A 144,179-nucleotide genomic window follows, 5' to 3' on the forward strand; every position below is an offset into this window, starting at 1 on the left:
TGCTTGCAATTGGGTTGTTCATAATTTCTGTTTCTTCCTGGTTCAGTCTTGGAAGATTGAACTTTTCTAAGAATCTGTCCATTTCTTCCAGGTTATCCATTTGACTGCCATATGCTGTTGCTGCTACTAAATCGCTTCAGTGGTATCCGACTCTGTGCGACCCCATAGACGGCAGCCCACCAGGCTCCCCCATCCCTGGGATTCTCCAGGCAAGAACACTGGAGTGGGTTGCCATTTCCTTCTCCAGCACATGAAAGTGAAAGTGAAGACGCTTAGTCATGTCCTACTCTTAGCAACCCCATGGACCACAGCCTACCAGGCTCATCCATCCAAGAGGCTCACTCATCCAGGCTCACTCCAGCAAGAGAACTGGAGTGGGTTGCCATTACCTTCTTCATTTATTGCCATATAGTTGTTGATAATAGTCTCTTATAATCCTTTGTATTTCTGCATTGTCTGCTGTAACCTCTCCTTTTTCATTTCTAATTTTGTTGATTTGATTCTTCTCTCTTTTGTTCTTGATGAGTCCGGCTAAAGGTTTGTCAGTTTTGTTTATCTTCTCAAAGAATCAGCTTTTAGTTTTATTACTCTTTACTCTTGTTTCTTTCATTGTCTTTTATTTCTGCTGGCATCTTTATGATTTCCTCTACCAACTGGGGTTTTTTTTGTTCTGTTTTCAGTTGTTTTAGGTGTAAAGTTAGGTTATCTATTTTATTTTTTTCTTGTTTCTTGAGGTAGAATTGTATTGCTATAAACGTCCCTCTTAGAACTGCTTTTGCTGCATCCCCTAGGTTTTGAGTTGTTGTGTTTTCATTGTCATTTGTTTTCTAAAATTTCTTATGATTTCCCTTTTGATTTCTTCAGGAATCTGTAGATTATTTAGAAATGTCTTGTTTAAACTCCATGTGTTTGTGTTTCTTACAGTTTTTTTTTTTCTTGTAATTAATATCCTGGAGAATGTTCCATGTGCACTTGAGAAGAAGGTGTACTCTTCTGCTTTTGGATGGGATGTCCTGAAGATATCAATGAGATCCACCTCATCTAATGTATCATTTAAGACTTGTGTTTCCTTATTAATTTTGTTTTGATGATCTGTCCATTGGTGTGAGTGGGGTGTTAAATTCTCTTACTATTATTGGGTAACTGTCAGTTTCTCCTTTTATGTCTGTTAGTGTTTGTCTTATGTGTTGATGTGCTGCTATGTTGGGTGCATAGATTTTTAGAATTGTTAAGTCTTCCCCTTGGATTGATCCCTTGATCATTATGTAGTGTCCTTCCTTATCACTTTATTTTAAGGTTTATTTTGTCTGATATGAGGATTGCTACTCCAGCTTTCTTTTACTTCCCATTTGCATGGAATATATTTTTCCATTCTCTCACTTTTAGTCTATATGTGTCCTTAGGTCTGAAGTGGGTTTCTTGTAGACATACCTGGCATGGTATATGGGTCTTGTTTTTGTATCCATTCTGCCAGTCTGTGTCTTTTGGAGCATTTAATCCATTTACATTTAAAGTAATTATTGATATATATGTTCCTATTGCCATTTTCTTAATTGTTTGGGGTTGATCTTGTAGATCTTTTTTCTTCTCTTCTCTTGTGTTCCTTGACTATATAAATCCGTTTAACATTTGTTATAAAGCTGGTTTGTTGGTACTGAATTCTCTTAACTTTTGCTTGTCTGAAAAGCTTTTTATTTCTCCATCAATTTTGAATGAGATCCTTGCCAGGTACAGTAATCTTGGTTATAGATTTTCCCCTCTCATTTCTTTAAATATATCCTGCCATTCCCTTCTGGCCTGCAGAGTTTCTGCTGAAAGATCAGCTGTTAAACATATGGGGTTTCCCTTGTATGTTACTTGTTGCTTCTCCCTTGCTGCTTTTAATACTCTTTCTTTGTGTTTAGTCTTTGTCAGTTTGATTAGTATGTGTCTTGGCATGTTTCTCCTTGGGTTTACCCTGTATGGGATTCTTTATGCCTCTTGGACTTGATTGACTATTTCCTTTTCCATATTGGGGAAATTTTCAACTATAATTTCTTCAAAAATTTTCTCATATCCTTTCTTTTTCTCCTCTTCTGGGACCCCTATAATTCGAATGTTGGTACATTTGATGTGGTCCCAGAGGTCTCTGAGACTGTCCTCAGTTCTTTTCATTCTTTTTACTTTATTCTGCCCTTCAGAAGTAATTTCCACCATTTTATCTTCCAGTTCACTGATTCGTTCTTCTACTTCAGGTGCTATTGATTCCTTCTAGAGTGTTTTCAATTTCAGTAATTGTGCTGTCTGTGTATGTTTCTTCTTTAATTCTTCTAGGGCTTTGTTAATTGATTCTTGCATTTTCTCCATTTTGTTTTCAGGGTTTTTGATCATCTTTACTATCATTATTCTGAATTCTTTTCCAGGTAGTTTGCCTATTTCTTCTTCATTTATTTGGACTTCTGTGTTTCTAGTTTGTACTTCATTTGTGTAGTATTTCTCTGTCTTTTCACTATTATTTTTTTTAACTTATTGTGTTTGAGGTCTCCTTTTCCCAGGCTTCAAGGAAAGTTGAATTCTTTCCTTGAAGAAGGTTGAATTCCTTCTTCCTTTTCGTTTCTGCCCTCCTAAGGTTGGTCCAGTGGTTTGTGTGAACTTGTGGTGAGATTTGTGCAAAACTTTTTTGTTTGTTTGTTTGTTATTCCTCTGATGGATAAGGCTGAGTGAGGTGATAATCCTGTCTGCTGATGATTGGGTTTGTATTTTTGTTTTGTTTGTTGTTTAGATGAGGCGTCCTGCACAGGGTGCTATTGGTGATTGGGTGTTGCTGGGTCCTATATTCAAGTGGTTTCATTTGTGTGAGTTATCACTATTTGATACTCCCTAGTTCTCTGGTAGCCTAGGGTCTTGGAGTCAGTGCTCCCACTCTAAAGCTCAGGGCTTGATCTCTAGTCAGGAATGAAGATTGCACAAGTGGTTTGTTATGCCATTAAGTGAGACTAAAACAAATATCCAAAAATGAGAAACCAAAGATGAACCTCAGACAAATGGCAGTTACAAAATCAGGCAAATAATACTTAAAATAATGGAATATACACTTATACGTATACACCTGTGAGCAAAGTCAAAACAGTCCAACAAAAATAAAAGTACAATAGATTGACCTGGCAAAAAAAGGAAGCCAAAAATTATACCTACCAGTTAAGAACAAAACTAACCAAAGCACAAACTGGAAAACAAAACTAAAGCAAGGTGCCAATTGGGGAATAAAGCAGTGAAAATAAAAGTAATAATTATGTTGAGAGGAAAGGAAAGAAAGAATAGATATGCAAAATTAAATAGAAGTAAAGAAGATTTACATGCGTTAAAGATTAACTACAAGAGGGAAAGAACAGTAGGAAAAGCAACAAAGGAATAAATGTAGAAAAAATAATAATTGGTTTAAAAAATTAAAAAAAGAGAAAAGAAAAAAAAATGGAAAACTCCACAGAACTGCAAAAGCCCAACACAGAGGCAGAGGTTTGTAACAATTAAAAAAGTGATAACAAAAAGCTTAATTGGATTTCATAGTGCCAATAAAATCAACAACTACAACAGAGGGTGAAGAAAAAGGAAAAAAAAATCCAAAAGAATCTACAGAACAAGTCAAAAAATAATAATAAATGTTTTTTGAGTCACTGCTATCAGAGTCCTTTCCCTCGCTGAAAGTCACAGTCCACCTTACCTCCCTTGGATACCCTCCAACATTTTGCTGATCTCTGGACCTGCTTTGGAGGCAACTCAGATTCTAACCTGAGTCCTACTCCTGTGTGTTCTTGCCTTCAATGTCCACAGCTATCAGAGCGAGTAGATTTCCCTTTGTGGGAGCTCTCAATGACCTTTTATATATTCCATAGACAGGTTAAAAGCGTCTGCCTGCAATGTGGGAGACCCGGGTTCGATCCCTGGGTTGGGAAGATCCCCTGGAGAAGGAAATGGAAACCCACTCCAGTATTCTTGCCTGGAGAATCCCATGGATGCAGGAGCCTGGTGGGCTATAGTCCACGGGGTCGCAAAGAGTTGGACACGACTGAGTGAGGCACAGTACAGTAAGAGTCTGCCTAGTTGATCATGTGGATTTAATCTGCAGCTTGTACAGCTGTTTGGAAGGTTTTGGGTCTTCTTCCTTAGCCATACTGCCCTTGGGTTTCAATTATGGTTTTATTTCCATCTCTACATGTGCGTCGTCCACTGGGGTTTGCTCCTGAGGCTACCCTGGAGGACTTGGGTCTGCTCCTGTGAGGGCCAGGTGTGGAGGTGGAGCAGCTGGTTGGGTTTCAGGGGTTCTGGCAGCCCTGGGTACTCAGGAGTTGGTAGCTAGGGCAGCAGGAAATATAATGCTCTAGAAGGGTATGGCAACCAGTATTGGCCAATACGCTCTGGTATAACCTAGAGAACCCCCCTCCCTAACAGAGAAGCCTGGCAGGCCACTGTCTATAGAGTAACAAAAGTCAGACACTACTGAAGTGACCCTGTACGCACAGGTGCAAGACTTTTCTTTGCCTGTGGCAGCTCTGCCCCAGTGAGAGTTGAGAGCGTGAAGGTGGCCCAGCTGCTTGGCTTGTGGGTACCCTGGTGCCACCAAGTGTGCAGGAACACAGACTGCCTCTGCCACAGAAGTTATGACCCTCTCAGAGTCTTTCTGAGCCTCTTGTGTAGCTGGTGTTCAGGAGGCCTCTTTGGCCAGTCTTTCTCCATAGCTCTGCTGGTTTAGGCTCTTAGAATGCTCCCTTGCCTGGGGTCCTTCTCTGTTGTTTGGTGTGTCAGGCACTTAAAGGGGCACCCTGGATGGGGTCCTACTCTGTAACTCAGTGCATCAGGCACTTGATGGGCCAGCCTCTCTGTTGTTCAGCTGCGGATGCTGGCTGTGTGGAGAGAGAGAGGCTATGGTGATGGCTCCATCCCCTTCACATGACTCAGCAATATCGCCTTGCTTCCATGGCTGCCTGACTTTTCTCCAGTGGCATTTCCCACCACGATCTCCTTCTTCACATCCTCTCAATCCGTTTCTCCACAGTCAACAGCGACCCTTGCCCTGGGATTGCTCAATAATCCCTAAACTCCAGCTCCTAGCCGCTGTGCCTTCCAGGGGACCAGCATTCCTGTCTAGGATATGTATGGCTATGGCAAGGTCTGTCTGAGTCTCATTCCATTTAGGCTGCCACAGATCAGCTGTTTCACTCTAAGCCTTAAATGTTTCTCCTCTGACTCAGACAATTGCCCCACTGTGGGGATCAGACTCCTGCTTCAGTTCCCCCACCTGCTGAAGACAGGTCCAGTCCTACTAACACTCCTGTTTTCCCCCTAGTTCCTTCATCCTATCGAGTTTTGTCTAGTTCTATATATTCTTTTCCTCTAGTCAGGTACTCCTGTCCGCTCTCAGCTGGTGTTCTGCATGTCTGCATGTCTGAAGGTGTATTCCTGATGTATCCATGGAGAGAGATGTACTGCACATCCACCTACTCCTCCACCAACTTGTTCTTTCCCAGGAATTGACATCTTAATAAGATTAAATCTTCTACTCCACGAATATGGGTTGCTCAGTCATGTCCGACTCTTTGTGACCACATGGACTGCAGCTTACTAGGGTCTTCTGTCCATGGAGTTTTCCAGGCAAGAATACTGGAGTTGGGTTGCTGTTTCCTCCAGGAGATCGTCCTGACCCAGGGATTGAGCCATGTCTCTTGCATTGGCAGGTGGATTCTTTATCACTGAGCCACCTGGGAAGTTCATGAGTATGGTATAGCTCTTCATTTATTTAGGTCTTCTTTTATTTATTTCAGCAGTATTTTGTAACTTCCAGTGTAATATTTTGAATACTTGAATTTTACTAATGAATATTTTGGGTTCTACACTATTCTGAATGGTATTCTGTTATTTGATTCCTGCTAATATAATAAAAATATAATTTATTTTTTCATATTAATGATTATGTAACCTTATCATTTAAGTAAATGTTTTACAAAAAAAAAAAAAGGTTGTTTTGTAGGTTCCTTAGGATTTTCCATGTGAACAGTTATGTCATTTGCATATAGAGATAGTTCTGCTTTTTAAACTAAATTTATGCTTTTCTTCTTTTGTTTTATTACAATGATTAGGACCTTCAGTACAGTGTTGGATTGAAGTGACATAACTGTGCATCATTTCCTTTCTCCTGATCTTGTGGCAAAAGCATTTGATACTTATCATTGGTTGTGTTAGCTATAGGGTATATGTCACCTTTGGGGAGACAGTTCTCCATGAGTGTCCTGTGGCTACACGTCTTGCAGGCAGATGCACTAAGCACTCTTTTGTTCTGGACTACCTTTTTAAGGATATTTGTATGGCAAAAAAGGTTTGGATATATAGTGTCTCCCTCCAGATCTGATGTTTACTGTCCAGTATGATAATGTCTCCCTCTGGGGCAAATGCTGGGCACAGTTGCTTGCAACCCATTGCAAGAGATTTGGGTTCACTAAACAGTGCGAAGAGTTGACTCACTTGAAAAGACTGATGCTAGGAGATTGGGGGCAGAAGGAGAAGGGGATGAGATGAGATAGCTAACACAACCAATGATAAGTATCAGATGCTTTTGCCACAAGATCAGGAGAAAGGAAATGATGCACAGTTATGTCACTGCAATCCAACATTGTCCTGAAGGTCCTAATCATTGTAATAAAACAAAAGAAGAAAAGCATAAGAGGATGAGATGGCTGGATGGCATCACTGACTCGATGGACGTGAGTCTGAGTGATCTCCGGGAGTTGGTGATAGACAGGGAGGCCTGGTGTGCTGCGATTCATGAGGTTGCAAAGAGTCGGACACGACTGAGCGACTGAACTGAACTGAACTGAAACAGTGTTTCTCTTCTGCAATGCAAGCCACTGTGTGTGCAGGTGGTTTCTAGCCCTCTTGTGTCACCCTGTGAAACTGGGGTTTGAGAAAGTAGCACAAGAAAATGATAATATGGAAGGTACTACTGTTGTTAATGAGAAATAAACTATCCTTTAGAGTGGAGCTAGATTCGTGACTGCTGCTAGCATCCATGACAGGCTGACTTGGTTAACTTGTAAGTAGAGTGAAATCTTAACTGTTTATAATTCTTGGCAATGACCTTAATCAAATTGTGGAAAGTCCCTTCTATTCATAACTTTTATGAGGGTTTTTTTTTTTTTTTTCTGGTCTCAGGACTTCCCTGGTGATTCAGTGGTTAAGACTCTGCTTCCACTACAAGGGGCATGGGTTTGATCCCTGGTTGGGGAACTAAGATTCAACATGCCACCCTGTGGTGCAGCCAAAAAAAAAAAAAAAAAAAGTAAAAGATCTAATTATCAGGACTCTCAAGTTGCAAATCATTAAATATAATAAATTTAGAACTTTTGGCATGAGTGGCTGCCATGCCTGTTGTCATTCTGAATGATGATTATCAGTGTACCACCAGTACACTAACTTTAAAAAATTCAAATAACTTACTCTTTGTGACATTGAAGGAACTCTGAAAATAAAAAATTATATATATGTACTCCAAGTAATGCTTGCCTTCTCCTTAAAAAAACTCAGACTTTTAAAATAATGAATGAGTGTTGAATTTTATTAAATGCTTTATTTTTACCCATTGAAATTATCAAATACTTCCTCCTCCCCCCATTTTTGTGAATTACATTGATTTTTGAATGTTAAATTAACCTTAATACACACTATTTGGTTATAATGTATTATCCATTTTATATGTAGCTGAATGTGATTTGCTAATATTTTGTGGCTATTTTACACCTCTGTTCATGAGATATATTGGTCTGTAATTTTTCCCTTTCCCTTCTCTCCTTCCTTTCATTCAGTCTCTCTGTGTGTCTGTCTGTCTTCTTTCTCTATATTTTGTAATATTTTTGTGAGGTTTTGATATCTTGGACAGACTGACCTCATAAAACTAGTTGGGAAAACTTCACCCTCTATAAACTGACCAGATTTATGTAAGATTATGATAAAATTTATGTAAGAGTTTGGGATTCCCAGGTGGTAATAGTGGTGAAGAACCCACTTGCCAATGCAGGAGACTTAAGAGACATGGGTTCAATCCCTGGGTCAGGAAGATCCCCTGGAGGAGGGCATGGCAACCCACTCCAGCATTCTTGCCTGGGTTGCAAAGTGTTGGGAGTGGCTGCAGCCATTTAACAGCAGCAGGATCTAAGATTCTATATTCCTTAAATATATGATAGACTACACCAGTGCAGTCACGTGGATCTATGGTCTTTCTGAGAAAATTTTGACAATAGATATAATTTCTTTAATGGATGTAGGGAAGCCTATTAAAATGTCTGTCTTTTTGTGTTTGTTGGTGTTATTTTTCAAAGAATTTGTCCATTCATCTAAGGTGTCAAATTTGTATAAAGTTATCCATTATATTTTTATTGTCTTTTTAATGTATGTGAGGTCTGTGGCAATACTTTATTTCTTATACTGAAAATTCTTTCTAGCTAGAACTTTATCAATTTTGTTGATCTTTTCAAAGAACTTACTTTTGAGTTTGATAACTTTCCTTGTTGTTTGCTTGTTCTATTTCAAGGTATTTATATCTTCTCTTTATTATTTATTTTGCTTTTCTTTTGTTAGTTCTTTGAGCTCTAAACTTAACCCATTAATTTTGACCTTTCTTCTTTGCTGAAATCAGCATTTCGAACTATAAATTTTTGTCTAAGCACTGAGTTAGCATCATTTACATACGTTAATGTTATATATTCACTATCATTCTATTCAAAATAGTTTCTAGTTTTTCTTATTTGTTTCTTCTTTGACCCATAGGCTATTGAGAAGTCTGTTGTTTACTTTCTAAATTAGAGAATTTTTCTAAATATCTTACTATTGATTTATAATATAATTCAGTTGTCAAAGCAGACTCTATGATTTCAGTCATTTTAAATTGATTGAGACTTGTTTTTCTAGCATGGGTCTACTTTAAAGAACAAACCATGTGCACTTGACTTGAAAGAATACCTATTCTATGGTTGCAAGATATATTTTTGTATAAAAATCAATTAGATCAAAGTGATTGATAGTGTTATTCAGATCTGTCTTTACTAACAATTGCAAGTATATAGCAAATATGTTAGTCACTTCAGGCTATGTAGCATGTATGAATAAGAAGGAAGGAGGGAAAAAGCACCTTTTATCTATGAGTTTGATATTTTAGAACTTGAGTTTATTGTAATTTTATATTAAAGCTTTCTCTGTATAGTTACTAATTATAGGAGCTACTGGTTGGGATAATTATGGTTAATTACCCATACATGCTAATAGGAAAAACAAAGGGTCCATGTTAAGGACCAGTGGGAGGAAAAATAGTTAAAAATAGGGGGGATTAGATTTATAATAGTTTGAGACATGGTAGGGGCTCCCCTGACAGCTCAGTTGGTAAAGAATCTGCCTGCATTGCAGGCAGATTGAACCACAGTTCAATTCCTGGGTTGGGAAGATCCCCTGGAGAAAAGGATAGGCTACCTACTCCAGTATTCTTGTGCTTCCCTTGTGGCTCAGCTGGTAAAGAATCCTCCTGCAATGCTGAAGACCTGGGTTTGAATATTCATTGGAAGGACTGATGTTGAAGCTGAAACTCCAATACTTTGGCCACCTGATGTGAAGAACTGACTCATGGAAAAGACCCTGATGCTGGGAAAGATTGAAGGCAGGAGGAGAAGGGAACAACAGAGATGAGATGGTTGGATGGCATCACCGACTCAATGGACATGAGTTTGAGTAAACTCCAGGAGTTGGTGATGGACAGAGAGGCCTGGTATGCTGCAGTCCATGGGGTTGCAAAGAGTTGGACGTGGCTGAGCGACTGAACCGAACTGAACTGAACTGAGACATGATATGTTGTGTTGTGGCAAGTTTGCTATGCAGTCCCTTTCTATTGAAGAAAAGTAATCCACCATCACTGAGTTCAGTCTATGTGCAAAACATTGTGCAATAAACTTAACACATGTATGAGGTAGATATAATCATCACTATTTTCCAAGTAACATAACTAAGAAAGACTAATTGTCAGGTTTATGAGGTTAGCATAGCAGAAGACAATGCTTTGTGTTCATCAATATTTATAATGTTTTCCTGCCTAAACCTGAAAAGTTTGCTTCCCATCTCCCTTTTAATTAAGTGGAGTTGAGTAATAGTTATTATCAATGAGCTATAGCAGTAAAAAGTCCCTCAAAATTCTTCAGTGTTTCCCCTCCCCTGGTACTAAGAGATTAAACTATGAATGGAGAATGCCTGAACTGTTGAGTCACCACTGAAAATATGGTGCCCTGGCGTGCTGCCGTCCATGGGGTCACAAAGACTCGGACACAACTGAGTGACTGAACTGAACTGATAGACATCTTTCATTAGCCAGAGGGGTTGGGATGGATATGTATATTAAGAACCTGGTAAGCACTAGTTAACTATATTTTGGAAACAGAAGTTGGGCTTTGGGGGGCTTCCTGGGCTTCCCTGTTGGCTTAGACAGTAAGGAATCCACCTGCAATGTGAGAGACCTGGGTTTTATCCCTGGGTTGGGAAGATCCCCTGCAGAAGGGCATGGCAACCCACTCCCGTATTCTTGCCTGGGAAATCCCCATGGACAGAGGAGTCTGGCAGGCTACAGTCAAGAGGGTCACAAAGTGTCAGACACAACTGAGCAGCTAAGCACACATGGTTAAGAATCCAGTGGTTAAGAATCCACCTTGAAATGCAGGGCACACAGATTCAATGCCTGGTCAGGGAACTAAGATCCGACATGCCATAGAGCAACTAAGCCCAGTGCCACAACTTGAGAAACTGCACACTGCAACAACTAAGCCCATGTGCCACAACTGCTGCACTCATGCAGCATGGCTAGAGAGTCATGCATCACAGTGAAAGATCCTGTATGATACAATCGAGATCCCAGATGCTGCAACTAAGATGCAGCCAAATACATATTAAAAAAAAGAAGAAATTGGATTTCTTAGTCTGCTCTATATACTTCTAATTACTGACCACACATCAACTGTACACTGAAAAAAAAAATCATTCTTGCATAGGTTTTTGTTTTCAATACAAGTCATTAACTGTTGTTAATGGCTGTTATTGGATCCCTGAACAGTGGTTTGCAACATTTTGATTATAAATATATATGTGCACTTTTAAAAGTCTATACACTAAAGAGCTGTGGTATACAATATGGTAGCCACTAGCCACAGGGGACTATTTAATTTTAAGTGAATTAAAATTAAGCATATTAGATATTCAGTTCATTAGTTTGGACTAACCACATTTCAAAAGCTTGATAGTTCATTTCTGGCCAGGTAGCCACCATATTGGACAATGCCAATATGGGGCATTTTCATCATCCTAGAAAGTTCAGGAGGACAATGCTACTGTAGAACTTTTGTCGGTTATCAAAGGAGTCTGTGATTGCAAAAAGGGTAAAAATGATTGAGTTTGTACAGGCAGTTGCCTCATGTATAAAAATAGCTTTGTCCTTGAGAGATGGGCTATACCTGTGTTAATGATGATTCTAAGGTATGAAATATAAACTCCAGAAACATAATCCCCTGATCCCTTCAGGTTGTGGTAAAGGAAATTAGAAGTTTTCTATGTGAGGGGATCTCAGTCACCTTTTTCTCATGTGTGCATGGGAGAAATCACGTAAGGGTATTATATTAGTGTGCTTGGGCTGCCAAAACAAAATACCACAGACTGTGTGTCTTAACAGAAATTTAGTTTCTCACAGTCCATCTCACAGTCCACAACTGAGATGCTGGAAAATCTGTTTGTAGTGAGGACTCTCTTCTTGCTTGCAGGTGGCTGCCTTCTCCCTGTGTCCACACAAGGCCTGTCCTCTCTGGGGTGCAGAAACTGGTGAGGAGAGAAGGAAATCTTTTCCTCTTCTTATCAAGCCACCAGCCTTATCTCCTTATGGTTTCTCTGAAACTTTATTGCCTTCTCATAGGTTCTATCTCCAAACATAGTCACACTGGGATTAGGGCTTTCACCTGAATTTGGAAGGCAGGGGAATAGCAGGGGGAAGTGAAGGTAGACACAATTTAGCCCAAATAGGCATTTTCTATTGTGATATGAATCACAATGCCTGTAGTAAATGGCAAGAAACAGGTTTGGGTTTTTTTTTTTTTTTTTTAATTTATTTGGCTGCACCAGATCTTTGTTGTGGCATGTGGGATCTAGTTCTCCTTCCCTTGCATGGGGAGCCCAGAGCTTTGCCACTGGACTACCAGGGAAGTCCTAGAAACGGGTAATTTCTTCACAGAATAAGTGCTAGGGGGACAGTGAATAAAAAGTTTAGTAGTGTTAGCCTGAGGTATGGGGGGCTTTTGAAGGAAATGAGTCTTTCTCGTTCATATATTTATTTGGGAGTTATTGGACATCTCCACTATGCCTCATATTATGTTAGCATTTGATAAACATATGTGATGAGCATATATGAACACATATCATGACCATAGATGATGAACAGGAATATGGTAAATGCCATTGACCATCTCAAGTCAGCCGGCGGATGTGAGAATGCACACATTCAGATGTGTGCAGGATGCCAGTAGCCTGGAATCCTTAGCTAGTGAGTCATGGATCCTGTTGTGTAAGCTGGGACCTTTGTTTCAGGGTTAATATTTTTGTTTTAAATTTCCTGTGTTTTCTATGTGCCACAATTAGAGATAATTTGAGATTAGCTCAGACGAGTTTTGCAGAAAATGAGGCTCCCTGGAGACTTGCTTTTTTTCTGATTAGCCCTCCAGCCTCAACACACAGCAATACACCTCAAAATATTTGAGTCCGTGGTGAGGGGAGGCTCCCAGGAAAAGAACACCTTTCTCAGCTGGGCAAGGAAGAGAGTCTGGGCAAAAATGATAATTTAGTCAGGGCCTTTCGGTGTGAACTAATACTTAAACCACACATTCTAGACTTTAGGGCAAATTTAATTCCCTTGTTGGTGAGGGACAGGGAAGCCTGGTGTGCTGCAGTCCATGGGGTCATGACTTGGCAACCGAATAACAACTTTACAAACAAGGGAATGTAAGCCCAGTGAAATTAAAAAAGCTTGTCTACACAGAGTGCTATTGACACAGCCCGGAATAGATTCTGGCTCAGTTCCTCTTAGTGCTACTCAGGTGTTCTGGTGTTTATTTTATTTTCACAATGTGTAAGTACAGAAATTTTAAGTAAAGAAATTGAAAGCCCACAGAAAGTTCCACAGCAATTTGACATTGCCACAACATCCAAGCACTGGATCATTTTTCTATTAATTAACTTTTATTGATTTTACAAAAGATGGCAACACATTGGAAAGAAGAAAATTGGTCTTTCACCACAATTTGTGTGCCAACTCTCAGACAGTACCTGGTAGAGTGGTTAGGTTGATTTAATCCATGTCTGGGGGCAGCCTAAGCACTGGGAGACCCTGGCATATCCAAGAGAACAGCGCTGGGTCCCTGCTCTGCTCCATCCTGCTCTCCATCCATTTCCTCCTGCCACAACAGATGTCAGTCTCTCCCCAGGGCTCGTCGCTGATTCCCTTCTCTTCTTTCTCTACACTCCCTTGAGTCCTCATTTCCTCTCTCTGGGTTGTATTTATAGACCTGTCTCCTAAAACTCTATTTCCTGCCTCAGGCCCTCTCTGTGACTCCAGTCTCTCATTTTGTCCTGTTTCTCTTCATCAACTTACTTCAAGTTTATAAAGCACAAAATTCTCTTCTGCCTAGCTCAAACACTCAGTCTCAGACCCTCAGTTATCCTTACTCCCTTCCACTTTCTCAGCCCCCTATCTAATCATTCATCATTGTTCATCAAAAACATGTTTTAATTTTTCCTTCAAAATAATTTTGGCACCTCCCTCTTCTTTCACCCCTTCCGCCACCATGGTAGTTCAGTTCTTTGATGGCTGAGATCTCTTTGCTGGTCTCTCTGCTTCCACGTGCCCTTCTTTTGAACATATTCTTCAGGCACTCCTAAAATGCTCTTTTAGTTGGTAGAATTTTCCCATTTAAAAACCTTCAATGACCAACTGTAAGATAAATTCCAAACCTTTACTCAATGATAAAGGCCACGTCTAATTTCCTGGTCCCAATCCATGTTTCCAGTCTTGCTTCTCACTCCTCCATCACATACCATCTGCTGCCAGACAAGTGGAATTTCCTAAAGGGTTTTAAGACATTCACTTCATTATCTCTCTTGCATTTCTGTTCAAGTTATTTCTTCAGGTTACCATGTTCTCCCTCTCATTTCTGCCCACTAAATACGACTCATCCTTTAAAACCCAGCTCAGATCTTGCTCTTCTCAGCTCTGTCAGAACTGATATTTCTGCCTATTGAACTAAAGAATTTTGGTTGTGCCTCCATTGTGGCACTTATTTCATATTATTTTGCATTATAGTTATTTGTGCACATGTAAAATCTTTCCTAGATTATCTGCTCCATGGGAATGGAGTTCACATATTTTATGCACGTAGCTGGTATGTTCGGAGAAGGCAATGGCACCCCACTCCAGTACTCTTGCCTGGAAAATCCCATGGACAGAGGAGCCTGGTAGGCTGCAGTCCATGGGGTCGCTAAGAGTCAGACACGACTGAGCGAATTCACTTTCACTTTTCACTTTCATGCATTGGAGAAGGAAATGGCAACCCACTCCAGTGTTCTTGCCTAGAGAATCCCAGGGATGGGGGAGCCTGGTGGGCTGACGTCTGTGGCGTGGCACAGAGTCGGACATGACTGAAGCGACTTAGCAGCAGCAGCAGCTGGTATGTTGAATAACATTGACACATGGATTATAATCAAAATATAACTTTATTTTTATCTTTCACCATTCCTTCAAACTTTATTAAGTAGCAGCAATCTACTCCTTACTTTGAGTAGAGTTCCAGCTGACCCATAGCTGTTCTGATCTTTCTTGAATAATAGATTGTCCTAGAATCATTTTTGCAGTCAATCATAATTCAATAATCACTATGCTCAATCTAACATGGAAGGAAAAACCCTTAAAGTGACACTAAGCTTTCTCTCTTGGCTTTGCTAGGATAGACATGCTCTTTTTTCTCTTCCTGCCTACTTCATTGATCACATTTGATTGATTTTAACATATTGCAGCTACCCATTTCTTTGCTTATGTATCTTATCTTTGGCCAATAGGAGCCTCTTCAAGTTGGCTCTGAATCCAAGGCCTTGTCCTAGCTCTGAAGAGGGAGAAAGGAGACACCAGCCAGGGAATGTCAGTGGCCTCCAGAAGCTAAAAAGTCAAGGAAATGGATTCTCTTCAAGAGCTTTCAGCTGCAGCCTGCTGTCACCTTGATTTTAGCCCAATATGACACATTTTGGAATTTTGACCTCCAGAACTGTAAGCTACTGTGTTATTTTAAGCCACTGTGTTTGTGGGAGTTTGTTACAGGAGCGGTACGAAACTAACGTTTTATGCACCAACTTCCTCAGTCCGTATGTTTTGTGTTTGCTCTCAGAGTTTCTGGAGGTGGGGATTAAGTACCTTATCTACAGCGGTAATTGTCTTGAAAACAAACCATATATTTGCTTCCTTCCCATTCCTGTCTAATTTTTTCACTCTCATACTGTGTTGGAAACACTTCTGAAAAAACTGCTTACACTCAAGTCCTTGAACTGAGATTTGCTTCTGGGAAAACAATCTAAAACAGAAGTTGAGATGGTTTTGGTGAGAGACTGATACAGTACTTGTTTAAATTCTTCAGTTTGGACTGAAGAAGAGAGTTCTGTATTTACGAGAAATTTTTACGAAAAAAAAAAACCTCATGAGAAATTTATCATAAAATTTGCTTATGAGAAGTTTCCAAGGTGCAGGAATGGAGGAGCCTTGGAAAGTGAGTGGAAGCCTAAGACTCAGGTGACAAAACATAGTCACTGCCTTTCCCCCCTCTTCTTTCTGTCTTCATTGTGTGCTTCTGCAGTACTTGAAGTAAGACAGACACCAGGGACTCTAAATCTGAGTTGGAATTTTAAGGCAGATACAGTAGATTGGTTCACTGTACACCAGAGTTTCTCAACCGTGGTACCATTGATATATTGAGCTGGATAATTCTTGGTTTTTTTTTTGGCTGCGCTGGGTCTTTGCTGTTGTTCAGGCTTTTCTCTAGCTGTGGGGAGCGGGGGCTATTCCAGTCAAGGTGTGCAGTGGCTTCTCTTGTTGCAGAGCACAGGTTCTAGGCATGCGGGCTCAGTAGTTGTGGCACAAAGGCTTAGTCACCTCATGGCACATGGAATCTTCTGGGACCAGGGATCAAACCCATGTCCCCTGAATTGGTAGGTAGATTCTTAGCCCCTGGACCACCAGAGAAGTTCCTGGATAATTCTTTATTTGCAGTCTGTAAGGCTTGGAGAACCGCACTCTGAAAGGAACACTCAGGGACAGCCTCTAGGGGACTGACAAAGTTTATTATCCAGCTGAGCAGTTTTATGGTCTCAGGGAACAGAGCATAAAGCAGACTTGCACGTAGCCTTTCTCGAAAAACATCAAAGCATTCAAGCATAAAATACCGTTCCCACCGCCCAAGACATAACATAGCTTTGGCGAAACTCTAAAGGGAGTCTTATCATGAAACAACGGTCCTTGCTCCCAGAAACAGGTGGTCAGAAGGAAGCCTTCAAACGCCAGACCGGGTGTATAACCCTTCGTTATCCGTTCCCAGCCTCAGGCCCTCGGTGAACGCTCATAACCCTTTGTTATGCTCGTTCCAGCTTCCAACCTTCATCATGGGTGGAGCAAATACATTTTCAGTATTTGCTAAAAGCCTTCCAGCTCCTCCACACAGTCCTGCACATTGTAAGATATTGACCAGCATCCTTAGCCTTCACCCTCTAAATGTTATTTTCACTCCCACCTCAGTTGTGACAAACAAAAGTATCTCCAGACATTATCCACTATCCTGAAGGGATGAAATCACCCTGCAGTGAAAACCATTCCTTATGGAACTCCAACTCCTTTGCCTCTTGCCTTCTGGGGCCCCGGAGGCAGAAAGTATGATCACATTCCCTGGACTATCTTTAGACAGGATTCTGTGTGTGAGACTCGGAACATGGCCACGAACATACATCAAAGAGCAGCAGACAAGTGATTTTTCTGACCAGCACAGTCATTGAGGTGTTCGTTTTGTTTTGTTTCTAGAACAGTAGTGATGATGGCCTAGTCTCAGGCCTCACGTGTGTTGAGTTCAGTGGCAGCAGTGTGATTTTGTTACAACAATCCATACTTTGACCACCTGATGCGAAGAGATGACTCATTGGAAAGACCCTGATGCTGATAAAGATTGAAGGCAAAAGGAGAAAGGGGGCAACAGAGAATGAGATGGTTGGACGACATCACTATCTCAATGGATATGAGTCTGAGCAAACTCCAGGAGATGGTGAAGGACAGGTAAGCCTGGTGTGCTGCAGTTCATGGGGTCACAGAGAGTCAGACACTACTTTGTGACTGAACAACAACTGGATAACTGGATATTTCTCTTCACTCTGTTTCTCCTCATTATGTAACATCTACGTTGGTTTCTTGGCACTTGAAGAAATTTGAGATGAATTCTTTTCTGGTTAAACTGGCTACAGATGATTCTGTTATCTGAAATGCAGTCATTTTTACCAGGACTGTGTGCAGAAAGCATCACAATGTAAACTGGCTTTGGTTTCATGAGAAAGCTAGGGAAACAATACTAAGAATTTAGACTTTGAAGACTGGAAAGCTTGTGAACCTAGTTATATGACATTCAACAAGCCTTAGATGGCAGAACTCATGCTGACCAAGCTTGTTACATTAGCCAATATGTTAGGGAAAATTCAAAATGTTGATGTGTATGTGCTGGTTATTGCTGCTTTCATCAAAGTCTGGCAAGATACAGATCAACTTAAACTATAGGTGAAAGGAAATAGAACTTGGCTAAAAGAGGCCATAGGCTTGTTGCCTGCAATCTAAGTAGGTTAAGTCTTCAGTAATTTGTAATCTTGCAGAGTTAACAAAATTCAACTCTGGCGTTTAACCAAATGAGTTGAAAACTTATGTCCATACAAAAACCTCCACATAGATGTTTACAGCAGCTTTATTTGTAATTGCCAAAACTTGAAAGTAGCCAAGATATCCTTCAGTTGAATGGATAAATAAAATGGGGTATATCCAGACAATGGAATATTATTCAACATTAAATAGAAATGAGTTATCAAACCATGGAAAAAACATAAAGGAAACTTAAAAGTATACTTTTAAGTGAAAGAAGCCAACTTGAAAGGGCAGCATACTGTATGATTCCAATTCTATAATATTCTGGAAACAGTAAAACTGTAGCCACAGTGTTTGCCAGGGGTTAGACGGGAGGAAGAGAGAGAAATAAGCAGAGCACAGTGAGTTTAGGAGAGTGAAGCTACTCTGTATGATGCTATAATAGTGGTTAAATGTCATTATGCATTTGTCAAAACCCACAGAAAGTACAACACCAAGAGTGAACCATAATATAAGCTGTGGACTTTGTGTGATAATTATCTGTTGATTTTTGTTCATCTGTTGTAACAAACCTTCTACTCTGGGGCAGGATATTGATGGTGGGAGAGGTTGTGCTTGTGTAGGGGAAGCGAGTATATAGGAATCCTTTTTTCTGCCCAATTTTGCTGTGAGCCCTAAAACTGCTCTAAAAAAACAAAGTCTATTAAAAAAAAATCAACTGTTTTCTTACTCCAACAGTAAAGACTAATGTTTAACCTTAGAAAGAAATAAGTTTCAGATCTCAAGTTTTTTCAAGCAAGTCCCTTAAGAGTTGTTTGTCTGATAATGGGAGCTAGCTTATTAATAAAGATCAGACTAAGCATTATCTTCCCATTTAATCCTCTTTAAAACAGGTGCAAGATAGCTCTCATTAACAGAGCTGGAGGGTGGACAAAGGATGGTGGCCAGTAAGTCTTCTGGCTTAAAAATTCACAACAACACGTGCTCAGCTGTGGTCATAAAGAAAAAAGGACTGGTGCGTTAGAAGCCATGATGCACAGTCCAGACCCCCTTTAGGACTGAAGGACAACTCTTCAGCTGCTGGGAGTGTTCTCAGCTGTCAGTCTTATCTGGGAAATTACTGAAGAGAAGTATCAATACTTCACTAAAGGACACACCACCCTTCCTGAAGACAGCCTGCATCCAATGACTTGTCAACACAAGTACGTACAGTCCCAGTCCTCTCAACCAAACTTGAAACTTCTCTAAGGGACCAGTCCAGTTCCAGATGTTCCCCTTGTTGGCTGAAGCCTTTCCTGAGACTGTATCATAGCCTCATTATCCCTCTGCTTAATACTTCTGTGTTCTCTGTCCTTCCATTCAGTGATCCCTAGAGCACTCTTTGCTAAATTTCCTGCATGCTCATCTCAGCCTGAGACTGCTGTCCAAGAAACTTAATCTTCAAAACCTAGGAAGAGACTTCAGAGCCCAAAGGTTAGGGCAATTGGAAGCACAAATGTAGGAACTTGTCCAGTGTTGCAGCAGGACATCATTGCTCTTATCAGTAGCTACCTTTATTTCCTTTATACCCTTTTCTGTATAGAAATGTGTGTTATCTTTTTCCTACAAGCTGAAAAGAAATCATATCAACATTTTTACTTTTGGTTTGAAGTATCTTTCTATATAATATGGAACACTGAGGCACCGTAGTCTAGAAAAGATATGGAGAAATATGTTATTTCTATCACAATGGACAAAACATTAATTGATTAGAATTTATTATTGTCATATAATAATTTAAACTATGGGTACTATGTTTATTCTTCACTTGCAGACCCCAGTTGTTCTAAAAGCAGGCCTCCTTTATGTTGTTATATCATTGCAAATAACACTACTCAATAATCAAAAATATTTATGAATTTTAAAAAAAAACACTAGCATAGAAATATAGGGAGCATATGACTTAACTTAGTTCATAAGTCATAGAACCATGAGAAGCTACATGCAAATCTGATGCAGAGAATATGTGTCCTCCAAATAGCTCAACTTTGGACAAACTAGTAAGGTAAGATGTTGATGTTGTCTCTTTTGGAGAGGGATGTGTATTCACGGATGTGTAAGTGCTTGAAGCTTTGGGCCTTTTTAGTAATGGAATCTAGAAATTTAGTTGTGTATATTTTTCTTGCCTAAATGGAAGATTTTATTTCCAAGTCTTCCTTGCAGGAAAATGTGGTTATATGATTAAGTCATGTTCAGAGTGTTGTTAAGTGCAAGCTTGGTATTGGATTTCCAGAAAATCTCCCTAAAGCATCTCAGTCACCCCCAAGGTCTGCTCCCTTTGTCCTCTACCTCTTTCTTTGAACCTATAACTCAGACATGATGCCTGGAGCTGAGCCCGCTCATCTTAGATCTTGGCCCCAGAAGATGGATGTCACAGTTAAGATAGTGAAGCAAGAAAAATCAGGATACAGGGGTGCTGATTAATGAGGAGCCACAATATCAGCCCTGTCCCGCCTACCTCCATACTTCTTTTGCATGTAAAAGAAACAATGTTCTATTTTATTAAAACCATTACTACTTTGGACTTTTCCTCTATACATAGTGAAAGTCGCTCAGTCATGTCTGACTCTTTGCAACTCCATGGACTGTATAGTCCATGGGATTCTCCAGGCCAGAATACTGGAGTGAGTAGCCTCTCCCTTCTCCAGGGGATCTTCCCAACCCAGGAACTGAACCCAGGTCTCCCGCATTGCAGGTGGATTCTTTACCAGCTGAGCCACCAGGGAAGCACATAGCTGAATTCTATCTACACTGATATGGAACTCAAGTGATGTAATCCTAGAATAGCCCTTTGACCCATGCCATCACTTTTCCTAGAGAAGGTTAGGGAAGTGCTGCCTAGTGGTCTCCATAGTTACCAGGTGCACAAAGCTTCACAGGAGATGAACTAGGCTTGAGAATTTCTAGCTTCTTATGGTTCAGCCTCACCCACACTATTTCTAAAAGAAATTCCATGAAAGTTTTAAAATGTAGCAAGTTTCCTTTTCTATTAGGATAGAAGATTTACTGGACATTAACATTTTGACCTTTGCTGGGAATTTGCATGATGGAGAACAAACATTATTCTTTACTATTCTACTGCCACTGTAGTGGCACAAACTGGCTTAAAACAGCACGAATGTATTCTTTTACGGTTCTAGAGAATCAGATATCCAAAGTGAGTCTTACAACACTAAAATCAAGATGTCAACAGAGCTGGTTTCTTCTGGTGGCTCCAGAGAGAAGAATCCACTCCTGTCTCTTCCAGCTTCTAGAGGCTGCTGGCATTCCTAGGCTTGTGGCCGTATCACTTCAATCTCTGCTTCTGTTGTCACATTTCCTTCTCTTCCAACCCTGACTCCTTCTGTTTCTCTCTTATAAGGATAATTGTGATCACATCAGGCCTACCTGACCAATCCAGGATAATTTCTCTCAAGACCCTTAATTTAATCAAATCTGTGAATTAGCTTTTGCCATATAAGGTAGCAGGGGTCAAAGGGCTTAGGATGTGGACCCATTTGGGAGGCTGGCCACATTTATCTGGACATCTTGATTAGAAATCATCCAGGAAAGATTTTTTCTTAATTTAAAAGCAGTATAAATTGTTACATATGGTTACTGTTAGATAGGGTTGCCTTTAAAAAAAGGTGCCTTCAGTAAATTGAAAACTACTATTAAAATGATTAATGGCAAAAACAATTTGCTGAAAATATAATAGGCAAAGTGATAAGATTTGATATATGCAGCATATGCACTATAAAAAAATTTTAAATAGTAAGAAAACTACTGATTCCATTATTTTGATAAACAGTTAATTGTACAAGAATAACAATTCACAAATGATAAAAACATTAAGCATAAAAATCCAAAATAAATGGAAAGGTTTACTTTTTAAATTATGATGATAATAATAAGATATTACTATTGGTAAGGGTACAGTTAACCAAATCTGGATGCTTTCATATCTTGCCTCTAGAAATGTACATTGGCCTTTCTTTATGTAGCACAGGGTTTCAAGAATGCTAAAAATGCTCTATTCAGTAATACTACATTTGGGAAATCATCCAAAATGCAGCAGAGCAAAAATGTTTATCTTTATGTGAAAAATTAAGAAAACTTAAACATTCTGCAATAGGAAAATGACTAAATAAATACTGCTATAATTATAAGATGAAATATTACTTAGCTATTTAGATGTATGCTACTGGGGAGTATTTTTTCCTAAATCACTTGGAGAAATGCCTAAGGTAAGGGCATGGAAAGCAGTCCTACAAGGCAACTGAGCAGCAGCTAAAAGTCAGCTCAGAAGTCGGAGAACATGCTTTTCCTGGACCTGGTCTTTCTGAGTTTCCTTTCAAACCATCATGGGAGAAAATTTAAATATATAATTATTTAAATTTATTAGCACTGACTCCAATTAGCATGAAAAGGATAACCAGGCCCCAAATCTAGTCAGTTACCACTGATACCATTTATATGAGTCTACGAAATGCAGAATGAAATGCTATACTTCTGAACTGATTGGTGAATGGCAATTAGTTTCTGCCCTGACTTTGAGTCCTCCCTGCTTTTCTGGTCCCCTGGGAACCTTCCTTTAGACCTCTCATTTGCGGATCTCTTCATTACTAAGCAACTGAAATGTCTGGCACAATTGGACATCCAGGAAGCTGCTGGATATATAACTATATAATTTCAGATGTGCTGCAGTCCATGGGATTGCAAAGACTCAGACACAACTTAGCAACTGAACAACACGTAACTTCAAGACAAATTTCTCCCAAATTCTTTCTTTGACTTATTCCAAAATAAAGCTAACTCCATTTTGCTTTGCTATGGAATGCTATTTACTTCATTTGCATGTTCTTTTTCTCATAAAGCCATGTAAATAAGGAGAGGATTCTAGTGCTGCAACAAATGCGAGTGAAGCACAAGCTGCTGCTGCTGCTGCTGCTGAGTCGCTTCAGTCGCGTCCGACTCTGTGCGACCCCAGAGCCTGCAGCCCACCAGGCTCCCCCGTCCCTGGGATTCTCCAGGCAAGAACACTGGAGTGGGGTGCCATCGCCTTCTCCCGAAGCATGTGCAGTGCAGCTCTGAAAAAGACTTCCACTTTATTTGGTCTGATTCCCACTGTGCTCTTAGCTACTTTCACTTTTATACTTAAAGGGATGTGAATTTTTCAAGTTTCTGCCTGCTTTATATGCCTGTGTATTTTGGTGGTTTTTTTTGTTTGTTTGGTTTTTTTTTTTTTTACTATTATTCCCATTGGTTGGCTGATCTTCACAATTTCTCCCAAATTGACTAACTTAATACTGTGATTTCTACTAACTAGATTTCATGTCTTCCCACTTTCTACAAAATAGATTCCCCTTATGAAGAATATTACCCATTGAACAAGGCATGTAGAAAAGCAAAATAAAAAGTTGCATATTCAACACTGTCATAACTGTGCAAAATTGATGTGTTAGACTGGGTGATCCAAAAAGCAGGCTCCTTGAAATATGCAAGGATTAGATTAGGGGAAATCCCTATGAGAAAAAAAAAAAAAAAAAGCCAGGGAGAACTATTAGATTACAAAGTAAGTGTGATCCTGAGTGAAAGCAGGAAGCAGGTTGCATGGAACCATGCTTGAGTGCTGCCTACTGCTAGGGAGGTTTGGCGAGATTCTAGGGGAGTCTTTAAGCTAAAGTAGATCATTAAAATGATGCTGTGAAAGACTGAAGGCAGCAGGAGAATGGGATGACAGAGGACGAGATGGTTGGATGGCACCACTGACTTAATGGACATGAATGAGTTTGAGCAAGCTCTGGGAGATGGTAAAGGACAGGGAAGCCTGGTGTGCTGCAGTCCATGGGGTCGCAAAGAGATAGACATGACTAAGCGACTGAACAGCAAAATGGTACAGATGAAACTAGTTCCAGAGCAGGAAGAGAGACACAGATGTAGAGAACGGACATGTGGAAACAGGCGGAAAGGGAGTGTTGATGAATTGGAAGATTCGATTTGACATAAATATACTACCATGTGTAAAATAGATAGCTAGTGGGAACCTACTGTATAGCATAGGGAACTCAGCTCAGTGCTCTGTGATGACCTAGAGGGGTAGGATGGAGGCACGGTGGGAGGGAGGTCCAAGAAGAAGTGGATATATGTATACATATAGCTGACTGACTTTTTTGTACAGCAGAAACTAATACAACATGTAAAGCAATAATACTCCAATAATAATAATAATAATAATAAAGAACAGTCCTGTGTCTTTCAGAAACGCACCTGCCTTGGTGTTTCTGTTGTACTCAGTCACTGGCTAGGAAACAGAACCTCATGGCACAAACAGGGTGATCAATCTCAGTGTGAAGAACCTGGGGCTTTTGGTCAATTGCAACCCTTATATTTGTAAATCTACAAGGTATGCCACCTGTCTTTTCCATGTAACCCCCCTAGTCCCTCCTGGAAGAACAAGTTCATGGCTTCAGACCCTAACATTTTGCTGAGATCTGAAGCTGCAGGCACATCAGAACATGTGCACATCCACAAAAGCAGAAGATGAAACAATTTGCAGAGCAATGATGCATGTATAAACTGGTTCATGACAAAAGCAATGAGATAAACATACAAAATGGCATAAAAATAGAAGCACATACAAATATAGTACACACAGGTGCCTAAGGAGAAGTCTTCTCTCTCCTTGCCCATGCTTCAAGGATACAAGCAAACAAGACATAAGCAATCTATACAATTCATCTGACTGGGAGGAAAGACAGGAAAACACAATTACCAGGATCCTAGTTTTGTGCTCCTGTGGCTATGGTAAGTGGTTTCATGTTTGTGAAACTTAAGATATATGTTACTATTTTTGTCTCTTCTTGAATACTTCATGACAAGGTTCCAGGTAAGTCTAATGATTCCTGCTTTACAGAGGAAATAATGGGACTCAAAGAGATAATAGATTCAGAATTAAGTAAGTTGTCAAAGGACACACATCTAGTAAATAACAGAACCAGAATACATTTTAAGTCTACCAATACAGAAGTAAAGTGAACAGGGTATTTGGGCATATTGCATGTATATATACTTTTTGATTGCAAGAATTTTTTTTCCCCAAAGTGTCTTCAAACTTTTGCAGCCAAGGGTATTTTATACTGGTTTTTAATTTTTTTATTAACCCTAAGCACCTCACAGTATGAGACTGATTCCCTCACCAAATGGACACGTTAAAGAGCCAAGGGGAGGAGCTCGACATCAAGTCAGCATCCTTGCCCATCTCAGGAGTGGTGGCAATAACTGTGATCCTTTTCTGTATTCCACTGTCAGTAAGTGACCCCTGCCTTGTTTACCCATCCAGCCCTCCAGTCATGCTGTGAATACACAACTGCTATACTTTGACCTCTTTCAGGCTTTTGGAGGATTACAGCTCTTTCCCTGAGGGAGAGGCCCAGTGGCTAGACCCTTTTTATATCTCCTGTTCTCAAGCCTCTAGTTCTTTTTGCCCTTCATTCCTGTGTCCTTTTTATGAAGCTGATCCATCCTTGTAAATTTTCTGGAATTCAGACCTTCTTTAAACAGTTACATTTCTTCTGCTCTAATCAAAACTTTGATATGACTTTTCAGCCCCATCCTCTGTGCAATGATGACTGCTATTAGCAAATAAGCACTTTCAATTTGTTCCACCATTTTATTAATACAGGGCTTCCTGGTATTCATCTTATCCAAATGCACATCCATCTTTGGTTCAGAAACAATTATTGATACAAGTTACTGATCACTTTGCATACGTTACCACAGTTAGCCAACATAACAGATATTACCATTTGTGTTCTAAGAACAGAAAATGGAGATGTAGAACAGATTTAGTTCTCTGGAAGCAGACATCAAAATAGACTACAGATCAACATCTGTGAAAGCAAAGTGGTGGAAGGGAGACCGGGCAGAGAAAGACGTCAAACCGTAAGCCTGACATAACCTTAGCTGTGTCAGCTGGGAGCTCTGAGTCAAGTACTGGCCATCAGCATTCCACCTGGAGTCAGTATGGCTGGCCCTTTCTAGACTTTCCTTGTTCCATCACTGGATTCAGGCTGTTATGGGAAAGCATGGGCTTGGACAAGGGGAATCTCAGCTGAGCAGATCCTGGAGGAGTACATACCTGGATGCTCTCTGTTGACTGCATTCCCCACAGCTAAGAGCAAATCTGTCCTTGAAAAGAAATCTGAGTGGTGTGTCTGTGTCTACCACAGCCTCTCAGAATCTGGGAAATGTATTAGAGAGTCTGCAGCTAGTAAGTGGCAAAGATTTGACAGCAAGTCTTTTGTAACTCAAAAGTCCATGCTCCCTGATAACTTAGAATTGGTTTACAAATATTTATCCAAACTGGTTATGTCAGAATCACCTTTAAAATAGGGATTTCTTTAAAACATGAATATTTGGCTCTAAGGACTCCAGCTCTGGAGGTACAAAGGGCCAGTCATTCTGATAAAGTCACAAATAGATATCTTTTTAAAAATAATTAGGTGTTATATAATTTTTTCCCTAAATTTTATCTAATTAGCATAGACATTTTTATATGAAAAAATCTTCAGAATAGGGAATCATGAAGGTTTTAGCTGAGATAAACAACATTTTTAGAACTTCTTTCTGATTTGGGATAATATCCTGAGATCCTTGGCCTTGTGGCTTACATCTTTTGACTCCTAGGACAATTTTAAAGGCACAGTGAGCTTATCTCAGCTGCTATAGGTCATTTGTATTCCACCTTGAGCATGGGAAAGAAAGCTGTGTAAATATTACATAAATATTTTGCAGGATGTTTACTCCAGTAATGGAAGTACTAAGAAGCTACATGTAGTTGCTCTGGGTTACAGTGTGGTGGTTGAAATGCCTGAATATTTAAGTCTCAACAGTAAAGGCTGATATGAGGAAAGTACAGTGTTGGTTGACTTAGCTCTTTAAAATCAGAAAAAGTGATTTTTCATCTTTGTGCCTCCAACCATTCACAGTGTCTATTTGAATCAGTGAATACATGATAACTGTCTTTTAACCTCGTGTTGGTGATTTAGCCACTAAGTCATGTCAGACTCTTTGCAACCCCTGTTGTGCACCAGGTTCCTCTGTCCATGGGATTTCCCAGGAAAGAATCCTGGAGTGGGTTGCCATTTCCTTCTCCAGGGTATCTTCCCAACCCAGGAACTGAGCGCGTCTCTTGCATGGCAGGCAGATTCTTTACTGTCTGAGCCACCAGGGAAGCTCTTAAGTTAACCTTTAACCTTGAGTACTTAAAGTCATGAAATTTGGCCTTGGAAGAAAATCACCAGCCTCTCAGACAAAGACTTACAAAATCAACTTTTGTCAGTGACCACATATGTCACAAATCTAGATTTCTCACTTGGAATCTCAAATGAGTGAATTTAACTATCTTCTATTATTAGAAGTGGAGGTGACGAAAATGGTTCCACATTGATCCTGAGCTATCTGATCTTGAACCTTTCATTTCTTCCTTTATTGTTTCCATTCTATGTAATTCAGATAGTAACCATAAGAATGGTGAAGAATGTTGAAATTGGAAGTTTCCTTTAGTTGATATTCAAGATGTTATTTAGCTCAAAACTTGCATATTTAGAGAAAACATGTAGCCAGTACTAATGATGATCTTATCCCATTGATATTTATCTACAGACTGAAGACAGTTGCCTTTCCTTCCTTTGTTGAGGCAGGGTTTCTTATAACTCATTTTCTCCATAACCTCAGATGAATCTCCACTGGCCTAATGACAGGAAGCATTCTCATCTTTTTATGACATGATGTTTGGAAGATAAATCTAAAATCTCTAACATAAAAGAAGTTTCATAACCACAAACTGTGAAAAGGTGGGGAAATGTATACTTATCATAGGTAGTTTTTACCATGAATTTTCTGACCTTGGTTTGATTAAAATCTCAACCTAAATATTTCACCAATATAAATTTCTTTAGAATTTAATTGTTCATTCCACTGAACTTGGAATGAGAAAAACCCCAATGTGGGGCAAAAATGCTGACACAAAAGGAGTATTTAAGGACTGAGCTGCTTTACGGATCGAAGCATTTGAAACTGAACAGCCAGTTTGACAAGAAGCAAAAACCACAGAACAGAGTCCCACCTAGTCTTTGTTTTGTTTCACAAAATATTTGGGCTCTTCTTACTGTCCTCTCCCACCTCCTCTCTCTGTGTTTATTTTATAGATGTCATTGAAGTAGATAACCTGATCCAACTCTGAAAGATTCAGGGGAGGAAGGGAAGCTTTCTACCTGAACATCCCTGATATAAACAGGAAATGAAGACATCACTCACTGTGCTTGGAACTGGGAAATTGTTCTGGGGCTTCTTCCTAATTCCTCATGTAGGCATTTGGAGTATCAATGGTAAGACACCGACTTGTTATATATTTCCCGGGGGATGTTGGAAGCAGTGTTCTCCCTTGCTGATCTTAGTAGGATGTAGTGTTTGTGCCTAGTGGATAATGGTAGGTGAAACCAAGTAGTTGGATTTGCTCACTGAAAGAACATAGACCAAATTAGAAAACAGTAATTTTTTAGGCTGGTTTTCTTAAAAACATATTCTGATGGTAAGAACAGAGAATTGGGCAAATGCTATAAATAGTTCAATACAAATTTATCACTATACTAGCAAAAGTGTTCTGGATGCCATGCTGTTGGTGAATAAATAGCTTCTTCTTTTCAAACTGAGACTAGAGGAGTGTTGGTTAGGTTAGGAGTTGGATAACTGGGATTATGCATGACTCCATGGTTACTCTGAAATGGTGGTTTAGTCGCTAAGTCATGCCTGACTCTTGCAACCTCATGTATAGTAGCTTGCCAGGCTCCTCTGTCCATGGGGTTCTCCAGGCAAGAATACTGGAGTGGGTTGCCATTTCCTTTTCCAGAGGATCTTCCAAACCTAGGAATCGAACCTGGGTCTCCTGTGTTGCAGGCATGTGGCTAAATAAAATCTCCTTAATTGCTTCATGGGGCATGTGCCTTGAGAATACTGAATGAGACAATGCTGAGAAATATAGGCTCGGTGCATTCTGTCGCTGCTTTTATTATATTGAAGGTAAAAGATGTCATGTGATACAGAAAACAGCTTAAATTCTGCATTGATGTTTGGCCACTTTTGCAAAAATTTTATACAAGTGAAAAAGTGATGAGTTCACTTGCTCCTTTACTTTGTCAGAGATGCCCATATATTGTAAAGAGGGAGGGGCCATGAAAGGCAACAGAAGTTTCTAATTTTCTGGTTTTAAATAGCCTGCCTTATCCCCACAAGCACATACTGTTATAAGTTTCAAATCAGAAAATATGGTCACTGAAATCCTTTAGCATGTCATCTTCAGTTCTGAAATTGTGTTTTGAAATTTGTCTTCATGATACCAGGATGGCACACAAACAGTTGCAAAATTAAAAAACCCCCTTCTCTTAAGCGTTTTTATGTTTGTAAGTATTTGGTATTATGGGGCTTGCCAGCTGTGCAGTGGCAAAGAATCCACCTGCAATGCAGGAGACTCAGGTTCAATCCCTGGGTCAAGAAGCTTCCCTAGAGGAAGAAATGGCAACCCACTCCACTGTTCTTGCCTGGAGAATCCCATGGACGGAGGAGCCTGGTGGGCTACAGTCCATGTGGTTGCAAAAGAGTCAGACACAACCGAGCACAACAACAACAAAGCTGGTATTGTGCTGATGAAATGTGTAGAGGGCCAGCTGTATTTTTCACTTTAGTTACAACTGAGGTTAAATATTATTAAAGAGAAATCATACCAGTTTGAAGAATGTGCAGTGCTGTGTCACACAGGACACCTGTGGTGGATTCATGTCAATGTATGGCAAAACCAATACAGAATTGTAAAGTAAAATAAAAAATAAATAAAATAAATTAAATAAATTAAATTAAATTAAATTAAAAAAAAAAAAAAGGAGTACAGTTCAACTCTGCTCCTCCTTTCAATGTGTGTCGGAACTGGGTCCATTGACTGGCTCTGCCACTTTCTGCCTGACCCTGGTTTAGTTTCTTATCCTCTCTTATCCTTAGTTTCCTCACTTGTAAAATAGAGATAATAATAATTTACCTAAATTATGGGGCTATTGTGAAGACTACAGATACAATAGGTAAAGTGCACAGCATAGTAAACTCACATAATAAAAGTTTGATAAGAGTTGGACACAACTTAGTGACTAAACTACAAACATTAATGTTATTTTTTGCTAATATTCTTTATACCAAACAATCTACAGAATATTCAAATAAATGGGAAACAAATTTTAACATTATCATTTAAAATAGTTGAGGTTTTGAAGCTAAAAATAGAATTAATAAATGAAGTATATTGTACAATATATTTAGCCCAAAGTGGAAGGAAATGGCAACCCACTCCAATGTTCTTGCCTGGAGAATCCCAGGGACAACGGAGTCTGTGGGGTCGCACAGAGTCGGACACGACTGAAGCGACTTAGCAGCAGCATAGTGACTCGAGTTATTTGAACGATAAAACAGAAAGCCCTGGACAAAGAATTAGCCAGATAGCTTATATATGTTTTTGGATTGCAGCATTACTTGAATTAAATTAGGGGTATATGTTGTTGAGGGGTTTCCCAGGTGGCACTAGACTCAATGGACATGAGTTTGAGCAAACTCAGGGAGATAGTGAAGGAAAGGGAAGCCTGGCATGCTGCAGTCCATGGGGTCACAAAGAGTAGGACACTACTCAGTGACTGAACAACAACAATATAGGTTGGTGAGATTTGTACTCCTGACAGCTGATGACTCTATTCCTTTAAACCTCATTTATTTTAACCTTTATATCTTAGGGATTTCCTGTGATGTAGTTACTGAATTCTTTACACAGGCACAAAGTTTCAAAGTCTTTAAGAATAGTTTTAAAATAATGTTTCCTTTCCACTTCAAAGCAATGTGAGGTATGTGTATATCTTCTTAGGAATGTGGCTGTATCAATAATAAGGTTTTGAAAAAGGTAATGTTCTCTACAAACTTCCTGTTGAAGGTCCTCCTTCATAATGAAATAATTCTTGCTTGCATTTTGTGTTTCTCAAAAAAATTTAGGGAGAGCTTTGTCCCTTTGTATCTGGCATATGATTTCTGTCTGGATGGAAGTAATAGAAGTGTTAGCACATATACACGGACAGATGGGTTGATTATGCTGGCAAGAACAAAGCTCCGAATGGAGATGCTCTTGTCAGTAGCCTGCCCCATCCTCAGTGAATGACTCCAGCTGAGAGGCCCTGGACCACTTGATGCTCAATTTATTCAATCTGAACATCAACCAAGGATTCCAGCATCAAGCATCCAGGAGCACTGCAGTTAATGTCTGGCTACTGTGTAGACTATACACGTTCTGAATAAAGGCAGGAGGAAATCTTGAATTCGTACTCCACCTTCCTCCCACATTGTGTTTCTCCAGTATGAGTAGGCCATATCCTTGGGTCAGAGCAGAAACGCTGGAGCAAAATCTCTCATTCCTTCATATTCTGGTTTTGTAACACAATGTCTTTATCAGGATTATTTATCTGGATATGCTTATTTGTTCCTCTTGAAATACACATGTTTTATGCCAGAAATGGAGCTCAACCTTCTGCCAAATGCCTGTATATTGTTATCACAAAAGTGCCTGCTATAAGATTTGACTAATTTATATGTAAATGTCTAGGAATACATTCTGCAGTTACAGGATTTCCTGGATTAAGGTTTGAAAAGACTAATTCCTGTGTTGATCACAGCCTTGAATAGACTTTAATTAATTATTACTGAACTCTTTAATTATTACTTCCTCTGTCCCACTATCAAAATTTCCTCTATTGTAATATTGAAGTCAGTTTATCTTACTTCTCTGGGACTTTCCAACTTAATTTCCATCATTTGTGAGTTTCACCTTTACTTACATTTTAGAGTTGTTGAAAGAAAAATATTCACAGGCATTTGTAACCAGGTTCAAAGATAAAACCAATCTTTTGCTTTTTTTCTTGGAAAGGCAATGGTAGAGCAGGTAAGATCATTCCAGATTACTAGATTATTCTCCCATCTCTGCCCTTTACTGCTTCTCTGATTATAACCTCTCTGGTTCTCTTTCCTCATCTAAACGATGGAGACAACAATGATATTGAACTTATAGGGATGTTGTTAGTAGTAAGTGAATTAATTCTGTAAAACTCTTAAAATAGTACCTGAAGTTTATTAGCTAAAATTACACAGTAAGTGCTGTGTAAGTTTACTGATAATGGTTTAGTTTTCTTCCCCCCCCCCCCATTTAGTACAAAACTTTATTAGCTTGATAGTCTCCTTAAAGCAGTATTGGGAGATCATCGCTCATTTGAGGTTTACAAAAAGTTGTCTATAAACAACTCTTTTTTACCAAAAAATATTATTTATTTATTTGGCTGAGATTCTCAGGTGGTGCAGTGGTAAATAATCTGCCTGCCAGCGCAGGAGATGCAGGTTTGATCCCTGGGTCAGGAAGATCCCCTGGAGAAGGGAAATCCCATGGATAGGAGAGAGGAGCCAGTGGGCTACAGTCCATGGGGGTCTCAAAGAGTCAGATACCACTGAGCAACTGAGCACATACATGTGAGATCTAGTTCCCTGACTAGGAATTGAACTTAGGCCCCCTGCTTTGGGAGGATGGAGTTTTAGCTTCTGGACCATCAGAGAAGTTGCTATAAACAACTCTTGATATCATTATCTCCTTGGTTATAGACTCTGATTTCCATGCTTCTCAATGGAAGAAATTACTTGTTTGCCCATGTACACATGCAGGGGAATTGTGTTAGTATGCTCAGAATCTAAATATGTACAATATGAGGTTCACATTGAACACAGATAAGGAGAGCGATAGAGGGGCGGTCTAGACAGTCATGGGGAAACATTAGGTTTGTCTGGTAGGGCTCTCTAACTTCTTTTCTCATTCCTGATAACCACATTTATCTTAGAAGCATAACATGGAACTTGAATATATCACAAACAACCCATTGTCCAGAAGTGGGGCTGGGACAGTTAGATTCTAGCTGGGTGGTGATTATCCCATTTCTTTTTCTTCTGTGATATTAGGAGAATTAATATTGGAGGGCCATTGGCAGTTTCTGCCCACAATGATAATGCTAAGTATCTTCTAGGGCTTTGAAGATACCAGTGAATCTCAGTATAATCTCTGTAGTATAATATCTTAGGAAGGTGAGGAAGTATCTATAAAAGAAGTAGAGATGGACTTTCCTTGTGTCCTTCCAACAGCACAAAATGGAAGGACGGTTACTCTAAACATCATACATAGCCACTCAAACACCAAAGGCAATATTTAGAAATGTTGGTTTCTTATAAAATGCCAAAGGTTCTCTTGAATGCTACTGTTCACAGCTTCTAAGTTACACTCTAGGCTTTTCCTGTCCTGCTTTTTTTCCTAAGGTCACTGTGAGCAAGGTGGAAGGCCTAGCATCTCTGAAGGACTGGCCCAGCTTTGCCAGAGTCTTCCCTGCCCAGAACTATCCTCTAAATTGTCAATAAGAATCATTTTTCTGTAGGGTCTATTGAACTGGCTAGACACTTTTGCTATTCCAGAGAGGTGATTACACACTGGCTAACACTCTCCACCAGGTACTCATCCTCATCATATAGGACAGGCAGAACTCTGCAAGACTGGAGTGAATCCTCTGGCCTGGGGAGACAAAGACATGACCGGTAGGGAAGAGTCACAGGGGGGTCATTTGTCACTTGGTGGGAAAGTAATGAAGAAGTACCCAGAGAAAGCATGAGAAAGCACCCAGAACAAAGATTTTTTTACTTCCTAGTTTTGACCAAGACTGGCCTTCCTCATTAGTATAATTCATGTCTCATATAGACAATAAAGAATCTGCCTGCAATACAGGAGACCTGAGTTTGATCCCTGGTTTGGGAAGATCCCCTGAAGGAGGAAATGGCTACCCACTCCAGTATTCTTGCCTGGAGAATTCCATGGACAGGGGTAGCCTGGCGGGCTACAGTCTGTGGGGTCACAAAGAGTCGGACACAACTGAGTGACTAACATACACACAAAAGGGCATTTTTCTACAGAATAGAACCCTTCTTCTGTCTCTATAATGTTTGTCTGGCTGGTGAATATCCAGATCACTGCTGATCCCCAAAAGCAGCTGGAAGTGAGTGTTCAGAGCAGAGGCACTTGGGGCAGGCACTGGGGGTTTCCACCTGGACTCTGCTGCCACAGGCCTTGTGCCCTTGGACAATTACTCAACTGCCGTGTCACTTCCGTAAATTCATCCTATCCAAAATATAGTAATGCCTGGCATTTATTATTAGATTCTGTGAACCAGCCATAGTGCCAACAACCTTCCTGTGTGTTCCCATGTGCTTTCACAACTACTCTTCTAGATAAGAGTTTGTGCCTTGGAGTTAGCCAGGCCTGGGTTCAAGTCCCAGTCCTGGCTCTGACTCCCGCCAGCTGGGGATCTTAAGTAAGTGGCTTAACTTCTCTATACTTGATTTCTCCCACTTAAGATAAAGATAATAATAATAACTACCTTATAAAATTGCTCTGAGGATCAAAAGAAACTATGTAGGATACGTAATAAGAACTCAAAAATATTAGTCATATCCCTGTTTTCCTTCTGTTGGGAGCACCTAGGATGGGTTCATAGTACTTTGATAATGTGAAATATGATGCAATTGTGGGCAAGTGGCAGTGAAGACGAGGCAGTGATTCTGAAGGTTGATTTTCCAAAAGTGACAAACTATCTGACCTGATGATCACTGAAGTTCTCTGCTTGTCCTATTCTTTAATATCTCAGGGAAAGGAAATGGTGCAGGCACTTTGTATACTTTGCTGTTTGACAAAGCTGTGGCAAATATTAGAATGACTGTATCAAGTCAAAAAAAATTTCAGAATTATGGGAAACTAGATAAAACCAAGAGCTATATGGCTTAAAATCTTAGATTACTCAATACTACTGAATTAAAGAGATAGACTTCAAACTATTCTCCAAAGTAATCGCATCACATTATGAGAAATTCTAGCCCTAGAAGAAATTGTTTAAAAATGTGCTCTATAAATACCACATGAAAGCAACTTAAAGTTTTCACATACCATTTTAAGAAGATTTTAAGAAGAATAGAGTAATAGAAAATGAGTGTGAAAATTCTCTCTATTCATTTCATGGTCTTTGTGTTTTAAGTAAAGGGAATAAATATGAATTCATACCATATGTTCTTGGGGTGAAGTTCATTCTTTCCAGCTCCATTTTTGCTAAAGGAATTTTATATCTTATAAGTCTGTGTGTGGCTATGTGTGGTGTATTTGTGTTTAGACAAGGACGGATTGCCTGTCCCTAAGGCAACCAGTATCAGACAATATGCACAGAAAAGGGAAAAAACCTTGAACTATTTTTTCATACTATTTCTATTTCTATTTCTTGTTTGTCAGGTAAAAATGTGTGAATCCTTCATCTCACCATAGCGACTGAGATCAGCAAATCTTCATTGCATCCCTGAAATCAAGCCACAGGGTTTTCCGTTAACAAAGATCATCCTTTAAAACAGAGTTTCTGATTTTAACAATGGATGTGTACACCCTTATTCAAATTTCCCCATATATTCCCAGCACTTCTGGAAATATCTGACTTGTGGTATGGGTGTATTTACCACAGAGTTAAAATAATAAGTTTAATCAACACTACATAATACAACATTAAATTAGTTTCTGCATGCAATGGAATTCCCCTACCCTCATCTCAAGTCACCACATTTCTGATTTTGTGAGCCAGCTTGTGATGGGAAGTAGGTCATGTGGGCTTCCTGATGCTGTACATGAGATTCCTTGAGGCTGTCTGGGTGGATGTCCTTCCAGGATCTTTGATGTGTGATTACACGGCAGCTGTTGCTATGTGTGGACTGGCCTTGCCTATGGCCTAAGTCCTGGAGGAGGAAATGGCAATCCACTCCAGTATTCTTGCCTGGGAAATCTCATGGACAGAGGAGCCCGGTGGGCTGCAGTCCATGGGGTTGCAAAAGAGTTGGACTGAACCACTAAACAACAACAACATGCTCAAGTCACTGTGTCATGGGACCCCCTAAACCACACCAGTTTGCAAAGGAGAGGCACATGTTTCCCTTCCTTATTAGTACCCATCTCTCTGCTCTACCCCTCTGCACTCTAAAGCAAGAAAGATCACACTACCAGCATCCTCTGAAGACCTGTTTCTTCCTGAGTCTGAAGACTAATCTTCTTCTGAGGCCTCCTCATCACATATCTGAAGTTTTGTTAGTTGTTTTTCTACCATAGTACCTTCTGATAGAAGCTAAAATCCTGGTTCATGTAAGAGAAAATTATTGGCATATTATGTCATGGGCTTCACAGGTGATGCTAGTGGTAAAGAACCTGCTTGCCCATGCAGGAGACTTAAGAGACTTGAGTTTGATCCCTGGGTTGAGAAGATCCCTTGGAGAAGCACATGGGAACCCACTTCAGTATTCTTGGCTGGAGAATCCCATGGACAGAGAAGCCTGGCCTGCTACAGTCCATAGAGTCGCAAAGAGTCGGACACAACTGAAGTGACTTAGCATGTACACATACTTGTCACAGTCATTTTAGCTTAAAAAAAATTATTTATGTACATATTTATGGTCAACTCTAAAACAATCTTAGGTCAAACTAAGGCACTCAGGCTCCATAACTGTCATTTTACTGTCATTCATTTATTTCAGTGAATGTAACTATTTTGAACTTTCCATAAATGTAAGAATTTTTCAATAGAGAGGTTAAAATCTGTTGGGGTTTTCCTCATGGCAATAGTTATAATCAAGGTATATCATCTTTAAAAATAAGAAATAACTATTTAATTTAAGATTCATAACTATAAACCTCCTTTTTTCTTAGTTGTTATTAAGTTTTACAAATTACTTACTCTCTTCAGCTCCTTATGGTATTTACACCGGTGGCTAGGCTTGCTCAGCTGGAAGATACTGGGCCATCCAGTTTTTTGTGGTTGGCATGCCTTTCTGATTGGTTGATCTAGGTATCTGGATGACCACGGAGTGTCATTTCTTAAATATTTTGAGTATCACCCCAAATGGACATAAATCAGGCCTCGTGCTTAGGTTATAACCGCCAAAGGGTATGTTGAGATGCATATATCCTTCACCTTGACATTTTGAGTCCACATTGCAAAGGACTCAGGGCTTCCCTGGTGGCTCAGATGGTAGAGAATCTGTCTGCAATGCAGGAGACCTGGGTTTGATCCCTGGGTTGGGAAGATTGCCTGGAGAAGGGAATGGCAACCCACTCCGGTATTCTTGCCTGAGAATTCCATGGATAGAGGAGCCTGGTGGGTTACAGTCCATGAGGCTGCAGAGTTGGGCATGACTGAGGAACTAAGCACACACGCTCTAAGGAGTCAGCAGTGTCTGTTCTGTGTCCTTAGTGCACAGACAGCATAGGAGTTGTGAGCAGGGGATTTTTCTCTTCCTGAAGCTCTCTCTGTTCAGTCTCAGGGTACATCATGCTTCTCACTTTCATACTTTTTCTAAGGCCATCTCCTTTTGCTATCCCTGGGAAGCAGATCTCCTTTTGCCATCCCTGGAAAGATGGGAAGATCAGAAGACCGAAGCATAAACACATATTTAACTATAATATAGTAATGCATGTCACGCAAAATAGCATGGGGCATTTGGTGTGGCATCAGGTGGATGTGGGTTGCTAGAGTGTGTTGTGGAAGGGAGAGGAGAATAAGTTTGCATAAAGAAGCAGGGGATAAATGCCATTTGATGAAGGATGGACATTTTTCAGTAGGCACAGAAGACTCTCTATAGGGTTTCAGGCAAAAAAAAAATTGTGCAATTGACTTTGAATTTTAAGAATATAAACTATGACAGTACTGTGGAGAATGAATTTGGTTGGGGAAGGGGAAAAAGGTCAAGTTTGGAAGCAGAAGGCTAGTTGTTAAGCTGTGACAGTAATCCTCATGAAGTAGAATGAGACCCAAATTAAGGCAGTGGCATGAAAACAAATTCAAAAGATATTTTGGATGCTGAATTAACTTAGCTTGGTGGCTGATGGAATGGGGCAGGAGACAAGGATGGCACCCAGGCTCTAGCCATGTGATTAGGTAGACAGTGATATTATACCGCAATAATGGAAAGGGTACCAGAACTGCCCTGGGGTGAGAATTGGAGGCAGAGAAGATTCAACCTCCTCCTTGAAGTTTTCTGTGATAGGCCAGACAGACAGAAAGGCTTTTTCCGTCTAAGAGATCTGAAAACTCTGAGAGATTATATCTTGTCAAGATTTAAAGAAAAAAAAAATCATATTGGAAAACTGAAGAGCCAAGTGAGGCTCTTTCTGTATCCCCTTAGCACTGGAAACTGTTCCATTACTAAATAAACATGAACAGTGTGATATCCACACTCCTGGGATGTGAGCAGTAAGGGCATACATTATCTGTACAGAGTTTTAAAACAAACAACCAAAGTCAGCCTACTTTTAATGACCACATACCAGCAATTCTGAACAATATCAGTGATAAAATGTTTCCTCCACACCCAAATATTTTGGTCTAAGTTCTAAATAAACACTATGGTTACTGCTGAGTTTTAATAATATGTATGTAAGTTTCAAATGAGTACATTTTTCAGTACTTTCCCTCTCTGATAAATATCACATCTACATGGAAGTTAACTTAGAGAACATCCCTGTTAGAGAGTTGGCCCTGCACACATACAAACTCAGCCACATATGGGCTTTCCTGGTGGCTCAGCAGAAAAGACCATCTGCAATGCAGAAGGTGCAGGAGCTATGGGGTTCGATCTCTGGGTTGGAAAGATCCCCTAGAGTAGGGCATAGCAACCATGTAAGAACCCTGGTATTCTTGCCTGGGGTAACCCATGAATAGAGGAGCCTGGTGGACTACAGTCCATGGAGCCGCAAAGAGTCGGACATGACTGAATCGACTTAGCAGGCACCCAGGCATGTTCACTTCAAGAGTAAATTCATAATGTTCAGAATTACTTGAGCTTGCTTTAGGCATAGTTTGTGTCTCAAACCCCTGTGGTACTATATATTTCTGCATTTAAACAGTAGATTTTAAAAAAGCAATAATATCATAGTGATTCGAGAGACAAGGAAACACAATGTAAAGTTTCATTTCTTTTGCTCCATGTAAATATTTTGAATATTTGTTTAAAATTCAAAACAGTGAAACAAAACACAGACTGTGAGGTGCAATATTTTTTCATGCATGAACTAAAGTTTATATCTAAAATGTTTTATTGATTGATATCTTTATAATTGAAATGCTTTATTGACTAATAGCTATATAGTTGTAGATTTATATTTTATAATCTTTAAAGTGTTGTTTTAAAATTAAAGAATGAATCAAGAAAATAAAACTTTATGATAGTAGTAGTGGTACAGTATAGTAATTGTTTATATTATATTTTTTATAGAACTTTAGTTTTAATTACTGGAAAATTACTTATATAAACCACAATATCAGGCTGCAACTAAAGGATTCAAGTTCACACTGTTTCAGTTCAGTTCAGTTCAGTCGCTTAGTTGTGTCTGATTCTTTGTGACCCCATGAACTGCAGCACACCAGGCCTCACACTATTTAGATATATATAAAAGTATTAAATAAATACCTATGCACTTTTTCTTTTTTTGCATTCTCTTTTTCAGATATTTTCATTGTTTTTTTTTTTAATAAATTTTTTAGCCATGTGGTATGTGGGATCTTAGTTCCCCTACTGGGTATCAAACTTGTGCCCCCTGCATTGGAAATACAGAGTCTTAACCACTGGACTGCCAGGGAAGTTCCTGCATTGCTTTATATATGAAGTTTAATGACAAAAAAAAAGCCCGTTTCTTTTCTGGCCATTTTATTATTTGTTTCATTTCATGATTATTTCTAAATACAGAAAAAAAAGGTTGTTAAAAATGATGCACTCTGGGCATCAATTATACTAGGTATACCCTAGCCATGGAATATATATTCTGTAATAATACAGTAGCAGTTTTTATGAGAATTTTTAAAAGGAGAGGCTTCCTAAACCTATAGTGACTTAAAAAGGGATACTTCATCCTATGAAAGCCTGGAGATAGTAGAGGTTTCATCATTCACTGCATGCATTTATTTTAATTATTTTTAGCATTGAAAATGTCCCACCCATTAGATATAAATATTTGAGGAAACAGCGGAAACAACAATAACTAATATTGACTGATAAATCCAGCCAAAAGCAACTGTGATCGTCATTCTTTTTCAGAAGATGTTTGGCAAGACAACCCCCTTGGGAAGAGCTTTGGATATCCTGAGTGTCATAAAATGATTATGTGCTGTGTTGTGCTTAGTTGCTCAGTCCTATCCAACTCTTTGTGACCCCATGGACTGTAGCCCACCAGGCTTTTCTGTCCATGGTGAGTCTCCAGGCAAGAATCCTGGGGTGGGTTGCCATGCCCTTCTCCAGGAGATCTTCCCAACCCAGGGATAGAACCCAGGTGTCCCACATTGCCGGCAGATTCTTTACCGTCTGAGCCACCAGGGAAGCCCATAAAATGGTTGTGCATATTAATAGTTCAGGAAAAGCAGCAAAAAAATGTCAACATGCTTGTCAGATGGAAAATTAGAATTGTATCATTTACCTCAGTGCATTATTCCTGACTGCAAACATCCATTTTAGTTTCAGGCAGGTAGACAGTGTTAACGTCTTCTTTCTAGAGAGAATACCCTTGATGACTTTTAATGCCTGTTCACAAGTCTCCATCCGTTCTTTCCTCCACTCAAGAAAAATTCCTATGCTCCTCAGTGTGACAGCCAATGATCTTCATCCTTCTGATAACATACAAGAACCAGAGTGATGTTTCTATTATCCCATTGCAGGTCATTGATATGGTTTGGGCTAACAGCTAGCTCATCTCCACTCGTAATCCACTTTATGCACTCCTCCCAAGCCCACAGTCATGGAATCTTGGAACTAGTCAGGATGTTCAACAGTGCTACTAGCATTGGGTGATAGCCCAGTAGCTAAATGGAAGGGTGATTATTGTTGCTGTTTAGTTGCCAAGTCGTGTCTGGCTCTTTGCAACCCCATGGACTGTAGCCCTCCAGGCTCCTCAGTCCATGGGATTTCCCAGGCAAGAATACTGGGTTGCCATTTTCTTCTCAAGGGGATTTTCCTGACCCAGGAATCAAAGTCTAGTCTGCAGCTTGCTAGGTAGATTCTTTACCACCAAGCCATCTGGGAGGCCCAAATGGAAAGGCAACATTGTAATAGAATGAGAGACCTAGATGTCTTAGAGACTTAGCATCAGTAACACGCTGAGAGAAGTGAAGTTGAATATATGTGTGTAGGAGACATTGACTTCCTATTTTTTGTTGTTGTAAAATTTTTTCATCTGCTTTATATATTTATTTTTGCCATAGTATGTGGCATTTGGGGTCCTAGTTCCCTGACCAAGGATCGAACCCCTTCCCTCTGAAGTGGAAGCATGGACTCTTTAACCACTGCATCAGAGAAGTCCCCTTTCATCTTATTTTTTAAAGAATTGAGGGCCAGTGAGGCTGGGTGGCTATCAATATCACACAGTCTGTTAGCATTTGAACAACCAGGTTTAACTGAATATTCTAATTTTTAGCTATTTATATGAACTTTATAAATATTCCAAAAGAATCAGGCTCTGTATTTTCTCATGACAGATAAACAACATTTAAACTTCTCTCCCCATACCCCAGTGCTTATTCCATTTACTCTGAAACAACTAGTGATCTACATATCAGTATTTTCAGAAAACCATGATCTGAGAGTGTATCAGTTCCCTGAATCTGCCATGAGATACCTGGATAGTGTACCTTTTTCCCTTCAACTTCCTCAGACTTAAAATACTTCCCCTGTCCTGTTCACTGCTCTGATTATCAAAAAGCTACTCACTCACTAAGGTTCATCTCAAATATAAACTTTCCATTCAGCTTTACCCCTATAGTCACAGTTGAAATTAATCCTCTGCACACCCAATCAAGGTCTGCACCCTTTTATAGTGTTATTTCATTCTCCCATCTGTCAAGCCTAATTCCCATTAGAAGGCAAGCCCCTTCAAGGGAGGTACCTTGTCTTATTTATTCCTATACCCCCTAATAACTAGCATACAAGGTCCCTGTGAGCCTCCCTTTCGGTTCAGTTAAACTTGAAGAGTGGTAGTTAGTAAATTTATTCCAGAAAAGTGGCATTGATGGTTAATCTTACCTCAGCAATTAAATGATACATTCTTTAAGGTTAAAAAGCTCTTTACCTATCACTATTTTGCTTTTCACGATGCTGGCACAGAGTTGCAAGCTTCATAGACTGTGATCGACTGATCCAAGAAAATGAAAACAGAAATTAGAAGGCTGAAGTAGTTTATTAACTTCAGGGAGGGAAATGGACTTCTTAAAAGATGGGTTTCACTTGATTTTTCTGCTTTTGACCTCTTCCCTTTTTTTGTTGCAGTTCCAACCACATCCAGGCATAATGTTTTTAAACACTTTCTTTTGGTGAATGATTTTACCCTTCTTCATCAACTTTTTGATAACCTCATAACTTGAATTTGCTTAATTTTTTCTGAACTTTTGGAAACCAAAAGTACTTAAGTGACCGAAATCAGATTGATTATATTCTTTGCAGCCAGGAATGGAGAAGCTCTATACAGTCAACAAAAACAAGACCAGGAGCTGACTGTGGCTCAGATCATGAACTCCTTATTGCCAAATTCAGACTTAAATTGAAGAAAGTAGGGAAAACCACTAGACCATTCAGGTATGACCTCAATCAAATCCCTTATGATTATACAGTGGAAGTGAGAAATAGATTTAAGGGTATCTAGATCTGATAGATAGACTGCCTGATGAACTATGGATTGAGGTTCGTGACATTGTACAAGAGACAGGGATCAAGACCATCTCCATGGAAAAGAAATGCAAAAAAGCAAAAGGGCTGTCTGAGGAGGCCTTACAAATAGCTGTGAAAAGAAGAGAGGTGAAAAGCAAAGGAGAAAAGAAAGATATAAGCATCTGAATGCAGAGTTCCAAAGAATAGCAAGAAGAGATAAGAAAGCATTCTTCAACGATCAATGCAAAGAAATAGAGGAAAAGAACAGGATGAGAAAGACTAGAGATCTCTTCAAGAAAATTAGAGATACCAAGGGAACATTTCATGCAAAGATGGGCTCGATAAAGGACAGAAATGGTATGGACCTAACAGAAGCAGAAGATATTAAGAAGAGGTGGCAAGAATACACAGAACTGTACAAAAAAATCTTCATGACCCAGACAATCACGATGGTGTGATCACTCATCTAGAGCCAGACATCCTGGAATGTGAAGTCAAGTGGGCCTTAGAAAGCATCACTACGAACAAAGCTAGTGGAGGTGATGGAATTCCAGTTGAGCCATTTCAAATCCTGAAAGATGATGCTGTGAAAGTGCTGCACTCAATATGCCAGCAAATTTGGAAAACTAGGAGTGGCCACAGGAATGGAAAAGATCAGTTTTCATTCCAATCCCAAAGAAAGGCAATGCCAAAGAATGCTCAAACTACCGCACAATTGCACTCATCTCACATGCTAGTAAAGTAATGCTCAAAATTCTCCAAGCCAGGCTTCAGCAATACGTGAACTGTGAACTTCCAGATGTTCAAGCTGGTTTTAGAAAAGGCAGAGGAACAGAGATCAAATTGCCAACATCTGCTGGATCATGGAAAAAGCAAGAGAGTTCCAGAAAAACCTCTATTTTGGCCTTATTGACTATGCCAAAGCCTTTGACTGTGTGGATCACAATAAACTGTGGAAAATTCTGAGAGAGATGGGAATACCAGACCACCTGACCTGCCTCTTGAGAAATATGTATGCAGGTCAGGAAACAACAGTTAGAACTGGACATGGAACAACAGACAGGTTCCAAATAGGAAAAGGAGTACGTCAAGGCTGTATATTGTCACCCTGCTTATTTAACTTCTATGCAGACTACATCATGAGAAACGCTGGACTGGAAGAAACACAAGCTGGAATCAAGATTGCCAGGAGAAATATCAATCACCTCAGATATGCAGATGACACCACTCTTATGGCAGAAAGTGAAGAGAAACTAAAAAGCCTCTTGATGAAAGTGAAAGAGGAGAGTGAAAAAGTTGGCTTAAAGCTCAACATTCAGAAAACGAAGATCATGGCATCCGGTCCCATCACTTCATGGGAAATAGATGGGGAAACAGTGGAAACAGTGGCAGACTTTATTTTTTTGGTCTCCAAAATCACTGCAGATGGTGACTGCAGCCATGAAATTAAAAGACGCTTACTCCTTGGAAAAAAAGTTATGACCAACCTAGATAACATATTCAAAAGCAGAGACATTACTTTGCCGACTAAAGTCTGTCTAGTCAAGTCTATGGTTTTTCCAGCAGTCATGTATGGACATGAGAGTTGGACTGTGAAGAATGCTGAGCGCCAAAGAATTGATGCTTTTGAACTGTGGTGTTGGAGAAGACTCGAGAGTCCCTTGGACTGCAAGGAGATCCAACCAGTCCATTCTGAAGGAGATCAGCCCTGGGATTTCTTTGGGAGGAATGATGCTAAAGGTGAAACTCCAGTACTCTGGCCACCTCATGCGAATGGAAAAGACTCATTGGAAAAGACTCTGATGCTGGGAGGGATTGGGGGCAGGAGGAGAAGGGGACGACCAAGGATGAGATGGCTGGATGGCATCACTGACTCGATGGACATGAATCTGAGTAAACTCCGGGATTTGGTTATGGACAGGGAGGCCTGGCGTGGTGTGATTCATGGGGTCACAAAAAGTCGGACATGACTGAGTGACTGAACTGAACTTAACTGTCTATGGTCTCAGGGCAATTGTAAATATCTAAATATTCAAGGTTTTCTAAATGCTCTCTGCAGGCCACTTGTCTCAATCTGATTCTTGAAAATCCAAACAGTTTACAATACGCTTTGAGCAGTGTTTGATGAAATGTAAGCATAAATTACAGTGAGAGATTTATTAAGTGATAGGAAATAGCTAAAAATGAGAATATTTATGCTATCCAGGATATAGAAATAAAGTGTAACATTATGCTAGGTAAAGTGGTACATGGAATGCAGGACCATTATTTGTCCCCCAGTTCAACGCCTGACTATTCCTCAACCTTCTTTATCTTTAAAAAAGAGTTTTGATTATAATCTCATTTATACTTATATTACTGTAACCTATGATACTATGAATCTATTAAAGTCTGTAAATCTAATAATTTGCAATCACTGAAGGAAATTAATAAAGAGGATGGGTGGAATATGTTGCTGAAGCAAAAGTCATTTAGTCATGTCTGACTCTTTGCAACCCCATGAACCATACAGTTCATGGAGTTCTCAAGGGCCAGAATACTGGAGCGGGTATCAGTTCCCTTCTCCAGGGAATCTTCCTCCCAACCCAGGATCGAAACCAGGTCTCCTGCACTGCAGGCATATTCTTTACCAGCTGAGCCACAAGTTGAGGATGTGTACAAAATGGGGAAAGACAGAGCCAAAAAGAACTATAAGGATGTAGGAAAAGGAACTCAGAGAGAAAACACTCTTAAGACTTTACTGGAAAAAAAATAAGATAAAAGATATGAATCGCTACATAGTGCCTAGGCACCTTGGCCTCTTTTAGTTATTTTGTTTCACCACCATACAGTGTTGGGCCCATAGTAGAATATTTCATGATTTATATGCACTCATGAGGTAACTGACAAAAAGATTAAGCAGTTGTCATGAACTGGTGCAATTTCTCGTGCTCCTTTTATGCATAAGTCTTTAAAAGCACAATGTTGTTGTTCAGTAGCTAAGTCATGTTCGACTCTTTGCCACCCCATGGACTGCAGCATGCCAAGCTTCCCTGTCCTTCACTGCCTCCCAGAGTTTGCTCAAATTCATGTCCATTGAGTCTGTGATGCTATCTAACCATCTCATCCTCTGCTGGCCTCTTCCTTTTGCCTTCAATCTTTCCCAGCCCCAGGATCTTTTCCAGTGAGTCAGCTCTTCAGATCAGATGGCCAAAGTATTGGAGCTTCAGCTTCAGCATCAGTCCTTTCAATGAATATTCAGGGCTGATTTCCTTTAGGATTGATGGGTTTGATCTCCTTGCAGTCCAAGGGTCTTCTACAGCACAATTTGAAAGCATCAATTCTTCAGTACTCAGCCTTCTTTATGATCCAACTCTCACATCCACACATGACTACTGGAAAAATCATAGCTTTGACTATATGAACTTTTGTTGGCACAGTGATGTCTCTACTTTTTAATATGCTGTCTAGGCTTGTCATAGCTTTCCTTCCTAGGAACAACTGTCTTAATTTCATGGCTGAAGTTGCCATCCGCAGTGATTTTGGAGCCCAAGAAAATAAAATCTGTCACTACTTCTACTTTTTCCCCATTTACTTGCTACAAAGTGATAGGACCAGATGCCATGATCTTAGGTTTTTTAATGCTGAGTTTTAAGCCAACTTTCCCCCTCTCCTTTTTCACCCTCATCAAGAGGCTTTTTAGTTCCTCTTCACTTTCGGCATTAGAGTAGTATCATCTGCATGTCTGAGACAGGCAAGGAGGTCTGGTGTTCCCATCTTTTTGAGGATTTTCCAGTTTGTTGTGATCCACACAGTCAAAAAACACGATATTCTCCAGCAATTAATAGATGGATGCTGCTGCTGCTAAGTCACTTCAGTTGTGTCCGACTCTGTGTGACCCCATAGATGGCAGCCCATCAGGCTCCCTCGTCCCTGGGATTCTCCAGGCAAGAACACTAGAGTGGGTTGCCATTTCCTTCTCCAATGCATGAAAGTGAAAAGTGAAAGTGAAGTCGCTCAGTCGTGTCCAACCCTCAGCGACTTCATGGACTGCAGCCTTCCAGGCTCCTCCATCCATGGGATTTTCCAGGCAGGAGTACTGGGGTGGGGTGCCATTGCCTTCTCCGTAATAGATGGATACTTCCACATAAATGTACATTCTAAACAATTGAATTTGCCCCTTTTGAAGCCAAAACATTTTTTGAAGTAACCATTTCTGATGAAATTCTTTGTAAAACAGACTGAACACTTCTTTGTTTCTAAAATTGGATGGTATTAATATTAAACATAAAATTTTATTGTTGATTCAATGTTATCATTATAAATAAGTTATTAATCTGTATTATATAACATAATTATGCTCTGGGTTAAATAGGAAATAATAATGGAATTGTAAGAATTGTGTAAAAATGAGATAAATTTTGAATCTTGTAATATTTATTTTGTTTTCTTGGAGAGAATTTCTTTTTCACATATCTTGGCTATAAATTATATTTCAGATGCTGAGGTAACCAGGTATAACCTTTCCTGATAAGTTAAGTGTAACAGAACTTATCCAATAATATAGAGAATTAAAACATTTTTTTCTTAGCTTCAGATTTTATGTGCAACTGACTATTACTAACAGAAGGCTCAAAGAAAAATAAGAAAAATCTGTTTCCAGGAAAATTTGCTGTTCCCACCAAAACAAAGGAAAATATATTTCTTGTATGTCAGGTCAGTAGGCAGAAATTCCAGAAGAGGTGGATAACTGCTCTTCCTCCCACTTAGGAAAACATAAAAAATTCAGTTATTTCAAAACATCCTCTCTTCAGAAATTTATCTTGTATTGCATTTATCTTGTACATGCAATACAAGATAAAGGAATGGAAAATTTTCAAGGTAGATGTCATTAAAGCCATTGAAACACAAGTTTAAAAAAATGTAATGCCAACTGTCATAGGGAAATATTTGTCTACAAAAATTTCTTCTCTCCCAGTTATTGAACTATACCTGAGCTAGTAATAGAAAATTACTAATTACTACTAATTACTACTCAAGAAACAACAGCAGAGTAGTGGATAATGAATTATAGAGTAATGGACTCTAGTATGGGTTAAAATCTTGATTATTTTAATTATTAGAATATAACTTTAGGTAAGGTCTTTATTACCTCAGTTTCCTTATGCAGAAAACAAGATTCATAATAATACAATATATTATTTTGTTGTGAGGATTAAATGACTAAAATATGTAGTATGTTTTAAACAGCCTCTGGAATATAAGTAGCAAGAAGTTATTATTATTTGCTACTATTGGAATAGCTTCCCTTGTGGCTTAGCTGGTAAAGAATCTGCCTGCAATGCAGGAGACCTGGGTTCGATCCCTGGGTTGGGAAGATCCCCTGGAGAAGGAAAAGGGTACCCACTCCAGTATTCTGGCCTAGAGAATTCCATGGAGAATTCCATTACTGAGTGACTCTCACATTGGAGTAGCTACATGATAATAAAAGAAACCTAATTAGAATAAAATATAATTTTATAATAATAAACTGTTAACATTTTAGAAATTGAGGAAATTATTGAACAATTGAGAAAATTGTTTAATTTTTTTAAACAAATATTTATTATGTATCTACTATGTGTCACAGCAGACACTCTGCTAGTAAGGGTTAATATACTGTAAAATGTTATCTGAGAAAATTATAAAATCATGCTTAATAAATCTTTCACAGAAACTGTTGAGGTGGCAAATATTTAGTCCTTCCAAAACAGAATTGATTTTAATTTTGCTTTTTTCTTCCAGGAGACAAGTCATGTGATATACAACTTTACATTAAGAAATATTCCATGTATGTTGTATCATCAGGGGACCCATTTGAACTGGAATGCCCTATGAAATATTGTGCTAATAGACCTACTGTGACCTGGTGCAAGCTTGAAGGAAACAATTGTTTACATCTTGGGGACAGACTTCAGGGATCTATGGGTTGGGAAGAAAGGAAGCCTATTTCAGTTTTTATTTTGCATTTTAATAAAGTGCTTGCTAGTGACAGTGGGTCATACCGCTGTTCTGTGAACTCTTCATCTGGATTCATTGAAAGCCACTCAGTTACCATTAATGTGACAGGTGAGTTCTAGATATCAAGACTATCTAATTTTTTTTTGGTCATGTTTTAAGAAAAAGAGGGCTCAGATTCTCAAGTGATTATGTTAGACATTGAACTCATGTTAAATCATAAATTGTGATGAGTGGTCACATACGTGTCTGTGTGTTTTGGAATGAGACAGTGAAGAGTAGAGAAAAATATATAATAAAATTGTTGGTCTTGCCTCTAGGGGATATAACATTTATTTGATAAGTCTAAAATTTTATCACAGAATCATGAGAAAAAATTGCGGTGAATATCAAATTTAATAGTAGACAGCTTTTTACTTTTTGCCCTTTAAATTTTTTTCTTGTATTTATCAGTTCTTGACTTTTTGATAATAAATCCTTGACCTTATGTTTGTGTTGCTCAGACAATTACACCCTTGTTAATAGTTCACAGCTTGCACAGAGGGCAGTCATCACACAAACAATCTGACTCCTTGATGAGTTTTGAGAATAGTCATGGGTTTCACTGCCTCCCAATCCCTCCTCAGAGGCCCTCAATAGGCTCAACAACAGAGGAAGCACAGGTCATGTTGGGCCAAACTATGTTGAATAAAACATGAAAAACAAATAGAGAAAAACAGAAGACAGTAAAAAATAGTTGGTTTATGAAAATTCCATGGCTGATATCATTGGGCTTCCCACATAACTCAGTTGGTAAAGCATCTGCCTGCAATATGGGAGACCTGGGTTCAATTCTTGGGTCGGGAGGTTCCCCTGGAGAAGGAAATGGCAACCCACTCCAATATTCTTGCCTGGAGAATCTTAAGGACAGAGGAGCCCAATATCATACTCAATGATAAAAAATTGAAGTCTTTCCCCTCAAGAACAGGAACAAGACAAAGATGTCTACATTTGCCATTTCTATTCAATATTAAACTGGAGGTTCTAGCCAGAGCAATTAGGTAAGAAAAATAAAAGACATCTATTAATAACTTGGAAAGGAAGAAGTTAAACTATCTCTTTTTACAGATGACAGGATTTTAAATATTAGAAAATCCTTAAAAATCTGCATAAACCATTATACTAGATCCAGTAAATGAATTCAACAAATTTGTATTAACACAGACAGTGACAGTTTTACTTCTTCCTTTCCAGTCTGAATTCCTTTTATTTCTGTTTCTGTCTGATGGTTATGGTTAGGACTTCCAGTAGTGCATTAGATAAAATGTGAGAACTGGCATCCTTGTCTTGTTTTTGATCTTAGAGGAAATGTTTTTAGCTTTCCTCAAATTGATTACAATGTTAGCTGTGGGCTTGTCATATATAGCCTTTATTACGTTGAGGTGTATTTCCTCTGTACCCACTTTGCAGACAGTTTTTATCATGAGTGAACACTGAATTTTATAAAAGCTTTTCCTGTTCCTATTGAAATGAGCATATGGTTTTTATTCTTCAATTTGTTAATCTGATGTATCATACTGACTGATTTGCAGATATTGAACCATCCTTGCATCCATGGGATAAATCCCACTTGGTCATGGTATATGATCCTTTTAGTGTATTATTGGTTTCTGTTTGCTATTATTTTTGCGAGGATTTTTCCATCTATGTTTATTATTGATGTTTGCCTGTAGTTTTCTCTTTGCATCAGGATCATTCACCATGATTTTTACATGTATGTCCATCAGGAATATTGCCCTAAAATACTCTTTTCTTGTAGTTTTCTTATTTTTCTATCAGGATATTACTGGCCTGGTAAAATGAGTCCAGAAGCTTTTCTTCCTCTTCAATTTTTGGGAATAGTTTGAGAAGGATAGAGGTTAAGTCAGAGCTGAAATTAAGATCTACAATCTGTCTCCCTTGAGGCCTAACTTCAGAGGGAAGGGAGGCAGCATTCCCTCCTAAACTGTATGTCCCAAGGGGATGACTGGAGAAGAGTGTGAAGGGTGAAGTAGTGTGAGGGGACGTCTAAAAGCAGTGTAGGAGACATGAAGGGCATTTTAAGTTCCTTCTCAAGATTTCTATTCTTCTAATTTCCTACTCTCTCACCTTCTTATCATTCCCTTTTTATCACATTGATGATTCGTGCTCCTGAGCCCAGTAGAAATTCTCCAAGACTTTGCTTTGACTTTCTACTCTTGTCTGTCAACAGCCTTCCACTCTTGGAATTGGTTCCCTCCTGGAGCTTCATGATCAGCTCAGACCTTCACTATCTTCCTTCTAAAGATTCCAATTAATTGTATGAACTACTTGTCTTTTAATTATCCCCTCTTTTGGTTCATTTCAGCCAAAAATCTTCCTGACATACTTAATTAGGCTTCTTTCATAATGCCATCTTTAGTTGAGTCCCCTGCAGAGCATTCTCAGTGCTTACACTATTGGGCTGACACCAATCTGCCTCCGCCTATCAAAATTCTACCTCTCCTGTCAAGCCCAACTCATTTTCTAATTCTTTATGAAGTTGTCTATGTTTATCCTAGAGAAAGTGACTTCTCTTTCCTAGTAATTTTTGTGTTATTTAAGGTCTTTACCTCTCATTTATCACAGATTTCCTTGTACCACAGATATGTAGGGAAATGTCTTTTATCCCATGAAGGGTTATGATACACTGGCAAGCAGGAACTACGTCATACTTCTTTGGATCATCCTTGCTTCCTTTACAATAGTCAAATGACTCATTTAGAAATTGTCTTTGAATTGGGTGTGGATTTTCCTTTTGTGAAGTGATTAAAACAAACATAGCAAGAAGAGTGTCAAAGAAAAATTATTTTCTTTCTGTATCAGTGAGTACTCAATGAACTGAGCATGATGTAAGGAGAAAAATATACTCTGAAATTATATTTCAGGACATGTTTTTGGTAAATAAATTTTGGATCTATGCTATAAAATCTTTCATTTTTTCCCTTGAAATATCTTTCTTATGGAGTATTGGAACTTTTCCTGTTTTTGTGCCTGACTCTGCTTTGCTTTTTATGTTCAAGTTAAAATCAGTGGCTTGCCTGGTGGCTCAGATGGTAGAGTCTACCTACAATGCAGGAGATCCAGGTTCGATCCCTGGGTCGATTAGCCCTTGTGAAAGCAGGATTGTGACAGAGTCTGGGTTGGGATGCTTATCCAATTGTTATCCAGGAAAGCGATTATCTCCCAGAAGGAAGAAAAGCAGTTTGCAAAGTCTCGGGAGGAAAGCCAACAGAACAGTCACTGAAACATACACTGGCCTGCAACTCTGTTCTCTCCAATCTGCCTCAGGTCAATCACTCCCTGATTAGGAGCTTCACAAAGGCAGATGGTGATGACTTTAGCAAGAGAGTGGGGGTGTAGGAGTGGGCAGAAGGGGAGAAGCACTATCTTTTCTTCAGAATTAGTTCCCACCACATCATCAAAAGCCTTCTTTCCTCGTAGCATTCATTCTATACTCCCTTGGAGCACCTGCTGAATGTATATCTTGTTATTCCAAGTGCTAAAAGAAGTCCTATAGGCTGAATTGTTTCCTTATACTTACGGAGGTGGAAAGAGGGAGTCAAAGCAGACAGAGGAAGGTTGGGTTGTATTTATACAGTCTCTCTTTAAAAAAAAATCGTTTTATTTTGTATTGGGGTATAGCCGATTAACAATATTGTGATAGTTTCAGGTGAACAGCAAAGGGACTCAGCTATACATATACATGTATCCACTCTCCCTCAAACTCCCCTCCCATCCAGGCTGCCACATAACCTTGAGCAGAGTTCCACGTACTATACACATTTTGGTTTTCCATTTTAAGCATAGCAGTGTTTTATAGTCTTTCTATAAATAAAATAATAAAAATAAACCCAGGGACTTTTGTCCATGAACTTGAAGTGATGATCTACACATTTTCCAAACTGCCTTTCAGCTGAATTATTGAATTCTCTGTTAGTATGTAAATACAGATGTTTTCTTCGAGACTAGCTCTGATTTTGGACAAAACTGAGTAGAACCTTCATTGTTTTCACAACCAATTTCAATTCTTTATCTTGTTTTTCTGTTTCAGAACGGACTCAAAATAATTCAGAGCATCTTTTTATAAGTAAGTATCAAACTTGCCAAATAAAATCAAGGAAATAGATTGTTATGTGGTTGGAAAGTAATACAGGTTCCATCTTCTTCACTGAGTGGATTTGTTTTTACTAAGTTATCTGTTGTGGGAAACAGTCCTGTGCCCCTATCCATTCCCCTCCCCCAGACAGCTAAATTTGTCACTGTTCGTAATAAGTTGGCTGCTCGCCCAAACTAAATAGCAGATGCCACATGAACAATACAGTGTTTGTTACCACTCAATTACCAAATTACTTCATGCCCAGATCCAGTAGCTCCTGACCACATCTACCCCAAAACCAAGCATATGAGGAAGGAATGTATAACTAGGTTAATATATCTAAAAATAAAGCCTTCCTGAACAAAGAAAATTGAGCACAAGTACAAAGTTAAAAGATTTATGATGAATTCTGATATTTTCTATTTTGTTATCTTTCATTTTTTGACTTCATTTGTTATCTGTTAGGTTGTTGCACGACCCACTAGTAACTTACAACCTATCATGGAAAAACAGAGCCTTAATGCACATTGTGTGTGTGTGTGTGTGTGTGTGTGTGTGTGTGTTAGTTGCTCAGTTGTGTCCAACTCTTTGCAACCTCATGGATTGTAGCCCACCAGGCTCCTCTGTCCATGGGATTTTCCAGGCAAGAGTACTGGAGTGGGTTGCTATTTCCTTCTCCATAATGCACATTAACATTGATCAGTAATAATAGGAATGAGTTGTATGCCCATAGAAGCATATCTGGAGATACCAAAGATATTTGAAGATAATAAAAGTATTTGGAAATATCAGGGTTAATGAGACAACACAAAGCATTGTGTTAAAGGAACTTAAATTTTGTTTCAAAAACATGTTGGCTTGAGTCCCAGCAACTGCCATTTACTAGCTGTTGGATTTCTGGCAAGTCTTGGGACAATTACTCTTCTTAGAACAAGTGACTGGATTAAAAAATATATATATACTCCTTACTTTTCTTCTCCTCTGTTTGCTGTTTTCTGTTTACTTTTCTTAAGTGATCATTATGAAAATTAAATAAGACATTGCAAATGAAAGGGCATGGTGAAATACTTTCTGAGAGCTGTTATGGATAGTGTTTTACAAGCAATTAGCCCTAGCAGAATTGAAAGATAAATTATAGCCACTCACATACACTCAGCATTAAAGCAAGAGGTGGGGGAGAGGACTAAATCCTGGGGTTCTTGGGAGAAGCCTCTTAAAAGAGAAATAGAAGCATCAGCTAGAACTCCATTTGTTACTTCATTTGTCTCATATTTTCTAACCGTCTTGAGTATTAACAAACATTTCAGATACAAAGAATGCCTCAAGACCACTCTCCAAGGAAGAGATGGTAGACCGACAATGGATCCTTTATAGTTTGCTTCCTTTGGGGGCTTTACCTCTGCTTATTACCTGTTTCTACCTATTCTGCTGCCTTAGAAGGCACCGAGGTGAGTTCCATCTTCTCTCTGCTGCTCTGTGCCACAGATTTGAGGTTAATTTACAATGGCTGATAGATTTTTAGTTAGTTTCTGGTGGTTTTTCCCACAATATTCTACTATAAACCATGGACAGTGATTTCCTTGGAATAACTCATCTTTCCACCAGAAAGCCAAATGGATGAATTCAGATCTCCTCTAGTCTTGAAGAGGCATGCTCACTGCAACAAAGGCTTGTGGTGAGGAGGTAATATTGCTGGGACTTATTCATTCTATTTGAGTCCATCATAGGAGGAACTCTTCTAACATTCAGGGTGTTGAAAAGGTGGTTGAAATAATTTCATAGATCAACATGTCTGCCTTGAATTAGTTTGACTGGTCCTGTTTTCCACAGTCATATCACATTATGCCAGTCATCCACACCCTTGTCTAGGTGAAGACCCAATGTCTCCAGAGGAAATTCTTATGTCTGTGCTTACCGTTGCCATCATAAACAGATGCTTGAACTGAATCCCTACCCAACAATAATGCATTTGAAAAACGTGGTTTTGACTATGATCAGAGAGGTGATATTTTGAAAACAATTACTTTCTATTTCTGTAAGAATTCACTTAAGGTCATTAGCGAACACTTAAACACATAAGAGAGAGGGGTATGACGAATTCTGGTCTAGCTGGGGTCGAAACCAGATCAGTCCTCTCTCTCTTTCCTTTTCCCCCTCAGTCATCTTGTCTAATTCCTTTTTCCACAGCAGCAGCCACAATGTAGCTATAGAAACTAAGCTGGACAGAGCAATCCTTATTTCTGCCACAAGAGAAAGCTTTGTCTGTGCAAAAGTGCTCTTGGTGTTTTGTGGTGAGGACTTCTGGAGCCTAGAACCTTCTCAGGCTGCTGAGAGACTCCTCTGTGACTCCAACTCCACTTCTGCAACACCAAGGTTCTTTCCATCCCCCCCGCCCCCCACTCCAGTTTCCACCGCCTTTCTTGAGGTAGCTGGAGCTTCAGGAAAAAAAGCAAGGATAAATCTTTTGATTTACCACATTCAAAGTGAACTAGGCCAGAGGAGATCCCAGCTGTGTAGGTGACAGGACAGCTGGGAGTGTGGCATTACATACAGAATGTCCCCAGAAAAAAGATTCCCAGGTTTTTAAGGTGCTGGGCTAGGTCCTGTGCCCTCCTCTTGGCTATGCCATAGGCTCTTCTGGAGTGGGAAGTGAAGAACCAAAAAACAAAATGGACAGCATGAATTCTCACAAACAGAGGTTTGTGTGTCATGATGGACATAGCAAATAAAGAAGCCCAAACTAATAATAACGCTGTGGATGGTGTGCACGTGGGTGAGTTTGCGTGGGGAGGCATCCCCACCTTTGGGACTGAATTTCAACCTAGCAATCTGATTCTAGAACCTATATTCTTAAATGACCCTAACTTACAAGGAATTGAGGAAGAATTTTATTTTGTGCTGTTCTTTACCTCTTTTGGTTTTTTATTTTATTTTTCTTTGTGAATTGCAGGGAGACAAAAGAAGCTTTCTAATTCAACAGGAAAGGATACTAACCTGGTATGTTTGATGGTATATAACACAACCTGTGTTATACCATGCTAATATTTATATATTTTTAAAAATTTAATTGAGTCTATGTAACACCATGTGCCAAGCACTATTCTAAATGCTATATGTATTTACTTACTTTTAAAATGTGTTTATTTTACATTTACTTTAGTCTGTAGCAAAGATTCTTCCAGATTGTTGTTTAGTTGCTAAGTCATGTCCAACTCTTTTGCAACCCCATGGACTGTAGCCCACCAGGCTCCTTTCTCCATAGGATTTCCTAGGCAAGAATACTGCAGTGGGTTGTTATTTCCTTCTCCAAGGGATCTTCCAGACCAAGGGATTGAACCTGTGTCTCCTGCATTGGCAGGCAAATTCTTTACCACTGAGCCACCTGGGAAGCTCTTCCTTGGGATTAGCAAATCTCATAAGTGAGTCTTATTAGGCATAGAAGGCAGTGTAGAACCTAAGCAGAAAAGTCAAAGGCTGAACTATACAACATTGACTCTGTTCTCAACCTGCTATGTGACTTCAGTCTATTGATTTATTCTCACGAAAGTGCCTTAAGTGTTTCCAGAAGGGTTGTTGTTCAGTTACTAAGTCGTGTCCGTCTCTCTGTGGCCCCATGATCTGCAGCAGGCCAGGCTTCCCTGCTCTTCACTGTCTCTTGCAGGTGGGAGCAAATAAAAGAATGAATCATAAATGACCTCATAAAATCAAGTATGATTTCTTAATGAGTCATACCAGCAGATAAGGAAGCATGACCACAGGTCTAGTTACTATGCAAAAGTCACTCATAATGTGTGTGGGTTCATTAAGGAGGAGACCTGGTAGACAAAGCAAAAGGTTCTTCAGAAGCAGAGCAGTTTCCCAACAAGTTCTTGGAATACCAGTTTAGACCTTTCCTTTGGCTTCAATGTTCTGTAAAGACTGGAACTCAAAATAGAATGCAAAATGAAGCAACATATTTCTAGAAAAATATTTTATGTAGCTCTGATTAAAAACAGATAGTCATAAACAAGGTACCACAAAAAGAATTTGTGTGGGTGTGGGTGTTTACATTAGGAGTAGTAATAAAGATGTATTCAACGTCTTAAAATTTCCAGAAATGCCAGAGGCAGATATAACCAATAGTTATACATATAATATTAAATGGTACTCAGCATTCCCCACCAGGTAGCTTAACATTAAATAAAAGTAAATAAATTCAAATTAAGAAACTTGCATGAAATTTTTAGTATTATTGTGTTGGGTGCTAATGTTTTGTTTCTTCACATAGGGAAATTTTCTTAAATGTGATTTCCTTTCTTTCTATAGCGAACAACAACAAACTACACTCTGTTACAATGAGCCCTAAAAGCTATGACAGCATTTAGAACAATGATCTAAGGGCTTCTCTGGTTCCTTAACCAGTCCAGTGGTTAAGATTCCAAACTTCCACTGCAGGGGCCTTGGGTTTTATCCCTGGTCAGGGTACTAATATCAATCATGCTTTGGCAAGGTAAAAACAAAAATCTAAATAATTTACTGGGCATGTAAAGCCCAGGTTGGCTAAAATATAGTTACATTTCTTTCTGTGTAAACTGGATGAATTATTTATGATTTTCAGTTGAACTCAAGAGGGGGTTTTTCTATGTGTACAATTATCAGGGAATTTTGTTTTATAATCTTAATGTATTTCATAGGAATTCAGAGTTTTGCCCCATTTGAGTTATCAAGCATTTCAGAAAATAATCAGAGAGATACTGTGTTAGATCTTTGAGACTCAAATTTTGTTAAGAGGGAATTATATGTGAACCAGTGGAACAGAAATCCAAAGTAGAGAAAGGATAATATAAAACATACTTTTAAAAGTCAAAATTTTAATCCTATTCCAGGATGTCCTTAGAGGATATGAAAGTACTTGTTTAGTAAAAATAAATGAATTACATATTTTCTGAAGTGCTTTACAGAATGTGGAGTGCTATGCAAATATAGAATAAGACAGCTGCTTCAGTTTTGCCATCTCTACCCACCACACCATGGTGCACCAGCCTTGTGGCACCCACCCACTTTGATCAGGTGCCAGAGAATAGGTTCAGCCACCATGTTTTCTTTTACCTAATTACTCTAACAAAGTTTTCCATGGAAACTAGCCATCTTTGGGGATGGGAAGCAGGTAATTGAGTTGACAAACTACATAGATTGAAAAATACAACAGAGACCTTGTTGATATGTTAAAGATTTATGGCTAGTTATGAGAGGGTAAGAACTCTGGGAGTTGGTGATGGACAGGGAGGTCTGGCATGCTGTGATTCATGGGGTTGCAAAGAGTCAGACATGACTGAGCGGCTGAACTGAACTGAACTGAACAGGCAGGTGTTGGAGAAGACTCTTGAGAGTCCCTTGGACTGCAAGGAGATCCAACCAGTCCAAAGGAGATTCAACCACTAAAGGAGATCAGTCCTGAGTGTTCTTTGGAAGGACTGATGCTAAAGCTGAAACTCCAGTACTTTGGCCACCTCATGCAAAGAGTTGACTCATTGGAAAAAACTCTGATGCTGGGAGGGATTGGGGGCAGGAGGAGAAGGGGATGACAGAGGATGAGATGGCTGGATGGCATCACAGACTCGATGGATGTGAGTCTGAGTGAACTCCGGGAGATGGTGTTGGACAGGGAGGCCTGGCATGCTGCGATTCATGGGGTCACAAAGAGTCGGACATGACTGAGCGACTGAACTGAACAGGCAGGAAGGCCATGGGTCTCCAAACGGAGGAAATAGGCTGCAAGCATCAGACATTTTTTTATCTCTCTCTTAAGTGGCAGAAGGAAACAAACTAGTGATATACTTTCCCCCCTTTTCTATACAAATTTAAAAAGGTTTTTCTTAAAATACTGTGTTGCCATAATGACATCTGGTTCCACCTGAACTTAACTTTTCTCAAATTTTGAGCTAACCAATACATTTTTCTTACAGAAATATTTGTCTTAAGCTATGTTATATGCTATGCATCTACCCCAGACTCTGTCTTCAAGTCAGTTCTCCTAAAGGTTCAGAACTGACTTGACAAACCAGTGTGTTATACTCATACATGTTCTCTTAATCCATGTAAACAAAACTATTTGTATGGTAATCTGCTTTTCTTCAAGATTCAAATCAATCATAAGGCCCAGGATGACTCCCCTGGTGCCAAGATTATCTCAAAATGCATCTTGTGGGTGAGGAGCCTAGTGCCATTCTCTGAGTTTTGAGACATTCTTTTCTTTCATTAACAGACTGCTAGTAACTGTATAACATACAGCTACAGACTAGCAGGCGGGTATTCTTTCTGCCCCCTTCTGATGCTTATGCCAGAAGCTCTCTCTATGTCTTTTATAATTTAATAAAACTTTATTACACAAAAGCTCGGAGCCATCAAGCCTCATCTCTGGCCCTGGACTGACTTCTTCTCCTCCAGAGGCCAAGAATCCTGGTGTCTTTCATGGTTCAGCAACAACCTTTCAGTTATTAGGTCACATGACAGTCTTCTTCTCCAGCACTCCTCCAGAGACTTTAGTAAGGCTTCTTTGAGACACTTTCCATCTGAGTCAAGAGACAAAGAAGCTTAAATGAATCTTGCTTCTTTCAATCATTCAGCCTCAGTGTTATTTCCTAGGCAGCTAAGCCATCGGAGGGAGGCAGTATATTCAGCATTTAACACTTCATTTGTCAGAACAGAGTTAGACATGTTTGCATGGTGTGTGTGTGTGTGTGTGTGTGTGTGTGTGAGTGTGTGTTAGTTACTCGGTCAAAACTGACTCTTTGAGACCCCATGGACTATAGCCAGCCAAGCTCTTCTGTCCATGGAATTCTCCAGGCAAGAATACTGGAGTGGGCTGCCATTCCCTTCTCCAGGGATCAAACCAGGCTCCCCTGCATTGCAGGCAGTTTCTTTACCACTGAGCCACCAGTATAGAACTCTGTATACATCACAAAGTGGATGACAAAAGAGCAGGTAAGGCATATAGGTTATCAGGTTAGGCATATCAGGTTATGGACCTGACACCCCAAAGAAATTAGGCCAAACCTCAAGAACATAAATTGACTGGTAACATTGGGATTTAGAAAATTGAAATAACAAGTCTTAGCATTAACATGGTATCTTCATTTTTTACCAGCTGGGTCCCTTGTATAGGTAGAAATAGCTAACAAATAACTGAAAAAAGTTTTTTAAAAAATCAGGTTTCAGTACTTTTAGTTTACATAAGTTCACATCTTTCTTGAAAACTTTAAGATATTTGACTCAATTTGGAAGTGTAAGAATATCCTTGTGGTGGAAATAACAACTGGAATATTTTTACAACTTTTTCTAAGCTTTGTCCACCCACATCAGACTGACAGCAACTTCCAGTCCCAGGTTTCAAATCATAATAATATATCTTGGATAATATTTATTCTTCATAGTATTTATTCTTTTTGTCCCTTAGAGAGTAACTGTTCTGCTTTATCTTTAATTGTTTTATCCTAAACTGTGTTAATGCTATACATTATATTACACATCTCCTAATGTTCTGAAGGGATATTTTATGCTTTTCTTATTAATCTGATGTGTGGTTTCCATTTCAAAGAGGGGACAAAAAGGGTTCTGTGAACTCAAAAATTACTGTAAATAAAAGGGAGCTGAAACCCAGTTCTATGTGACAACCTAGAAGGTTAGAATGGGGTGGGAGATGGGAGGGAGGTTCAAGAGGATTGGGACATATGTATACTTATAGCTGACTCATGTTGATGTATGGCAGAAAACTTCACAATATTGTAAAGCAATTATCCTCCAATTAAAAATAAGTAATTTTTAAGCACAAAATAACTCTTTTAGAAGAACATAGTGGCCTTTAAGCCTTTCACCCTTTAATAAGTGAGAATCTGCTTTAAGGAATGATGTCAACACCTGCAATGAAGAATAGATCATTTCTCTCCATGTATAACCACTCAATTTAGCCTACACTCATAGTTTCCTAGTGGATACGCACTATCACTTCCTTAAGTTGTAATTAGAGAAATCTTTTTTTTTTTCATCTCTCTCTTTTAGGTTGATGTCCCCCAGTTCTTTAGGAGTGAGCCAACTGAAGTCAACATCATGGAAAGTTCCCAAACATTGCATTTGGAAACTGGAATTTATGATAATGACCCCTGGTTCAGGGTCCGGAGAGAGTCTGGGGTTTATTTTAACCTAAGTCTGGAAGAAGACAAACAGGGCATTGTTTATGCTTCCCTGAAGCATTCGGTCATTGGAATGAACCCAAGACAGGCAACAAATGTGCAAGAAGCACCTACGGAGTATGCAACCATATGTGTGAGGAGTTAAATCTGGTCCTGATCTCCCACCAGTGATCAGCAACTGATCTGTTAGTCAGCACTACTACTGAAGACCAACAGAAAGTCAAACAATGGTCCTTGGCTTGAGAAGTTTCACTTTCAGGAGGTTCACCTTGGTACTTGGGTCTTAAGCATCCACAGGACAAATGACTAAAATTTCTCCCAGAAACTTCTTTGGGAGCTTTTTATGTTTATAGCTTTGGGTAGTAAAAATCTTTTTTCCAAAACCAAATGATGTCATTTTTAGACATCATTTTTAGACCCAGCTACATTTAACCTGATACACAAACTCAATATTTTCTTTGGGACTACAGAGAATGTAGGACAGAAAGGTTTAGATTCTCTAGATCATTTCACTATATACTCTTGAAAAAGAAGTCCTAATTCAGATAACTAAACATAAATACAGTGATGATTGTGTGTCTGTTTCCAGTCTTTCATAATAAGAAAATTTTGTTTATCAATCTAATATTGGAATTTCTTAAATGTAAAGGAGAAATAATTTTAAACTTGATGATATAAGAAAAGACTGGGAAGAATAAATAAAGATGTGGAATATACCAACTGGATACGGGGTAGATGTTCCCCATACCTGACAAGCAAATGCTTATATCGATCCTGTTAGATTACTAAGCAAATAGAGGTAGTAAATATAGCAATTAATGTATTATGCATTTCTAAAGTGACTGTGAGTGGGTAACATAGACTAATATATATGAATGTGACATAATGCTATGGAGTTATTACCTTGGGACAAAAGTAAATGCAGTTTTGAACTGTTAATTTTGAATCATTATAACTAGGTTCAAAGACATCTTTATTAATCAGAATAGGAGCCATTACAATCAACACATTTTTGCCAACAAGAAATAAGTTTGTTTATTCCTGTAGCACAAAATCCATACTTCAGGATTTGACAACTCTTGGAAAGGATTTTCTGCCTACTGCTGGTTGTGGAAGCATTTTCCCTGCAAAATATTGTCCAGATGCTTGAAGAAGTGGTAGTCGGTTGGTGAGAGGTCAGGTGAATATGGCAGGTGAAGTGAAATTTCATAGCCCAATGCATTCAACTTTTGAAATGCTGGTTGTGCAACATGTGCTTAGGCATTGTCATTGAGAAGAATTGGGTCCTTTCTGTTGACCAGTGCTGGCTACAGGAGTTGCAGTTTTCTGTGCATTTCATTGATTTGCTGAACATACTTCTCAGATATAATGGTTTTGCCAGGACTCAGAAATCTGTAGTGGATCAGACCAGCAGCAGACCACCAAACAGTGACCATGACTTTTTTTTTGGTGCAAGTTTAGCTTTGGGAAGTGCTTTAGAGCTTCTTCTTCATCCAACCACTGAGCAGGTCATTGCTGGTTGTCATATAAAATCCAGTTTTTGTCACACATCACAATCTGATTGAGACAGTTCTCAATCATCAACATTTTGTTATTGTTGCATAGAGTAAGAGAAGATGACTCTTCAAAATAATGATTTTTTTTTTGATTTGCAGTCTGCTTATGAGGCACTGACTTATAGAGCATTGTCACCTTTCCAATTTGCTTCAAATGCCAAGTGACCATAGAATGGTTGACATTGAGTTCTTTGGCAACTTCTCCTGTAGCTGTAAGAGTATCAGCTTCAATGCTTCTCTCAATTGGTTGTTGTCAACTTCCGATGGCCAGCCACTATACTCATCTTCAAGGCTCTCGTCTCCTTTGCAAAACTTCTTGAATCACCTCTGCACTGTACATTTGCTACCAGTTCCTGGGCCAAATGCATTGTTGATATTGTGAGTTGTGTCTGCTGCTTTATGTCCCATTTTGAACTCGAATAAAAAGATCTCATGAATTTGCTTTTTGTATAGCATCATTTTTATAGTCTAACATAAATATAAAATAAATAGCAAGTAATAAATCCATAGCAGAAAAACATAAAGCAAGAAATGCACATTAAAAGGATGTATAACATAACCATATTTATTTAAGAATGTATTCCAATATTAAAGAGAAAAGTTCAACAGTGCAAAGCTGCCATTTCTTTTGCACCAACCTATGGATTTCACACATTGGAGAAGGAAATGGCAACCCACTCCAGTGTTCTTGCCTTGAGAATCCCAGGGATGGGGGAGCCTGGTGGGCTCCCATCTATGGGGTTGCACAGAGTTGGATACGGCTGAAATGACTTAGCAGCAGCAGCAGCAGCATGGGATTCCCTGGTGACTCAGTTGGTAAAGAATCTGCCTGTAATGCAGGAGACCTGGGTTCAATCACTGGGACAAGAAGATCCCCTGGAGTAGAAAATGGCAACCCATTCTGGTATTCTTGCCTGGAAAATTCCATGGACAGAGGAGTCTAGTGGACTAAAGTCCATGGGGTTTCAAAGAGTTGGACATGACTGAGTGCACATGCACACTCAGTAATATACTAGTGAGTGTCTGAATAAACATAAAAATCATTGTCAACAGATATAATCAAGTAAGTGCATATTAATGGCTTAAACTGCTTCATTGTTTACCTGATACCAAATTAAAAGCACAATTAATGGAATGGAGAAAAGTCCAGAATATTTAATTGGCCAGCATGGGTCAACATACTTCGATTTACTGTATCTGTATCTTGCTGTTCTTACCAAAGATTAGGGGCAGATCATACATGGTAAAGTAGTGTAATTTGATAGCCATTTACTTTAAAATAATGAGGTTGCAGCCACTTAAAAGTAAAGCAAGAAGAGATGAATTTCTGAATTTCCAGTGTACATGGTCTAATTATTTCAAAAATAGCTTGTAACATTCAACAGCCTGAGGCTCTTAGGATGCTCAGATGCTTCTGAGAATAATGCAATAGACCTCATACAAAGTGGATAACAAAGGTTAGGATCTATTTCAGCAAATACATAAACTACTGCAAAAGTGAATGTGGGATGTGAGAAAGTATGTGTGTGTTATTGTATAGAAGGGAGGGTAGATCACTTAGAGAAATGGTTAAAAAAAAAAAACAACTGAAAAAACTGACATTCCATTTCAGCTTACTAAAGAAACTCAAACTATTAGAGTAAATGGGTCATTAAAGAAAATATATGAAAATAATGTATTATGTCATGGCAGTTAATATGTTGATTGCAAAAGAATTTCCAGACACGGAGTATCACAGAAAGGAGTAGGTTTATTAAGAATAAAGGGCAGAGAGAATGTGGTCGCTGCAAGCACAGAGGGCTGACCTCCTGACAGGCTAGCGAGAGTTGATTCTTTTAGTGGGTTAGTAGCCAATTTTTATAGCCTCAAGATAAAGAAAATTCCTGCAGAAGGTTGGGTGATTGATTAGGGTGTTATAAGGTGAGTACCAGAGTGAGCACTTTTGCCTAATATGGGTCAGGAAGCTTGCTGGTGATGTGCAGCACAGCTTTGGCAATGGTTCTAAAGGGGCTCAGTCAGTTCCAGAAATGACTTTGGATATGGCTCCGCCTCTGTGGCCTTGGTGAAGGCCTTGTGGCTTTGGGGAAGGATTCCACAAGATGTGGGGATGGGAGTGTGACATTCCATAAAAGTTTTTGTTCCAGAAAGACACAATTGAGATTTGGTAGCAGAGTTTTTCTTGTATAACATTGGCGCTCAGATTGTGCCGCATAGGATTGGGGTTGTGGAAGCTGTGTTAGAGACACTGTCATCTAGCCAGTATGATAGCACCTCTCCTAGCATTTTGAACAACCAGTTCTAGGGAGGCTCTTTCAGCCAAGACACACTTATGGGCAACTAACTGCAAAAGATATACTAGAATAGCTGCTATGCTTTTAGAAATAAAAACAGGAAGTATGGGGAGGATATATTTAGCTCTCCTTATCTGATGAACACACAAAGCTGACTGGTTTCTTCATGATTTTCTTGAATTTAAACAACAAAATATTTCTATTATTGAGACATTCTTAGCATATCTTATGGTAAAAATAGCATTAATGATGATTGCAACTTTAAAGGATGTATACTTATATTTGTACCATGCTACCCAAACCACAAATCATTTACATTTTTTATTCCTTCTTAATAAAATGTGTCAGAGTTATATATGTCCCCAATAAATCTATTTCAGTATTAGCTACATGGTTTATATCATTAATAAAATATGAAAAATGTAATAATTTAATGAATATTAAACTTGCTGATTATTCCCAATAAGAAGATAAAGTTATTAGAAACATTTGGAATCAATTTGGTATTGCTTTATATACAAAAGAAGTGTGGAAATGAAAGAGAAGAATGATTCTCCAATCTTATGGAATATAAAACAACTTGAAAGACTTTCAAAATTGCAGATTACCAGCTCCCAGCACTAAGAAATTCTGATTCAGGAAATCTAGGATATGACTGCATAATCTTCACCGTTAAAGGACACCCCAGGTAATTTTAATGCAGGTTTCCCAGTGGATAGGCTAATTTGTTTTATGTGGTTAATTTGACAGCTTTGCCCACTAATTGAAACTTTCTAGGCCCCAGAATGGATTATCTGGCCTGATTATACTTACAAACACACACACACACACACACACACACACACACACACACACACACGCACGCATGCATGCACACACGCACGCACACACATATATATACACTTCTTTAAAGAGCAATTTTAGGGTCAGGGAAGTTGAGTGGAGAGTACAGAAAGTTCCCATATGTCCCCTGCCCTCAAACAGGCACAGCCTCTTACATCATCAACATCCTGGTCTAGAGCAGTGCATCTATTATAATCAATGAACCAACCCTGATACAGCAACCAAATTCCATAGTTTACATTAGAGTTTCTTGGTGTTGTAACTCTTTGTGTTTGACAAATGTATAGTGAAGTATCAGTCAGTTCAGTTGCTCAGTCGTGTCTGACTTTCAGACTCCATGGACTGCAGCATTCCAGGCCTCCCTGTCCATCACCAACTCCCAGAGATAACTCAAACTCATGTCGATTGAGTCAGTAATGCCATCCAACCATCTCATCCTCTGTCATCCACTTCTCCTGCCTTCAATCTTTCCCAGCATCAGGGTCTTTTCATATGAGTTAGTTCTTTGCATCAGGTGGCCAAAACATTGGAGTCAGCATCAGTGCTTCTAATGAATATTCAGGACTGATTTTCTTTAGGATGGACTGGTTGGATCTCCTTGCAGTCCAAGAGACTCTCAAGAGTCTCCTCCAACACCACAGTTCAAAAGCATCAATTCTTCAGCACTCAGCTTTCTTTATAGTCCAATTCTCACATCCATACAAGACTAATGGAAAAACCATAGCTTTCACTAGATGGACCTTTGTTGTCACAGTAATGTCTCTGCTTTTTAATATGCTGTCTAGGTTGGTCATAACTTTCCTTTCAAGGAGTAAACATCTTTTAATTTCATGGCTGCAGTCACCATCTGCAGTGATTTTGGAGCCCCCCAAAATAAAGTCTGTCACTGTTTCCACTGTTTCCCCATCTCTTTGCCATGAAATGATGGGACCAGATGCCATGATCTTAGTTTTCTGAATGTTGAGTTTTAAGCCAACTTTTTCACTCTCCTCTTTCACTTTCATCAAGAGGCTCTTTAGTTCTTCGCTTTCTGCCATAAGGGTGGTATCATCTGCATATCTGAAGTTACTGATATTTCTCCCGGCAAACTTGATTTCAGTTTGTGCGTCATCCAGCCCAGTGTTTCTCATGGTGTACTCTGCATAAAGTTAAATAAGCAAGGTGACAATATACAGCCTTGAAGTACTCCTTACCTGATTTGGAACTGTCTGTTGTTCCAAGTTTAGTTCTAACTGTTGCTTCCTGACCTGCATACAAATTTCTCAAAAAGCAGGTCAGGTGACTAGGTATTTCCATCTCTCTCTCTCTCTCTCTTTTAAATATAAATTTATTATTTTAATTGGAGGTTAATTACTTTACAATATTGTATTGTATTCATCAACATGAATCCACCACAAGTATACACGTGTTCCCCATCCTGAACCCCCCTCCTACCTCCCTCCCTGTACCATCCCTCTGAGTCATCCCAGTGCACCAGCCCCAAGCATCCAGTATCATGCATCAAACCTGGACTGGTGATTCATTTCATATATGATATTATACATGTTTCAATGCCAGTCTCCCAAATCATCCCACCCTCACCCTCTCCCACAGAGTCCAAAAGACTGTTTGATACATCTGTGTCTCTTTTGCTGTCTCAAATACAGGGTTATTGTTTCCATCTTTCTAAATTCCATATATATGCGTTAGTATACTGTATTGGTGTTTTTCTTTCTGGCTTACTTCGCTCTGTATAGTCGGCTCCAGTTTCATCCACCTCATTAGAACTGATTCAAATGTATTCTTTTTTAATGGCTGAGTAATAATCCATTGTGTATATGTACTCACAGCTTTCTTATCCATTCATCTGCTGATGGACATCTAGGTTGCTTCCATGTCCTGGCTATTATAAACAGTGCTGCGATGAACATTGGGGTACACCTATTTCTTTCAATTCTGGTTTCCTTGGTGTGTATGCCCAGCAGTGGGATTGCTGGGTCATAAGACTTCACTTTCACTTTTCACTTTCATGCATTGGAGAAGGAAATGGCAACCCACTCCAGTGTTCTTGCATGGAGAATCCCAGGGACGGCGGAGCCTGATGGGCTGCTGTCTATGGGGTTGCACAGAGTTGGACACGACTGAAGTGACTTCGCAGCAGCAGCAAGGCAGTTCTATTTCCAGTTTTTTAAGGAATCTACACACTGTTCTCCATAGTGGCTGTACTAGTTTGCATTACCACCAACAGTGTAAGAGGGTTCCCTTTTCTCTACAGCTTCTCCAACATTTATTGCTTGTAGACTTTTGGATCATAGCCATTCTGACTGGCATGAAATGGTACCTCATTGTGGTTTTGATTTGCATTTCTCTGATAATGAGTGATGTTGAGCATCTTTTCATGGGTTTGTTAGCCATCTGTATGTCTTCTTTGGAGAAATGTCTGTTTAGTTCTTTGGCCCATTTTTTGATTGGGTCGTTTATTTTTCTGGAATTGAGCTGCAGGAGTTACTTGTATATTTTTGAGATTAGTTGTTTGTCAGTTGCTTCATTTGCTATTATTTCCTCCCATTCGGAAGGCTGTCTTTTCACTTTGCTTATAGTTTCCTTTGTTGTGCAGAAGCTTTTAAGTTTAATTAGGTCCCATTTGTTTATTTTTGCTTTTATTTCCATTACTCTGGGAGGTGGGTCATAGAGGATCCTGCTGTGATGTATGCTGGAGAGTGTTTTGCCTATGTTCTCCTCTAGGAGTTTTATAGTTTCTGGCCTTATGTTTAGATCTTTAATCCATTTTGAGTTTATTTTTGTGTATGGTGTTAGAAAGTGTTCTAGTTTCATTCTTTTACAAGTGGTTGACCAGTTTTCCCAGCACCACTTGTTAAAGAGATTGTCTTTACTCCATTGTATATTCTTGCCTCTTTTGTCAAAGATAAGGTGTCCATAGGTGCATGGATTTATCTCTGGGCTTTCTATTTTGTTCCATTGATCTATATTTCTGTCTTTGTGCCAGTACCATACTGTCTTGATGACTGTGGCTTTGTAGTAGAGCCTGAAGTCAGGCAGGTTGATTCCTCCAGTTCCATTCTTCTTTCTCAAGATTGCTTTGGCTATTTGAGGTTTTTTGTATTTCCATACAAATTGTGAAATTATTTGTTCTAGCTCTGTGAAAAATATCGTTGGTAGCTTGATAGGGATTGCATTGAATCTATAGATTGCTTTGGATAGCATACTCATTTTCACTATATTGATTCTTCCAATCCATGAACATGGTATATTTCTCCATTAGTGTCCTCTTTGATTTCTTTCACCAGTGTTTTATAGTTTTCTATATATAGGTCTTTAGTTTCTTTAGGTAGATATATTTCTAAGTGTTTTATTCTTTTTGTTGCAATGGTGAATGGAATTTTTCCTTAATTTCTCTTTCTATATTCTCATTATTAGTGTATAGGAATGCAAGGGATTTCTGTGTGTTCATTTTATATCCTGCAATTTTACTATATTCATTGATTAGCTCTAGTAATTTTCTGGTGGAGTCTTTAGGATTTTCTATGTAGAGGATCATGTCATCTGCAAACAGTGAGAGTTTTACTTCTTCTTTTCCAATTTGGATTCCTTTTATTTCTTTTTCTGCTCTGATTGCTGTGGCCAAAACTTCCAGAACTATGTTGAATAGTAGTGGTGAAAGTAGGCACCCTTGTCTTGTTCCTGACTTTAGGGGAAATGCTTTCAATTTTTCAGCATTGAGGATAATGTTTGCTGTGGGTTTGTCATATATAGCTTTTATTATGTTGAGGTATGTTCCTTCTATTCCTGCTTTCTGGAGAGTTTTTATCATAAATGGATGTTGAATTTTGTCAAAAGCCTTCTCTGCATCTATTGAGATAATCATATGGCTTTTATTTTTCAATTTGTTAATGTGGTGTATTACATTGATTGATTTGCGGATATTGAAGAATCCTTGCATCCCTGGGATAAAGCCCACTTGGTCATGGTGCATGATCTTTTTAATGTGTTGTTGGATTCTGATTGCTAGAATTTTGCTAAGGATTTTTGCATCTATGTTCATCAGTGATATCGGCCTGTAGTGTTCTTTTTTTGTGGCATCTTTGTCAGGTTTTGGTATTAGGGTGATGGTGATTAGAATGAGTTTGGAAGTTTACCTTCCTCTGTAATTTTCTGGAAGAATTTGAGTTGGATAGGTGTTAGCTCTTTTCTAAACTTTTGGTAGAATTCAGCTGTAAAGCCTTCTGGACCTGGGCTTTTGTTTGCTGGAAGATTTCTGATTACAGTTTCAATTTCCGTGCTTGTGATGGGTCTGTTAAGATTTTCTATTTCTTCCTGATTTAGTTTTGGAAAGTTGTACTTTTCTAAGAATTTGTCCATTTCTTCCACGTTGTCCATTTTATTGGCATATAATTGCTGATAGTAGTCTCTTATGATCCTTTGTATTTCTTTCTGTGTTGTCTGTTGTGATCTCTCCATTTTCATTTCTAATTTTATTGATTTGATTTTTCTCCCTTTGTTTCATTTATGGGTATTTTTTTAATTTATTTATTTTTTATTTTACTTTACAATTCTGTATTGGTTTTGCCATACATTGACATGAATCCACCACGGGTGTACATGCTGAGCCTGGCTAATGGTTTGTCAATTTTATTTATCCTTTCAAAGAACCAGCTTTCTGCTTTGTTGATTTTTGCTATGGTCTCTTTTGTTTCTTTTGCATTTATTTCTGCCCTAATTTTAAAGATTTCTTTCCTTCTACTAACTCTGGGGTTCTCCATTTCTTCCTTTGCTAGTTGCTTTAGGTGTAGAGTTAGGTTATTTATTTGAATTTTTTCTTGTTTCTTGAGGTATGCCTGTATTGCTATGAACTTTCCCATTAGCACTGCTTTTACAATGTCCCACAGGTTTTGGGTTGTTGTGTTTTCATTTTCATTCATTTCTATGCATATTTTGATTTCTTTTTTGATTTCTTCTATGATTTGTTGGTTATTCAGCAGTGTGTTCTTCAGCCTCCATATGTTGGAATTTTTAATAGTTTTTCTTTCATAATTGACATCTAATCTTACTGCATTGTGGTCAGAAAAGATGCTTGGAATGATTTCAATTTTTTTGAATTTACCAAGGCTAGATTTATGGCCCAGGATGTGATCTATCCTGGAGAATGTTCCATGTGCGCTTGAGAAAAAGGTGAAATTCATTGTTTTGGTGTGAAATGTCCTATAGATATCAATTAGGTCTAACTGGTCTATTGTATCATTTAAAGTTTGTGTTTCCTTGTTAATTTTCTGTTTAGTTGATTTATCCATAGGTGTGAGTGGGGTGTTAAAGCCTCCCACTATTAATGTGTTATTGTTAATTTCCCCTTTCATACTTGTTAGCATTTGTCTTACATATTGTGGTGCTCCTATGTTGGGTGCATATATATTTATAATTGTTATATCTTCTTCTTGGACTGATCCTTTAATCATTATGTAGGGTCCTTCTTTGTCTCTTTTCACAGCCTTTGTTTTAAAGTCTATTTTATCTGATTTAAGTATTGCTACTCCTGCTTTCTTTTGGTCTCTATTTGCATGGAATATCTTTTTCCATCCCTCCACTTTCAGTCTGTATGTGTCCCTTGTTTTGAGGTGGGTCTCTTGTAGACAAATATATAGGGGTCTTGTTTTTGTATCCATTCAGCCAGTGTTTGTCTTTTGGTTGGGGCATTCAACCCATTTACATTTAAGGTAATTATTGATAAGTATGATCCCATTGCCATTTACTTTATTGTTTTGCATTCGAGTTTATACACCCTTTTTGTGTTTCTTGTCTAGAGAATATCATTTAGCACTTGTTGGAGAACTGAATTCTCTCAGCTTTTGCTTGTCTGTAAAGTTTTTGATTTCTCCTTCATATTTGAATGAGATCCTTGCTGGGTACAGTAATCTGGGCTATAGGTTATTTTCTTTCATCACTTTAAGTATGTCTTGCCATTCCCTCCTGGCCTGAAGAGTTTCTATTGAAAGATCAGCTGTTATCCTTATGGGAATCCCCTTGTGTGTTATTTGTTGTTTTTCCCTTGCTGCTTTTAATATTTGTTCTTTGTGTTTGATCTTTGTTAATTTGATTAATATGTGTCTTGGGGTGTTTTGCCTTCAGTTTATCCTGTTTGGGACTCTCTGGGTTTCTTGGACTTGGGTGATTATTTCCTTCCCCATTTTAGGGAAGTTTTCAACTTTTATCTCCTCATGGATTTTCTCATGGTCTTTCTTTTTGTCTTCTTCTTCTGGGACACCTATGATTCAAATATTGGGGCATTTAACACTGTCCTGGAGGTCTCTGAGATTGTCCTCATTTATTTTAATTCGTTTTTCTTTTTTCCTCTCTGATTCATTAATTTCTACCATTCTATCTTCTAATTCACTAATCCTATCTTCTGCCTCTGTTATTCTACTATTTGTTGCCTCCAGAGTGTTTTTGATCTCATTTATTGCATTATTCATTATATATTGACTCTTTTTTATTTCTTCTAGGCCTTGTCGACCATCTGGTGATGTCTATGTGTAGAGTCTTCTCTTGTGTTATTGGAAGAGGGTGTTTGCTATGACCAGTGCATTCTCTTGGCAAAACTCTATTAGTCTTTGCCCTGCTTCATTCTGCATTCCAAGGCCAAATTTGCCTGTTACTCCAGGTGTTTCTTGACTTCTTCCTTTTGCATTCCAGTCCCCTATAATGAAAAGGACATCTTTTTTGGGTGTTAGTTTTAAAAGGTCTTGTAAGTCTTCATAGAGCCATTAAATTTCAGCTTCTTCAGCGTTACTGGTTGGGGCATAGACTTGGATAACTGTGATGTTGAATGGTTTGCCTTGGAGACGAACAGAGATCATTCTGTCGTTTTTGAGATTGCATCCAAGTACTGCATTTCAGACTCTTTTGTTGACCATGATGGCTACTCCATTTCTTCTGAGAGATTCCTGCCCACAGTAGTAGATATAATGGTCATCTGAGTTAAATTCACTCAATCCAGTCCATTTTAGTTCGCTGATTCCTAGAATGTCGATGTTCACTCTTGCCATCTCTTGTTTGACCACTTCCAATTTGCCTTGATTCATGGACCTGACATTCCAGGTTCCTACGCAATATTCCTCTTTACAGCATCGGACCTTGCTTCTATCACCAGTCACATCCACAGCTGGGTATTGTTTTTGCTTTGGCTCCATCCCTTCATTCTTTCTGGAGTTATATCTCCACTGATCTCCAGTAGTATATTGGGCACCTACTGACCTGGGGAGTTCCTCTTTCAGTATCCTACCATTTTGTGTTTTCATACTGTTCATGAGGTTATCAAGGCAAGAATACTGAAGTGGTTTGCCATTCCCTTCTCCAGTGGACCACATTCTGTCAGACCTCTCCACATGGACATCACCAGATGGTCCACACCAAAACTGGAATGATTATATTTTTGCAGCCAAAGATGGAGAAGCTCTATACAGTCAACAAAAACAAGACCAGGAGCTGACTGTGGCTCAGATCATGAACTCCTTATTACCAAATTCAGACTCAAATTGAAGAAAGTAGAGAAAACCGCTAGACCATTCAGGTATGACCTCAATCAAATCCCTTATGATTATACAGTGGAAGTGAGAAATAGATTTAAGGGCCTAGATCTGATAGATAGAGTGCCTAATGAACTATGGAATGAGGTTCGTGACATTGTACAGGAGACAGGAATCAAGACCATCCCCATGGAAAAGATAGGCAAAAAAGAAAAATGGCTGTCTGGGGAGGCCTTACAAATAGCTGTGAAAAGAAGAGAGGCAAAAAGCAAAGGAGAAAAGGAAAGATATAAGCATCTGAATGCAGAGTTCCAAAGAATAGCAAGAAGAGACAAGAAAGCTTCTTCAGCGATCAATGAAAAGAAATAGAGGAAAAGAACAGGATGGGAAAGACTAGAGATCTCTTCAAGAAAATGAGAGATACCAAGGGAACATTTCATGCAAAGATGGGCTCGATAAAGGACAGAAATGGTATGGACCTAACAGAAGCAGAAGATATCAAGAAGAGGTGGCAAGAATACACAGAAGAACTGTACAAAAAACATCTTCATGACTCAGATAATCATGATGGTGTGATCACTCATCTAGAGCCAGACATCTTGGAATGTGAAGTCATGTGGGCCTTGGAAAGCATTGCTACGAACAAAGCTAGTGGAGGTGATGGAATTCCAGTTGAGCTGTTTCAAATCCTGAAAGATGATGCTGTGAAAGTGCTGCACTCATCAATATGCCAGCAAATTTGGAAAACTCAGCAGTGGCTACAGGACTGGAAAAGGTCAGTTTTCATTCCAATCCCAAAGAAAGGCAATGCCAAAGAATGCTCAAACTACCACACAATTGCACTCATGTCACACACTAGTAAAGTAATGCTCAAAATTCTCCAAGCCAGGCTTCAGCAAAACATGAACCGAGAACTTCCTGATGTTCAAGCTGGTTTTAGAAAAGGCAGAGGAACCAGAGATGAAATTGCCAACATCTGCTGGATCATCGAAAAAGCAAGAGAGTTCCAGAAAATCATCTACTTCTGCTTTATTGAGTATGCCAAAGCCTTGGACTGTGTGGATCACAATAAACTGTGGAAAATTCTGAAAGAGATGGGAATACCAGACCACCTGCCTGCCTCTTGAGAACTCTGTATGCAGGTCAGGAAGCAGCAGTTAGAACTGGACATGGAACAACAGACAGGTTTCAAATAGGAAATGGAGTATGTCAAGTCTGTATATTGTCACCCTGCTTATTTAACTTATATGCAGAGTACATCATGAGAAACGCTGGGCTGGAAGAAACACAAGCTGGAATCAAGATTGCTCGGAGAAATATCAATAACCTCAGATATGCAGATGATACCACCCTTATGGCAGACAGTGGAGAGGAACTAAAAAGCCTCTTGATGAAAGTGAAAGTGGAGAGTGAAAAAGTTGGCCTAAAGCTCAACATTCAGAAAACGAAGATCACAGCATCCGGTCCCATCACTTCATGGGAAATAGATGGGGAAACAGTGCAGTGTCAGACTTTAATTTTGGGGGCTCCAAAATCACTGCAGATGGTGACTGCAGCCATGAAATTAAGACACTTACTCCTTGGAAGAAAAGTTATGACCAACCTAGATGGTATATTCAAAAGCAGAGACATTACCTTGCCGACTAAGGTCCGTCTAGTCAAGGCTATGGTTTTTCCTGTGGTCATGTATGGATGTCAGAGTTGGACTGTGAATAAAGCTGAGCGCCAAAGAATTGATGCTTTTGAACTGTGGTGTTGGAGAAGACTCTTGAGAGTGCCTTGGACTGCAAGGAGATCCAACCAGTCCATTCTGAAGGAGATCAGCCCTGGGATTTCTTTGGAAGGAATGATGCTGAAGCTGAAACTCCAGTACTTTGGCCACCTCATGCGAAGAGTTGACTCATTGGAAAAGACTCTGATGCTGGGAGGGATTGGGGGCAGGAGGAGAAGTGGACGACAGAAGATGAGATGGCTGGATGGCATCACAGACTCGATGGACATGAGTTTGAGTGAACTCCGGGAGTTGGTGATGGACAGGGAGGCCTGGTGTGCTGCAATTCATGGGGTCAAAACAGTCGGACACGACTGCGACTGAACTGAACTAAGTCCTTGTTAAACCTTTCTTGCATCTTCTCAGTACTTGTCTCCAGGCTATTTATCTGTGATTCCATTTTGTGTTCAAGATTTTGGATCATTTTCACTATCATTATTTGGAATTCTTTATCGCGTAGATTCCCTATCTCTTCCTCTTTTGTTTGGTTTGGTGGGCATTTATCGTGTTCCTTTACCTGCTGGGTATTCCTCTGTCTCTTCATCTTGTTTATATTGTTGAGTTTGGGGTGGCCTTTCTGTTTTCTGAAAGTTTGTGGAGTTCTCTTTATTGTGGAGTTTCCTCACTGTGGGTGGGGTTGTACAGGTGGCTTGTCAAGGTTTCTTGGTTACGGAAGCTTGTGTTGGTGTTCTGGTGGGTGGAGCTGGATTTCTTCTCTCTGGCATGCAATGAAGTGTCCAGTAATGAGTTATGAGATGTTAATGGTTTTGGAATAACTTTGGGCAGCCTGTATATTGGAGCTCAGGGTTATGTTCCTGTGTTTCTGGAGAATTTGCATGGTATGTCTTGCTCTGGAACTTGTTGACCCTTGGGTGGTGCTTGGTTTCAGTGTAGGTATGGAGGCGTTTGATGAGCTCCTGTCAACTAATATTCCTTGGAGTCAGGAGTTCTCTGGTGTCTCAAGGTTTGTACTTAAGCCTCCTGCTTCTGGTTTTCAGTCTTAATTTTACAGTAGTCTCAAGGCTTCTCTTTCTATACAGCACTATTGATAAAACATCTAGATTAGAGATGAAAAGTTTCTCCACAGTGAGGGACACCCAGAGAGGTTCACAGAGTTATATGGAGAAGAGAACAGGGAGGAGGGAGTTAGAGGTGACCCAAATGAGATGAGGTGGAATCAATAGAGGATAGAGCAAGCTAGGCAGTAATCACTTCCTTATGTGCGCTCCACAACTGGACTGCTCAGAGATGTTCATGGAGTTATACAGAGAAGAGAAGAGGGAGGAAGGAGACAGAGGTGGCCAGGAGGATAAAGGGGGGGAATCAAAAGGAGCGAGACAGATCCAGCCAGTAATTAGTTCCCTAAGTGTTCTCCACTGTCTGGAACACACAGAGATTCACAGAATTGGGTAGAGAAGAGAGAGGGTAGGGAGGAGACAGAGGTGACCTGGTGGAGAAAAAGGAGAGTCCAAAGAGGGAGAGAGCAGTCAAGCCAGTAATCTCACTCCCAAGTAAAAATGGGTACTGAAGATTGGGTCCTTAAAGGTACAAAATTGATAACAAATACCAAAAAGCAAAGATTAAAAGTCTAGAGTAGAGTTCGGAATTTCAAAAATACAATATTAAAAGAAGAAAAAAAAAAGAAAGAGAAAAAAACAAAGTCACAAAAATTGTAAAAAATATATATATATCTATATGAAGATTGTTTTTAAAAAATAGGGTCTTTTTTTTTTGCACAGTAATAGTAGGTTATAAAAGTGAAAATTAAAGGAGTAATAGAGGACTTAAAATTTTTTTAATTAAAAAAAAAGAATGATCATAAAAATAGTAAAACTATATCTAGAACTTTCTCTGGTGGTATTGTGGGTATTGTGGGGTCAGTTCATTTTTGGATAGTTCCTTGGTCCAGTTATATTTCTCAAGATCTATAGGCCCCTTCCTATGTAGTCAGTACTAACTAAAGGGTTTTAATCTATTGCACCTGCCACTTCCAAGGCGGTTCCCTCTGTTTTAGCTTCTTCTGTTTGCTGGTCTCTTCAGTGTCTGATTTCCGCCCTGACACAAGCGGGGCGGTGGTGGACACTTTTTTTAGGCTCACTTGTTCAGTCGAGCTGTGGGGAGGGAGGGACGCTGCAAACAAATAACACTGGTGTGTGCTCGCAGTGCCTCAGCCACACTGGGCCTGCCCCTGCTCACGGCATGTGTGCCCTCCCTGCCCACACTGCTCAGGCTCTAGGTTGCTCCACCGGGAACCGTCAGAACTGGCCCTGGACTGCATGCACCTCCCAGGTCTAAGCCGCTCAGGTTCAGGCACTCGGGGAGACCTCAGAGGCACAGACTCGGTTGGGCCTGCGTTTTGTGCCCTTCCCAGGTCCGAGCAGCTCAGGTGATGAGGTGTTTGGTGAGCACAGTTGCTGCGACTTATCACCTCCCCCATCCATGCCGCTCAGTTTTCTGGGTGTACAACCAGTGCACCTTCTCAGGCAGATGTTGACTGTCCAGAACCCCAAGAAGTCTTAATTTGCAAAGAAGCCTGCTTGCAGTTTGGTAGATAATGCCTCTCTGGGGCTGCAATTGCCCCCTTCTGGCTCTGGCTGCCTGTCACCGGAGGGGGATGGTCTGCAGCTGGCTTGTTCTGTTCAGTCCTTTGTTCTGTGCGCGGGCCTGGGGGTGTCTTAGGGCTTTTTGCCTGGTAGCTATTCCACAGTCTGGTTTGCTAGCCCAAGTTAGTTTGCTCAGATTGCCCTCGGGGCATTCAGGCCAGATCCTTACTCTAAGCAATGCAGCCCACGCCTCCCTGCCCAGACCCCGCTTGCTAGTGGCAGGTGCAGGCATCTGTGCTGCTTCTCCGCTGGGGGAGTTACGGTTGGGCTTGTAATCTGTGGGGTTTAATTATTTATTTATTTTTCCTCCCTGTTATGTTGCCCTCTGTGCTTCCAAGGTTCGCCACAGACTCGGCAGTGAGAGTTTCCTGGTGTTTGGGAACGTCTCTCTTTTTAAGACTCCCTTCCTGGGACGGAGCTCCATCCCTACCTCTTTTGTCTCTTTTTTTTGTCTTTTGTATGTTTTCCTACCTCCTTTCGAAGACAATGGGCTGCTTTCCTAGGTGCCTGATGTCCTCTGCCAGCATTCAGATGTTGTTTTGTGGAATTTACTCAGTGTTTAAATGTTCTTTTGATGAATTTGTGGGGGAGAAAGTGGTCTCCCCATCCTATTCCTCCTCCATCTTAGGACCGCCAGACTATTCCCATCTCTTTAAGAGTTTTCCACCGTTTGTTTGATGCACACAGTCCAAGGCTTTGGCATAGTCAATAAAGCAGAAGTAGATGTTTTTCTGGAACTCTCTTGCTTTTTCCATGATCCAGCAGATGTTGGCAATTTGATCTCTGGTTCCTCTGCCTTTCCTAAATCCAGCTTGAACATGTGGAAGTTCATGGTTCATGTACTGTTGAAGCCTAGCTTGGAGAATTTTGAGCATTACTTTGCTAGTGTGTGAGATGAGTGCAATTATGCAGTAGTTTGAGCCTTCTTTGGCATTGCCTTTCATTGGGATTGGAATGAAAACTGACCTTTCCCAGTCCTGTGGCCACTGCTGAGTTTATATATCTATACCTATATAGATAGATAGACGTATATATATATATATAGTGACGTATATACTTTATTATAACAATGCACAGAATAGTTTCACTGCCCTAAAAATCTCTTGTGCTCTACTGCTTCATCCTTCCCTCTCCCCAAACTCCTGGCAACCACTGGCACTTCCCATAGTTTTGCCTTTTCCAAATTGTTGCTTAGTTGGAACCATATAGCATGTAGCCATTCCAGGCTGGCTTCTTTCACTTAATAATATGCATTTAATGTTCTCCCAGGTTTTATTTTTTTTGTGTGTGTGGCTTAATAGCTCAGTTCTTTTTAGCACTAAATAATATTTCGTTATCTGTAAGTACCAAAGTTTATTTATTTAATAACCTACTGTAGGACATCTTGGTTGTTCCCAAATGTTGGCAATTTTGAATAAGGTTGTTGTAATCATCTGTATACGGGTTTTGTGTAGAAATCAGTTTTCAATTCATTTAAGCCAATACTAAGGAACTTGATTGCTACATCATACAGTTTGTTTCAGGCTTCCCAGTGGTGCTAGTGGTAAAGAACCTGCATGCCAATACAGGAGATGTAAGAGATGCAGGTTTGATCCCTGGGTTGGGAGGACCCCCTGGAGGAGGGCATGGCAACCCAGTCTTCTTGCCTGGAGAATCCCATGGACAGAGGAGCTTGGCAGGCTACAGTCCATAGGGTCACCGAGAGTCAGACATGACTAAAGCGACTTAGCACACACATAGTATGTTTAGTTTTGTAAGACATTTTCTTCTGCCTTCCAAAGTGGCTATGTCATTGTGCATGCCCATCAGCAATGAATGAGAGTTTCTGTTGCTCCACATCCTCATCAGCATTTGGTGTTTTCAGTGTTCTGGATTTTGTCCATTCTAATAGATGTGCAGTGACATCTTATTGTCTTAGTTTGCTTGGTTGCATCTGATGATGTGACGTTGATCACCTTTTCATATGCTTATTTGTCATCTGTGTATCTTCTAGGTAAGGTATCTGCTAAGGTCTATGGGCCATTTCTTAACTGGGTTGTTTCTTTTCTTACTGTTGAATTTTAAGAGTTCTTCATATAGTTTGGATAATAATTCTTTATCAAATATGGCATTTGCAAATATTTTCTCCTGGTCTGGTCTATGGCTTGTCTTCTCATTCTGTTAATGATCTTATCATTTATAGAACTTATATGTTACTATGCTTGCTGCCACATTAGGCTATAGGTTTCTTATGAGTGAGGATTATGCACATTCCTCTTTCATTTCTTGGCTCAGTGTTTGACACATAGTAGAATGTATAAGGAATAAATCATTGTGTTTGTGTGGTGTCATCTATACTCTCACTACTCAAAGTCTGACCAAGTCAAACAGTTGGATAGGCATCCTACTACACAAAGTTGTGCATCAAGAGCGCCTCGAGCATCTTTACGGTTCATCATTTGTCTGGTTTGAGTGAATTATTTGGTGAAAGAGAAATATTTATTTCCTAAGTAATTTATTTTCTTTATATTATATCTTTTTTAAAACCTCCAAACCATTAAACCGACACAATCCACTCAAATTACACTCTTAGGATAATGAAAAAATTGAAATTATATACCAAAGAATTTTCTGACCACTTCTCTTGATTAGTGGTGTGTGGTAACCTGCGATATGAGCTTTACCCTGTGAATCATTTATTTGCAATGTCAGATGAGTTGATGACTACTCATTCATTGTTAATTTTTATCACTATGACTTTAACCTCAGAATTCTTGAAACACAATACCTCAAAGAGCTATGTGTCAACTATTGAGAGGGCAAAAGGCAGAAATTTTTACTTTTCAGCTATTCAGGGGAAGATTTGGTTGACATGTGAAATGTGCTCAAGTAACTAAAAATTAAATGGTGACTTGATGAATAAATGCACAAGGCTCAGAATAAGAGAAATTACACTATGAAATATGAGAGGAAAAAAAGAAGCAGAATACTTGACAGATTTATAAAGGATTAGAACAATATGAAAATTAATTTCATTTATCAATTTGTCTAGGCCATGATATTCAGATATTTTGTCAAACATTGTTTTAGAAGTTTCTGTGAAGATCTTTCCTAGATGAAATTAATGTTTAAGTCAGTAGACTTTGCATTAAGCAAACTGCCCTAATAATTTGAGGATGGGTCTCATCCAGTCAGTTGAAGGCATTACTCAAAAAGACTGACCTCCCTAGAAGAAGGATTCCAATGGCCTTTGGACAAAATTGCAATGTCAATTCTGGGTCTGCAGCCTACCAACTCACCCTGAAGATTTTGGACTTGTCAGCCTCCACAATCATGCCACACACATATGTGTGTGTATGTGTGTGTGTGTTTATATATAGTACTGGAGTGGGGTGTCATTGCCTTCTCCATATAGATATACAGATATATGGATTTATAAATATGTATAGATACATGTATGGCTTCCCAGGTGGCTCAGTGGTAAAGAATACACCCGCCAAAGCAGGAGATACAGGAGATTCAAGTCTGACCCCTGGGTCAGGAAAATCCCCTGGAGGAGGAAATGGCAATGCACTCTAGTGTTCTTGCCTGGAAAGCCCAATGGCCAGAGGAGCCTAGTAGGCTACAGTCCATACAGTTGCAAAGTGTCAGACACTACTGAGTGACTGAGCATACACGTGTAGATATATGTATATCTCCTATTGGTCTGTTTCTCTGGTGAACACTGAATAATACAGGCAAGTTTACAAGAATAAATTACTTTTTCATTGTAACAGAGATTCTGCTTCACTGAAGGAAAAACTTATTAATATTGTTAAAAAGAACACTCAATATTGTTACTTAATTTCTGTTGCTCAACAATTAAAATCCTTGCTTTTTTAGCTCTACTCAACTATAATGCAGTGTCAATAACCCTAAAAGCTTTTCTGCCATAATTATATAAATTATAATTTTTCATTATTTTTTATTTAAAGAATAAATAAATTACTGTTTATATTTTCAAAGTATTTATTTTTGCCTGGACTGAGTCTCATTGACTTCTTATTTCCAGCTTTACCTTTTTCCCTTTGCATTTGAGAATCAAACCATCCTAAGAACTCAACTTTGCCCTAATAATTTTAAAAATTATTTATTTGGCTGCACTGGGTTTTAGTTGCAACACTCAAGATCTTCAATTTTCATTGTGACATTTGGACTCTTAGTTGTGGCAAGTGGAATTTTAGTTTCCTGACCTGCTAAGTTCTCTGCTTAGTTCCCTGAGCAAACCTGGTCCCCTTGCATTGAGAGTTTTAGCCACTGGGACTACCAGGGAAGTCCTGCCCTAACAATTTGAGGAAGTGAAAATAAGATAAATTATAAAAACTGAAACTCCCTCTGTGAATAATGATGCATAGTTACTAAAAGAGAAGCAATCACTCCCTGAGAAATTGTACCCTATTGATCCCTATTGTACCCTGGGATCCCACACACATCCCCATAGTAACGATGACTTTGCCGGTGGAACTAAGGATCCTTAGAACATTTCCTCAATATTCTATTCATCTTTTCATTTATGCAACAAAAGTATACTGACTTTCACCTGGTAACTGGGAATAAAGTAGGAAGACGTGTAAGACACCGTCTACCTTTAAGGAGATTAAAGACCTAGAAAGGAGAGATATGCAGACAAATTAGTACAGAGTCTTAGAGGTATAGTGATGGAAGTATTTGTAATATGTAATAAATGTGTATATTGGAGATCAATGAAATGCTGGCCCCAGAGTTTATTCCTGTGCCTAATGCCTGTGCCTTTATACCTGTGTCTAGGAAATGGCAACCCACTCCAGTATTCTTGCCTGGAAAATCCCATGGACAGAGGAGCCTGGCAGGCTACAGTACACGGGGTTGCAAAGAGTTGGACAAGACTAAGCGACTTCACTTCACTTCAGGCACAAGGAGGAGAAGGGGACGACAGAGGATGAGATGGCTGGATGGCATCACTGACTCGATGGACGTGAATCTGAGTGAACTCCAGGAGTTGGTGATGGACAGGGAGGCCTGGCGTGCTGTGATTCATGGGGTCGCAAAGAGTCGGACACAACTGAGCGACTGAACTGAACTGAACTGAATGATTATTCAGAAGGAATTGCTGCTAAAAAATTCAAATAATATGCTTCCTGTGACTTTTTTGTCACTAGAACTTTAAAAATTCTGCTCTAACTGGTGAGCACCCATACTTACCCTTACTAAATCTGTGTGACTCACTCATCTGAAAAGACTCAGACTGTAGTCTATTTCATTTTACAAAGTATGCCATCAACTTTCCTCGTATTATATACCCATTACCTCAATGACTGTTATAGGCTATTTTCAGTTTTGTTTTTAATACATTTTTAGGATTCTCAAGCCAATTATACGTGAGAAATTATCAGAATAGAGATGGTGTTGCCACCCCTCCCAAATTTCCTCTGCCAGCAGTTTCATCCCAGGCTGTTTTAAGCATGGCCTGTTAATGGCTCACAGCTGCCTAACCGCCCACTTCCTTGGACAACTGCCCTCAGATGAATGCCTGTCACCTGTTGGGGAGACTACCAACTTCTCTCCACCACTGCCTACAGCCAATGACGCACTGACTAGTCAACACTGGGTATGATAGAACCGCCCCTTATGTCAACAGGGAAGAGCTCTGTGGTGCGTTTATGTTCCTGTGCACCCCCATCCCGAGAGATCCAACTGCCTGAGATCCTGTTCACTTCTTTCCACTTCCCTCTTCTGCTTCACACTCCTCTTAGAGAATTCATCCTGAAGAGCACTCCCTCAATAAAACTTGGGCATAAGAATCCCTTTCTTAGGCCCAGTATTAGGAAATCTAACCTAACCTTGTTAATCTCATAATTGATGGCTATGTTTTACCTTATACAGTAGCAGCCTGTGGGAGTGGGTGGGAGGGAGGGAGTGGAGAGCAGCTCATGATTTCAGTTTAGGAAGGAAATGATTAAGCAGTGGAGCTATAATCCATATTTTCTTTTTACTAGTGGACCCCTAAGAAAGATGGTCGGCACAACAAATCCTCTGACAGTCATAGGAGACAGAAAAGGTGCACTAAAGGTCCTGAAGATAAAATTGGGAGGGTGTAAAAGTGCCACAGGGGGAAGTTGCACAGTGACTGGAGAGATTATTTGGTGCCCCAACCTGAGTGCCTCAATGCATGATACCACTGGAATTATCTTAGCTGTCCTTCCTAGTAAATATTAAGTAACACAGAATTGCAAGAAGCAAGAGATAACTGATAAAGAAAATAATTGAGGAGGCAGTTTTGATTTCTATTAACTCCCTTAAGAGTCCTGTCTAGCTTCAGAGCATAAGGCAGATGGTTCTTGAAGGTTGATAGTAGACTACGGAGAATTAAAAAACTGGTTTGTCTGATAGCTTTAGCAATGTCTGATGTGGTAAAGGCTATGTATAAAGGCTAAAGGAGATTGTTGTGCCATTTTAGGCCTTGTTAATGATTTCTTTTCAGTAAATTTCTGAGTCCAGCCAAACACAGTGGCATTCTCATGGAATGAAATCCAGAATGCCTTTACTATTTTTGACACCAAAATATTTGAATTTGCTTACATATCGTCAGTCTAATAAGATGAGATTAGATTTGGTAACCATTAAGAGCAAGTTTGGAGAAGGCAATGGCAACCCACTCCAGTACTCTTGCCTGGAAAATCCCATGGATGGAAAAGCCTGGTAGGCTGCAGTCCATGGGATCATGAAGAGTTGACACTACTGAGCACCTTCACTTTCACTTTCATGAATTGGAGAAGGAAATGACAACCCACTCCAGTGTTCTTGCCTGGGGAATCCCAGGAACTGGGGAGTCTGGTGTGTTGCTGTCTGTGGGGTAGCACAGAGTTGGACATGACTGAAGCGACTTAGCAGCAGCAGAAGCAAGAGCAAGTTGGACCACCATGGGGCTTATCAGGTGGTTCAATGGATGAAGAATCCACCTGTAGTGGAGGAGACCCAGGTGATGCTGGTTCAATCCCGGGATCAGGAAGATCCCCCGGAGAAGGTCATTGCAACCCACTCCAATATTCTTGCCTGGAGAATCCCATGGACAGAGGAGCCTGGTGGGCTACAGTCCATAGGGTGGCAGAGAGTTGGACATGACTGAGCAACTAAGCACAGCACAGGCAGTTGTTTGGATACTTACTGTGTGGCTGCAGTTAGTAGCCTTACTATGTGGTCAAGGCAGATGAAACATAGATGAACATAAGGAAAATCCCTGTATGAGGAACTTGGTTTTTGAATTCCCTGTAGAAACTTGGACGAAAAATTAAAGTGACTCATATGCCCAACAAAAAACCCCAGTTGCTTGCTCACAAGGGGATTGGAAGACTAAGGTGATTGCCTTAATCATATCACTAGCTAGAAGTTATTAATACCTTGAAATGAAAATAAGATAAATTACAGAAACTGAAACTCCCTCTGTGAATAATGATGCATAGTTACTAAAAGAGTGTGAATGAACTCAGGTCATGTGTTAATGGACTTAAGGATTTCCTTTGTACCTGCTGACTAATGTGGTAAGAAACTATATATTTGTCTACAAAAAAGAAATTCCTTGAAATGGCTCAAGTAAGATTAAGGTCAAGGACCTATACATAGCTGGCATGTGGATTGCATTCTACCATTACTGGTAGTCCTGGGGCGCTACAAGCGGGTTTTAAATGGGATTGAGACTATACTATAATAGGTTTGCTTATCTTGTTCAGTTCAGTTCAGTCACTCAGTCGTCTCCAACTCTTTGCGACCCCATGAATTGCAGCACGCCAGGCCTCCCTGTCCATCACCAACTCCCGGAGTTCACTCAAACTCATGTCCATTGAGTCAGTGATGCCATCCAGCCATCTCATCCTCTGTCGTCCCCTTCTCCTCCTGCCCCCAATCCCTCCCAGCATCAGAGTCTTTTCCGATGAGTCAACTCTTCACATCAGGTGGCCAAAGAACTGGAGTTTCAGCTTTACCATCATTCCTTCCAAAGAAATCCCAGGGCTGATCTCCTTCAGAATGGACTGGTTGGATCTCCTTGCAGTCTAAGGGACTCTCAATAATCTTCTCCAACACCATAATTCAAAAGCATCAATTCTTCGGCGCTGAGCCTTCTTCACAGTCCAACTCTCACATCCATACATGACCACAGGAAAAACCATAGCCTTGACTAGACGGACCTTTGTTGACAAAGTAATGTCTCTGCTTTTGAATATGCTATCTAGGTTGGTCATAACTTTTCTTCCAAGGAGCAAAAGTCTTTTAATTTCATGGCTGCAGGCACCATCTGCAGTGATTTTGGAGCCCCAAAATTAAAGTCTGACACTGTTTTCCCATCTCTTTGCCATGAAAAGATGGGACCAGGTGCCATGATCTTAGTTTTCTGAATGTTGAGTTTTAAGCCAACTTTTTCACTTTCCTCTTTCATGTTCATCAAGAGGCTCATTAGTTCTTCTTTGCATTCTGCCATAAGGGTGGTGTCATCTGCATATCTGAGGTTATTGATATTTCTCCCGTCAAACTTGATTCCAGTTTGTGCTTCATCCAGCCCAGAGTTTCTCATGATGTACTCTGCATATAAGTTAAATAAACAGGGTGACAATATACAGCCTTGGCATACTCCTTTCTTGATTTGGAACCGTCTGTTGTTCTGAGTTGCTTCCTGACCTGCATACAGATTTATCAAAAAGCAGGTCAGGTGACCAGGTATTCCCATCTCTTTAAGAGTTTTCCATAGTTTGTTGTGATGCAAACAGTCCAAGGCTTTGGCATAGTCAATAAAGCAGAAGTAGATGTATTTCTGGAACTCTCTTGCTTTTTCAATGATCCAGCAGATGTTGGCAATTTCATCTCTGGTTCCTCTGCCTTTTCTAAAACCAGCTTGAACATCAGGAATATCACAGTTCATGTATTGCTGAAGCATGCCTTAGAGAATTTTGAGCATTACTTTACTAGCATGTGAGATGAGTGCAATTGTGTAGTAGTTTGAGCATTCTTTGGCATTGCCTTTCATTGGGCTTGGAATGAAAACTGACCTTTTCCAGTGCTGTGGCCATTGCTAAGTTTTCCAAATTTGCTGGCATATTGAGTGCAGCACTTTCACAGCATCATCTTTCAGGATTTGAAATAGCTCAACTGGAATTCCATCATCTCCACTAGCTTTGTTCATAGTGATGCTACCTAAGGCCCACTTGACTTTGCATTCCAGGATGTCTGGCTCTAGGTGAGTGATCACACCATTGTGATTATCTGGGTCATGAAGATCTTTTTTGTATAGTTCTGTGTATTCTTGCCACCTCTTCTTAATATCTTCTGCTTCTGTTAGGTCCATACCATTTCTGTCCTTTATCGATCCCATCTTTGCATGAAATGTTCCCTTGTTATCTCTAATTTTCTTGAAGAGATCTCTAGTCTTTCCCATTCTGTTGTTTTCCTCTATTTCTTTGCATTGATCACTGAGGAAGGCTTTCTCTCCTTGCAAAGGAGAAAAGGAAAGATATATACCCATTTGAATGCAGAGTACCAAAGAATAGCAAGGAGAGATAACAAAGCCTTCCTCAGTGATCAATACAAAGAAATAGAGGGAAAATTGTGATGTAATCTGTAATTGTTGTTTCTCAAAAACTGCTGAAAAAAGGTTTAAGGGGTGGATTTTTTTTTTTTATGTGGACCATTTAATCAAATTTACAATATTGTTTCTGTTTTATGTTGTTTTTTTTTTTTTTTGGCCCTGAGGGATGTGGAATCTTAGCAGCCTGACCAGAGATTCAACCTATACCCCCCTGCATTGGAAGAAGGGAAAGTCTTAACCAATGGATCACCAGGGAAGTCCCAAGGGTTAGATTATTCAAATGATTGAATATGAGGGAAACTAAAGTGAGGACTTCATTGGAACTCTCTCTATAATTTGGAGATAGGAATAGTGGGTGGGGGAGAACATAATTATAGTACTTTATAAATTTTCCATCTTACATTTTTCCATTTTGTTTATCTAGTGGTACCAGGCTTGGGTTTAAATATACATGTGCCCAAGAAAGGTGATATAAATGAACAAGATAAAATATCTATGCTATTAAATTTGACAGTACTTTTGGGGAGGTCATAACTTCACCCCATATAACAAAATTGGGGCTAACTGTGAATACGATTCATTTCTAATCAGCAGGGCATATTATCTTACCTCTTAAATACTATGAAGTAGGAAACAGATGTTAAAAAGTTTGTTTCATAGGTTGTTCCTGATTTCAGTCCCCCTTGCAAGAAGACCAACTAGCAGCTATCCACAGACAAGATATCAAGAGAAAATTCCAGCGCATGGAGATGAGACTGAAGCATCTCCCTGAATCATAGGAACCTAGAAGACCCACATTAGAAGGGCAAGGGAAGTGGCTACATCTCTCCTCCCGGTGGCTGGCACTGAATCTCTGGCCCCCTCTGAGCCTACAGTCCGTGCGGTGGGAAAAAGAAAACCCAAGTTTGCATTGCTCCTCCAATGTTGTAGGACATGTCCTGGGAGTCCTACAACTCCCTAAAGTCTCATCTCAGACACCACTGAGGGAATCTATGGAACTTGGTCACTGGGAATCAGATAGACACAGAGAAGGAGGACAAGGCTTATAGTAACCAGTGCTCAGATCTTAGGGGACAACATTCTTACCTGTGGTGGTGCCCAAGCAGAGATACCAGCCAGTAGCTCTGCCCATCTGCAGAGCTGAGCCAGTGATCCTGTCTAGCCAGGGAGCTTGATAGGCAGTTCTATCTAATTTAGGTCCCCAGCTTCTGAACTGTGGTGTTGGAGAAGACTCTTGTGAGTCCCTTGGACTGCAAGGAGATCAAACCAGTCCATCCTAAAGGAAATCAGCCCTGACTGTTCATTGGAAGGACTGGTGCTAAAGCTGAAACCTCAATATTTTGGCCACCTGATGCAAAGAACTGACTCATTGGAAAAGACTCTGATGCTGGGAAAGATTGAAGGCAGGAGGAGAAGGAGACGACAGAGGATGAGATGGTTGATGGCATCACTGACTCAATGGACATGAGTTTGAGAAAGCTCTGGAAGATGGTGAAGGACAGGGAAGCCTGGCGTGCTGCAGTCCATGGGGTCGCAGAGTCAGACACAACAGAGCAACTGAACAACAGCAACCAGCCAAAAAGCCACAAGGGCAGTGGAGCCTTTTATACGGTCCTTCCCAGGCAGATAAGAAAATTTGCAGCCCTACCACCTGCTGAGTGTAGCCTCTAGTCCCACTTAATCAGGAAGCCTAACTAGAGAATCTGGGCAGCTGCAGAGTCCATCCTACAGCTATGCTCAGGCAGGAAGCCAGGCCAACAGTAGTGCCCAACTATTAAGCCCAGCCACTGGCTCTGCATAATGAGGGAGCCTGAGCAATGATCACTGTACCTAAAATTGATAAGAAACTCATTCAACTTAATAGCAAAACAACCAAATAATCAGATTTTTTAAGCGGGCAAAGGACCTGAATAGACATTTTTTCCCAAAACATAGAAACAGCCAAGTACACAAAAATGTGCTCAGTATCATTGGTCATCAGAGAAATGCAAATCAAAACCACAATCAGATACTTCTTACGCTTGTCAGAAAAAGACAAGAGTAACAGGTGTTGACATTAGTGCAGAGAAAAGGGAACACTTGTGAACTGTTGGTGGGAATGAAAATTGGTGCTTTCGCTATGAAAAACAGTATGGAGGTTGCTCAAAATGTTTTTTAAAAATATAAATAACATATGATCCAACAATTTAACTTCTGGGTATATAATGGAAGGCAACCAAATCAGTATCTCAAAGAGATGTCTGCAACCCCATTTTCAATGCAGTATTATTCATAGTAGCCAAAATACCTAAGGAAACAGCCTAATTTTTCACCAATGGGTAAATGGATAAAGAAAATGTAGTTTACATATACAGTGGAAAGTGACATAGCCATGAAAGAAGGAAATCTTGCCATTTATGGTGATATGTTTGAAACAGCAAATGTGAAGTGAAATGTCAGACAAAGAAAGATAATGCTGTATGATCTTACTTATGTGTGGAACCTAACAAAAACAAACTCATAGAAATCCAGGGCAGATTGATGGCTGCCATGGGCAAGAGGGCAGGATTGGGGAAATGAGTGAAGATAGTCAAGGTGGCTTGGTAGTAAAGAATCTGCCTGCCAAGCAGAAGATGTGAATTCGATCCCTGAGTTGGGAAGATGTCCTGGAGAAGGAAATGGCAACCCATTCCAGAATTCTCGCCTGGGAAATCTCACGGACAGAGGAACCTGGTGGGCTACAGTCCATGGAGTTGCAAAATATCAGACATGAGTTAGCAACTAAATTAAAAAAAAAGAACGACAAAAATCAAAGTATACAATTACCAGGGGAGAGTGCAATCATGCCGTTTCTATTATAACCTTTCAGAGCAATAAAATAATATTCTTAGCTATCTCTCCAGCTATCTCTCCCATTGCTGCTAGCCCTGGCTGGTGCTGGGAGGATAAATTCCTGCATAGATCTATTTTATTAAAAAAGGAAAAAATTTCCTGGAAGCCACTCAACACAATTTCTAATAGCTGGTGCCACAAATAAGCAACAGAGTTGAGGGAATTCAACTCTCTCTTTAGAGTGTTAAGGAAAAAGGGAGTTGAAAATGGCTGTGGGTTTGCCTCATTAACAGTGTGTTCCACCATGAGTGATAGAGTGGTGACCAGATTTATATTTTTAAAATGTCATTATACCTATAGAGTAGAATCTGGGCAAAAGGGGCAGGGCTCTGGAGCTAGAAAAATTAGGATATTAAGAGAATAGAGGGGATGAAGGCTGACACTAAACTTGTGATTTAAGCCCTGAGAAGGAGGCACTATATGAGAGATAAAATGGTATACATGTCAGCACTCAATCACTAGATGGGAGAGATTAGGAAGCAAGATAAATGACTCCCAGGATCTGACCAGGGTGAGGACTGATGCTAAGGCAAGAGGTGAATGTCAAGGATAGAGAGTATTCATTTAGTTAATTGTGTCTACCCAGTTCCACTTATTGTTCATCATCTACTTTTCATGTGTCTTTTTATTTTTTGGACTATACTGTCCAAAAGTGAAATGGCTCTGGAATGTTATGACAATTGTGACATTTATTGAATCCCAAATCTTTTAATATTGTGTCATGGAAATCTATGTTTAGATTTTAGAATTACAAGGCTCATAGTTACTTATGGAATTCTTGTTTCAAGTCCTCAACTTGCTGCTTTCCAGAACTCTACAAGGGCCAAATGAGATAATTATGAAAAAAATCCTTTTTTGTAAACTATAAAATGTCATGAACATGCACACTGTTGTAAGAAATCATTTTGGATATGTTGATTATCAATGGGAAGATAATCTCTGGTTCTTATATTTATGAAAATGGAAATGAATTTTGACTCCATTCAACAGGGAGCCTTATATAAAACACTTGTAATTCTCTACCTCTTCCTCACACCTTCCTACAAGAAGAGGGGTGATATATCCACCTGGTGAATTTGTGAGAAAAAATTGACCTAGGTTTGCTCTCACTTTGGCTCTGCCTGGCTGCAGATAGGCTCATTCGAATCTGCTCTTCTACTCCTTGTGGAGGGGCAGGTCTGGGCACTATGAGAGAATTTGCCTCTTTTTATGACTGCATCAGCTTCTTTTAGTCTTCATTAAGGGTATTCAGTTCAGTTCAATTCAGTCGCTCAGTCGTGTCTGACTCTTTGCCACCCCATGGACTGCCAGGCCTCCTTGACCATCACCAACTTCCGGAGTTCACTCAAACTCATGTCCATTTAGTCAGTGATGCCATCCAACCATCTCATCCTCTGTCATCCCCTTGTCTCCAGCCTTCATTCTTTCCCAGCGTCAGGGTCTTTTAAAATGAGTCAGTTCTTCGCATCAGGTGGCCAAAGTATTCGAGTTTCAGCTTTAGCATCAGTCCTTCCAATGAATAGTCAGGACTGATTTCCTTTAGGTTGTATCTCCTTGCAGTCCAAAGGACTCTCAAGAGTCTTCTCCAACACCACAGTTCAAAAGCATCAATTCTTCGCTGCTCAGCTTTCTTTATAGTCCAACTCTCACATCCATACATGACTACTGAAAAAACCATAGCTTTGACTAGACTGAACATTGTTGGCGAAGTAATGTCTCTGCTTTTTAATATAATTATATTTTTAAAAAACTCATTTAGCTTACTCAACTCTGTGTCTCCATTTTAGTTTCTTCCATTCATTGAGTTTACTCTCTCTCTCTCTCTTAGGTTTTGGCTTCCTGAACTAACTTATTATTCTGGATTGTTTATACTTCTTTGTAGTGGAGTTTTATTTTTGATTATCTGGTTGTAAGTGTTCGTGCAGCCTGCCAGGACATTGTTTCACTGCAAGTGTGGGGAATACATGGCATGCTGACAGTGTGAAACCTCAGTGTCTATTCTTTCCGAGTGTGGGTGTTCATTTCCTCCCAGATCTGCAGTCCCATGCACATTGTGTATCATCCTTTCTCTCTTACCAAACCGTCTCACTTCTACTATAAGCAACTCCCATCATGTGATGAGTCACAGGGCAAGGTTGCTCACTCGCCTGCTCCTACTAGCCACCATGTTTATTGCCTCTGACATCCATCATTTTCCCGGTGTGCAGTTTTTTGATACCAAGTTCTATATTTTCAGTAGTTTAATTAAGCATAGGTTTGGGATTGTGGCTTTTAATCAGTCCAGCCTGTATAATTTTTGTCTTTCAGAGATTCCTCCCAATTCCTTAGAGAGGGTGCCTTTTTCTTCTTTTCAAGTGCAGTGATGGTTTTAGTCACACTTTTATACTGTATGTGCATTTTTTGCATGTGTATTTATATGTTTCCCATTGCTGCTATAGCAAATAACCACAAACTTGGCAGCTTAAAACAATAGAAATTTATTCTCTTACATCTGGAAATCAATTTTAGTGGATTAATATCAAGATATTGGAAAAGATGTGATTCCTCTGGAAGCTCCAGGGGCAATTTGGTTCTTGCTTCTTCCAGATTCTGTTGGCTCCCAGCAATTCTCAGCTTGTGGCTATATCACTTCAGTTTCTATTCCCATGGTTTAGCTTGTCTCTTCCTCTTCTGTAGGTGTCAAATCTCCTCTTGCCTCCATCTTACAAGGATATATGGGATTGCATTTAGGGTCTACCTGGATAATCCAGAATATAACCACATTTCAAGATCCTTAACTTAATCACCTGCACAAAGATTATTTTTAAACAAAGTAATAAAGATAATTTTTCCAGATATAATATTTATAGGTTCTAGGGATGAATGAAGTGACTTAGTGCAGCAGGGATGAATATCTGATAACTTCAGGAATCATTTTTAGACTATCACTATACACGTGTCAGTCAGTTCAGTCACTCAGTCATGTCCGACTCTTTGCGACCCCATGAATTGCAGCACGCCAGGCCTCCCTGTCCATCACCAACTCCCAGAGTTCACTCAAACTCATGTCCATCGAGTTGGTGATTCCATCCAGCCATCTCATCCTCTGTCGTCCCCTTCTCCTCCTGCCCCCAATCCCTCCCAGCATCAGAGTCGTTTCCAATAAGTCAGCTCTTCACATGAGGTGACCAAAGTACTGGAGTTTCAGCTTTACCATCATTCCTTCCAAAGAAATCCCAGGGCTGATCTCCTTCAGAATGGACTGGTTGGATCTCCTTGCAGTCCAAGGGACTCTCAAGAGTCTTCTCCAACACCACAGTTCAAAAGCATCAATTCTTCGTCGCTCAGCCTTCTTCACAGTCCAACTCTCACATCCATACATGACCACAGGAAAAACCATAGCCTTGACTAGACGGACCTTAGTTGGCAAAGTAATGTCTCTGCTTTTGAATATGCTATCTAGGTTGGTCATAACTTGCCTTCCAAGGAGTAAGTGTACTCCACCCTTATTTATCACCAGAAAGATAAAAAGTATATATGTGTGTGTGTGCAGTATACGGATTATATCATTTACATAGATATATGCATATATTTATCTGAACATTTAAGGAAAGTTTTCCAGAGTTTATAGCTTTTATCCCAAAGGTATCAAACTCAATTCATATTCAACAATAGAGCTCTGAAAATGCTGAAATCAACTGATATTACCTGAAGGATGTAATACGATTGATAAATCCAGACCATGTTTCTTTTCAGTTACCTTAGAGATAGCATATGTTGTGAAAGTTCAGAATTCAAAGAATCCCTAGTAGCAGTTTATGCTAATCAATACACAAAAAACCAAGCATGGAGTGGAAAGAGTATCACATTCTTTGGCAAAGGCAAGAGAAAGAAGGGGAAAAACAAGTTATGAAAAGGGCAAGGACCCAAAGCACACATGAAAGCATGGACCTTTGGCAAAGCCCTGAAATAATTCTTTTAACAGATGGTCTGTTTTGCATTTAGAAACAAAATAGTGATCAACAAGTCTGAATGTAGTCTATGCATATATGTGTACATAGGTGCTTACATATGTACATATTTTAGTCTTTTTTTTAAGAAGCTAATTTGAAAATAAAGTTTATTAAACTTTCAGTTATAAGTTCTGACAACCTAATATACACCATGGTGATTATAGTTAACAAAGCTATATTTTATACTTGAAAATTCCTAATGTTCTCACCACAAGAAAAGAAATTTTAATTATATGATGCAATGGAGGTGTTAACTAACCTTGCTATGGTAATCATTTCACACACAAGATAAACATATGCCAAATCATCACACTGTACACCTTAAACTTACTCAATGTTATGTCAATTGTATCTCAAAAACATTGGAAAAAAACTTAATTGTAAATCTAATAATATATAATGAAAATGATCCTTACAAAAATAAAACTTAAGAGACTTAAAATAGGTCACCATGGCATAAACCTTTGGTCTTTAATGATGGTGGTGTTTTCCCCTTTTCTTTCTTCAAATAACATCTTTTTCAAGTTCATAAATTACTGTTTCCCCTCACTTTCCTTAGGTTCCATATCTGTGGATTCGTCAAACTGAGACTGTGTAGTACTGTATTAACAATCCATGCAATGTGATGTTAATTGCAGCACTATTTAGGATAGCCAAGACATGGAAGCAGCCTAAGTGTCCATCAACAGATGAATGGATAAAGAAGATGCAGTATATATATGTATATATATTCCATTTTGTATATATATAATACAGAATATTAGCCATAAAAAGAATGAAGTAATGTCATTTGCAGCAACATGAATGGACCTAGCGATTATTATGCTAAGGGAAGCAACCCAGAAAAAGCAAATAAATGATATTGCTTATATGTGGAATCCAAAAAAAAAGAATAAAAATGAACTTATTTACAAAATAGAAAGAGATTCACAGACTCAGAAAACAAACTCATAATTACCAAAGAAGAAAGGGGGTGTATTGGGGGGGATAAATTAGGAGATTAATATTAACATATTGACACTACTATGTGTAAACAGGTAACCAAAAAGGACCTACTGTACAGCACAGGAAACTATACTCAATGTTTTTTAAATTAAAAAAAAATTAGTTCGTATTGGAGTACAGTTGATTAAAGATATGTGGTTGGTAACTGTACTTAATATTATATAATAATCTACAAGGGAAAAATAATACATATGTATGTATGTGTATATATATATATATATATATATATATATACACCTGAAACTTATATGCTATTATAAATCAATTATACTTCAGTTAAAAAATTTAAAAGAAAAATTAAATTCAAAATACTCTTGCTCTTCTAAGAAAGTTAAATGAATTATTTGCTTTCTCATTTATTCAACACACTTTCTCCTGTGCTAGTCTCTGTGTAGGGCTTCCCTGACAGCTCAGCTGGTAAAGAATCTGCCTGCAATGTGGGAGGGTCTGGGTTCGATCCTGGTTTGGGAAGATCCCCTGGAGAAGGGAATGGCAACCCAATACAGTATTCTTGCCTGGAAGAATCCATGGACAGAGGAGCCTGGTAGGCTACAGTTCATGACATCTCAAAGAGTAAGACATGACTGAGCAGCCTTAGTCTCTGTGTATGTGCCAGGCGGTGAGTACAATAAGCAGGTCTTTGCCCTTGTAGAATTTAAAGTCTAGTTTGTCAAGGAAGCTTCCCTTGTGGCTCAGGTGGTAAAGAATCAGCCTGCAATGTGGGAGACCAGGGTTTGATCCTTGGGTTGGGAAGATCCCCTGGAGAAGGGAAAGACTACCAATTCCAGTATTCTGGCCTGGAGAGTTCCAGTCCATAGGGTCACAAAGAGTAGGACACGAATGAGCACCTTTCACTTTGTCAAGAAGAAACTTTTTTAGTTCTACCATATTGTATGTCTAGGAGAAAGCAAAAAGCAGGAGGTATATAGAAAAGTCTAGTCTTTAGGTATTCATCCATTTGCCAGCCCATTTTTATTAAAAAGCAGATTTTATTCCAAGTATGTTACCCTAAGTTGTTATAGCTTCAGTTAGGTTCAATCCAGACCAGTGAGTGAAAGATGTATTCATTTTTTCCCTCAAGAATGAGGTACAATTCACAAGCCATAATATTCACCATTTAAAAATGGGCAGTTCAGTGGTTTCTAGTATTTTCACAAAGTAGTGCAATCATGACCACTGTTATCACCACTATTTCCATCACCCCAAGAAGAAACTCTGTACCAATTTGCAGTCACTTTTCCTATTTCCCACTCAGTGTCTGGCAGCCACTAATGAGCTTTCTAGGGATATGCTTATTTTGAATATTTTATATCAGTAGAATAGTTACAATGTGTCTGGCTTCTTTTGAACCCATGGGTGAAATCCATTTCACCTGCTTTTGCTAATGGAGGTTTTAAGACTTTCATGTCCTCCAAAGACCTGGTAGCCTGAACAACATGATTTTGCCTGAGTTGTTTTCCAACTTGGAGTCGGCTGCATCTAGTTCAAGCAGAGCGAAGTCAGCTGTGTCTAGCTGAAGTTGAGCTCCTTAGGACTAGAAAGGACCATTGACTCTTGAACTGGGCACGTGCAGGCAAGCACATCCATGACCTTTAGATGCGCAGAAGCCTGTCGCTTTGTTATGTGCTGTGCTCAGTTGTGTCCAATTCTTTGTGACCCCCTGGACTAGGCTCCTCTGTCCATGGAATTTCTCAGGTAAGAATGCTGGAGTGGGTTGCCATTTCTTCCTCCAGGGGATCTTTCCCACCCATGAATCAACCCATGTCTCCTGCATTGGCAAGAGGCCCACCTGTGCCACCTGGGAGGCCCGTCACTTAGATGCCTGCGTAGAAAAATGAGTATCTTGCCTTCTCGGAGCAGATGAGACCTGTTCTCCTCGCTTCACTGCTCACATCAGGGACTGATCATTTTGGCCTGCTGTAGGCACACTGGGCAAAACAAACCCGGTGAATAATACCTCCACTTAGCATAAAGTTTTCCAGATTGACATATGTTATGTTTGCTGTGCTTAATTGCTAAGTCGTGTCTGATTCTTTGCGACCCTGTGGACTGTATTGTAGCCTGCCAGATTCCTCTGTTCATAGGATTTTTCATAGTCTCTGGCATTAGCAGGCTGATTCTTTACTACTGAGCCCCCTGACATATGTTGTGTCATGGAAAAGTACTTCATTCCTTTTTGTGGCTGAATAATCCATTATATGGATATGTTATACTACATTTATTTATCCTTTTTATTTTTTGGCTATTATGAATAATGTTGTCATAAAAACTTACATACAAGTGTTTGTGTGGAGCCATATTTTGTTTGTTTGAACTGGTACCAAATAAAGCCCATAAATGTGGTTAGTTGAGAAATCTTTTAAGTCTCTATGGCTTCTCCTCTACAACTTTTTCAAATTCGTTGAAGAAAGTGAGTTATTTGTCCTGTACAGTTTTACAAAATCTGAATTTTGCTCATTGCATTCTTTTGACATAATTTAACATGTTTTTCTAACATCTATAGTTTCATTAATTGATAGCTGGATGTAGAGATTTGATTGGATTCAGACTTGATGGGAGAAGGAGAGCTGACAGATTGTATTATACTCTTGTTATTCTACAAGGGGCATGCCTGGTTGTCTGTATTAGCAGCCATTGATGATCTTTGCCTAGATCCATTATGGAATGAGAAGTAGAGACAGTTTGGTTTTGTCACTTCTTCTTTATTCATTAGCTAGAATATAGTATATAGGGAAAAAATGCCCTCAAATATTTTGTTTTAAAAGGGATTCTTTTTAACTTTCCCTTTTCAATATTTCATTGTTAACGCTAATAATGCAATGGATTTCTATATGATAATCTTGTTTCCTGCTACCTCACTAAATCTGTTTAGCAGTTCTAGTAGTTTTATATTAAATATATATTTAATTTTTAATTGGAGGATAATTGCTTTACTTTGTTGTGTTGGTTTCTGCCATACAACAACATGAATCAGCCACAAGCATACATATGTTCTGGAGCAGGCAACAGCACCCCACTCCAGTACTCTTGCCTGGAAAATCCCATGGATGGAGGAGCTTGGAAGGCTGCAGTCCATGGGGTCACTGAGGGTCAGACATGACTGAGTGACTTCACTTTCACTTTTCACTTTCTTTTTTTGGGGGGGGTTTAGGATATATATATATATATTTTTTTTTTACCTTATTTTACTTTACAATATTGTATTGGTTTTGCTTTTCACTTTCATGCATTGGAGAAGGAAATGGCAACCCACTCCAGTGTTCTTGCCTGGAGAATCCCAGGGATGCGGGAGCCTGGTGGGCTGCTGTCTCTGGGGTCACACAGAGTCGGACACAACTGAAGTGACTTAGCAGCAGCATACATATGTTCCCCCTTTCCTAAAACTTCCTCCCACCCCACTAGGTAGTTACGGAGCACCAGGTTAAGTTCCCTTTGTCACACAGCAACTTCCCCCTAGTTATCTATTTTACATGTAGTAACATATGTGTCAATGGTACTCTCTCAGTTCATCCCACCCTCTGCTTCCCCTGCTGTGTCCACAAATCTGTTCTCTATTCCTGCCCTGAAAATAGATTCATTAGTACATTTTTCTAGATTCCATATATGCATTATTATATGATATTTGTTTTTCTCTTTCTGACTTACTTCACTCTGTTTTTAACAGGCTCCAGGTTCATCCACATCCCTAGAACTGACTCAATTTCATTCCTTCTATGGCTGAGTAATATTCTATTGTATATGTGTACATAACTTCTTTATCCATTCATCTATCGGTGGACATCTAGGTTTGTTCCATGTTCTAGCTATTGTAAATAGTGTTGCAATAAGTTTGGGGGTACATATGTCTTTTGAACTGTGGTGTTGGAGAAGACTCTTGAGAGTCCCTTGGACTGCAAGGAGATCCAACCAGTCCATCCTAAAGGAGATCAGCCCTGGGTGTACTTTGGAAGGAATGATGCTAAAGCTGAAACTCCTGTACTTTGGCCACCTCATACGAAGAGTTGACTCATTGGAAAAGACTCTGATGCTGGGAGGAATTGGGGGCAGGAGAAGAAGGGGACGACAGAGGATGAGATGGCTGGATGGCATCACTGACTCGATGAACGTGAGTCTGAGTGAACTCCGGGAGATGGTGATGGACAGGGAAGCCTGGAATGCTGCGATTCATGGGGTCACGAAGAGTCGGACATGACTGAGCGACTGAAATGAACTGAACTGAATGTCTTTTGAATTATGGTTTTTTCAGGGTATATGCCCAGTAGTGGGGTTGCTGGGTCACATGGTAGTTTTATTCCTAGTGTTATTATTTTTTTTTAAAGAAATCTCCAATAAGTTGCAACAAAATCCTCTATGTTTCACCTCCTAGAGTAATGGAAATAAAAGCAAAGGTGTATTCATTTTAATGTCTTTCTTTTACTGGGGAAACTTAATCATTCAGCTAGATTATGTTGGAACTTAATAAGAAAGAAGGGCACTAGGGTGATTTCTCTCAGTTCAGTTCAGTCACTCAGTTGTGTCTGACTCTTTGCGACCCCATGAATCGCAGCACGGCAGGCCTCCCTGTCCATCACTAACTCCCGGAGTTCACTCAGACTCACGTCCATCGAGTCCGTGATGCCATCCAGCCATCTCATCCTCTGTCGTACCCGCTCCTCTTGCCCCCAATCCCTCCCAGCATCAGAGTCGTTTCCAATGAGTCAACTCTTTGCATGAGGTGGCCAAAGTACTGGAGTTTCAGCTTCAGCATCATTCCTTCCAAAGAAATCCCTGGGCTGATCTCCTTCAGAATAGACTGGTTGGATCTCCTTGCAGTCCAAGGGACTCTCAAGAGTCTTCTCCAACACCACAGTTCAAAAGCATCAATTCTTTGGCGCTCAGCCTTCTTCACAGTCCAACTTACATCCATACATGACCACAGGAAAAACCATAGCCTTGACTAGACGGACCTTTGTTGGCAAAGTAACGTCTCTGCTTTTGAATATGCTATCTAGGTTGGTCATAACTTTTCTTCCAAGGAGTAAGCGTCTTTTAATTTCATGGCTGCAGTCACCATCTGCAGTGATTTTGGAGCCCCCCAAAATAAAGTCTGACCCTGTTTCCACTGTTTCCCCATCTATTTCCCAGGAAGTGATGGGACTGGATGCCATGATCTTAGTTTTCTGAATGTTGAGCTTTAAGCCAACTTTTTCACTCTCCACTTTCACTTTCATCAAGAGGCTTTTTAGCTCCTCTTCACTTTCTGCCATAAGGATGGTATCATTTGCATATCTGAGGTTATTGATATTTCTCCCAGCAATCTTGATTCCAGCTTGTGTTTCTTCCAGTCCAGTGTTTCTCATGATGTACTCTGCATATAAGTTAAACAAGCAGGGTGACAATATACAGCCTTGACGTACTCTTTTCCTATTTGGAACCAGTCTGTTGTTCCATGTCCAGTTCTAACTGCTGCTTCCTGACCTGCATACAGATTTCTCAAGAGGCAAGCAGGTGGTCTGGTATTCCCATCTCTTTCAGAATTTTCCACAGTTTATTGTGATCCACACAGTCAAAGGCTTTGGCATAGTCAATAAAGCAGAAATAGATGTTTTTCTGGAACTCTCTTGCTTTTTCCATGATCCAGGAGATGTTGGCAATTTCATCTCTGGTTCCTCTGCCTTTTCTAAAACCAGCTTGAACATCAGGAAGTTCTCGGTTCATGTTTTGCTGAAGCCTAGCTTGGAGAATTTTGAGCATTACTTTACTAGTGTGTGAGATGAGTGCAATTGTGTGGTAGTTTGAGCATTCTTTGGCATTGCCTTTCTTTGGGATTGGAATGAAAACGGACCTTTTCCAGTCCTGTGGCCACTGCTGAGTTTTCCAAATTTGCTGGCATATTGAGTGCAGCACTTTCACAGCATCATCTTTCAGGATTTGAAACAGCTCAACTAGAATTCCATCACCTCCACTAGCTTTGTTCATAGTGATGCTTTCTAAGGCCCACTTGACTTCACATTCCAAGATGTCTGGCTCTAGATTAGTGATCACATTATCATCATTATCTGGGTCATGAAGATCATTTTTGTACCGTTCTTCCGTGTATCTTGCCACCTCTTCTTAATATCTTCTGCTTCTGTTAGGTCCATACCATTTCTGTCCTTTATCGAGCATCTTTGCATGAAATGTTCCCTTGGTATCTCTCATTTTCTTGAGGAGATCTCTAGTCTTTCCCATCCTGTTCTTTTCCTCTATTTCTTTGCATTGATCGCTGAAAAAGGCTTTCTTATCTCTTCTTGCTATTCTCTGGAACTCTGCATTCAGATGCTTATATCTTTCCTTTTCTCCTTTGCTTTTCGCCTCTCTTCTTTTCACAGCTATTTGTAAGGCCTCCCCAGACAGCCATTTTGCTTTTTTGCATTTCTTTTCCATGAGGATGGTCTTGATCTTTGTCTCCTGTACAATGTCAGGAACCTCATTCCATAGTTTGTCAGGCAGTCTATCTATCAGATCTAGGCCCTTAAATCTATTTCTCACTTCCACTGTATAATCATAAGGGATTTGATTTAGATCATACCTGAATGGTCTAGTGGTTTTCCCTACTTTCTTCAATTTGAGTCTGAATTTGGTAATAAGGAGTTCATGATCTGAGCCACAGTCAGCTCCTGGTCTTGTTTTTGTTGACTGTATAGAGCTTCTCCATCTTTGGCTGCAAAGAATATAATCAATCTGATTTCAGTGTTGACCATCTGGTGATGTCCATGTGTAGAGTCTTCTCTTGTGTTGTTGGAAAAGGGTGTTTGCTATGACCAGTACATTTTCTTGGCAAAACTCTATTAGTCTCTGCCCTTCTTCATTCCACATTCCAAGGCCAAATTTGCCTGTTACTCCAGGTGTTTCTTGACTTCCTACTTTTGCATTCCAGTCCCCTATAATGAAAAGGACATCTTTTTTGGGTGTTAGTTCTAAAAGGACTTGTAGGTCTTCATAGAACCGTTCAACTTCAGCTTCTTCAGCGTTACTGGTTGGGACATAGACTTGGATAACTGTGATATTGAATGGTTTGCCTTGGAGAAGAACAGAGATCATTCTGTGATTTTTGAGATTTCATCCAAGTACTGCATTTCAGACTTTTGTTGACCATGATGGCTACTCCATTTCTCTTGAGGGATTCCTGCCCGCAGTAGTATATATAATGGTCATCTGAGTTAAATTCACCCATTCCAGTTCATTTTAGTTTGCTGATTCCTAGAATGTCGACGTTCACTCTTGCCATCTCTTATTTGACCACTTCCAATTTGCCTTGATTCATGGACCTGACATTCCAGGTTCCTATGCAATATTGCTCTTTACAGCATTGGACCTTGCCTCTATCACCAGTCACATCCACAGCTGGGTATTGCTTTTGCTTTCTCTAGTGGTAAGCAATCCACCTCAGCACTCTTTACCAGCCACTTTTTTATTGGAATCATGGGATCTTTTTAAGATCAATGTAAATAATGAGCAATTGTTGTCTCTTAGGGCCATCAGCTTTCTTATCTAATTTTTATTCCATCCACCATTTTTATTTCAGAGACATTTGGAATAACATTTGAATATTTCGAAAGGAGAATTTTTATATTTGCCTCCAAAACATTTTGAATTGGAAATAAGTAGCCTTTTAAAGATTTTTATTTGAGTATAACTGATTTACAATGTAGTGGTAGAGAAATAGTCTTTCAAAGTCAGTGATTAGTCTGAAAGTCCAATTGAGAGCAACTGAAGAGCAAGTAACTGGTGAAGTTCAGACCATCAGTGTTTATTCTTTATACTAGAGGAGGCTGAGAAAAGTGTTTTGTTTTGGTGTACACCACAAGAATGTCAAGGATGAAGAGTGCCTTATTTTTTATTGTTGTCACAGTATTAGCACACATTTTGTCAACTCAACAAGTTCAACAAACTTTTGTTGGAGGAATAAAGCAAGTGAATACATAGAGCTCCAAGGAGATCCATGATGAGGGTCCTTTAGGGGCAAGAACCACTTCTCTTTTATCTCAGTATTTCTAGTTTCTACCACAGTAGATTCTTAAAAGGTGGTTGCAGATTTCGATTCAATGTAATTGAGTGGGTCCATTATTCTTCATTGTAGATAGCAGGCCATTTACAAGACAAATGGTCTCAAGGAAGCTTGCAGATTGGATCTAAGTAATTTTCTCTTTACTGTCCATGTGTCTGTCTTTGTGTCCCCACACAAAGACCACACTGACAACGCATGGAAACCGATTATCTGTAGTGTCTACTTGTGTTTTTCTGTGCATATTCTCATTGAATTATTGTAACAATCATGTAGACAGGAATTCTGATCTTATAGGTGACTAATCTGAGACTTAGAGGGGACTGGTATAAGAGTATATTCTGGAAAGCAACAGATGGGCACAAGTCTTTGGTGACAAATCAAGTATGCCATTTCTATATGAAGCTATAAACATACATTCTTAGACCTGAAATACACCAGTCTAGGGCAGATAGTCAGTAGACTTTTATTAAAAAGTTAAAAACCAAATTCCCTCAATTTTAGAATGAGAGAAAAGAAAATGAACAAAATCAAGTATAATACATAAAGCAATTTTAGATATTTTGTGGGTGTTTTTACATATATATCTGATTATATGTACTTCATGATCCAGTCTCTTCATAATGTTTCCTTGTTACTGAGTGAAAACTTTTTCTCTTATTTAAAATTTCCTGTGGAAATTGTCTTGATTATTAGTATGTTACGCCCTTGACTACCGGTCCCAGGTGTCAAGGGAAAATATTACTAAATGGAATAAAAATTCTTCTCAGTTCAATCGAGTTTCCATGACTATCCACTTATGTCAGTATTTTCACTCTTTTAGAAATGGTATACCAAGTATGTTGGAACCATTTCTAATCTTAACACTTTTTAAAAAAACTTTTCATTTTATACTGGAGCATACTTGATTAGGGGAAAGATTGAAGGCAAAATGAGAAGAAGACAGCAGAGGATAGGATGGTTAGATAGCATCACCAACTCAGTAGACATGAACTTGTGCAAACTCCAGGAGATAATGGAGGACCGGGAAGCCTGGTGTACCATAGTTCATGGGTCACAAAGAGTCAGACACAACTTAGCGAGGCAACAGCAACAGGGACAGCAACAGCAACATCAACTCGATTAAAAATGTTGGGTTAGTCTCAGATATGCAGCAAAGTGATTCAGTTATGCATATACATGTATATATATATATTTTTTTCAAATTATTTTCTCATTTAAGTTGTTACATAATATTGAGCAGAGTTCCCTGTGCTATACAGTAGGTCCTTGCTGCTTATCCACTTTAAATATAGCGGTGTGTACATGTAAATCCCAAACTCCTTGACTATCTCTCCTCTGCTCCCACTGTTCTCTCTGGTAACCATAAACTTGTTCTCTAAGTCAATGAGTTTGTTTTTGTTTTGTAAATAAGTTTATTTGTATCTTTTTTTTTTTAGATTCCACATATAAGTGATATCACACAGTATTTCTCTCTCTATCTGACTTACTTCACTCAGTATGACAATCTCTAGATCTATCTGCATAGTTGCAAGTAGCATTATTTCATGCTTTTTAATGGCTGTGTAACATTCCATTGGATATATGTACCACATCTTTTTTATCTATTCATCTATCAGTGGACATTTAGGTTGTTTCCATGTCTTGGCTATTGTAAACAGTGCTGTGATGAACATTGAGGTGCACATATCCTTGCAGACATGTATATTTTTTTTTCTCCAGATATATGCCTTGGAGTAGGATTTCTGGATCATATGGTAGCTCCATTTTTAGTTTTTTAAGGAACCTCCATACTGTTCTCCACAGTGGCTATACCAATTTACATTCTCACCAACAGTGTTGGAGGGTTCCCTTTTTTCCACACCCTCTCCAGCATTTATTTTTTGTGGATTTTTCCATGATAGCCACTCTAATGTGAGGTGATGTCTTATTGTAGTTTTGATTTGTATTTTTCTAATAAGAAGAAATGTTAACATTTATGTGCCTCTTGACAATCTGTATGTCTTTTTTGGAGAAATGTCTATTTGGGTCTTCTGCTCATTTTTTGCTTGGGTTGTTTGTTTTTATGATATTAAGCCACATGAATTTTACTATTTGTAAATTTCAGAGACTAATCTCTTGTTGGGCTTCCCTGGTGGTGCTAGTGGTAAAGAATCCACCTGCCAGTGCATGAGATGCAAGAGATGTGGGTTCAATCCTTGGAAAGGATGATCCCCTGGAGAGGGAAATGCAACCCACTCCAGTATTCTTGCCTAGGAAATCCTATTGACAGAGCAGCCTGGCAGGCTACAGTCCATGAGGTCATAAAGAGTCAGACATGGCTGAGCACACATACACTTAATCCCTTGTTGGTTACATCATTTGCAAATATATTCTATGGTTTATCTTTTCATTTTGTTTATGGTTTCCTTTGCTGTGCAAAAGCTTTTGAGTTGAGTTAGGCCCCATTTGTTAATTTTTGTTTTTATTTCCATTATTCTGGAAGACATAATAGTAAAAGATACTGCTGTGATTTATGTCAAAGAGTGTTCTGTTTTCCTTTAAGAGTTTTATACTGTCTGTTCTTACATTTCGGAGAAGGCAATGGCAACCCACTCCAGTACTCTTGCCTGGAAAATCCTATGGACGGAGGAGCCTGGCAGGCTGTAGTCCATGGGATCACGAAGAGTCGGACACTTACTGAGCAACTTCACTTTCACTTTTCACTTTCTTGCATTGGAGAAGGAAATGGCAACCCACTCCAGTGTTCTTGCCTGAAGAATCCCAGGGATGGTGGAGCCTGGTGGGCTGCCATCTGTGGGGTTGCACAGAGTTGGACACGACTGATGTGACTTAGCAGTTCTTAGGTTTAGGTCTTTAATCCATCTAGAGTTTATTTTGTGTGTGGTATTTAAGTGTATTCTAATTTCATTTTTTAACATGTAGCTGTCCAGTTTTTTCAGCACCATTATCGAAAAGACTGTCTTTTTTTTCATTGTGTAGTCTTGACTCCTTTTATGTAGTTTTATTGACCATAGGTGCATGGGTTTATTTCTGGGCTTTCTGTCCTATCTCATTATCTATTCTTCCATTTTGTGCCAGTAACATACTGTTTTGATGCCTATAGCTTTGTAGCATATGGTAGTCTGAAGTCAGGGAGCCTGATTCCTCCAGCTCCATTTTTCATTCTCAAGATTACTTTGGCTATTTGGAGTCATTTGTTTGTCTCCACACAAATTTTAAGATATTTTTGTTCTAGTTCTGTGAAAAAATGCCATTGATAATTTGGTAGGGATTGCACGGAATCTGTAGATTGCCTGGGGTAGTATAGTCATTTTGCCCTCGTTGATTCTTCCAATTCAAGAACATGGTATCTCTTTCTACCTTCTTTGTCATTTTCTGTTTCTCCATCAGTATTTGATAGTTTTCAGAATACAGCAGAGGTCTTTTATTTCCTTCAGTTCAGTCACTCAGTTGTGTCCGACTCTTTGCGACCCCATGAATCGCAGCATGCCAGGCCTCCCTGTCCATCACCAGCTCCCAGAGTTCACTCAGACTCACATCCATCTAGTCAGTGATGCCATCCAGCCATCTCATCCTCGGTCGTCCCCTTCTCCTCCTGCCCCCAATCCCTCCCAGCATCAGAGTCTTTTCCAATGAATCAACTCTTCGCATGAGGTGGCCAAAGTACTGGAGCTTAAGCTTTAGCATCATTCTTTCCAAAGAAATCCCAGGGTTGATCTCCTTTAGAATAGACTGGTTGGATCTCCTTGCAGTCCAAGGGACTCTCAAGAGGCTTCTCTAACACCACAGTTCAAAAGCATCAATTCTTTGGCACTCAGCCCTCTTCACAGTCCAACTCTCACATTCATACATGACCACAGGAAAAACCATAGCCTTGACTAGACAGACCTTAGTTGGCAAAGTAATGTCTCTGCTTTTGAATATGCTATCTAAGTTGGTCATAACTTTTCTCCAAAGGAGTAAGTGTCTTTTAATTTCATGGCTGCAGTCACCATCTGCAGTGATTTTGGAGCCCCCCAAAATAAAATCTGACCCTGTTTCCACTGATTCCCTATCTATTTCCCATGAAGTGATGGGACCAGATGCCATGATCTTCGTTTTCTGAATGTTGAGCTTTAAGCCAACTTTTTCACTCTCCACTTTCACTTTCATCAAGAGGCTTTTTAGTTCCTCTTCACTTTCTGCCATAAGGGTGGTGTCATCTGCATATCTGAGGTTATTGATATTTCTCCCGGCAATCTTGATTCCAACTTGTGTTTCTCCCAGTCCAGCGTTTCTCATGATGTAGTCTGCATAGAAGTTAAATAAGCAGGGTGACAATATACAGCCTTGACGTACTCTTTTCCTATTTGGAACCAGTCTGTTGTTCCATGTCCAGTTCTAACTGTTGCTTCCTGACCTGCATACAGATTTCTCAGGAGGCGGGTCAGGTGGTCTGGTATTCCCATCTCTTTCAGAATTTTCCACAGTTTATTGTGATCCACACAGTCAAGGCTTTGGCATAGTCAATAAAGCAGAAATAGATGTTTTTCTGGAACTCTCTTGCTTTTTCCATGATCCAGCAGATGTTGGCAATTTCATCTCTGGTTCCCCTGCCTTTTCTAAAACCAGCTTGAACATCTGGAAGTTCATGGTTCACATATTGCTGAAGCCTGGCTTGGAGAATTTTGAGCATTACTTTACTAGTGTGTGAGATGAGTGCAATTGTGTGGTAGTTTGAGCATTCTTTGGCATTGCCTTTCTTTGGAATTGGAATGAAAAGTGACCTTTTCCAGTCATGTGGCCATTGCTGAGTTTTCCAAATTTGCTGGCATATTGAGTGCAGCACTTTCACAGCATCATCTTTCAGGATTTGAAACAAGGTAGGTTTATTCCTGGTATTTTATTGTTTTTGATATGATGATAAATGGGACTCTTTAATTTCTCTTCTTGAGCTTTCATTGTTAATATATAGAAATGCAATAGATTTATGTGTATTAATTTTGTAACCTGCAATCTTACCAAATTCATTGATGAGCTCTAGTAGTTGGCTGATAGCACTTTCAGGATTTTCTATGTATATTATCATGTCATCTGCAAACAGTGACTGTTTAACATCTTTTCCAATTTGGATTTCATTTATTTCTTTTTCTTCTCTGATTGCCATAGCTAGGACTTCTAGAGCTATGTTGAATAAAAGTGGTGACAGTGGACATCCTTGTCTTATTCTGTTCTTAGAGGAAATGCTTTTGATTTTTCATCATTAAGTATGTTACCAGTAGGTTTGTTGTATATGGTCTTTATTATGTTGAGGTATGTGCCCTTTTAAGATAAATGGGTGTTGAATTACGTCAAAAGCACTGGAAAAACCCAGAGGGATGGGATGGGTAGGGAGGTGGGTGAGGGATTTGGGATGGGGGGACACATGTACATCCATGGCTGATTCATGTCAATGTATGGCAAAAACCACCAGAATATTGTAATTAATCTCCAATTAAAATAAATAAAATTAATTTTTAAAAGTTTTTCCTCCATTTACTGAGATGATCATATGGTTTTTATTCTTCAATTTGTTGATGTGTTGTATCACACTGATTTGTGGATATTGAAAAATCCTTGCATCTCTGGGACAAATCTCACTTGATCATGGTGCATGCATGCTCAAACACATCTGACTCTTTGCAGCCATGTGGACTGTAGCCCACCAGGCTCCTCTCTCTGTGGAATTCTCCAGGCAAGAATACTGGAGCAGGTTGCCATTTCCTCCTCTAGAGGATCTTCCAGACCCAGGGACTGAACCCACCTCTCCTGCATTGGTAGGTGGATTCTTTAACACTGAGCCACTTGAGAAGCCCGTGATCATGGTGCATAATAATCCTTTTAATGTACTGTTGGATTCAGATTGCAAGTATTTTGTTGGGTATTTTTGTGTCTATGTTCATCAGTGATATTAGCCTGTAATTTTCTTTTATTGTGGTATCTTTGTCTGGTTTTGGTGTCAGGGTGATGTTAGCCTCATAGAATGAGTTTGGAGTGTTCCTTCTTCTGCAATTTTTTTTTTTTTTTTGGAGCAGTTTCAGAAGGATAGATGTTAACTCTTATCTAAATATTTGATAGAATTCACCTGTGAAGTGATCTAGTCCTGGACTTTTTGTTGGAGGTTTTCTAATCACTTTCAATTTAGGTAATTATGACTGGTCTGTTCTTATTTTCTATTTCTTCCTGTTTCATTCTTGGGAGATTTTGCTTTTCTAAGAATTTGTCTGTATTTTCCATGTTGTCCATTTTATTGATATATAATTACTTGTATAGTCACTTATGATTCTTTGTATTTCTGTGATGTCTGTTGTACCTTTTCCTTTTCTTTTCTAATTTTATTGATTTGAGTCCTCTTTCATTTTTTGTTGATTAGTCTGGCTAAAGGTTTATCACTTTTTCTTATCTTTTCAAATAACCAGCTTTTAGTCTAGTTTCTTTTAATTTCCATTTGAATGGAATAGCTTTTCCCATCTCTTCACTTTCAGTCTGTAAGTGTCCTTAAATCTGAAGTAAATCTCCTGTAGATGGCATATCAGTTCAGTTCAGGTCAGTCGCTCAGTCATGTCTGACTCCTTGCAATCCCATGAATCACAGCACACCAGGCCTCCCTGTCCATCACCAACCCCCGGAGTTCACTCAAACTCATGTCCATCAAGTCGGTTATACCATCCAGCCATCTCATCCTCTGTTGTCCCCTTCTCCTCCTGCCCCCAATCCCTCCCAGCATCAGGGTCTTTTCCAGTGAGTCAACTCTTTGCATGAGGTGGCCAAAGTATTGGAGTTTCAGCTTCAGCATCAGTCCTTCCAACAAACACCCAGAACTGATCTCCTTTAGGATGAACTGGTTGGATCTCCTTGCAGTCCAAGGGACTCTCAAGAGTCTTCTCCAACACCACAGTTCAAAAGCATCAATTCTTTGGTGCTCAGCTTTCTTCACAGCCCAACTCTCCCATCCATACATGACCACTGGAAAAACCATAGCCTTGACTAGGCAGACCTTTGTAGGCAAAGTAATATCTCTGCTTTTTAATATGCTGTCTAGGTTGGTCATAACTTTCCTTCCAAGGACTAAGCATCTTTTAATTTCATGGCTGCAGTCACCATCTGCAGTGATTTTGGAGCCCAAAAAGATAAAGTCTGACACTTTTTCCACTGTTTCCCCATCTATTTTCCATGAAGTGATGGGACCAGATGCCATGATCTTCGTTTTCTGAATGTTGAGCTTTAAGCCAACTTTTTCACTCTCCTCTTTCACTTTCATCAAGAGGCTTTTTAGTTCCTCTTCACTTTCTGCCATAAGGGTGGTATCATCTGCATATCTGAGGTTATTGATATTTCTCCCAGCAATCTTGATTCCAGCTTGTGCTTCTTCCAGCCCAGCGTTTCTCATATAGTTGAGTCTTTTTTTTAAAATCCATGTAGCCATTCTATGCCTTTTGATTAGTGTATTCAATTCACTTTCACTTAGAGTAATTACTGATATGTTAGGACTTGCTAATCTGTTCAGTCACTCAGTTGTGTCCGACTCTTTGTGACCCCATGGACTGCAGCACACCAGGCCTCCCTGTCTATCACCAACTCCTGGAGTTCACTCAAACTCATGTCCATCGCGTCGGTGATGGCATCCAACCATCTCATCCTCTGTCGTCCCCTTCTCCTCCTGCCTTCAACCTTTCCCAGCATCAGGGTCTTTTTCAAATGAGTCAGCTCTTCACATCAGGTGGCCAAAGTATTGGAGTTTCAGTTTCAGTGTCAGTTCTTCCAATGAATATTCAGGACTGTTTTCCTTTAGGATGGACTGGTTGGATCTCCCTGAAGTCCAAGGGACTCTCAAGATTCTTCTCCAACACCACCGTTCACAAGACTTGCTAATCCTGTCTTATTAATTGCTCTGTGACTCTTTTGTAGTTCCAATCTAGATTTGTGCTTTGTGATTACCATGAGGCTGACATAAAACATCTAATAGATAAAACAGTCCATTTTAACTTTGAAGGCATACAAAAGCTCCACCCTTGTACTTCCTTCCCCCTTTTATTTTTTTGATGTAACAATTTACCCTTTTCCATATTATATGTTTATTAACCAATTAAATTAGCTGCAATTATTTTAAATACTTTTTCTTTAACCTTTAGACTACAGTTAGGTGATTACCACACCATTCTAATAATTAGAATTTTCTAAATCTGACTGTGTATTTAACTTTACCCATGTGTTGTATGTTTTTGTACATTTTCATGTCACTAATTATTGCTTTTTTATTTTAGCTTGAAAAACTCCTTTTAGCATTTAGTGGTGATGAACCCCCTCAGTTCTTCTGGGAAAGTCTTTATTTCCCCTTCATATTGGAATGATAACTTTGTTGGATAGAATATTCTTGTTGTGGCAGTTTTTTCCTTTCTTCGCTTTGAATATGCACTCTTCTGGCCTAAAGGGTTTCTGCTAAGAAAACTGCTGATAGCTTGAAAGGAGTTCTTTTGTGGGTTACAATATTTTTTTCTCTGACTGCTTTTAGGATTTGTCTTTGTCTTCAACTTTTAAGTTTCATGATACTGTTTTGGAGAAGATCTTTAGCATTGAGCTAAAAAAATGATCTATAATTATATGAACTTGAATGCCCAAGTCTCTCCCTAGGTTTGGAAAGTTCTCAGATATTTTCTTTAAATAAAATTCCTCTCCTCTCCTCCTTTTGGAGTCCTAATTATTCTAATACTTGCATGCTTGATGGAGTTCTATAAATCACATACACTTTCTTTACTCTTTTAAATTTTTTCTTTTGTTCTCCTCTGGGTTATTTCAAAGTTCTTATCCTCTAGATCATTGTTTCTATCTTCCATTTAGCTACTCTGCTATAGATATTCTCTGGTACATTTTTTACTTTACTCAAACTCTTCAGTTCTGAATTTCCTTTTAGTTCATTTTTATGACTGTTATCTCTTTGTTAAATTTCTCATTTTGTTCACATATTGTTTTCCTAATTTTTTTGGATTATCTTTTGGTATCTTCTTATAGATTGCTAAGTTTTTTCATTAAAAGCTATTTTGAACTCTATTAGCTAGTTTGCAAAATTCCATATTATTGAATTCAGTTATTGGAGAATTATTGTTATCTTTTGATGATGACATATTTTCTTAATTCTTCATGTTCCTTGGAGTTTTTCATTACTGATTTCACATTTGAAATAGCAGCCACCTCCTCAAAGCTTTACTGGTTGCCTTTGGGTGGGATGTACAGTTGGTCCTGGTATAGATGATAATTTCTCTGGCCTGTGTGAATACACCTATTTCACACTTCTTTCTCCCTCTCAAGGCAGAATTCTTAAGTGTTTATATATCTTGTTCTTACATCTCAAAAGGTTGGCAGCTGAAAACTCTTTTATTTTCCAGGAAGTAGTGCTACAATTCAAGTTTGTGGTTTCTCCGTTATCACAGATCCTGATCTGATTTTCTGAGAGCACTCTGTTTATTGGAGTTCACTTTTGTCCCCACACTCAGTAGCATGCAGAAGAGCTGGCCACAGAATAGGGAAAGTTTGGATTTGGCACTTGGGACATTTGGCGTGTCCATAGGCCTGGAGGTGAAATCCTAGAGTGAAGTGCTCCCAGAAGCTCATAGGTAGATCTGCTGAAGTTCTGAGCACAGTCAGGAGGAACCATATCCTTTAATGCCCTCGTATATTCTTCTCTCTCTCTTTCCCAGTCTACCCCTTGCTGTAGTCATGGATGTCCCACCTCAGTACTTTGGGCGCTGCTTGAGAGAAATGGGTTTCTTCTGCCGTGTCCCCCAGCTGGGATAGCCAGACACTCCCTCACCCTCTTCCTTTTCCCCTCAGTGAAGTCTCCAGCAGCTAGTTTAGTCCTGTGCTGTGTAGCCTTGGGGAAGGGATGGCGTTTAGCAATGTTTCTTTTACCCTAGCCAGTGCATTCTTCTGCTCCAGTGCATGCTGTAATTTTCCCTTGGGAAGCCTGGAGTTCCACAGCCTCTTCGTTGCCCATGAGTGTCTGCCAATTGGCGCTCTCCAGGTTTTCCCTGTTCATGGCCAAGAGGGGTTGGTGTAGCTTTGCAGGCTCCCGCTGAGTTTGCAGACTCTACTGATGTTTATCTGCTTATTACCAAATGCCCATGTGGGAGAGACTCTTCCTCGGGCTCTTGGAACATGATATTGGATCCACAACTTCCACAGGGGTGCTTTTGTTTGGGGATGGATGCCTATTTGGTTGTTTAAAAGGTAGAAGAGAAAAGAGGATATCTATGCCATGATGTTGCTGACATCACTGACATTTATAGTCTTATAGGCAGACTTAACATGAGGAAAAGAAGCCAGTAGAGAGACTGATACAAAATTCAGGGGAAGAAATAATGAGTGGTGTGAAGTCCTGGATAATGGAGACAAGGAGTGAGGCACAAAAAAAGAAGGAGCATCCATTTGAGTCATGAGGGAAAGAAGAGGGGATGGAACAGGGGCAAGGGAAAAAACGGGAAACTGGATCTGGGCTTGAATATTTCTACTGTGGTTTCCTCGTATGTCATAAACAGAAACACTCTGTTCTTCATTCCCCTCTGTGACTGATAGTGTCAGAGGAAAAATAAAACCATGCTGCAAGACATATAGATGCCTCTATAGTTAGATCCTGAGCTGTGAAATCATTATATCCTTGGAAGTTCCAGTCGGAAATGTTTGGAATACGTACCTGTTTCTGCAGGCACCTCTTGCAGAAATGTAACTAAGAGGAACTATGGATTGTGAACCTGAAGGGTACAGCAGTTGGTTTAATATCCCTCAAGTTTGGCAGTTTTGGGAGCCGCAGGAGATAGTACGCAAGGCAGGGGGGCACTGTTCTCACATGGAGGATTGGCAAAAGTGGTCATGGGAAATGTCTCCCACAAGTGAATCTTGGGCATTAGTCTCAAAGGACATGTGCTCCTGAGCACATCTGAGAAACTTCCTAGAGATGCTTCAGGAAATAACTAGAAGATATTTTAACTGGTGAGACACAGAGCAGGGCCTGCCAAAGGTCCTGATTCAAGCACCAGGAAATGAGTTGGCAGAATCTAGACTGTCATTGTTAATGTTACATTATTTGTACCCATAGGTTCATTAGATTAGAAGACATTTAGACAGCATGAATTTCAGCAAGTCATTTTTATTTCTTTCTTAAATATGTAAGAAGTTAATCAACAGAAACTTCAATTAATTAAAATTGGGAGACCAGAGGGGAGCTCTCACACCCTGAGATCTCCTTGTCTTTCCTGACAATAATTCAACCGCTGACAAGCCATGGGCTCTTTATTTATTATTGTCCTCCCAACTTCCTTTCCCGCCCTATAAAACAGTTCTCCTTCCCTTGCTGTGCAAGGACTTGCATGTGGTTTGCCATGTGCAAACCAATTAAAAAGTATTTTAATTGGAGGATAGTTAACTTCATAATATTGGGATAGCTTCTGCCATACATCAACATGAATCAGCCATAGGCATACATATGAACCCCTCCCTCCTGAATCCCCCTCCCACATCCCTCCCTACCTCATCCCTCCAGGTTGTCACAGAGGACCAGCTTTGGGTTCCCTGCATTATACGTCAAACTCCCACTGGCTGTTGCACATATGATATTGTAGACGTTTCAGTGCTATTCTCTCAAATCATCCTACCCTCTCCTTCTCCCACTGAGTCCAAAAGTCTGTTCTTTATGTCTGTGTCTCCTTTGCTGCCCTGCATGCAGGATCGTTGGTACTATCTTTTGATTCCATATAACTGAACTGAACTGATATGTGCTAATATATGATATTTGTCTTTCTCTTTCTGACTTACTTCACTCTGTGTAATAGGCCCTGGGTTCATTCACCTCATTAGAACAGACTCAAATGTATTCCTTTTTATCACTAAAGAATACTCCCTTGTGTGTATGTACCACACTTCCTTATCCATTCATCTGCCAATGGACATCTGCTTGCTTCCACGTCCTGGCTATTGTAAACAGTGCTTCAGTGAACACTGAGGTACTCGTGTCTTTTTAAAGTTTGGTTTCCTCAGGGTATATGTCCAGTAGTGGCACAGACCCAGATTGCTGGGTTGTATGCTAGTTTTATTCCTAGTTTTTAAAGAAATCTCCATACATTTCTCCATGGTGGTTGTATCAGTTTACATTCCCACCAACAGTGGAAGAGGGTTTCCTTTCCTCCACACCCTCTCCGCTATTTATCATTTTGTAGACTTTTTGATTATGGCCATTTGGACCAGCATGAAATGATATCTCATTGTACTTTTGATTTGCATTTCTCTAATAATGAGCAATGTTGAGCACCTTTCCATGTGTTTATTAGCCATCTGTATGTCTTTGGAGAAATGTCTGTTTTGATCTTCTGCCCACTTTTTGCTTGAGTTGTCTGCTTTTCTGGTATTGAGCTGCATGAACTGCTTGTGTATTTTGGAGATTAATTCTTAGTTGTTCCATTGGCTATTATTTTCTCCCATTCTGAGGGTTGTCTTTTCACCTCACTTGTAATGTCCTTCATTGTGAAAAGGCTTTTAAGTTTAATTAGATCCTGTTTGTTTATTTTTGCAAAACACTAGTTTGCCAGGAAAACAGCTAGCAATCTATTTGTTTTAGGTCAACAATAGAAATCACCCTCAGTAGTATTAGCATTTAGCTACAGGGGTTTAAATCCTAAATTAGAAACTGGAGCACAGATAGCACAGCTCATGTGATAGCCATGTATAAGATATGAAGACATTTCATTTTCATGAAGAGATGCTATCTCAGCTCATGGTCTGGGGACATGTGTACTCTCTGGACTAGGGAGAGATGAGTATCACTGAATGTGCAAGACAGTGCCACTGTTCAGATCATACACGTATGTGTATGTGTTTATTCCTGTCAAAATTATCAATATACTCTTATCTTTCACTTCCTCCTAAATTACAGTGCTCAAGTATTCCTCCTGGTGTCATTATATTGTCAAAACCTCCCTGAATAGCAAGTTGAAAGATAACATTCTTATTTCTTTTTAAAAAGCGGCCTAACATATCTTTTTATTTGTGTTGCTTCACATGAAATAACTTCAAGCATGAAATGTGTTCATTATTGCAGCATTCCAAGAATTCGATTTATAAGTTGTCCTTCTAAAGGCATACCCTTCATATGCCAATAATTCCCCAACTTATATCTCTAGTCTTCATCTAAACTCCACATTCACACATCTAACTCTGTAACGGATAACTCCACTTAGATATCTGATATAAATGTCAAACTTGGCGTGTCTGACACAAAACTCTTAACTTCCTTCCTCTTCCAAGCCTGCTTCTGATGCCTTTTTATCTTAAGTAAATATCACCTTACCCTTTTAGTTATGCCAAAAACCTTAGAATCACCCATGACTTCTGTTTCATTCTTTCTGTTACATCAGCCCATCAGCTCCCTCAAAAATGTATCCTTATTATACCCATTCATCACCATACCCTTTGAAAAAAGTGAAAGTGTTAGTTGCTCAGTCATGTCTGACTCTTTGCAACCCCTAGGTTCCACTGTCCATGGAATTCTCCAGGCAAGCATAGTGGAGTGGGTAGCCATCCTCTTCTACAGGGGATCTTCCTGATACTCTTTACTCTTGACCCTATTTATTTATTTTTAACTTTTTGTTTTATATTGGAGTATAGCCAATTAACAACGATGTGATAATTTCAGGTGGGAAGGATGGGGGGAAGGGATAGTTAGGACGTTTGGGAGTACATGGGAAGTACATGGGAAACACATGTACACAGTGCTATACTTAAAATGAATAGCCAACAAGGACCTACTATATAGCAGAGGAAACTCTACTCAATGTTACGTGGCAATCTGGATACAGGGCAATTTGGGGGAGAAGGGTATATCTATATGTGTGGCTGAGTCTCTTTGCTGTCGGCCTGAAACTACCACCCTATTTAAAACCACTGTAGTACGCTCTCTCCAGACTCTCCCACCTTCCCCCTTGACTATCTAAGACATGTCTTCACTCAGCCGCCAGAGTTACCTTTTAAAAACAACCTTCCTTATGTCACTTCTCTATGTAAAATCCTCCTATTGGGATTTTAGGGAGATAAGAAACAACTCTTCCTTTTCAATCCCTAAGTCTGGATTCAACTGAGAGACAGACATATTTGGACAGATGAGATGGAAATACTAGTTTCATAATTGATAAATGCTTCCTTCCCACTTCCTTCTCTCTCTCCCTAGCTTTGGCTCGCTATTTCTCTTTCTTTGTCTTTTTCCCTTTTAAATCATCTAAATATTTTGTATGTGGTAGGTATTTTCTTAACAAACACATATACATGCTACTATAGACTGAATGATTGTGTCTTTCCCCTGCCCCAGTTCACATGTTAAAATCTAACATGCAGTGTGATGGTATTAGAAGTTGAGGCCTTTGGAAGGTGATTAGATCATGAAGGTGGAGCACTCACTAAATGGAATAAAGTGTTAGTTGCTCAGTATTGTCTATTTCTTTGCGACCCGGTGGACTGCAACCCTGTAGGCTCCTCTGCCCATGGAATTCTCCAGGCAAGAATACTGGAGCCATTTCCTTCTCCAGGGGATCTTCCTGACCTGGGGACTAAACCTAGGTCTCCTGCATTGGACGTGGATTCTTTACCATCTGATCCACCAGTGGTGCCCATGAAATGGAATGAGTGCCCTTATAAAAGAGATCCCAAATAGATGGCCAACAATCACATGAAAAGATGCTCAATATTGCTAATTATTAGAGAAATACAAATTAAAACTATAATGAGATATCACCTCACACTAGTAAGAATGGTCATCATTAAAATGTCTACAAATAATAAATGCTGGACAGGGTGTGGAGAAAAAGGAACCTCCATACAGTGTTGGTGGGAATGTAAATTGGTGCAGCTATGATGGAGACCAGTGTGGAGGTTCCTTAAAGAGCTAAAATAGTTGTCATATGATTCTGCAATCCCACTCCTGGCATATATCCAGAGGAAACTCTAAATCAAAGGGATCTATGCACCCCGATATTCATAGCAGCACTATCTATAATAGGCAATACATGAAAGCAACCTAAGTGTTCATTTCGATAGATGAATAGATAATAACAATGTGGTATACATATATGCAATAGAACATTACTTAGCCATGAAAAAGAATGAAATAATGCCATTTGCAGCAACATGAATGGCCCTAGAAATAGGTTGTATTAAGTGAAGAAGTTGGGGAGAAAAAAACAAACATCACTTACATGTGGAATTTAAAAAATGATGCTAATGAACTTATTTACAAAACAGAAAAAGACTCACAGACATATAAAACAAACTTACCAAAAGGAATAGTGGGGGGTAGGAGGATATAAATTAGGAGATTGGGATTAACAAATACACATTACTATACATAAAATAGATCAACAAGGGCCTACTATATATAACACAGGGAACTATATTAAAATCTTAAAATAACTTACAATGGAAAAGAATCTGAAACTTAACAGATTCACCTTGCTGTACACCTAAAACGAACACAACATTGTAAATTAACTACAAGAAAAAGGGACCCCAAAGAGCTCCCTTACCCTTTCCACCACATGAAAACATATGAAGACAAACAAGAAGACAGCTGTATATGAAACAGGAAGCCAGATACCGAATCTGCAGGTACCTTGGTCTTGAACTTCCAGCCCTCAGAACTATGAGAAATGTTTTTTAAGCCACCCAGTCTATGGTATGTTTGTAACAGCATCATGAAAGAACTAAGACACATATATTGTTAATATTATGGTTTCTTATTAATAGACTTTTTTAAAAAGTCTTATTTATTATTTTTATTTAATTATAATTGATTTTACCATATTAATTAGTCTTAAAACACCAAACTAGATTTTAAGAGGGATTTAAGCTAAATAAAGGTATCCATAATTACTCTATTGTGTAGTAATATCAACTAACAATCTATTATATTCACCTGTTTGTCAACTTTTTGGACAATCTATACTTTGATATGTTTACCATCTTTTGAATCTTGCAAAACATATTTTAAGTATAAACAAGTGACTGATAAAAGCACATCTTGTCTCAGTACCTGACCACTATTTATTTCTTCTAATCTATGTGACCAAAGTATACTTTCTGCCTCTCATTTATTCATGCTCATCAGTTTATATCTGAAAAGAGCTGGACAGGTTTTCACGAAGATTGATAATTGCATTTAATGTGGTGAATTGATTCATCAGCAAGTGAATTTATAAGCTCACATAATTGAAAAGCCTATAATAGATCATCCTTGGAGAAGCTTGATGAGAAGCTGATATTAAACCTACCAGAATCTGTATATTTTTATCCATCTCCTGGTTCTGCTCAGTCTATTTTGGGTCAGGCTTTGACTGCAGCAGCTCCAGACACCAGGTGCAGCAGAGGAGAAAGTCCTGGTCTTGGGAACCTCATAGACTGATAGTCCAGACTTAATGTATCATTGTCTATATCTGATCCTCTCACTCCCTATGCACATTTGTGAATCAAGCTGTGACCAGACCAGACTGTGATGCTCAAATGTATTGTCTGATTTAGGATTTGCCTATAAGCGAATCCCCAGAGCCAGGTATAGAGTCAACTTCACTCTACACATATGGACAGAAGCTTGGCAGAAGGGTGGCTTTCCAAAACCAAACCAGGGTTCTGTGCCCACAGGCTTAGGAGTCATGACTTTAATAGCAAAACCAGCAAAGACCCATTATAGATGTTCTGCTACATGATACAGTCTCTATAGTGCATACAAACATTTCTTTGAGGGCTTCACAGAAAGAGGCAGTCACTTTTCAGTAAACAATACACTGATGTTTGGAAAGATACCCGTAAACTCTGATCTGGAAAGGCCATTTCTATCAAAAGGCAATTAACAAATAAAGAAAACACTGCTTCCAATAGGAGCCCAAAATAAAAAATCATAAAAGCAGATGCTTCAGCTTTCCATTCATGGTGCTGCCTCTTAAGAGAGCTATTTCCTGACTAAGCAGCAACAGAATTTATTTAATTTCACAACTGTTAACATTCCGAAAAGCAATGCCTGGGGGTCAGCTAGGGATCAGATCAAATTATGCATCCTGAAATTGTTCGCTTAAACTCTCTGCAAAAGTTTTCCAGTTCACATATGCTGGCTGTGTTCCACATTACAGAGAGCCTGACGGGAAAGATGGGAACCTCTTTAGTCATCAATCTGAGGAGACTGATGGGATATGAATGACTTTCTGAAGCACTTCTCTGTCATGGTACAAGGGAGTGCTGTCCAAATGTAGGAGGAAACATGCTTTCTTTGCCACCATAATAAAGTATTTATTGAACACGTAACATGGTTTTAATCCTGCTAGAGCAAACTTAGTAAGAGAGTACCTGCATGCTTGCTCAGTCATGTCCAACTCTTTGCGACCCCATGGACTGTAGCCCATCAGGCCCCTCTGTCCATGGGTTTTTCCCAGGCAAGTATACTGGAGTGGGGTGCCATTTCCTACTCCAGGGGATCTTCCCAACCCAGGGGTCGAACCTGCAACTCCATCTCCTCCATTGGGAGGCAGATTCTTTGCCACTGAGCACCTGGGAAACCCTAGTAAGAGAGTGACACCTGTTTAAATTCTTACTTCTTGTTTATGTCATTCATAGCTACTTTGAGTTTTTAAATTCTTTCATTAATAAAATTTACATACATACATACATATACATTTTTTTAAAAATTAGTATTCTGAAAGCCTGCTATGCTAAGCCAGTCATTGTCTTACATGTCAGGAATCTGAGAAAGACATTTTTGCTGTCTTCATTGATCTTCCAGGATAGTAATGAAGATATTAAGAAAATAACCGCACAATCATTAGTCATGTTTGTAACCGTTACAAACCAAAAAAAAAAGGTATCTGTGGTATGCAGTGAGAGCTAATTATTATGATGAGCTCACTTAGTATGGAGGTTAGAGAGAAAATGAGATTAGGAATATGAGCTGCTATAGGAAAAGGGAGGACATTGTCTGCATCCCATCAGGAGACAGTCATTTAGACAGGGAAAGTATAATATAAAAAATTATCAAGCTGATTTAGGAGACTATGTCCATGGAAAGAGAACTCTAAAAGGTACCCGAGGGTTGGGTGCCATACCTAAAGAAGGACAAACTTGCAAGAAAGGTTCAGCTTTCACGGAAAGAGGTGGTTAAAGGAGATGCAGCTGTAGCTCCCTGGAGGGTGGAGAAGATTACCAGACTGCCTGGGCCAGAGTTGGTCACAGTCTCTGTGCAGGGGGTGAGCAGACTGGTAGGCAGCCGTGAGGAAAGAGCAGGGCGCACAGTGGGAGATGCAGGTGCCCCTGGAACGGAGAGGATCCCGCTATACAAATCTAGTACACCCCCACGCACAGCACAGGCTAGGGCAGCTCAGAGCAGCGTGTGCACACATGGGGTTGAGGAAAACAGTGATCTGAACTGGGGACAGGCTCACACTATCTGAGCCACTACTCAGCCAAGAATTGAAGAAAACATGTGGCCAAATGCTGGAGAAATCTATGCCAGGCAGGCACCTCTCACAGATGAAAACTATGTGGGCTAAGCACTGAAGAAAAAAACATGCTCTCCAGAAGCTTAGCAAATGAGACACTGGAACAGGAAAGGAAACTGTTGTTCTCACAATACCTGTCCAGCGCTCTCAACTGACTATGCTTACCATCATGTCAGCTGCCAAAAGGGAAATATTTAAAGGGCCCAGATCCATTTTCACAGATCAGGCAAAGAGGCGAATTTGGAGCTGAAAGACAGTACATTGATCATGGTCCATGGTCCATTGATCTCAAAGCTGTCAGTTTTCCTAGAGGTTCTGACCTCTAGGAAATATTAAAAGATTAAAAAACAAAAAATAAATCTCACCCAGTTCTGTGTTGAAACAGTCGAATGCTGCTTTTCCCTAAGGCTCTAGTAAACACTTCCTCTAGTCTCTTTTTCTCAAATAGGTATGTGTTTCCTGAATCAGACAAATACTGTGCTTACTGGCTGAAACCAATAAAGGCCTGCACATAATAAGGACAACTTAGATTATAGGTGAGATCACCTTCCTCAAAAATACATAAGAATTGGGGATATCTTTCAGGGAAGGATAGGGAATTAAGTCTGACTGGTCAGCAGACTGACTAACAAAAATGTACACCTAATGTGAGGATTCTATTCTAACCGGAAAATCAGTAGCTCATGTATGGATAATCAATTGGGGTAGTGGGGGAAGGGATGAAGGGAGACAAATCTTAAATCTCCGGAGGTCATCTAGGTGAGGGAGAACTTTGCCAGCAGAAAATGGAGAGGTAGAAGTGGATTCCAGAAATATCTAACAAGTAGAATTTTGGGGGTTTGGTACCAAGTTGGATTTGGAGACTGAGTGAGAAGGAGGCATCAGAGATAATACCCTGGATTTGAATGCCTAGGAAGGAATGGAGGTTCCTTTCACTGCAGATTCCAAGGCAGGGGAAGTAGCTGGAGGTCAAGTATCACTTCAGTTTTAGACATGTTGAGTAAGTGAACACAATACTATAGAAAAATTACAAGGACAGTATTCAAGGATTGGTTTCACTATTTCCAAATTCAGGAGCTTTATTTAAAACCATGATCAGAACTCATAAAGTTTAAAAAACACACGAAACTAAATATGCAATACATTTCAAATACAAAAAATGTATTTATTACAAAACATCAAATGTATTTGTACTACAAAAGATCAAATAAAAGTAAAAAGTGAACTTATAAATGAAGGTAAATTATCCTTCTTGCTAGCTCTGCTCTTCTTTCAACATCAGTTCCTTTAGCCCCAGAGCACCTTTTGAGCTTTGTCTCTGGTGGAGCTGGTCCCTCCGAACACCAGTATTAGCATTCTGTGCTTAACTTCCAGAGTTTTCCTCTGCCCTGGCCCTGGTCTGCAGGGATTTTTTTTCAGCCTTGTCCTGGCCAGGTTCTAAAACCTTCCCTTCCTTAGGGGAGAGATCCTCCCACTTCAGATGGCATCTTCCTCAGACATTTCTAAGTCTTTCCCCCCTCCGCCCAAGTGGAGATGGGATAGGGAGAGCAAAAGGAAGATGAAGGATGGGGTGAGATGAAGGATGGGGACAGCAGGATCTGGCCAGGTTTGTGGTCAGGGTGTTAGGGGTGAGAGCCAGGGGACTGATGTAGAGGATTTGTCTGAGGAGAATCCATCCTCTTCTCTTCAGCACTCTGTTAGTCTTAACCATTTGAGACTTCTGGAATTCATTTTGTGCCTTGAATCACATTTTCTAAAATAAAGTTGTCTTTCCTGTTTCAATGGAAATGTGAATGCAGTGTTAACAGACTTCTTTCAGTAAATTAAAAAAAAAACGTGTTTTAAGAAATTTCCCTTAATAAGAATTCTGGGTCAGTATGAAAGATGAACTTTAACAGGAAGAAATTGCCTTTTATTGCTATCAATAGTATCATTATTCACTGGATTTTCCATGAGCCTATTGTAATATTTTCTCCAGAAAAGTAACTCAGTGAATTAAATGAAGGAAATACCCAACCATAAAGAAGTTACAAAGATTGCATAATACTTCTTAGATACAAAAATAAACTTTTAATGTAGAGTCCAAAGGAAGATTTTATAAAATACTGTTCAAACAAAGGGAAAGTGCAGTTCAATGAGAAACAGTGAGAAATAGAGTAAGACAGAGAAAGAAAAAGGATGGGATTCTGCATGAATCACATGTGTTTTATAGACAAGCTACTTGGTATCAGGAGATGTTGCTGTTGTTTAATCACTAAGTCGTGTCCAACTCTTTGTGACCCCATGGACTGTAGTCCACCAGACTCCTCTGTGTGTGGGATTTCCTAGGTGGGTAATATGGGTTGCCATTTCCTTCTTCAGGGTATTGTCCTGCCCCAGGGATCAGACTTGCACCTGCTGCATTCTTAGGTGGATTCTTTACCACCAAGCCAGCAGGGAAGTCCATCAGGAGATAGCCATCAGAATGGACTGTGTTCCAGTGTCCATATGTGGTCTTTGGTTTAGGTCTTAGAACAATGTTGAGAGAGTAATGTCTTAACACATCGGTGATAACCTATTTAACCTTCAATATTCTTAAAGTTCTGCAACAGCAGTGACTTACCAGCCCATAGGATTGTGATACCAAACAAAAATGCACTCAAATCCACATATGGAATATGGAAACATATCTCCACATTCAGGAAAGAGATCAAGTTCCCCATATTCTATATACCAGTAACAGTGACAATCTCCTGGTGGTAACCTCATGGCCTAGGCAGTCTTTGGAGTGAGAATGGGAAAGGAACTGGAGAAAGGTTAGGCTACCATAAGAACAGAGAATGGCTAAGGAAGGGCTCCAGGAGACCGAAGTGGGAGGAGGTGTGGGGCTGGATAACTCTACAAAGATGGTTTTAGTTTTGATTGCTTTTTAAAAATTTTTGTTGGACTAAAGTTGATTAATAATGTGTGTTAACTTCAGGTGTTTAGCAAAGTGATTCAGTTATACATTTACATGTACCTATACTTTTTAAGTTCTTCTCCTATTTAGGTTATTACAGAATATTGAGCAGAGTTCCTTATGCTATACAGTAGGTCCTTTCTTTGGTTCCTTTGTTATCCTTTGGATAACAAAGAATTATTCATCCCCGAATTTCATAGTACTGAGGTGGAGAAACTGTGGCATAGAACATCACCTTGGAATTTGTTAGAAATACAGATTATCAAGCCCCACCCAGACTTAAATGAAGTGGAATCCAAGGGCAGGGCCCAGAATTTGTGGCTTAAGATGTCTTCCAGATGATTTTGATTCTCAATATAATCAGAGAGATTACTTTGATTGAACTATAATTTTTTAAAAATGTAAATCTTTTGCTAGTTTCACTTCTTTATGATATTCAATTTTACCATTAGATTGTTTTCTAAACACTTCACAACCTACTGAGACCATTTGCTCAATCTTATTATCAGTCATATTCAGGTGAGACGTCAGTGATTTCTTAACATGGTTAATTTGAAATTCTGAATGATGAAAAGTGTCATGATAACAAGAATGACTAATCAGAATATCTCACATCAATAGTCTGGTAGGGTGACCTAAGTATAACTGGTGATACAGGAAGGATGAATGATCAATCCATAATTTCACCTAAGGGACATGGCAGATCTTTAAATTTGACAGGCTTCCCTGGTGGCTCAGAGGTTAAAGCGTCTGCCTACAATGTAGGAGACCTGGGTTCAATCCCTGGGTCGGGAAGATCCCCTGGAGAAGGAAATGGCAACCCACTCCAGTACTCTTGCCTGGAGAATCCCATGGACAGAGGAGCTTGGTGGGCTATAGTCCACGGGGTCGAAAAGAGTCAGACACGACTGAGCAACTTTACTTTCATAAATAGTGAAATGGTAAGGTTTTAGCAAAGATGAAGGAAAATATGGGAATTTGCCTCCCTCAAACTAAACAAAACATACACTACTGATAGTGTAACCTGTGGGTCAGGAGTGTTGGCAGCATGTGGGGACTGTTAGCTGTGCAGCATCTCAGGACCCACTAGAGACTCATTCAGTCAAATATATAAATACTATATTTTCCTAAGTTCTCCAGGTGGTCCATATGCACATAAGAGTTTGAGAAGCACTAGAATGATTCAAGAACAATGTTGTCTGAAAAGTACATCATTTCCAGTGACAGATTTATAGTCTAATGTTTTTTGATTGGACTTCCCTGGTTGCTCAGACAGTAAAGAATCTGCCTGCAGTGCAGGAGACCCAAGTATTTGGCATGCGTTTTACAAATATTTTCCTTTATGAACCTTCTATTGTAGTGATTTCTTTCCATGTCTTAATCTTTGGAATGGATGACAACTGAAATGAATAAGGATAAAGCAATAGAAAGAAGTCTAGGATGAGGGACATCTCTATTTGGGCCCCTAGCTCAGTCTGTTTGCCTTGGATTAAAGTCACTTTCTGTTATATCAATTCAGCCAGTGAATCAGTATGTCTCCTCCCATACTAAAGTGGGAAAAAATGTACTTTAATTTTTTTCATATATTTGACACTCTTTTGGGCAAAGTACACTGGAAAGGATGCTGTACGGGGTATTGGGAGAAGGCAATTTGAGTTCTGGCTTTGTCCCTAACTAGTTATGAGACTGAGTCCATATTGTCACATTTCTGAACTTCAGTTTCCTAAAATATAAAATGACAATAAATACAGTAAAATTTATGAAAGTACTTTGATATAAGGATACCATTAATCATGTAAGAAAGAATTACTGTGTTTTGGGTCTTGCATTATTTCAGGAATAATGCTTAGTCAGGGTTGTTATCATGAAATGAAGAAGTAAGCTGCAGTTGATGGAATTATTTCAGGAATAATGCTTAGTCAGGGTTGTTATCATGAAATGAGGAAGTAAGCTGCAATTTCACATGAAACATGTTTGAATTTGTTTACAATAGCCTCCCAAAGACCCAGAATTACTTTTGCCTAATCCTGTTTAGAATTTCCAACAACTGATCTCCGGAGTATATTTACACATCTAACTTTACCATCTGATGACTCTAATGGAGGTCACTTGTAAGTCCAGCTTGAGGTACTGTTAAAGAGAAGAGGTTATCAATATTCAGTCCCTGCTGTACTCTTTTGCAATGATTTTCTATTAACATACCAGGTAGGTATGAGTGAGTGGTCAAAAAAGCAACATTTAAGGTGGCTATTCTCTTTTAGATGAGCAAAATAAGTCTTCTTTATCTACTAATAAATGAAAATTATTGATTATAATTGTTCCACTGTGCATATATAATTAAGTAAAACCAATTATTATAATTTTTAAATTTTATCATCTTGATAAAAGGGGGAAATTACACATAAAATGAGATATTCTTCTATTTTTATCATTAAAACTCATTTTTGTTTGTTTTTCTCCCTGTTTGCATCCTCTCAACATTAGGCTAGATTGAACTGATTGACCCTTTAGGAGAGACTGGCTTAGGAATTTATCTCCACTCTTTGCCCAATTTTACTCTTTTTTTTTAATCAAAAAAAATTATTATACATGATACTGCAGTCTCTGTGTCCTCAGCTCCCTCTTTCTTCATGTCTAGCCAGTCAGAACACTTCCCTGTGTTCTGTTGCTCAGCTATGCAAAAAAGAGAGAAAACTAACATTAGGTTTTGTTGTGATTTTTCATTTACTCTTCAAAGCAGTGCCCAGAATTATTCATAGATGAGGACATGTGAGCATGAAAAGTGAGTCTGTGTTTATGTAGTTAGTGTATTCCAGACCTTGGATTTGCCCTGAGGTTTGACTCCTATTTGACTCCCATCATACTCCTATACTACTTATTTCTATCCTGCTGGTCTCTTTTAAAACTAACATGTTTTTGAACATGAAAATACAAATTTTCTTTCTAGTCTATCATTTAAATCACAATTACTAGGAACACCACAAGTTCTAAAATGTTAAAAGTCATAATGCAAATCCCAATCAATAAGGTACTTTAGTATTTGATAGTTATACATTACCTCTTGTATTTCTCTCAACAGTAGTACAAGATGAATCTCTTTTTAAAATTTTTATTTGGAGGATAACTGATTTGCAATGTTGTGTTGGTTTCTGCCATACAACAACGTGAATCAGTCATAAGTATACATATATCCCCGCCCTCTTCAGCCTCCCTCCTATCACCCCCCTACATCCGACTTCTCTAGCTTCTCACAAAGCACTGAGCTGAGCTTCCTGTACTATACAGCAGCTTCTCAATAGCTATCTGTTTTACATATGGTAGTGTATACTCTCAGTTTGCCCCACCCACTCCTTCCCCCCATGAATATATTTTTTAAATGGGGAACCAAGGTTTAGGGGGGTAACTGACTTGTGGGAGATGGCACAGTGGTCATTTTGACAGTTGTGAAGCTTGGTTTTCTGGCTCCAAATCCACAATAGCTGCACGACTCTACTATATTCAGTGTTTTGTTGAGGAAACATCTGTAGCTTTCTTTCCGGGGAAGAGACAACAAAGATCTCAGTGGTCTTAACTGTGGTTTCCTTCACTAACAATTTCAAGGGTGGTCCCTCCCCCATTTCCTTTCTATTCTCCAGTGAAGGTCTAGAGTGGTAGGTAGTCACTATGGCTGATATTTGAGGTGTTTTGTTTTGTTTTGTTTTGTCTTGGAGATATGCTTCTTTGCTCCCCTTATTTCCTTATGACCATTCATTGAGCGGTTCAAACACAGTTTGCAGTGTGGGTACAAGAGTTTAGTAAGTAAGTGTTAGATGCCCAGTCATGCCTGACTATTTGCAACACCATGGACTGCAGCCCACCAGGCTCTTCTATCCACGAGATTTTCCAGGCAAGGATACTGGAGTGGGTTGCCATTTCCTTCTCCAGTGGGTATAAGAACTTGTTACTAACTGGAGAATGGCTGAGCCAAACTATTGCAAAAACCAGTCCCACTGGCTGCCATCATTGCCAAAGTGGGAAGGCTCTTTATCCACTCATCCACCATTACGGGATTTCTTGCTCTTCTTGGGTAACCTTTTATCTCAATTTCTTTAGTTTTCTTGCAACATTATCCATGTTTGAATTCCTTTCCTTAGTACGTGGTGACCTGAGGGCTGTGTTCTTGGCTGGGTTTCTGAAGCCTGACACTGAGTTTGATAAGAACATGAAGTTTCACAAAGGAAAAGATTGTTGGGTAAAGGGGAAATAAAACAGAATCTTTGATAAAGTGAAGTTGTGAGTCAAGTAAACCAAACGAAATATGCATTAAAAAGGGTGAGAATGTATGTCATGGGATAAGAGGCCAGGATGATGGTGAGGAGAAAGGCAAGGGCTAGCTTAGAAGTGCCTATACAGACAAAGTATGAGGAGTTTTACTGAAGCACCCAAGGTAGAGATAAAACCCTTTTAATATAGGCCAGGGTCACAGCTTCTTTAACAACTGAGCTATCAAGGAAGCACTCAATATGTTAGCAAATTTGGAAAACTCAGCAGTGGCCACAGGACTGGAAAAGGTAAGTTTTCATTCCAATCCCAAAGAAAGGCAATGTCAAAGAAAGCTCAAACTACCACACAATTGCACTCATCTCACACGTTAGTAAAGTAATGCTCAAAATTCTCCAAGCCAGACTTCAGCAATACGTGAACTGTGAACTTCCAGATGTTCAAGCTGGTTTTAGAAAAGACAGAGGAACCAGAGATCAAATTGCAAACATCTGCTAGATCATCGAAAAGCAAGAGAGTTCCAGAAAAACATCTATTTCTGCTTTATTGACTATGACAAAGCCTTTGACTGTGTGAATCACAATAAACTGTGGAAAATTATGAAAGAGCTGGGAATACCAGACCACCTGACCTGCCTCTTGAGAAACCTGTATGCAGGTCAAGAAGCAACAGTTAGAACTGGACATGGAACAACAGACTGGTTCCAAATAGGAAAAAGAATATGACAAGGCTGTATATTGTCACCTATTTAACTTATATGCAGAGTACATCATGAGAAACGCTGTGCTGGAAGAAGCACAAGCTGGAATCAAGATTGCCGGGAGAAATATCAATAATTTCAGACATGCAGATGACACCACTTTATGGCAGAAAGTGAAAAAGAACTAAAAAGCCTCTTGATGAAAGTGAAAGAGGAGAGTGAAAAAGTTGGCTTAAAGCTCAACATTCAGAAAACTAAGAACATGGCTTCCGGTCCCATCACTTCATGGGAAATAGATGGGGAAACAGTGGAAAAAGCAGCTGACTTTATTTTTGGGGGCTCCAAAATCACTGCAGATGATGATTGCAGCCATGAAATTAAAAGACGCTTACTCCTTGGAAGGAAAGTTACGACCAACTAGAGAGCATAATAAAAAGTAGAGACCTTACTTTGTCAACAAAAGTCCCTCTAGTCAAGGCTATGGTTTTTCCAGTAGTCATGTATATGTGAGAGTTGGACTATAATGAAAGCTGAGTGCAGAAGGATCGATGCTTTTGAACTGTGGTGTTGGAGAAGACTCTTGAGAGTCCCTTGGACTGCAAGGAGATCCAACCAGTCCATCCTAAAGGAGATCAGTCCTGAGTGTTCATTGGAAGGACTGATGTTGAAGCTGAAACCCCAATACTTTGGCCACCTGATGCAAAGAGCTGACTCATTGGAAAAGACCCTGATGCTGGGAAAGATTGAGGGCAGGAGGAGAAGGGGATGACAGAGGATGACATGGTTGGATGGCATCACAGTCTCAATGGACATAAGTTTGTGTAAACTCCAGGAGTTGGTGATGGACAGGGAGGCCTGGCATGCTGCAGTTCATGGGGTCACAGAGTCAGACATGACTGAGCAACTGAACTGATCTGAACTGGGTCACAACTTTAGTTAAAATTCCTTTGCTCTTCACTTGAGAATGGCAATTCCAAGTGAAATGGAGAGGATGGAGCTTCAAGTCAGGTCAGTTGCTCCATTGAGAAACTAGAGAAAAAGCACCCATGGCTTAGAAGACATTTTGGGACATTTAAACAATGACACCAGGATTCACACTTAAGAATATTTATTTTCTGGGGCTTCCTTAGTGGCACAGTGGTAAAGAATCCTCCTACCAATGCAGGAGACATGGGTTTGATCACTGATCCAGGAAGATCCCACATGCTGTGAAGCAACCAAGTCTGTACACCACAGCTGTTGAGCCTGTGCTCTGCAACAACAGAAGCCACCCCAATGAGAAGTCTGGACCCTGCAGCTAGAGAGTAGCCCCCTGCTCGCCACAACTAGAGAAAGCCCACACAGCAATGAAGACCCAGCACAGCCAAAAATAAATAAATAAAAATTATTTAAAAAATTTGAACACAGAACTTGAAAATCCAGAGCAGACAGTTGTAAGTATAACAGGTATTCAGGTTTAGACAAAAATGAGAAGGATCTGTTTACCTCAGAGAAGGATGGAGTTGCATCAAGCTTCCCTCCAAGATGGGATTGAAAGAACCATAAGACTAACAATATGGCAGAAAGAAAAAGTTACAGAAATCATTTCACTTAAAAACACTATCATCAGATGCTAAGTAGAATGCAAGAACTTGTCATATAGTAGAAGCTCAATAAACATCTATTGAGTTGATAAATAAATGAATCAAAGTCATTATCATACACGCAACAGGTGTTTGGCTTTAGCAGTGAATATAACATTTGATAGTATCAAGAAAATGGGCATCTTCTTCCCATATCAAATATTATTATTACCAAAAGGTAAGCTGAAGCTCCAGTAATTTGGCCACCTGATGCGAAGAGCCAACTCATTGAAAAAGACCCTAATGCTGGAAAAAATTGAGAGCAGGAGGAGAAGGGGATGGCAGAGGATGAGATGGTTGGATGGCACCACTGAGTCAATAGACATGAATTTGAGCAAACTCTGGGAGATGGTGGAGGACAGAGAAGCTTGGTGTGCAGCAGTCCATGGGTTCACAAAGAGCTGGACACAACGATTGAAAACAACAATCAAGAAAAAACAAAACTTTAACAATGAGCAAAAGAAATAAATGTTAAGATTGCCCTAAGAGTTTAAACAACACTGGTAATTGACAATGATTTATTTCTTAAATTTTGTGGGGTGGATTGCATTTTTAATATATTACTCTTTATTCTTATAAAGCCTTTCTTAATATCTTAGTTTAAAATAAATTACAAATTTCATGAATTGAAGTAAAGCTCATTATTTTGTACCCTGCCAAAATGTAGGGTCTGTAGGGTCAGGGAGGAATTGAAGCTGAAACTGACAAGGAGTGAGCAGACAAACCCCCAGAAATCTTCCCATGCTGAGGAGCTAGGATTATCATAGAGTCCATTCTGCTGGCATTTGTGAGGATTTTACTAACTAGCTCATTTCTCTATTTTTCTATCCATCATGAAGTTTTGTTTAAAAAAAAGTCTTAATATACAATAAAATATTTTTCTGAATGCCCTTTAGGGTCCAAAACACTAATATGACTCTATGAAAGTTATTATGGAGCCCTTTAAACTGACTTTCTGCTGCCACTGAACTCAGTACTGAGAAGTACAGTCTACAGTAAGGAAACCATCCTTTCTCAACCTTTAAACTAGCTAGTTAGTGAACTAGATCTGAGTTCCATGTCCAAATTTCCTAAGGTTTCATCAGAGTTTGACTGAGTCAGCTATAGTCCATTAATCTGCTGGCACCTCACCTAGAAGCAATGATGAGGAAGCTCAGCATTGTCTTCCAAGGAATAAAAAACTACTCCAAACCTACATTGTTTCTAATCAATGACAAATTTATATGAATTTCAGGGATGCAGAAATTCTTGGCCTTTATTCCAAGATTGCTCAGAAGTCAACCTGGAAGAAAAATATTGTACCTTAATTGTTTACCCTTATTTAAAATTAGGCATGCAAACATTCTTGAATGTTATTTTCTATTTAAATTTATAATCACCTACACATATTCTTAAAAACGGAATTCAGCTAACATGATAATAGTGAGAAACAAAACTTTCCTGAAAAGATCAGGAACAAAGCAAGAATGTCCCCTCTAACCACTCCTTTTCAAAATTTTACTGCAGCCCTAGCTAATGCAATAAGACAAAAAACAAACCAACAAAACAATATATTTTGAGAAGGAAAAAATAAAACTGTCTTTTTTAGAAGATACCATATGTGGGCAATCGGACAGAACGGGCAAAAATTTTCCTGGGACTAAGAAGTAATAATTACTATGTTGTAGGATTCAAGATTCATATGCAAAAGTTAATCACTTTCCTATATGCCAGCAATGAACAAGCAGAATTTGAAATTTTTTAAAAATGCCATAATAGAATATTTCCTCCCAAAGTGAAATACTTACATATAAATATAACAAAATATGTATAAGATCTATGTGAGGAAAACTACAAAACTACAAAACTCTGATGAAAGAGATAAAAGAACTAAATAAATGGAGAGATACTCCATGTGCATGGATAGAGCCATTATTGTTAAGTTGATCTATAGATTCAGCATAATTCCAATCAAAATTCCAGTAAGTTATTTTGTAGATAGAAACAAATGGATTCTCAAGTTTATATATTCACTAGCAAAAGACCCAGAATGGTGAAGACAATACGGCAGGAGAAAAACAAAGAAGACCAACACTATCCAACTTCAAGACTTACTACAAAGCTACCGCAATCAATACACTGTGGCAGTGGTAAAAGAATAGACAAATAGATCAATGGAACAGAATAGAGAGCCCCTAAACTGGCCCCATAAAGAGATGCAAGTGATCTTTGACTAAGGAGCATGGGCAACACCATAGAGCAAAGAATGTAGACACAGATCTTTCAACCTTCACAGAAATGAACTCAAAATGAATCTTGAACTTAAATATAAAATGGAAAGCTATAAAAACCCAAGAAGACAACATAGAAGAAAAGTTCAGGTGATCATGAGTTTGGTGATGACTTTTCAGATACAACACGAAAGGCATGGCCCTAAAGAAATAATTGATAAGCTGGTCTTCATGAAGATAAAAAAATCTTCTGCTCTTCATTGAACACAGTCAAGAGAAAGAGAAAGCAAGCCACAGCCTGAGAGAAACTATTTACAAAATGCATCGCTAATAAAGGACTGTTACCCAAATATAAGATGAATTCTCAAAACTCAACAGTCAGACTATAAACAACCCAGGTCTTTAAAAAGTCCAAAGATTTGGACTCTCAAAGACAACTCACCCAAGGGAACACACAGGTGGCAAATAAGCATCTTTATAAGCAATGAGCTACCACTATACACTCACTAGAATGGCCAGAATCCGCACACAAACTACACAGATGCTGGCAAAGACAGAGCAACAAGGGCTGTCATTCATTTCTGATCGGAATGTAAAATGCTGCAGCCCCTTTGACTTCCTAAAGGAAATCAGTCCTGAAAATTCATTGGAAGGACTGATGCTGAAGCTGAAGCTCCAATGCTTTGGCCACCTGGTGCAAAGAACTGACTCATTAGAAAAGACCCTGATTCTGGGAAAGATTGAATGCAGGAGGAGAAGGGACAGCAGAGGATGAGATGGTTGGGGGGCATCACCAACTCAGTGGACATGAATTTGGGCATACTCTGGGAGTTGGTGATGGACAGGGAAGCCTGGCTGGCTGCAGTCCATGGGGTCACAGAGTCAGACACGACTGAGCGACTGAACTGACTGAGCCACTTTGAAAGACAGTTTGAAAGTTCCTTACAAAGTTAAACATTCTGTTAACCATACGATCCAGCAGTGGTACTCATTCATGTTTACGCCAAGGAGCTGAAAACTTAAGTCCACACAGAAACTTGCACAAGGATATTTATAGAAGCTCTATTTATAATTGACAAAACTTGGAAGCAACTGTGACGTCTTTGGTGAATGGAAAAACAAACTGAGGTCCACCTAGATGATGGAATATCATGCAATGCTAAAAAGAAATGAGCTATCAAGACACGAAAAGACACAGAAGACACTTAAATCTATGTTGCTAAGTAAAAGAAGTCAATATGAAAAAGCAACACATTGTATGGTTTAAACTATATGACATTCTGGAAAAAGCAAATGTATGAAGAGAATAAAGGAACAGTGATTGCCAGGGGCTGAGGGGAAACAGGGATGAAATGGTAGAGTACATAGGATTTTTGGGGTGTGAAACTATTCTATATGATGTATACTATATATAGTGTATACAGGGCATTGTACAACTATTGAAACCCATGGAAGGTACAGCACCAGTGAAGCCTAATGTGTGGTATGGACTTTGGGTGATAACGATGTTTCAGTGTAGGTTCTTCAACTGTAACAGATGTACAGAATGTTGATCATTAGGGAGGCTGTATCTGGGGAGCAGGCAAGAATGGGAAACCTCATACCTTCTGCTCAATTTTACTGTGAACCTAAAACCAAAATCTGTTTAAAACAACAACAACACTAAAATATAAAATCTAGAGATGGTTTCATCCCTGGGTCAGGAAGATTCCCTGTAGAAGGAAATGGCAACCCACTCCAGTATTCTTGCCTGGGAAATCCCATGGACAGAAGAGCCTGGCGGGATATAGTTCATGGGTTCACAAAGAATTGGACACGACTGAGCAACTAACACTTCTTCATGGGACACTAGTAAGAAGGAAAAAAAAAAGGACTGTGAACACAGAGTCCATCTGTGCTTTTAAAAAGATTTGCTTTACAAGTTTTCCAGAAAGCTGCCTATTCCTCTTTTGAGTCCCTAAGGATGATCATAGGGACTTGTGCAGAAGGTGGAAAAAATACAAAGAGTCTTTTCTGTCCCTTGGATGAACTAAAGCAGAAAATGCTGAAGAGGCCACTGAAAGAGCATTTCACATTTCCTGTTCTCCACTCAGGCATCCACTCATATTCTCTGAGTGACTCTTATATGAAGATACTGTTCTGGACACTGAAAATATAGGAGTGGACAAAACAGAAAGTTCACACTTGATGTAGAGGAAACAGCAAATCCAGACAAAAACCCTAATCTGTAAACCAACAGATGCCTGCCAGCAGCCAAGCTCCATGTGGTTCAACCCCGGTGGCCGGAGGAGGAGGTGGGGCTTCCAGGGAGGGCCAGCAGCAGGATACACCTCTGCCTGGTTTACATTTTATTCCATCTGAACATGTTTCTCCTGCTCTGCTTCCTCCCATTCATGCTCTGACCCTGACCTCAGGGCAAATGGACGTTCTCTGCCTATAAGGGGAAGAGGTCTGACTTGGCAGTGCTGCCTGCCAGGAAAGTTTGCCAGGTTCAAAAGAGTGGAAAGGGGAAGGGGGGACAATGGAGCTCTATTTACTGAGTCACAGAACTGGCACCAGGCTCTGCTGAAAGAAGCACAAATCACACTCTTATTTTCCAAAAAGGCACTGCCCACCAAAACCCCGTCAGGGAAAAGAGTCTGGAAGAAGCCAGCCAGATTCATTTTTACCATAGCAAGTATGTGTATGTGCTTTGAAAGTGGGAAGCATATTGAAGAGGGTTTTCTTCTTCTTCTTCTTAGCTGCCTCTTGCATGACAGTGAGTGAGTGAGTGAAATCGCTCAGTCGTGTCCGATTCTTTGCGATCCCATGGACTGTAGCCCACCAAGCTTCCCCGTCCATGGGATTCTCCAGGCAAAAATACTGGAGTGGGTTGCCATTTCCTTCTCCAGGGGATCTGCCCAACCCAGGGGTCAAACCCAGGTCTCCCGCATTGCAGGCAGAAGCTTTAACCTCTGAGCCACCAGTGAAGCATAGTTTTTCCAATTAAGGGATTTTGGCATCTACCTTCCTCGGGATCCCTAATTCATTCTCTCTGCTCCATTGAGAGTGAAGTTCCACCGTCCTCTGTACACTGTTTCTCTCTCTAGCTCAGCCTCCTTCTGTCCTGGCTTTCTCTCAGCTTCACTTTCATCAAAAAGATTTTTTTTTTTAGATCCATCTCAGACTGACAACAGTTGGCTTCTTTTTTTGATTGCATAGAGGCTTTTGTGGACAGGAAACAATACTTACAGTAGCCTGAGTTATCACTGATGTTCTATCTACTACAGTTATAAACTGAAAACCTTGTTCTTCTTAAACTGTTAAACACAACTGCAAAAACCTAGTAAATTAAGAATTTTAGATTGGAGTTAAGCACAGTATGTACTTTATTGTTAGATTAGCTTATACATTTCATGAACAAACAGTGTATAATCTTTCAGACACAACATACAAATTTATTACTTTATTTAAACATGCAATTCAACAAATGGATGTATAAAGCCATTAATTTGAATGTTTCTATATATTTGAATACATTTTAGAGACCTGGTTACTTACATTCCTATAAATATTTCCATCTATATTCACATTTCATATAGTGAATTTCCTTGTGAGTAGCTAAGAATGCAGACATCCAAACCCCATAAACAAAACCTTCCTAAACACATACACAACTATAGTAAACATAATTATAACAAAAACTTATGCAGATGATCCTTGAATAACACAGGCTTGCCCTTCATGAGTCTATTTATATGTGGATTTTTTTCAGTAAATACACACTATAATACTACATGGCTGGTTGAACCATGGATTCAGAACGGAGGATAAAGTGAGGTGGGAGAGGGGGTCAGCTCCCCTAATCTCCTTGTTGTTCAGTGGCCAACTATATCTTTACATATGATTCTCATAAGCACTTCAAAATCTTAAAGCCTAATTTAATAAACTTCTAATTTAGTAAATCAGATTATCTCAAGTATTGAAAATTGACTATAAATATAAATGGGTAAAATACTTTAAGTGTCTCAGTAAAAATCATTTGTCCACTATGTTCAGTTCAGTTGCTCAGTTGTGTCCAATTTTTTGATACCCCATGGACCTCAGCATGCTAGGCTTCCCTGTCCAACACCGACTCCCAGAGGTTGTTCAAACTCATCTCCATTAAGCCAGTGATGCCATCCAACCATCTTATCCTCTGTTATCTCCTTTTCCTCCCACCTTCCATCTTTCCCAGCATCAGGGTTTTTTCTAATGAGTCAGTTCTTAGCACCAGGTGGCCAAAGTATTGGAGCTTCAGCTTCAGCACCAGTCCTTCCAATGAATTTTCAGGACTGATTTCCTTTATGATTGACTGGTTGGATCTCCTTGAAGTCCAAAGGACTCTCAAGAGGAGAGTCCCTTCTCTCTTCTCCAACACCACAGTTCAAAAGCATAGTCTACTATGTTAGTTTCCTATAAACATCTTTAATATAAGTACATGCAAAACAGTAAAATGATTTTTAAAACTTGATATATTTGCATTAAAATAAAATTTTGCAGAAACAATGTCATATTTAGTTTTTAAGCGTCCATGTGTTTATTTCTTGGTACAGTCCTAGGTTTGCAAATCATTTATTTAAGTAGAACAGAATCATGATTCAAGGCCCATCATAGTAGCTGAAATTATTTACTCAGAGTCCTTGATCAGACATTTTATACCATAGCTCAGTTGATAAAGAATCTGCCTGCAATGTTGGAGACCCAGGTTTGATTCCTGGGTTGGGAAGATCCCCTGGAGGAGGAAATGGCAGCCTATTCCAGTATTCTTGCCTAAAGAATCCCCATGGACAGAGGAGCCTGGCAGGCTACAGTCCATGGGGTTACAAGAGTCAGACATGACTTAGCAACTAAACCACCACCACTATGGGTAGGGGGTTATTGGTCATTGGTCAAGGAATTAAAACCTGGAAGGTATAAACCAATACAAACACGTACCAAAAAAAAAAAGATTCAATTCAGGTATATAGGGTAAGACTCTTTTCATGGCTTCTGCTGTCAGTGGAGAATCCACTGCATCAGTTTCATGTATTTTGTAAGTCCTGGTCCTCTTTTGAGTATCACTCTTACCCAGATTTTATCATGTTTACTTACGACATTTTATCACGTGATTTAAATAAATGAATAATGTAACACATATCCAAATTTCAATCTCTCTGCTTCCTGATGGGAATAAATACAGTTGTGCAATACTGTATATTCTATTGCTTTAGCAACCACTATTATTTAAGTTGGGCAAGGCAAGAAATGAGGACATTAATGGAGTAAAGTTCAATGAAACTATGCATACTGGCTCCCTGTAACTACTGTAACAAGGTGCCACAAAGTGAATTGCTTATTCTCTCAAGTTCTGGAGGTTAGCAATCCAAATTTCAGTTAGCAAGGCCATACTTTCTCTGACCCCTGTAAGGAATAAGCTTTGCTGCCTCTTCTCATCTAGCTTCTGGTGGTTTGCTAGCAATCTTTGGCACTCCATGACTTGCAGATGGATCACCCTAATCCTTTGTCTTCACATGAGGTTCTCCCTGTGGCTCTGTCTCTTCTTGGTATTCTTTTTATAAGGACACTAGTCATATTAAATTAGAGGTACACCCTACTTCAGCATGACCCTGCCTTAATTAGTTGTATCTTCAAGGACCCTATGTCCAAATAAATTCACTTTTCGAAGGACCAGGGGTTAGGACTTTAACATACAAATTTTTTTTGGAGGACACAGTTCTTTATATAACACCATGGTAGAACCAATGGCTTGTAGATACTGGTCATGTGAAGCAGAGTCTCTCAATCCTGACACTGTTGACAGGTGAACTGGATAATCCTTTGCTGTGGAGGGCTGTCTTGTGCATTATATGATGTTTAGCAGAAGACCTCTACCTGCTAGATGCTGGTACACTCTCCTAGCTGTGAGAACCATAAATGTTTCCAGACATTTCCAAAGTCTCCTGGGGGTTGGATGGTAGAGGTCAAATTGTCTCAGTTGAAAACCACAGATAAAGGATAATTAATGTTGGACTACTTGAGAGGAAAAAGAAAAAACAGGAACAATAGGAGGCTGTCTTATGGCAGTGGGAAGTGTGAAATGGGAAAAGGAAGTCATGAAGGGTAGCAGTTTTGCGATAACAGAGATTAGGATGTGATCATAAGAGTGTGTGCCTTAAGTAGGAATGAGAACTAGGTTAGTAGAGGGGAAGAGGCCAGAGAATGAAAGAATCATCTATACATATATTGATATAATCAATAATTATGACAGAAGTAGTTTTGGAGACCAATAACTGAAACTAAAATCTTTAAAGAATGAAGGGTAGTTACTTGATAAAGGTAATGATTATATAAAAAAGAGGAGAGGTTCATAAATTATCTGATGATTTGAGACTTAATGAAGGGGTTTTTAATGGAGCCAAAAAGGAAAGCAACTTGGAAGTGGCAACAAGGAGCAAAAACGATACCTCCCCACATCACAGCCCAGTCCAGGGATACAAGGAAAGCAAAACCAAGGCAGAGGGCTTCAAGGAAATGCTGTTCTCAAAAGGGCACCAGGTTCAATAAGTGCAGAAGATAAAAAGAAACTTTAAAAAAAAAAAAGGTTGAGGATGTAGGGAAGTTTGCTGGTTATTAGTCGTATGTTCCAGGGAACACAGTTGAAGGCTTCAGGAGTGGGTGATTGGTAGGAGGCATGGCCAGGAAAGGGAATTCACAGAACCAGAATTTAAAGGTTAGGTACAGGAGGATGTGCTGGAAAGATAAGAGAAAATATCAAGAGCACATAACATTATAGATGACAATAGAAGAGAAATTTTAAAGAAAAGAGAATCTAATGTGAGATACTGTGAGAAGAGGTAAAAGATATTCATTGAACTTGATGATATGAGGGTCACCAGAGTCCTTCCAGAAAGGAAAAATTTGCTGACAATTTTAGAGGATGGTGGAGTTATCTCACCATCTATCCATGAAGCCCAGGTTAAAAACTTCTACTGTTGCAGAAACCAGTAATTGAGAAACCAAGCACCACACTCAGAGAGTTGGAGAACTCAGGTTTATTACACCGGCGGGCCCAGAGGAGTTAACACTCAAGCTCTGAGCCCCGAACAAAGGAGTTACAGAGTTTTTATACAAAGACAGGCATGATTAAGTAGGTTTGCAGGTTTGCAGGGGCTGGGCGGGCGATTGCAAAGAGCAGGACAAGGATGAGTGAGATAAGCTCCAGTTCCTAGCATTCTGAGTCCCCACTTTCTGAGACCTATGTGATCCAGACTTTGCAAGGAGCAAGCTGAGTTACAGAGGCAGAAGGAAGGAGCAGGAGGTTATGTAAAATTTTAACTTTTCCTCTTCACTATGTGGCTTCCAAAAAGTCATTAATCAGTAATCTACATGGGCTCAAATTGTCCATGTTAATTCTTTACTATCTCAAAAATAAGGAAAAATTTTTAGTGACTTTAAGGCTAACTGTGGGGCTTCCCAGGGGGCTCAGTGGTAAAGAAACCACTTGCCAATGCAAGAGGTATGGGTTTGATCCCTGGGTCAGGAAGTTCCCCTGAGAAGGAAATGGCAACCCACTCTAGTATTCTTGCCTAGAGAATTCCATGGACAGAGGAGACTGGCAGGGCTATACAGTCCACGCAGTTGCAAAAGAGTTGGACCTGACTTAGATGGCTAAACAACAAGGCCAATTGCACTTATGTGAGTTTTGTGTCCTCAGGTAGGCTCGTGACCCAAAATAAGAGGTCATCAGAAAATAAAGAAGGCATATTTGCCTGTAAGAAAGTCTTTTCCTCTACAAGTGTAGAAAGCATCAGATGAATCAGCTTTAGGGAGATGATTGTATAGTTATGATGTCTGCCAGATATTCTCAATCTGTTTTCCAAGCATGATCAACATTGACTTCCTCTGGCCCTAGAAACTAATCTTCCTGTTTGGACTTAACTATATTATTCTTAACCCAAACAGAGACAATAGACAATGATCTGAATAAAAGCTGGGTATTCCTGAGAAGTGATTCCAGAAAACTGTAGTGAGAAATATGTAAATCTGACTCCCAGTTCCATTTAGTGGACTCTCTTCCTCCCGACCCTTCACCTGCTGAACCATTATTCGAACTGCCAGAGGCTAAGAATTTTTTAACCCTGGCCTTGATACTCTTGAAGTTCATTTACTTTCTCCAAGTTGGTTCTAGCTCTCTTCTTGGGATTTCTGTATTCTTTTCCTGGAGCTGCTATCACAAATGACCATAAATTCTGTAGCTTAAAACAATATAAATTGATTCTTTTGCAGTTCTGGAGGCTAAAAGTCCAAAAGCAAGTTTGCCCACAGGGCTACACTCCCTCCAAAGTGTTTGTGGGCTATATGTTATTTATCTATTCTAGCTTTTGGTGGCTCCAGGCATTCCTGGGCTTACCATCACGTTACTCGTCTCTGCTTCCATGGCACACTGCCTTCTCTTCCCTTCTATACATATGTCTTGTGAAGATACTTTTCATTAGATTTAGGGCATGCTGAGATAATCCAGGATGATCTCATCTCAAGGTCCTTATCTGAAATCACACTGGCACAGACTTATTTTCCAAATAATATCACATTCTTAGGTTCTAGGGACTATGATGAGAACCTCATTATCTTACAGAAGAGTGAAGCAGACTCTTTCAGAACACCAAAGGCTGGATTTAAGTAGTAATTCCTGGAGAATTTCTCCAAGTTTTGATCAAAGTGAAGTGAAGTCGCTCAGTCATGTCCAACATTTTGTGACCACATGGACCGTAGCCTACTAGGCTTTTCCGTCCATGGGATTTTCCAGGCAAGTGTACTGGAATGGGTTGCCATTTCCTTCTCCATTACATCAAAAATTTATATCACATCATGCTTTTTTTTCCATGTAGTTATATCTAGTTTTGCCAGTTTCTAATTGGAAAAATTACTTAGTCTTCCCAAACCTCCAGGATTTTTGTTGTAGTTGTTATTGTTGTTTTTGTGATGGTTGTTGTCATGTAGAGTAATGATACCCTTGCTTCCCTGGTGGCTCAGAGGTTAAAGCATCTGCCTCCAATGTGGGAGACCCGGGTTCTATCCCTGGGTTGGGAAGATCCCCTGGAGAAGGAAATGGCAACCCACTCCAGTATTCTTGTCTGGTGAATCCCATGGACTGAGGAGCCTGGTGGGCTGCAGTCCACGTGGTCACAAAGAGTCGGACACGACTGAGTGACTTTACTTTACTTTATAAGGTTATTGTGAATATTAAATGACATAATGTATGAACATCAATCAGCACTATGCCTAGCAAAATATCACACTACTCAATGTTAATTATTATTATTATTCTTTTATAGTACTTTGAAGTTTTTAATGTGCAACCAGTGATTCTTCTGACTTAATACTATAATCCCACAGTTGGGTAGGTATTGTCAGGAGACCTAGTCTTGGCAAGATACTACCACATTAGTTTAAATATTGATTTTTACTTGTCCCTTCTCTTCCCCAAAGTGACTTGAAGCAGTTTCAAAATATATACACTTAAAAAGTAAATTGGGAAAATCAACCAAGTGAAAGGTAATTATTCATATCAACCATGATGATAAATTCAAATTCCATCAATTGAGTGTCATAGTTGGCTCTTATAGGAATATTAGCAGGGGCTCTGGCTCTGATGGATGGCAGAATAATGGGTTAATTATTTTTTATGTCTCTCCTTACCCTGTTTTTACTCTTTTTTCTGTACTTTATAATTTTCTATAATGAATATGTTTTTATTATTGTTATAAACAGAAAGAAGTTCTTAACTGAACTGCTTGACAGTCAAGGAAAGAGGGCACATATATAGTAAAATCAGAAAGGAGGGAGTGTGTCATTTCCTTTGGGAAATTCAGTTTTTCTAGTATTGTTTTTACTTGGAGTACTACTCAGTATAATGTACTTTTAACTCAGCATCATTTCTCAGCATCATGCCCATAGATGCTTCTTGCAGCATTGTTCAAAAAGAACAGAAGGCATACATGATTCTGTAATGAACTAAGATTATGTAGTCCTTAGATAATCACTCCTAAAGATCACTGTGAAGACAGCCCAAGAGTAAGGGAGAAAAGTAAGTCTGGTTCATTGGTACTGAGTCTGAAAATGTGTCCAAACAGTTTGGAGTATCTGGGGATGATAAGTATGTGTTTAAAATTTTGCAATAATATTCTGTGTAGTATAATTCCAGAGATGATGAAGTACCTGGTCTAGATGGGTGGCCTTTAGCCTGTAGCCACTTTAAGAGCTGGAACACTATAGTCATTGAGGGATGCTCTAGTCATTGGAAGATTAAAAGCAGAGCACTTGAGATTATATTTCCATTGATAAAGATCTAGAGTAATTCAGTGTTGTTGATTGAGGAAGATTTTATTTGGAAAATAGGTGAAAATTCAGCAGAGATGAATAAACTGTGAAAATACAGATGATGATATTATTCTTGTTCAGAGGAAAGTTTTCCCTCAAGTAGTCCATTAGTAGCAAAGTTGGAATCCAGTTCTTTTTAAAATTTGATTTATGAGTTTTTCAAACATATACAAAAGTAGAGAGAAGAGTATGAATAATCTCAATTTCAACAGTTTCTACATATGGCCAATCTTATTCCCTATCATCCGTATCCAAGATATCATTACATGATGTGGAATGATGTGGAATCAAAATATAAAATTGAATTATAATAAGTACATTTATAAACTTTATTTCCAATTCATGACATCATGAATTT

The 144,179-nt window shown here is 39.4% G+C and overlaps 1 protein-coding gene across 1 annotated transcript; it reads left to right on the forward strand.

Moving 5' to 3' along the window:
- Positions 1-28,204: 28,204 nt before the first annotated feature.
- Positions 28,205-63,113, forward strand: BTLA (B and T lymphocyte associated). The gene is made up of 6 exons (XM_040224807.1): positions 28,205-28,374; positions 48,617-48,940; positions 52,920-52,955; positions 54,272-54,412; positions 55,915-55,961; positions 61,002-63,113. The coding sequence occupies exons 1-6, from the start codon at positions 28,287-28,289 to the stop codon at positions 61,275-61,277; spliced, it is 912 nt and encodes a 303-aa protein (XP_040080741.1). The 5' UTR covers positions 28,205-28,286; the 3' UTR covers positions 61,278-63,113.
- Positions 63,114-144,179: the final 81,066 nt, after the last annotated feature.

The sequence above is a fragment of the Oryx dammah genome, unplaced genomic scaffold (assembly GCF_014754425.2).
Source record: "Oryx dammah isolate SB20612 unplaced genomic scaffold, SCBI_Odam_1.1 HiC_scaffold_2, whole genome shotgun sequence".
Taxonomy (NCBI): domain Eukaryota; kingdom Metazoa; phylum Chordata; class Mammalia; order Artiodactyla; family Bovidae; genus Oryx; species Oryx dammah.

Bases quoted from the DNA above. Each gene is read 5' to 3' on its own strand.
- BTLA (XM_040224807.1), top strand. From the start codon at position 28,287: ATGAAGACATCACTCACTGTGCTTGGAACTGGGAAATTGTTCTGGGGC. The intron at 28,375-48,616 runs GTAAGACACCGA...TTTTTCTTCCAG, and splicing joins AGGCATTTGGAGTATCAATG to GAGACAAGTCATGTGATATA. The intron at 55,962-61,001 runs GTATGTTTGATG...TCTCTCTTTTAG, and splicing joins CAGGAAAGGATACTAACCTG to GTTGATGTCCCCCAGTTCTT.